Raw genomic sequence first — 143,010 nt, 5'->3', positions numbered from 1 at the left:
AGAACAGTGTGGGTGACAGCAGGCCCACCATCTCTCAGAGCTGATGGGGTGGGATGTGGGGATGTGCGCTGAGAAGTGAGATGCCTGTGATGTCCCCAGTCAGCCGTGGTTCTCCGCCATGGCAGGTGGCCAGGATCAATCCATCACTTTCCAATGAATAGTTAAGTGAATGTCCTCTGGCTGCCTGGCTCTCAGAGTCAGCCCAAGTGCTTAGATGAGTTGATAGGGATTGGCTTTCCTAATGAATGGGTCCCATGGGAAGACCCTGTCCTTCTCGAGGGGTCATTGACAAACTTCTTCAAGTCCCGAAACTTACAGGGTGACTGTTTCTTGAGGATAAAATTCACAGGCTCGCTCTTTTGTTGCAGTCATAGTTGTCTGATGGTCACCTCTGGACCACCCTCCAGAGCCTGCAATTCAGCCTGTGTAGCTCAGAGGAGATGTCTCTGGGATGTGCCTTGCCCATTTATTCATCAGTTCGTCCATTTATCCACCCGTCTGTCAGTTCACTCACAGCCCAGCCACCTATCCACCAGCTCACCCACCCATTTGCCCATCCATCCATCCATCCATCCATCCATCCATCCATCCATCCATCCATCCGCTGCCATTTACTCATCTACCCATCCATCATTCTAGCTCACTATACACTCAGCTACTCATCCGCCCGCACATCTGTCCACCCATCAGCCTCCCCACCTGCTCATCTGTCCATCTGCCCATGGGTATAGCCACCCACCCACACAGTCATCTCCTCACCTGCCCATGTACCTACCGACTCCCTCATCCGCCTACCCACCCATCAACCGCCTACTTAGACAGCCAACCTTCCTTTCGCTTTCTTCCTCCTTCCAGCAAGCCTTTCCCTCAGTCACCTATGTCAATGTCCTCCAACCATCTATACTTCTAGATGTCCCATGTCATCTGTCTTCACCCTATCTTGCCTTCAGTTTCCATGCAGCCACTACTGTTGTAACCCTGTGCCTTTCCTCAATCCACCTTCTGCCTCATCACTGAGACAGGAACTTGGTGCCTGTCCCCTCTGCTTCTCCATCCATTCTCCATTGCACCCCAATTCATGAGGGGTCCTTCCTTGGCTGCTCTTTTCAAGATGGGGACATGAGACCAGCAAGGCCTGTGCATTTAGGCCCAGACACATGGCTCATGATCCCAGCTCTAACCTCCAGGGAATCTGGGTGGCCGGAAGTCAGAAGCCAGCTGCTGGTGGCTTGGTGGTCAAGCCAAATCCCCCTGGTCAGTTCATAATAGCCCTTCTGGAACAGAGATAGAGGGAAATATATACTTCCCAGCATGGGCCTCTGCCAGGAAGAGAGGGCCTTGATGGTTTCACACATACATGCAGGCCTGCTGTTAGGCAGAACCTTCCAGCAGCCAGTTAATTTCCAGGGAGGAAATTAGATGAGAAGTGGCTTTGAAAATACAGAGAATCTTGTGTTTAAAAACTTGGTTGCCAGGGAAACTCATTCTCCAGCTCTTGCTTTGCCACCGAGCAATAAATTAAACCCTAACTGAAGGGTAATTAAGGAGATTGGTAGAGCTGTGGGAAGGTTGGGGCCAGGCAGCTGCAAGTGGGGACTGAGTCTTTAGGTGTCCTCTCATCCTGGAAACAAGGCTCCTTACTGCAGGGGCTCGAGGGTCCCTCCAAGGGGAGGCAAGCTAGCAAGCAGCTGGGCTGCATGTTTAGTGAAAGGCCAGGTACTGCTAGAGGGAATGTGAAATGTCACACTGTTACCCTGAGAGCTGGTGAGTTCCAGGAGGCTCAGCCAGAAAGCCTAGGAGTCAGTAATGATCAGATGGTGAGAGCTGTGGCTTGGACCCCTGAGGCCTGGCTAATGTTTGCAGCATCAGGCAGCAGCTAAAGCCTCTATGATCTACTACTCTTGGGAACAAGGCAATTTAGCATGGGAATAGTAGTCCCAGCCAGCTAGCGGTCTACCGGTCTCTTCATCCATCTTCCTGTTGATCTATCTAATTGACCACCAGGACATCCATCTACCCACAATCTATCTGCCCACTAAGCCAGCCATCTTCACACTTCCTCGTTCACTCACCCATCTGTCAGGCTGTCTGCATGGTCAGGCATCTGCCACCACCCTACCCACACATGCACAACTAGGACTGACACGAGAATGGATGAATGGGTAGGTGGATGGATGACTAGACAGTGGATAAATGTACAGAAGGGTGGATAGACGACTGGGTGGAGGAACAGATGGACAGATGGATGAACAGATGGATGGACAGACAGATGAATGGGTAGATTGATGAATGGGTGGATAGGTGGATGGGTAGATAGATGGACAGGTGGGTAGATATTTGGCTGTCTAGTGTGATAGATAGATGGGTGGATGGATGAATGGATGGATGGTAATGGATGGATGGACAAACAGACAGACAGATAGATAGATTGATGGATGGGTGGATGGGTGGATGGACATGTGGATAGATATTTGGCTGCCTTGTGTGATGGTTGGATGAATAGATGGATGGTAGATGGATAAATGGACAGACAGACGGATAGATGGATGGGTGGGTGGGTGGCTGGATGAATAGGTGGATGGTAGATGGATAAATGGACAGACAGACGGATAGATGGATGGGTGGGTGGGTGGCTGGATGAATAGGTGGATGGTAGATGGATATGTAGAGGGTGAGTGCACATCTCTACCTCTGTGTGACTATCTAGTGACACCCCTGAGCATCCATAAAGCTATTGACTTGCTTTGATTTTGTAGAGGTCCCTATTTGCTCTAGACTTTCCATTCACTTTCTCCCCTCAACAGTGTCACTTGGGGGTTATTTCTCTTTTTTCAAAAGATGAGGCTGCAAAGTAGTTCTCAGAGCTAGCCAGGAAGAGTTGGGCTATCTGTCACTCATCTTCAGTGAAGGAGTAACTGCCCAGGAAGGGAGGCAGTAGGTTCATGGCTCTCTACCTGTCTGTGCTCTGGCTTGTAAGAGGAACTCGAAGGTGATATGGAAAGTCATTATCCCAGACTTCCCTGGTGTTGACTTGCTGCCCCAGTGCCCAGCCCTGCCTGCACACGGTTGCCCCTCCTTTCCGTGGGATAAACACCACTAGTGCCAGCGTGGTCAGCAGTGGTGAAAGTCCAGGTCAGGAACCTCCTACTGCTTCCACAAGTTAGGACTTCGTCCCTTGTGACATTTGGCCTACTTCTCCTGCCCCTTTTCAGGAAATTCTCACTGGATTTCATCATCCTGAACCTCTCTATCCAAGGTCCTCTGCTCTCATGAGCAAGCTGTGGCTTGGAGACGACACTTGGATTTCTCTAGAATCACATAGACTGAGGAAGTGGCGAGTGGGGGGGGGGGCAAGAGCTGATGATCCAGTACCCTGGCCAACTCTGGGTTCTTCTTCAGAGCCAGTCTAAACCAGTGTCCCAGTGGGACAGGGCTTGGGGATTTTGTTTTGTACTGGAGGAAACTGAGGCACACGGTGGTGAGGTTGGGTCTTATGGCATGAGGGTTTGGAGGCTATTCTAATATGTCTTCTGACCCCTCCTCACATTGGGGACCAATGCTCTGGACCTTTTGTGGCCCCAAGGGACAAGTGGGTAATGCTAAGTGAAGCTAGGGGCTGTCTCCCTATTCCTCTCTCTGATTCCTAGCTCAGCACCCAGAACCCTGAAATGTGTGGTAGCTCAGCACTGAGCGTTCTTGAGACAGATTGCTCCCTGGAGGTCTCAGGATCCCGGTGTCCTGCTGACAGCTCTGGGACCTGTCACCTCCATCTAGCTGCAGCCCTCTCCCTTCCAGGCCTAGCCAGTGTTGGTAACTGGGCCCATCCTATTTCACCTCTATGTTAGGTGCAGGGGACTCTGGGTCCAGGTGACTGGTATTTGACTGAGAGGCTTCTTTTGGGGTTCCTGTCCAAGGGGTGGACCCCAAAAATGTTCTGGAGTGGGCTTCTCAAGCCTGGAACCAAAGCCCAGATTACCTGCCATGTCCTGGGCAAAACCAACAATACCTCCAGCCCATGGAGGGCTCCCCAGGGCCAGGCTCTCATGGAGCCCCTTCCCACAGACTCTGGGGCATTCGCTGTTTGCATTATGCTCTCCCTGCAGTCACTCCTTTCATGCTGATAGCAAGGAGAACTGCAGTAATTGTAGTCTGGCACACAGCCAGAATCTACCTTGATAAGCAGAGGAAACTGGGCTGTGCATGCCCCCCCTCCCCCCCCGCAGTCAGATGGGGAAACCGAGGCTCAGAGTTTGAGCAAGGTGGGCCTTGGGGCTCCTGACTTGCTTTCACTTTAAACAAACAGCCAGAAAGAGTCATCCAAGGTCTTCAGAGCCGCCGCTGCAGCAAGACAGCACAGTGTTTTGACTTCTGGTCAGGTCCTCCTCCGACACGACGCGCCACGGGGAGGGCTGAGGGCCGGAGGGGCCTCTTTAATTCATGAGCTGCTGGCAGAGGCCCCGTCTCGGGGAAGATTGATGGCCGGCTGGAGGGAGAGGTGGGTGGACTCATAAAACTGTCGGCTGAGACCATAAATCAGATGAATATTCAAGATGCGGCTTCGCCTCCAAGCAATTCCCCAGCTCCGCTGAGACAAGATGGATCGCTGCAGGAAGGTGGCGGCGGCGGTGGCCTCAGAAGCCCTTACTCCTCCCTCCCCAGAGCGAGGCATTCTGGACTCCAGAACTTCTGCTTCTGCCTAGAAACTTGAGTATCTGCAGGAGCCGGGTGGGAGTGGGGGCAACTGCAGACCCCAGACCAAGGGAGCCCCCCTTCCCCCCAAGATACCGGTGACCTCACAACACATGTCTGTGTAGACAACAAACCACAAACCACAAACCACAAAGGACTGGATAGGGCGAGTGGTGAGTGTGGATGACGGTGAGCAGCCCCCTACCAGATCCAGACTTAGAGCGTTCTATCATATACTCAGAAAATGTTCCTCACCTCCAAGCCAATAGTGCTGGGTTTTCTTTTTTGCACAGTGGGCTCTCATGGGGCTGGGACCTCAGGGCAAGCTGTAGCCCCCACCCTCCATGTCACTCAGCCCCCTCCATGTGGACACCCTGATGGCTCCTCTCCTCCTCATGGCTCCCTGGCCATGTCTCTTGTGTGGAGAAAGACTAAAAGGAGCTTGAGCTAGTCTTTCTAGAATGTTCTCTTGAGTGAGTGAGTCTAAACGAGAAGACAGGATGCAGGCTATGAGGAACTTCTAGACAGACGCCCTCCCAACTCCTACCTGCAGTCAGTGGGAGCCAAGAGGCCTCTGCTCATGTTTTTACCAACTGCACTTGCCGGTGTTGTAATGGCCTGTGACCAGGTGGTATCTAGAGAGAGAAGTTGTACTCTGCAGAACTCTCACGGGCTGCAGGTGGCCCTGGGGCTGTGGAGGTTGAGACTTAAACAGTCTAGAGAGTCTCCTGAGTCTGTCACTACATAGGTTGCAACCCCCTCTCCCACCTCTGCCAAAGGACTGTTCAGACAGCACTGGCTGACTCTCTGTTGTTATCGTTGGCCACCATGCCAACTGTGAGCCCTTTTCTGGTGATGTTCCAGAAGCCATGTTCCACCCCAGGGCCTTTGCACTGACTGTCCCCGTTTCTTGGACTCCATCTGAACATAGATGCATGTCCTCTGACTTGGGCAGCAGCCAGCCTATGTGATCAGGTGCTGGGAGCATTGTCATGGTGACCCCATTGACTCTCAACCAAGAAACAGACTCAACTAGAGTGTGCAACTTGCTCAAGGGCACAGCTGGGGACAGAGAAGAGGCCTGCCTCAGCTGGAGTCTGTGGACCAGGCCTCTGCCCAGTGAGGAAGCTTCTGGCCTCAGGGGAGGTTGTGAGAGGCAAGGCCTACATCTGGGGAGTCGCATTTTTCCAGTTGGGCAAAAGGAGAGTGCTGTCATCCCCTGAGGCACCTCTTTCCTAATGCTGGGTTCCTTTCTCCCATGGCACAAACCAGGAGAGCCCCCAGGACACACCAGCACAAGGTGAGCACAGCCCCAGTGAGGAAAGAACCAAGCCAGCATCCCCATGGCAACTGCACTGTCAACCAAGGGCAGAGCCCCCTCCCCAGGTGGCTGTCTTCTCACCCCCAAGCCAATATCCCCTTCGTTAAGGGCAGGGCTCTTTCCCGGGGTGTCTCTTGTGGGTCCTGCCTGCAGTTCTGATGTCTCTTAGCAAACCCTGAAGCCATAAGGACCCCAAATACCCCATCTAAAGCTGCTTTCCCTTGATTCCCCCCCCCCCCCACAGAGGCAAAAGTTTCTTGTTCTAAACTTCGGAAGAGCCTTAGCAACCCAGGCACGTCCTGGGCAGACAAGTGCGTCATGGAAAACTTGGAGCTTGCTGATTGGCTGGTCCCTGCTGCAGCGATGCGAGTCCCTGAACACTCAGGAAAACAACATAATGTATTCCTGTCTGCAGCTCGGAGCAGGAGCTCATTTCGTGTCTTGTGTTTCCATTTCCCGAGGATTAATAAGTGTGGAGGGGACGCGGGCTTCGTGCCGAATATTTATTTAGTCAATATACACATCAATTTAGCAAATTAGAGATTGCAAGCCATTTCTGAGCACTGCTGTAAAAATAATAGCTGTGCTTTAACTGGTAATGGGTTTGGGGGAGGATGGCCGCTACGTGCTTGGCACTGAAGAAGGACACACAAGTTTAGTTTGCCGAAGTTCACAAAAAGCCTGAGTCACTGTGGTTGTTTGTGAAGCAGGAGATAGCTAGATGCAGGAGCCATTGCCAATGAAGAAGCACAGGGTCTCTGAGGGGACCAGGAGGGTCCTGAGACACAGTGGGAGGGGACAAAGAGGGTCCCCAGCCACAGTGGGTGGGGAGAGGAGGGTCCCCGGTTACAGTGGGCGGGGAGAGGAGGGTCCCCAGCCACAGTGGGCGGGGAGAGGAGGGTCCCCAGCCACAGTGGGCGGGGAGAGGAGGGTCCCCAGCCACAGTGGGCGGGGAGAGGAGGGTCCCCAGTCACAGTGGGAGGGGAGAGGAGGGTCCCCGGTTACAGTGGGCAGGGAGAGGAGGGTCCCCGGTTACAGTGGGAGGGGAGAGGAGGGTCCCTGGTTACAGTGGGAGGGGAGAGGAGGGTCCCCAGTCACAGTGGGAGGTGAGAGGAGGGTCCCCGGTTACAGTGGGAGGGGAGAGGAGGGTCCCCGGTTACAGTGGGAGGGGAGAGGAGGGTCCCCGGTTACAGTGGGAGGGGAGAGGAGGGTCCCCGGCTACAGTGGGAGGGGAAAGGAGGGTCTTGAGATGCAGTGGGAGGGGAGAGGAGGGTCCCCAGGCACAGTGGGAGGGGACAAAGAGGAGTCAGACACAGTGGGAGGAATGAGGGAGACTCCATCCCCTCTTCCCCCAGCTGTGTGGGCAGGGTTTGGAGACTAGCACTATGGATAAACCAGATGGTTTGTTCTCCAAGAGAGGACAGTCCTAGCTGTGACAATCCCAAATGAACCCAGACATAGGCTTTTTCGGAGTCTCCTTCAATGGATGAAGGAGGGCAGGGTCTCCAGGCTGCATGTTTTCTGTCTTATGGAGACCCCACCTGTGAGCCAGATCTGTAGCCTGCAGGACACTAACATGCAGTCACCATAGGTGGGAAGACGGAGGCTCAGAGCACATGGCTAATCTGGGGACTGAGCTGGCCCCTGGTCCTTGGGAGGAGCTGCATAGACCCTGCCCCTCTATTCTCTCAAATGTCCCCTCTTCTGAACCCCCTCCCCATGGCCTGGGCTGGCTACCTTCCTGATCCATAATCCTCAGTTCCTGCTGAGTTCTCTATAGGCCTTGGCCTGTGTGGGGCAGAATGCCTGTACCCAAACTGGGCTCCTGTCTGTTGAAGAGTAAGGGCCCACCTAGGGTGCTTCTCCAAGTTTGGCCCTTGTGTTTCCCCAGCCCCTGGCTCTGCACTGATGAGCCAAAGACCTCCAAGCCAGCTCCTGTCCACTCACAAAGCAGAGCTGCCTGCTGCCCACACCACCCATCAGCCTCATATTTGGGGGAAGGCAAACAGTCCTTACATTTAGCTTCTAGGCACATGGACTCGTGCCCGAGTGCTGTCCAGCAAGATGTAAATGGAGGAGTCATGTGTGTGGTTTTCCAGAGAGTGCCTCCACATCCACGTCTTCCCTGGTGGCCAGGAAGGGGACCTGATGGCTGGAACACCAGCAGCCACGCTGGATTATGAAGCAGAAGTATTGTGCTAAGTATAGAGGGCCTCAAGGAAGAGGGGAGCTGGTTTTCAGTGATTTCTAGGTGTCGTCTCGATTCTCCTCTCCTTCCCTCTAGGATTTTATCACCCGGAGATGAAAAAACTCATTTGGTATAAGCTGTTTATGCTGGTTAGTTTTAAACATCAACTTGACACAACCTGGGAAGAGACTCTTCAAAATAAATCCATAACGAATTATCTACATCAGGTTGGGAATGTCTGGAGGGGACTGTCTTGATTGCTATCGAGGCAGGAAGACTCAGCCCACTGTGGGCGACACCAGTCCCTAGGCCAGTGTCCTGAACTGCACAATGATGGAGAAATCAGACTGTGAGCAAGCATACATTCATTTCTCTCTGCTTTTGACCACAGGTGTGATGTGACTAGCTGCTTGAAGTCCCTGCCTTGACTTCCCCACAATGATGAACTACAACCAAGATTTGTAAACTGAGGCAAACCTCTTGATCCTCTAAGTTGCTTTTTGATGGGGTGTTTTATCACAGCAAAAGAAATGAAACAGGACAGAAGTTGGTACGGAGGAAGTGGGGTTGTTGCTGTGATTAATCTGAAATTTTTTTAAAGCTTTACTTATTTGTGTGTGTGTATGGGGTTTTGCCTGCGTGTATGTCTATGCAAATCTCTCTCTCTCTCTCTCTCTCTCTCTCTCTCTCTCTCTCTCTCTCTCTCTCTGTGTGTGTGTGTGTGTGTGTGTGTGTGTAGTACCTGGAGAGGCCAGAAGAGGATGCCAGATACTCTACAACTGGACCTAGAGATGTTGGTAAATTTTATGTAGGTGCTGGGAACCGAATCCAGTTCTTCTGCAAGAACAAGTGCTCTTAACCATCTCTCCAGTCCCCCATATATTTTTTGAGGGGAGGAATGTGGAAGACTCTGGACTGAGAAAGCTGTTGGATTAGGTGGGCATGGTGCTGACCTGGACCTATGTCATGTGATGCTGGAATGGCACCGTGGGCAGAGGGGGCCCACTGGTACAGCCCTTTGCCTGTCCAGGTGTGTCAGGTGCCAGGTATGAGCACCGCCTTCACACCCATCTGTAAATGCTCTATTTGTCCCTATTGTTGCTGTCACCTCACTGGGTGGTGGCCATAGCATGCCCTGTCCCCTGGGCCTGGATCTCTGAGCCTGCTGTAGCTGCTCCACACTCATGGGTGGTTTCTCACAGTCCTCACATGGAAAGACTGCCAAGGACAGTGGCGAAGCCTCAGTTCCCCTGGAGCAGCCTTCAGCTCCAAATGCTCATGGACTGTTCCCAGTGCCCTGAGCATGAAGCCGCAGACCTACCATCTCCAAGCTCCTCCTGGATCCCCACTTGTGCCTAGCATTTTGGGGTCCTCTCTTGTGTTCACAACAAAGGCGTTGAATCTGCCCATTGAAGCCTCTCAAAGCCCCTGACATGGAAGAACTGTCTACCCCTAATTTGAAGACATGGAGGGAGTTAAGTCAGGGCTCAAGAACACACAAGAAGTAGTAGAATCAGGATTTGAACCCAAACAGCCTGGCTCTCTAACCTGTGCTGCAGTTGCAGGTCACTCTGGTTTCTGGCTGGAAGTCAGAGTGGGCCTCAGTGTGCACAGACCAGAGATGCAGTAGTAACTGGTGGAGACCCTAGATAGGGCGGCCTGGCTCCAGGGTCTCCCTCCAGGACAAGGCTGCCCCGCAGATGATGGGCTTGGAATTTTTAAGCTGTGGAGAGGAGGGATGACTGTCGCAGGAAGGGGTTTCAGGGAGACAGGGCCAACTCAGACCACCGATCTGGAGACAGGCAGGAAGCTGGGTAAGGAGGAGAGGCCAGCAGGAACACAGGTTCTTGGCCTTTGCCGCCACTGGGCCAGGGTTCCAGTGGGAGCTCTCTGAGGTGAATCTAGGGCCTTGGTTCTAGTGGCGCTGTCCCTCTGTGGGTGCTGTGACTCTTCCAAAACAAAAATCTCTCTGGAGGACCCATCTGCCCTGGAGGACAAAGCCTGCCCTGGAGAGCTCGGAGAGGCGGTGTCCATGCCAGAGTCCAGCATCTAGCTCCTGGCCCATGAAAGGATGGAATTCTGCACTCCCCAAGATCTCTGCCCCAGCAGGGGCAATCTGGTTGGAGCCGGCCCATTCCAACTGCTGTGTTGTCCTAACTGGACAACAAGTCTGTGCTCAGTGAATAACAAACTCCCCGAGAGGGCTGAAGACCTAGGGCTGAACTCGGCAGCCACATTGCAGCTTTGCACAAAGCTCCTGGGAGAGCCACCTGCTGGCTGTCCTGAGTACTACACTAGGGTGGAAACAGCTATGAGTGTCCATACTGGCGAGCGGACTTGTCCTCGTGTTTTGATGAAAATCCGGGGGTTGTTGCTGTTATTATTGTTGTTAACACGTTTTGCTATATAGTTCTGGAGCATCTGGTACTCACTCTGCAGCCCAAGCTGACTTTCAACTCACAGCAGTCCTTCTGTTTCAGTGCCCTGAGTGCCAGGATCAGAAGCATGCACCCCCACAGCTGGCTCCAAGCAATCTGATTATGTTTTTTCCGAACATGACAGCTGAGTGGTTAAGAACATCAGCTGTCCTTTTAGAGGACCTTGGTTTGATTCCCAGCATTGGCATGGTGGTTCACAAACCTCTGGAACTCCAGTTCCAGGAGGATCTGGCGCCCTCTTCTGGCGTCTGCCAACACCAGGCATGATGTGAGTGGCGCACACACATTCAGGCAAAGCCATACACATAAAATCATGGACTTTTTTAAAAAAAAGCATGCTGTAGTCATTTTATTGGTGGAGGGCAGTATTCATACACCCACACAAGCCACCTTCAGTCCTATATCCTGGTCAGTGTAGGCAGTGGGGAGAGAGGCAAAAGCAAGCAGCTGTAGTCTGGGCAATTCTGCTGGGGCTCCAGCTGGTTCAACAGGAGGGGACACACAACCCTGCCATCCATACTGAAGACGGTGGGAGAGGGAGTCACTGTCCACAAGCACAGCCACAGATGCACTTTCCAGAGAGAGGAGTGCCTTGGCTGGGGTTTTCCTATCACACTGAATGAGCTGCTGGGTTCTAGAAACATCCAGACTCCTTGGTCGCCCTCTGCTGGGAGCACAGAACCGCTAGTGCCCCTTGCTTCCTGTCCATTCTGAGTATGTACCCAAAGCCATAGAACATGGGAGCTGGAATAACTTTCAAACACCACAGTGCTGCTGTTCAGTGTCTAACTCCACAGTTGACTGCTGACATTGCCAGGGCATAAAGGAGAGAAAGGAAGGCCAGGGATGCCCACCTTGGTAGCTTGGACCTGCAGGCTGGCCCTGTAGACCCCAGGCCATGCTGGACATAGTCAACAAGGACAGTCTCCAATGCCCTGGGGGTGGAGTGGGGGTGGTAAAGCCATGTGTGCACAGTGTTCCCATGTGCTGAAATGCTCTCAGCCCCCAAGTTCCTGATACCCCTGCAGCTGGCTCAAAGGGTTGTGCCCATATTATCTCTTGATAATATGGGTGACCATCTCAGGAAAGGGTCTCATACCTGGTCAGCTGTGACAGATTCAACAGCTGGAGAAACGAAGGCCTGAGAGAATTAGGAGACAAAGCTTAGGTTTGTGATGGAGTTTTCTGAGCCTGGTCCAGGGCTCCTAGAGCTGAGACCCAAGTAGGGACCTGTATAGTTCCCCAGCTCCTTGTGCAAGCCAACAGAGGTGGTTGAAGGAGACACCACACTTGCAGAGGCTTTTGCCGACTGACCCCTTAGTGCCTCCTCCTAAGCATGAGGAAAAACTAGTATTGTTTTCTTTGAGTGGCTCGGGTTAGACCCAGGTGACGAGATCAGACAGAATAGGGGCAAATAAACTCAAGTTAATCGGTGCTGCTCTCAGGCAAGGTACACCCATCCCAGGGCTCAGGACCAGAGAAGTTGGACATGCGACCCAAGACAAATGTTTCTTGAAGTTCTGGGCAAGGGGAAGGGTCACTGCCAGGCAAGAGCTGGCTGTTTCCATATAAGGTCCTTGTTTGAGTGCCTGGTGGTTGTTTAGGGGGGAGATTAGCACCAACTGGAACGCGGTTTTGGCACCATTTGATAAGGAGGCTTTACAATGTGCGCCAGGGCTGTTTCGAGCAGGGGCATGGGTCTTTGTGGTCTGCTGCCATGCTGGTCTTGTCCAGGATCCATGCCAAGCTAGCATTCTTTCTGTTTGTTTTTTCAAGACAAGGTTTCTCTGTGTAACAGTCCTGGCTGTCCTGGAACTTGCTTTGTAGACCAGACTGGTCTCGAACTCACTGAGATCTGCCTGCCTCTGCCTACCTAACATTCTTGACATGCACAGGGACAGCTTGACTCCATAGACTGGACAGTGCCTGAGGCCCAGGAATGAGGAAGAAACTGAATCCAGTTCTCACACAGCAACACACCAGCACTCAACAACCACACAGCATAGCCCACACTGCTTCCTTTCCATGGCAGACATCACCACCCACATAGGCAGGCTTCCAGGGGTGCACTTTCTCTGCTGACACCCCTAAAGGTGGCCCCAAGTTAGGCCACATCACCAACGGTGGCTGCTTGGTGGCCGGGAAGTGTCAATAGGAAGTGTGAAGCCCGCAGCCACAGAGCATGGACGTCCTTTGAGCAGGACTGCTTTTGCTGTGTGACCCAGGCCGGTGGTCTGCTGTCTCTGGGTCCTGTGTCGGTTGGGGTGTGTGTGAAGTTGGAGAATGCTCCAAGGAGGATATTCAGAGAGGGGCGTGTGCCCTAAGGTCTCAGAGGCCTGCAGGCCCCGAGCAGGTGGAGAAACGGGAAGAGTGCTCCAGGAAGCAGAGGCATCACTAGAGGCTGAGAGGCAAGGGCAGGGCCAGGTGTGTCAGGGGGGCCAGCCCACCCTGGTGGGGAGGGAAGCAAGGGAAGGGTGACGGCCGAATCTGCACGGCTGAACCCCGGTTTAGGGGGGTGAGTCTTGATCCTAAGGGTAACAGGGAAGTCATGGCTGCTTAGAGAGTGAATAGATTTGTGTGCCTGGGGTCCCTGGTTGCTGGGTGGAGAATGAAAAGAGAGTCAAAGAAGGGTCATGATGGCAATGGAGGCTTCCTGAGGAGACGGAGGCGGCCTGGCCAGTGTCCTGCTGCAAGCGGGGCACTGTGAGTCTGAGGACTCCAAGAGAGAGGTGGCCAGGGACATCCAGACACTCTGATCAGAGGACAGACTGAGGCCCTTCCTGTCTCTCCAGGGGGGATTAGCACCCAGTTTTCCCAAGAGAGGAAGCTGGGGGCCAGGAAGGGCTCACAGGTTGGGCTGAGATAGAGGAATCAAAGGCGAGAGGTGGTTCGCTTGTACCTTGAACATCAGCAGGGAAGAAGGGAGTCAGGGGTGTCATCCCATCCCACCCTACCCCATAGTCTTTCATTTCAGGTTAAAAGCCTGGAGGTGGGGGGATTTTAGCCACCTGTGGCCTTTGGCTTTAGCTATCAGGGCTATCCTGAGCCAGAATAGGCCAGAAAAAAATCAATGCTTAACCCAGTGGTTCTGAGAGAGCCATTGGCTACTACGTCAGCATTCCAAGGGAACTCAGGTCATTGTAGACACCCAGCTTTGGCTCAAAGTCCAGAGTCCCCAATTGGGTGTACTTGGCTGTGAGAGAGTGAGTTTAGAGACTGTGGAGTTACAAGGTGCTGTACCCCAAACAGGCTCGGCAATGACCCAGGATTGTGGCTGAAATGCCCTCCCCAGGGACCACAGTGGGTGCTGGGACTCTCCACTCCCATCCCTGCTGGGGCAAGAGTGGGAAGAAGGAGAGAAGGGACTTGCTTCCCCAGGATGAAGACAGCTAAGGGAGTGTGCACTGCTCAGGAGACTCAGAGAGAGGAAGTCATTAGGAGAAAAGTGTCACTTGGTCCTTCCATTGAGGCCTGACACCATGTGGATGGGAACCCCCATAGTGACAACAGAACCAAAGCTGAGGCTCAAAGGGGCTCCTGGCAAGCATGTGGCAGAGCAGGGTGTGGCCAGGTAAGCCACGACTAAATACTTACCACCTTCATGGGTAGGGCAAACGAAGCTCAGCGTTCTGCACACTGACTTCCTGCCCAATAGATACTGTTTGTCAGGGTCAGGCCCCCTGGAGTCCCACACCTCCTTGCATACCAGCACCAATAGGAAGCCAGGCACACAGAGAGCAGGCACTAGCTTAGGCCCACACAGCCGAGGGGAGCGCTTGGGTCTCCAAGGCAGCTCTGGAGCATGGTGGACCAGGGGCCCTCACTTATTCTTGAGCATCTGGCTCCCGTCAAAGGTCAAAGTCAGAACTCTCCTTTCTCCCTCAGGTAGGTCAGGCAGCACCTGCATTAAAAATTGTTGCGGTGGTGAGAATTCCAGGACACGCTGCACTGGACAGCGTCATGGGGTGGAGTGAGGGGTAGCCTGTAATGTCCTCTGACAGATGCCAATGCCGATGCCCCAGAATCTGGAGACTGTGTTACCTTCCCACTCCAGTGGAACAGTAGAATGCTGACCCTCAGTGGATGGTTACAGCCTTGGGCTCAACATGGGGGTGACAGTGTGGCTGGTATCCATGGGACAGATTCATGAGACTCAGGCAGAAGCCAAGATGTCTTAATGAAGGAACGGTGGTGGAGATCCAGCCTCATGGTGGGAGGCTGGGGGCAGAAAAGGGAGGTTGCCCAGCAGGGAGGTTGCTGCCCCAGCATGGGCCAGTATGCCACCCGGAACTTTCTGGATGATGACCTTGGATTCTGAGAGAACACGAAGAACAGATGGAAGAGAGCAGAGGCCACGGGTGAAGTTGGCCAGGTTTCTGAATCCACTGGGCACCATGGTCACCTGTGAACTTTGTTCTTTCAGTAACTCCTGAGTGGCCACTGGTGGGGCACGTGTTCTTGGTACGGGGACATGCTCTGACAGACAGATGCCCCTGGGTAACTGATGACACAGGGGAAACAGTTGTTCAGAAGGACACACCAGCCAGCATAGCACACGGTGCCTGAGAGATGAGCCAGAAGAAATGGAGGAGGAAGGGCAGGTGATGTCCCTGCAGTGGTCCGTTGGCAAGAGGATTTGGGAAGGCTGAGGGACCTGGGTCTGGGGCTGGAGGCAGAAAGATGTCAGTGAGAAGCCACAGCCCAGAGGGGTCTGGTCAGCCAGAAGGAGAGAGGGCCGTGAAAGAGAGTGAGGTCTAAGGTTGGTGGGATGGCTTAGTGGGTAGAGACACCCCCTGATGAGACTGATAACCGAGTTCTGTCCTAGGGATCCACATGGTGAAAGGAGACAACAGACTCCTCCAAGCTGTCCTCTGATCTCCAGATACTTGCTGTGGCACGCGCACACACAGACACAGACACAGACACAGACACAGACACAGACACAGACACAGACACAGACACACACACACACACACACACACACACACACACACACACACACACATAGTGGGGTAGGTCTTGGGCTGTAGAGCTGACCTGGAGTCAGGGGAATAAAGTACAATAGGGAACTAGCCCCATGGGGAGCCTCGGTGGGAGTAGGGGCTATCTCATGGAACAGAAGGCCCCTCCTGGTAGCCCCTGCAGGAGCAGGGACATGAGGCAAGGGTGTCTCAAGGCCAAATATCAGAGGGAAATCACAGAGGAGTCTCAGAGGGGCCTTGGAGACCCTCCTGGCCTGGGCTCCTGGGGTAGTCCCCACCAGTTCACCAAGTCCTAATTTGAACTGTTTGCTTAAAAATAGATCAGGGGTGCCATCTGGTGGCCAGAATTTCAGCCATGGCCACCTCAGCCCAGACCTCTGTCCAGGTGTGTCAGTGTCCCAGCTGGGCTCAACAAGACAGTCATGCACGCTCCCCAGTTGGCACAGGTGCTCTGTAGGTGATGCAGAAAGCTGAGGGGCCCTAAAGAAATCCATGGTCTGGAGTTTCGCACTCGGGCCCAGCCCCTCTTCCCACACACTCTGATTTCCTTCCAGCCTTTTCTCCACACACCCAGGTACTTTCTAATGTAAAAAGTGATTCACAGCCCACAGAGTCAGGAAGATGCTGGCTCCCTGGCTCCCACGCACTGCTGAGATGGGGTTCTCCCTCTCTGTCAGCTGGGATTCCTCCTGGTGGGCAGAGTGGCTCTGTGATACCACTAGGCAGGTGGTGCTGTCAGCAGCCAGCTGAGCTTCCCAAGGTGTCCCCCTCTCTCTCTGCCTCCATTGAGGAAGACTAGATAGCCACAGACCTCAGCAAGAGTCCAAGAAATAGGACAGCGGACAGATGTCACAGCTCTGGGGAAGGAGCCCACCAGCTTCCTTCTGTCCACGAGGGTGGAATCTCAGGACATCCACAGGCCTTTGACTGTCCCAGGGCCTCCCTGACCTGTGGTCCTGCCTGCAAGAGGTGGGTGCATGGTAGCCAGGACAGAGCAGACCAGCCATGAGGCACCTCAGCCCCAGGAACTGCTATGGGGTATCTACAGTGCTTCTCGGGGACTGGTGTCGGGTCACCTTGGCCAGTCGTCCTGTTCTCACACTCAGAGGACTTCAGAGCCCAGACCACATCCATGTTGCTGACTGGGGGACTGGAGCAATCTCCAAAGTCACTGGTTAAAGAGACTCCATTACTTCTGTGAGACTAATTGGGAGGCAGCCGCTGACACCGGAGCCACGCCATCCTGGTCCCTACAGCCACTTTCAAGGACCCCTTGAGATTCATTTAACAGATTCATTTTACAGATGGGGAGACTGAGGCCTGGGGAGGTAAACAACAAACTGAGTCACCCATTTGTTGGGTGGCCAGGGACCATTTACTTCCCACTAGGAAAAGTTCTAGGGGGCTCTCCCTGGGTGTGTGACCCCATGACTCCTGGACTGGATGGGTCAGGTGACAATCACAGGTGGAGGCTGGGGTCTGGTGTGTAACATAGGTGATGCAGCCATGTATGTGGAGGCCTTCCCACCCCAGGTGCTGTTGAGCTGTGAGTTGGGGTAGAAAATGGGTCATTCAGTCCAGAGGACAGAGTGGTCAGAGGACAACCTGGCCCAGCATTAACCAGGGACTACTGAGGCTGGCTCATAAGCCCTGCTGGAGTGACTGTCATTCTCAAACCAAGTGTGGGCTGGGAAGGAGGGAGGGTAGAAGAGGAAGGAGGGACCTTGACAGCCCTAGGTAAGGTTTGGTGATGGTGGGTGGTGACAGGGGACAATTGAAGGACGAACATGGCCAGAGATTTTCTCACCTTGTCCTACAAACAACCCCAGAGGGAGGAAGGTGACGGTCCCATTTAACAGACATGGAGACTGAGTCATGGAGATTAGGAGCCTGCTCAAGGTCACATGGCTGGAAGATGTTGGGGCTAAACCCTGAAGCTGGGGTGACCCAATTCCTGACCTTGGTGGGCTTGGGGCATTACCCACTTGGGGATGGTTTGAGGGCTGGGTGTGTGCCCTGGGACCCCACGGGCAAATCACCACCCTCGGCTGAGACCCAACCACCTCATCTTTGTCCCAGCCAGCCTGGAGGTATTTACACAGCATGAGGGGCTTTTTCCTGCCCACAAGGGTTGTGAACCCTTGCTCCTGACTTAATCTTGGTGGGTTTTTTTTACACAGGCTCTGCTACCTCTGGCAAATAGTTTAACATCTCCGTGCTTCTTGAAACGGGCAGTTCTTCACATATAGGCGCAGTGGGTTAGAAAGCCGGTGTATGTAGGCGTCTGATGATGTCAGCGACTGCTGGATGAACTTCGGGCTACAGGAGCGAGCAAGCGAGTCTCGGGTGGGTGGGAGCTCTTCAGAAGCCGAGCATGGTACAGGGCTGTCCCCCTAAAAGTGCAGGGTGCTGGAGTTGGGTCCTTTCCTTCAACTTTGAGCTTTGGTGTCCCCTGGAGAGAACCGTGTGGAAGGGTAAACTTAACTGGGAGTCTGTTCACAGCTTTTGTGCTGGGACGCAGAACTCCAGGAACATATGGTATGTCTGGCCACGAGGGTGGAGGACCCTACAATCCTCCACCTGGCTCACCAGAGACCCTGAAGTTTACTGGCCAAGCTGAGTATATGGGGTGGTGGCCAGACAGTGCATGGCCAGCAGAGGGCGCTCGGACCAAAGCTGTGAATCTGAAGAGCCAGGACACCAGCAAGGTGGCCACTTCCCTATCCAGCACCTCTAGCCACCAAGAGCAGCCAGAAGGTGGTGCTGGAAATAGATTGTGTAGCCAGGAGGACTAGGTTCCTGGGTTCTCTTGGTATGTTCAGCTGGTGAGCAGCTGAGATGTCTCAATTCTGGGTCTGGGGGACACCAGGATGCTGTAGTGACCCTTCCCACACATACAGCTGAACCTGTGTTGTTTCCCCTACCTTGTCCCTGCACTGGTTTTGGAGTGACCAGGTAGTTGCTCTGGTGTCCACCCGCACATTGCCCTCACCTTTGTTCCATTTTACCAAAGAGGAGCCTGGGGGTCAGAGGAGATGGGCGGGGCAGAGTCCCTCTCAAGTCACATCTGGCTATATACACCTGGGATGTTGCATCAATCCTGATCCTTTCGTTCATTTTCATGGTATCAGCAAGGTAGACAGCCAGACAGCCAGACAGCAGACATGGCTTATTCCCCATCTGGCACTGCTGACATTCTGGGCTAGAGAGCTCTGTGTAGGGCCTGTCCTGTGGCTGAGGGACACTTTGCACCGAAGGTGGTGGATGCCCTCCTGAGATGCTGATATTCCCAGAGGCCACAGCTGTTAACTTAGCTGCAGATGCACATTTTTCAGGAGTGATAACAGTTAAGTGTCCTGAGACAGGGGATTGTCCTTTAGGTCATTTCAGAAGGTTCAGAGTCCTTAAGTGGGCTATCGAAGTGGCAGCTGTGTGAACCTCACAGCCTCTGTCCTGACTCCTAGGCAGGCCACGCCCTCAGGGCCACCTGTAGACATAGCCAGTGGCCTGGTGTCCCCATAGCACATTAAAGTGGGAGCCAGGAGCAGCCAGCTCTTCACCCAACCCTCTGATGCTCCAGACCCCAAGGCTCTCCTCCAGCAACAGTGGCCCAAGACAAAGGATTGGGGGGACAGCAAGTGAGCCATGACGACACTCTGGAGAGGAAGATGACCGCAGAAGTGGATTGGGGGTGACAATTAGGCCTACGGACCATGCAGTCTGGGGTTGTACCCTGTCTGTGTCCCTTGAGCAATGGCCTAGACTCTCTGTGCCTCACTTTACCTCCCTGGGCAGTGGTGGCTGCACTGGACTGTGGGCTACAAGAGGGTGAACAGGAAGCTCAGGCCACACAGGCTTCCCATGAGAGGAGGAGCTTCTCGGGGAGTGAAAGACACTGGTTCTGCTGGCCACTACTGGATACAGCCCGGGTGGCTCAGGGCTCAGGCGCAGGTGGCTGGGTGACTGGAAAACTTGACCTGACAGAAGTGTTGGGGTAGTCCCCGTATATTAGCACAGCGCCCTTTTTTTCCCCTTTTTATTTAATTTTTTACTTAAAATAGTTATTTTCATCCAGTGTATTCTGATCACAGCTTCCCCTCCCTCATCCCCCGTATTCCCCACGCCCTTCTAACTCAGGCCTTCCTTTTCTCTCCCTTAAGAAAATGGGCAAATGAAGAAGACAAACAAGGGTAAAACAAAATGAGCAAACTAACAAACAAAAAAGGGAAAAACAAAACAAAAGAGCATGACAAATGCACACACACACACACACACACACAGAGACACAAACACACACACAGACACACACACACACTCACACACCCACCACACACACACACACACACACCATACACACCCCCCACACTCACACACACACTTTCACCACACACACACATACACACACCACAAACACACACACACTCTCTCTCTCTCTCACACACACACACACCACACACACACACACTCACATACCACACACACACACACACACACACACACACACACCACACGCACACCACACGCACACACCACAAAAACCACACAAATGGAAACCATAATATACAAATAAAATACCAGTGAGGTTAAAAGGAAAAAAGTCCGAAGAAAGCAGCAAGAGATAAAATGTTCTCCAAAAATACCCTTGAATTAATTTTGTGTTGGCCACTTACCTCTGGGTACAGGGCCTCCCTTAAATGTGGTTTGTAGATCCAATGAGACTCCCTTGGAGAAACTACTTTTTCCTTTGTGGCAGATTGTCAACTGGAGATAGCTTCCTAGTTAGGGATGGGAGATCGTGTCCACAGCCCCATGTTAGCACTGGGCCCCGCATCTGGTCCCTGTGCAGACCCTGTGCATGCTGCCACAGTCTCTGTGAGTTCCCACGGGCATCAGTCCTGCTGTGTCTGGAAGACACCGCTTCCCTGGTGCCATCCATCCTCTCTGGCTCTTACAGTCTGTCTGCCTCCTCTTCCACAGAGCTCCCTGAACCCTGAGAGGCGGAATTGATAGAGACACTCCGTTTAGGTTAGGACTGAGTGCTTCAAGAACTCTCCCTCTCTGCACTTTGTCCACTTGTGGGTCTCTGTGTTTGCTTCCATCTACTTCAAGGAAAGGCTTTTCTGATGATGACTGAGACAGACACTGACCTATGAGTATAGCAGAATACTGTTAGGAGTCATTTTATTGCCATGTTCCTTTAGAAGAACGATTGTATTTCTTTTTCTCCTGGGCCCATGGAGTATCTTGTCCCAAATTCTTGGCTACTCAAGCAGTACCAGCCATGGGCTCCATCTCATGGAGCGGTCCTTAAATCCAATCAATAGTGGTTGGTTACTTCCACGGTATCTCTGCCACTGATACACCAGTGTGTCATGTACACAGGTCAGCTTGTAGTTCAAAGGGTTTGAACAGGGGCTAAGAGTTGTTTTATCCTCTGGTGGTGTTCAGGGTATGCACTAGAATGGAATAGCATGAGCAGTCAGTAGAGATAAAGGTTTTAGCTAGGCACTGTTGCTGGCGTTTTTCTCGTCCTGCCTGGCCCCACCTATCTTACTGCCTTTATCTTACTGGAGAAGGGTCCGGACCTGTAATTCCTTCCTCCACTGCAAGGTGTCTCCCTGCAGTCTCTCTCTGCTTACCCTTCCCAGAATTCTCCTCATCTCCTAGCCCCGCCTGTCTTCCTGTCTCTAGTGTTTTATTCATCAGCCAACAAGAGAAACATATACAGAAGGACATTCCCATCATCTCCTCTTTTCTGTCTAAATAAAAAGAAAGGTTTTAACTTTAACATAATAAAATTATAAATAACAAAACAGCTGTCAAGCAAGAACTATGGACCAACAATACTTAGTCCACTAACATTTGACAAAATTTATAGAAAATATACTATCATCTATCCTATCTTTGTGAGTCTAAAGTTTTATATATAACGTATCTTTTATTATAACTAAGGAAAACAGTAACCGTAACTATTTGTCTTCAACCCCATCAAAGACCTCAGAAGGATAATATATAACTCTAGAATTGACAGAGATATCTGGCTGCCTGGACAGTCACCCAAAGTTCCTCTGAAACATTGGAGCATCCATCTTTAGTCCATAAGGCCATAGTGTGTCTGGCAGACTTCTCAGTGAAGCAGGAAATTTTAAACTGTCCACATGTATTGGCAGTTTGTCAGTCATTTTTCTCTATGTCCTGCAGAATGTCTGCCAGACTCTTCCATGAAGCAGGAACCCTGCAGGACTGTCCCTTCTTGCTTTGTAAGTTCGGCAGTCACTTTCCTGTGGGTCCTGCATGTCCAGTTTATATAGCATATGGTTAACAGTCCAGTCAAGAGCAGTTTCTTGCCCAAATGGCTAATCTCACCATATTGAAAGCAAACTCCATATAGAGTTTCTTTGGTGCCCATCCTCCTTTCTGATGTAATTGGTGTTGCCAGGAGCAGTTGTGTCTCTTTGCCATGAAAAACCTTAAACCATTTTAAGTGACATATTCTGTAGGTCTTTGAAAGGTCTGAAGAATATCTATTCATTTGAAATGTATCTCTGTATATCTAGAAAACCTAACTAATATAAGTTTTGACTATTATAGATGACTATATATAATCCGTATTTAATTATACATTACATCGTTAAATGAGATTTATAAACACAATACCTAAACAAGAGAAGAAATATGAATATCACAAAATTAACCTTAAATTTGTGTCAATAAACCAACATTTATACCAATGCAAAGCATTCACTTCTATCTCATATTCCCCCTTTGTTCCTTTAGAAAGAGATTGGCTGTGATCATTAAGCATTTATAACTAACTCCATTTAAATGAAAACAAACATTTATAAATAACATTTGGGAATTTGGACATTGTTCTCTCCAAACTGCTTCCTGCTGTTTGAGGGTGCTGTCAGAACAATGGGGATCATGAGAAAACCCAGAAACCTGATCAAATCCTGGCTGGACTGTATCGTCCAGCTGTATCGTCCAGTCGACAAGGCTGTATCATCTCAGCTGTCTGGGATGTTGGATCACCTGGGCCACTGCTTCAGGGGGTCTTGCTTGATCAAACCATATTAGTCTGGAAGGAATCCACAGCTTCTCATCTTCTGTGGAAACAAAAACAGAACCTCACATGTCATTAGACTTAAATTTTGAAGTCAAAGCATTTTAAAATATATAAGTGGATTAATCCAGCAACATTTATAATCAAATGTCTTTTACCAGCTGTTACTCTTATCTCAGTAACCAAACACTTCAAAGGCAACACAATAGCATACGGTATCCAGACTCTGTACACTTTGCATCTTTACATGGCTTTTTTATTACTCTATTTCTTTTTTACTTTTATCTTTTTCTTTTTTGAGACAGGGTTTCTCTATGTACTTTTGCCTGTCCTGGAATTCACTCTGGAGACCAGGCTGGCTTTGAAATCACAGAGATCCACCTGCCTCTGCCCCCTGAGTGCTGGGATTAAAGGTGTGAGCCACCACTGACCAGCCACTCTATTTCCTTTTTAACCACTTTATCCTTTTTCTTTTCTCTCCCAAGCCTACGTATATTTTTAAACACACTGTAAACCCTTTAGAGGTTTCTCTTTTTCTAAATCTGTCTTTACTGTATATCTCTATCTTTTTCTGACCATGATTCTTTAATCTGCTAAACAGCACGGCTAAAATTAAAGCAGACGTTTTAGTTGCTGGCTTTTCGACATGGCGGGGTTTGTTTGCCGCCAGCACTGGGAGCTGTGCTCACCACCTTGACTCTTGTCTATGCTGCCATCAAGCAGCTTGCTGTGCGGCTTGGAGATGTGGTCACTGCTGTTGCCAGCTGCTCGTGCACACCATTTTCCTGTTTGGTATCAGGGCCTCTTAAAAGAGCCATGCAGTTTTGTTTGTTTGTTCGCCTCTAATGTTGAATCAGGAAGACTCTCTTAAAGGAGCAGCGAGCCTCTGCTCGTCTCTAGAAAACAGCCCACCAGAGAGAATGCTGCTACCAAGAAGCCATGCTTGACTTGTTCTTTTGCTTTTAGAAGATTTTTGTCAGATTTTATGTGGAAATTCTTGCAACACACATTGGTAGCGCCATTTTGTAGCTGGTGTTTTTCTTGTCCCATCTGGTCTCACCTCTCTTCCTGCCTCTATTGGCCAAACAGTGTTTTATTCAGCAACCAATAAGAGAAACATATATACAGAAGGACATCCCCCATCAAGGCACCAGCTTGACTCCTCTGTGTTCAGAGAATTATGTAGGTGTTGTCTTCAGCAATAGCCTTGGCAATAGCACCGGTTGTTTGGGGGTTCCCATGGGGCCCCTTTGGACAACCATCCAATTAGATTTAATCCATTCCTTGCTCTGGATTTCACTTGGTGACAAGAGACATTTAGCTGGGGTGTAGTCTTCCCTATTATATAGTGATCCCATTTATATTTCTTTCATGTATGTATATATTTTAAAAAGCATCTACTGCCAGGCAGTGGTGGTACACGCCTTTAATCCCAGCACCCAAGCGGCAAAGGCAGGTGGATCTCTGTGAGTTTGAGGCCTGGTCTAGAGAGAGAGGGAGAGAGAGAGAGAGGGAGAGAGAGAGAGAGAGAGAGAGAGAGAGAGAGAGAGAGAGAGAGAGAGAGAATTTCAGGACAGACTCCAAAGCTACACAAAGAAAACCTGTCTCTAAAAACAAAACCAAAAAACTAATAACAAAAACCACCTATAGTAGGTTTCCATAGGTCTTCAAATGGCCTTAGTGTTGGCTGCCCCTCCCCGTATCCCTCCCTTGCCCTGACCTTCCCCCCATTCCAGTGTCTCTCTAACTGTATATTCTACTCCTCCTTCCTTAGGGAAATAGAATCTCCCCTAATTTCTTACTCTATACCTTATCTCTCTGGTTATTTAGATGACTATCAAATGTTTAAAAGCTAACATCCATATAGGGGGGAATATGTATCATATTTGTCTTTTTGGGTCTGGGTTATTTCAACCAGGATCATTTTTTCTGGCTCCATCCATTTGCCTATAAATTTAATATTTTTTAACAGTTGAATAATATCCCATTGTGTAAATGTACCACATTTTCACGATCCACTCATCTTTGATGGGCATCTGGGCCTTTTCAGTTTCTGGCTACAGCAAACAGAAGAGTAATGAACATGGATGAGAAGGTGTTTCTGCAGTAGGAGGTTGAGCCCTTTGGATATATGCCTGTGGAAGTTTGAATAAAAATGACCCCCATAGGCGCATAGGGTGTGTCACTATGAGGAGGTGTGGCCTTGTTGGAGGAGTTGTGTTGGGGGCAGGCTTTGAGATCACAGATGCTCAAGCCACACCTAGTATGGATGTCTCTTCCTGTTGCCTTCGGAGCTCTCGGCTACTTTTCCAGCACCGTGTCTGCCTATAGACATCCGTGCTTCCCACCATAATGACAAAGGACTAAACCTCTGAACTGTAAGCCAGCCCCGGCTAAATGTTTTCCTTTATAAAAGTTGCTGTGGTCACGGTGTCTCTTCACAGCAATAGAAACCCTAACTAAGACTGAAGTTGGTACCAGGGACTGGGGTATTGTTGTGATAGGCCTGACCATGCTTTTGTTTGAAGGAATTTGGACTTTGGGACTGTGGATTAGAAAAGCAGTTGAATGATTTAAGCGCTGCTTAATGGGCCTTCCTAGCAGGAACATGGAAGACAGTGGTGATGGGATGATTTCAACTGTGGGGGATGACTCAAGAGGTTTCAGAGACGAATATTTGTTTGTATGTGGCCTAGAGATCGTTCTTGTGATATTTTGGTGAAGGATATGGCTGCATTTTGCCCTTGTCCAAAAAGTTGACCTGAGGCTAACATGAAGAGTTTTGGGTTAATTTTGTTGGCAGAGGAAATCTCAAAACAACCTAGTATTCACTTTGCCATGTGGTTATTAGTGTTCACTCTTATGAAGATCTATAATGAAAGGAGCAAGCTGAGCAAGGAAAAACACCAAACGTACAGTTCAAGGAGAAAAGGGGGCACCAGGAAGTAGAATAGAGCTAAATCCTGTGTTCAAGCAGATAAACAGATTAAAGAAAACCCTGATAGTAAATGGAATAAAGGAAGTGGAGACCTCAGGGCAAGATCCTGCCCAGCTAAGTTTCCAACTTGTGAAAACGAATTAAAGAAAGCTTAGAGCTGGGCATGGTGGCGCACGCCTTTAATCCCAGCACTCCTGAGGCAGAGGCAGGTGAATCTCTGAGTTTGAGGCCAGCCTGGTTTACACAGGGAGTTCCAGGGCAGCCAAGCTTAAGCAGTGAAGGGAGACATCAAAAACAGAAAGCTGGTGAAGATTTAATTGAATGAGGGGTCCATGTTCCAGCTCCAACAAGCAGTAGAACTCGGCAGTTTCAGCCATGTGGTTCTGGCTTTAGAGTCAAGGGGAGAGCCTCTGAGGCCAGGTGTGTGTCAGGCCTGACCCAGCATGGAAGCCCACAGAGGCCACTGTATGAAGCTATAAAGGTGAAGCCTGGATTGCCTTAGAGCCAGAGTTGTGGGACACCTGCTGAGGAGAGCTGCTAACAGGGAGTGGAACCAGCCCAAGAGAAAGAAGCGTGTCCCAGCCAGTGCTGAAAGGCATGGAGACCTGACGAGCATGCTGACACCAGACACGGAGATGCAGAGTCTGGAGTTTGCCCAGCTGGTTTTGGGTCTTGCTTTGGCCCAGTGTTTCCTCTCTATGCTCCTTTCCTCCCTTCATAATGTAGATGTGTGTCCTGTGCCATTGTATGTTGGAAGTATGTCATCTGCTTTCTATTTTGATTTTACAAGGGATTACATTTAGGAGATTGCATGAATCTCAGAAGAGACTTTGAACTTTGGGCTTTTAAACAAGCTTAGGACTGTTGTAGACTGTGGGGACTTTTGAAGTTAGACTAAATGTACTTTGTATTATGATACAATTATAAACTTATGGGGCCAGGGAGTGGAATGCGGTTTTTTGAACAAAAGAGTCCTCTATAGGTTCACAGAGAGTGGCATGATTAGCAGGTGCGTGCGGCCTTGTTGGAGGAGCTGTGTCACTGGGGGCAGGCTTTGAGGTCTCAGATGCTCAAGCCGCTCCCAGTATGGCTGTCTCTTCCTGCTGCTTTTGGGTCCGGACATAGAACTGTCAGCTACCTTTCCAGCACCATGCCTGCCTATGTACAGCCATGCTTCCCACCATGATGACAAAGCACTAAGCCTCTGAACTGTAAGTCAGCCCCAGTTAAATGTTTCCTTTATAAGAGTTGCCATGGTCATGGTGTCTCTTCACAGCGATAGAAACCCTAACTCAGACAATGCCCAAGACTACTATGGCTGGATCTTGAGCTAGATTTATTCCCAGCTTCCTGAAGAACTACCACACTGATTTCCACAGTGACTGTACAAGTTTGCACCCCAACTAGCAAAGGATGAGTGTTCCCCTTTCTCCACACACTCAGCATGAGATTTTATATGTTTTATTGATCTTGGTCATTCTGATAGGTTTAAGATTAAGTCTTGAGGTAGTTTTGATTTGTATTTCCGTGATGTAAGGTTGTTAACCATTTTTAAATTGTCAGCCACCTGTGTTTAATCTTTTGTGAATTTTCTGTTTAGATTTGTACCCTTTTTTAATTGGATTGTTTTGTTTTTTTCATGTCTACTTTCTTGAGTTCTTTGTATGTATTATTTCTCTTTGTGTATATTATTTCTTTGTAGATATTAGTTCTCTATCAGATGTGGAGTCGGTAAAAATCTTTTCCCACCCTGTAGGCTGCCGCTTTGTCTGAATGACAGTGTCCTTTGCTGTGCAGGGCCTCAGTCTCATTTATTAACCGTTGATTTTAGCACCTGTGTTAAGGTGTTCTGTTCAGAAAGTCTTCTCTTGCACCAATGAGTTTAGGGCTATTCCCCACTTTCTCTATCAGCTTTTGTGTTGAGGTGTTTGATCCACTTGGAATTGAGTTTTATGCAGGGCAAAAATATGGATCTGTTTGCCTTCTTCTACATGTTGCCATCCTGCCTGACCCCCACTATTTGTTGAAGATACATTCTTTTTTTTCAGTGTGTATTTTTTCTTCTGTGTCCAAAATCAGATGTTCACAGGTGTGCAGACTTATGTCTGGTTCTTCAATTTAATTCCATGGATCAGTGTGTCTGTTTTTATGCCAATACCATGTTGTTTTATTACCATACCTCAGTATAGTTTGAGGTCAGGATGGTGATAACCTTCATCAGTGCTTTTGTTATTTCTGTTTTTTAAATTCTATTTCCATAGGAAGCTAATAACTGTCCTCCCAAGTTCTGAGAAGAATTGTGTTGGAATGTTAATGGGGATTGCATTGAATCTGTAGATTGCTTTTCGTAGGATGACCATTTTTACTATGTTAATCTGACCAGTCCATGAGCATGGGAGACCTTTCCATCTTCTGATATCTTCTCCACTGTCATTTGCTTTGTTGGAGTTACACCAAGATACTTCATATTTATTTGAAGTCATTCTGAAAGGTGTTGTTTCTGTGATTTCTTTCTCAGTCTGTTTATCATTTGTATATAGGAAAGATGCTGATTTTTGTGTGGTAATTTTTGTATCCTGCTATTTTGCCGAGTATCAGCTGTACAACCTTCCTGATGGGTTTTTTTCTTTTTACAATCATTTACATTATTTATGACTTAATAAAGTTTACCTGAGGGTTCAAGATGCAAAGCCAGCCACAAGCTATAGAGGCCAGGCAGTGGTGGTACACACCTTTAATCCCAGCATTAGGGAGGTATATAAGACAGGAGCAGGGTCTCAGAGCTGGCATTCAGTCTGAGAATTAGTCTCTAGCCACACTGTGGAGAGCATAGCAGTCTGAGATTTGGTGAGGAGCAGTGCAGTTTGGAGATGCAATCTGGGGTTCAGTGAATCAGCCCTTTCAGTCTGAGGTAGAGGTGAGAGCTAGGTGAAAGCTGGCTGCTTTGCTCTTCTGATCTTCAGCTTGAACCCCAATATCTGTCTTTGGGTCATTTATTTGTTGTGTTACACAATTATGTATAAAATCGTATCATCTGGGCTGGAGAGATGGCTCAGAGGTTAAAAGCACCGACTGCTCTTCCAGAGGACCTGAGTTCAATTCCCAGCAACCACAGGGTGGCTCACAAATATCTGTTATGAGATCTGGTACCCTCTTCTGGTGTGCAGATATACATGGAAGCAGAATGTTGTATACATAATAAATAAATAAAATCTTAAAAAAACATATCATCTGCAAATAAAGAGACTTTGACTTCTTCCTTTTCTAATTGTGTCCCCTTGGTCTCCTTCAATTGTCTTATTTCTCACTCTGTAGACTAGGCTGGCTTTGAATTCACAGAGATCCACCTGCCTCTGCCTCCTGAGTGCTGGGATTAAAAAACGTATACAAGCACACCCCAAAAGTAGTCTAATTTCTCTAGCTAAGACTTAGTACTGTATTGACAAGGTATAGAAAGAGTGGACAGCCTTGTCTTGTTCCTGATTTTAGAGGAATTGCTATGAGTTTCTTTCTATTTAAGTTGATGTGGGCTGTGGCCTTGCTATAAATTGCCTTTATTATGTTGAGGTATGTCCCTTATATTCCTAGTCTCTCCAGGACTTTTATCATGAAAGGATGTTAGATTTTTGTCAAAGACTTTTTCTGCATCTAATGAGATGATCACATGGTTTTTGTCTTTCAGTTTATGTGGTGGATTATTTATCTGTTTATGTATATTGAACCATCATTTCATCTCTGGGATGAAGCCTACTTGATCATGGAAGATAATCTTTTTGATGTGTTCTTGGATTCTGTTTGAAAGTATTTTGTGAGTTTTTGCATCTATGTTGATAAGCAAAATTTGTCTGTAATTTTCTTTCTTGTTGGGTCTTTGTATGGTTTGGGTTTCAGGGTAATTATGGCCTCTTAAAACAAATAGGGCAATGTTCCTTCCATTTTATTATAATTTAGAGAATATGGGCATTCATTCTTCATTAAAGGTCTGATAAAATTCTGTGCTGAATCCACCTGGCCTTGGTTTTTTTTTTGGTTGTTGTTGGTTGGTTGATAATTTTTTTAAATTCTATTTCACTAGGGGCTTAGGGGCTATGTGTCTGTTTAAGTTGCTTATGGGTCATTTATATCAAGAAATTTATGCGTTTCCTTTAGGTTTTGTGGAGAACAGGTTTTTAAAGTGTATCCTATGATTCTCTGTATCTCCCCAGTGTCTGTTACCTTTTCATATCTAATTTTATTAATTTGGATTGTCTCTCTACCTATTAGTTAATTTGGCTAATCGTTCATCAGTTTTATTGATTTTCTCAAACAACCAACTCTGTTTCATTGATTCTTTGTATTTTTGTTGTTTCCATTTTACTGATTTCAAGCCTGCATTTCATTATTTATTGTCATCCACTCCTTTTGGGTGTGATTTCTTCTTTCTGTTCTAGATCTTTCAGGTGTGTTAGCAAGTTACTAGTATTCTCTCTGTGTCTCTCTCTGTGTCTCTATCTCTCTCTGTCTCTCTCTCTGTCTCTGTCTCTCTGTCTCTGTCTCTCTCTCTCTCCTTCCCTCCCTCCCTCTCCCTCTCTCTCCCTAAATGTAGGCACTTACTGCTATGAACTTGCCTCTTAGAACTGCTTTCATTGTGCCCCATATGTTTTGGTATGTTGTGTTTTCATTTTCATTCAACTCTAAAATGTCTTTATTTTCCTTTTTAATTTTTGTCTTGACTTGTTTTTCATTCGGTAGTGACTTTTTCAGTTTCTATGAATTTGTGTATTTCTGTTATTGTTGATCTGTGGAGTCAGATGGGATGCAGGGTGTTATTTCAACTTCCTTGTATCTCTTGGCACTTGCTTTGTGCCTAAGTATGTGGGTGATGAAGTGCAGAGAAGAAGGTTAGTTCTTTTGTGTTTGGGTGGAATGTTCTGTAAATATCTGCTAGGTCCATTTGGTTTATAACATCATTTAGCCCCAGAATTCTCTGTTTAGCTTTTGTCTGGATTACCTGTCCATTGGTGAGTCAGGTTTTGAAGTTACCCATTATCACTGTGTGATTTTAGCGGTAGTAGTGTTTCTTTTGCAAACTTTGGTGCCCTTGTTTTCATTGCATAAGTGTTAGAACTGTGAAATCATCTTTGTGGGTTTTCCCATAGCTGGTATGCAGTGTTCCTCCCCATCTTTTCTGACTAGCTCTGGCTTGTGGTCTCTTTTGTCAGATATTCAAATAGCTACACCAGCTTGCTTTTTGGCTCTTCTTGCTCAAAACATCTTCCATCCTTTTATCATGAGATGATGTCTGTCATCTCAGGTAAGTTGTGTTTCTTGGATGCAGAAGAAAGATGGATCCTGTTTTTGATCCAATATGTTGTCTTGTGTCTTTTCATTGGGGGAATTGAGCCATTAATATTGAAAGTTATCAATGTTAACGATTCTGAAAGACCCCAACTCACACCCAACCTGATACCCACCAGCATATATTTGAAAAATCACTCTGGCCACACACACAGCTCTGGGAAAAAGAACACATGAAATGGTTGGTCATGATGACCAGTCTCTAGAAATGGTTATTATTACTAGTTTCCAAGGAATGTTATTATCTTCAACAACTGTCTGGTTTCTAAAAATTGTTATGGGTTACCCTGCTCCAGAGCACCCAAGGTTGTTTTTGTTTTTTGTTTTTTGTTTTTTGTTTTTTGTTTTTTAACCCAAGAGATTATTTTTTTATTAGTTCAAATTAGAAAGAAGGCTGCTTCACATGTCAATCCCCTCTCCCTCACCCTGCCCTCCCCCCAGCGCCCCCAGGCCTCCACCTCATCCCCTTCTGCTCCCCAGGGAGGGTAAGGCTTTCCATAGAGGTTCCCCCGAGTCTGTCTTATCATCCTGGTCAGGGCCTAGGCCCTCCCCCATGTGTCCAGGCTGAGAGAGCATTCCTCCATGTGGGATGGGCTCCCAAATTCCCTTCTTTTTTTTTTTTTTCTTCAGTTTTTTTTATTTGAATTACAAACAAGATTGATTTACATGACAATCCCAGTTCCCGCTCCCTCCCGTCCTCCCCTACCACCCCCCCAACTAAAACCCTACTTATCACATATCTTTTCTTCTGTTCTTCCCCTGACTCAACCTTTCTGCTCCCTCTGCACCCTTCCTCTTCCTCCCTTCTCATTCTTGAAGCTCCCTCCCCCCTCTTCCCGTGCTCTCAATTTGCTCAGGGGATCTCGACTCTTTCTCCTTCTCCAGGGGGCCATGTATGTCTCTCTTAGGGTCCTCCTTGTTTCCTAGCTTCTCTGGCAGTGTGGATTGTAGGCTGGTAATCCTTTGCTCTATGTCTAAAATCCACATAAGAGTGAGTACATATCATGTTTGTCTTTTTGTGACTGGGTTACCTTGCTCAGAATGGTTTCTTCTAGTTCCATCCATTTTCCTGCAATTTCAAGATTCCATTGTTCCCCCCCCCCCCTGAGTAGTACTCCATTGTGTAAATGTACCACATTTTCTCTATCCATTCTTCGGTTGAGGGGCATCTAGGTTTCTTCCAGTTTCTGGCTATTACAAAATAGTGTTGCTATGAACATGGTTGAACAGATGTCCTTTGTTGTATGAATGTGCTTCTTTTGGGTATGTGCCTAGGAGTGGAATTGCTGGATCTTGTAGTAAACTCATTCCCATTTTCTTGAGGAGTTGCCATACAGATTTCCAAAGTGGCTATACAAGTTGGCACTCCCACCAGCAGTGGGGGAGTGTTCCCCTTTCTCCACATCCTCTTCAGCATAAATTACCATTGGTGTTTTTGATTTTGGTCATTCTGACAGGAGTAAGATGGTATCTCAGAGTTGTTTTGATTTGCATTTCCCTGATGGCTAAGGATGTTGAACACTTTCCTATGTGTCTTTTAGGCATTTTGGATTCCTCTATTGAAAATTGTCTATGTATTTCTGTACCCTACTTTTTAATTGGGTTGTTTGGTGTTTGGGAGACTAGCTTCTTGAGTTCTTTGTATATTTTGGAGATCAGCCCTCTGTCAGATGTGGGGTTGGTGAATATCTTTTCCCATTCTGTGGGCTGCCATTTTGTCTTGCTGACTATGTCCTTTGCCTTACAGAAGCTTCTCAGTTTCAGGAGGTCCCAGTTTCAATTGTTGATTTCAGTGTCTTGCTACTGGTGTAATGTTCAGGAAACAGTCTCCTGTACCAATTAATTCAAGGGTATTTCCCACTTTGTCTTCTAATGGGTTCAGTGTGGCTGGGTTTATGTTAAGGTCTTTGATTCATTTTGACTTAAGTTTTGTGCAGGGCGAAAGGCTTGGGTCTATCTGTAGTCTTCTACATGCCAGTTATGCCAGCACCATTTGTTGAAGATGTTCTCTTTGTTCCATCGTATAAATTTAGATTGTTTGTCAAAAATCAGGTGTTTGTAGGTGTGTGGGTTAATATCAGGGTTTTTAATTCTATTCCATTGGTCTACCTGTCTATTTTTGTGCCAATACCAAGCTGTTCTCAGTACTATAGCTCTGTAATAGAGCTTGAAGTCAGGGAAGGTGATGCCTCCAGAAGTTCCTTTATTGTACAGGGTTGTTTTGGCTATCCTGGGTCTTTTGTTTCTCCATATAAAGTTGAGAATTGTTCTTTCAAGGTCTGTGAAGAATTGTCTTGGGATTTTGATGGGGATTGCATTGAATCTGTAGATGGCTTTTGGCAAGATTGCCATTTTTACTATGCTGATCCTACCTATCCAAGGGCATGGGAGATCTTTCCATATTCTGGTATCTTCTTTAATTTCTTTTTTTAGAGACTCAAAATTCTTATGGTACAGGTCTTTCACTTTTTTCATTAGTGTTACTCCAAGGTATTTTATGCTGTTTGTCGAAATTGTAAAGGGTGATGCTTCTCTGATTTCTTTCTCCACCAACGTGTCATCTGTATATAGTAGGGCTACAGATTTTTTGAATTAATCTTGTATCTTGCCACTTTGCTGAAGGTGTTTATCAGCTGTAGGAGTTCCCTGGTTGAGTTTTTCGGGTCACTAATGTAGACTAACATATACCAGCAAATAGTGAGAGTTTGACTTCTTCCTTTCTGATTTGTATTCCCTTGATCTCCTTTTGTTGTCTTATTGCTATAGCTAGAACTTCAAGGACAATATTGAAGAGGTATGGAGAGAGTGGACAGCCTTGCTTGTTCCTGATTTTACAAGAATTGCATTGAGTTCCTCTCCATTTAATTTGATGTTGGCTGTCGGCTTGCTGTATACTGCTTTTATAATGTTGAGGAATGTTCCTGTTATCCCTGATTTCTCCAAGACCTTTATCATGAAGGGGTATTGTATTTTGTCAAAGGCTTTTTCAGCATCTAGTGAGATGATCATGTGGTTTTTTTGTCCCCCTCAGTCTGTTTATATGGTGGATTACATTGATGGATTTTAGTATGTTGAACCATCCTTGCATCCCTAGGATGAAGCCTACTTGATCAGGATGGATGATTTTTCTGATGTGTTCTTGGATTTGATTTGCCAGTATTTTATTGAGAAGTTTTTGCATCAATGTTCATGAGGGTATTTGTCAGTAGTTCTCTTTCTTAGTTGTGTCTTTGTGTGGCTTGGGTACCAAGGTTATTGAATCCTCATAAAAGGAGTTTGGTAATGACCCTTCTGCTTCTATTGTGTGGAATACTTTGAGGAGAATTGGTATTAGCTGTACCTTGAATTTCTGGTAGAATTCTGCACTGAAGCCATTTGGCCCTGGGCTTTTTTTGGTTGGGAGACTTCTGATGACTGCTTCAATTTTATTAGAGGTTATAGGTCTATTTAAGTTGTTTATCTGTTCTTGATTTAATTTTGGAAAGTGAAATCTGTCCAGAAAATTGTCCATTTCCTTTAGATTTTTAAATTTTGAGGAATATAGGTTTTTAAAGTGTTTTTTTTAAAAACACTTTTAAAAAGTTTTTTTTAAAAAAAAACTTTAAAAAAGTTTTTAAGTTTTTAAACTGATGATTCTCTGGATTTCCTCTGTGTCTGTTGTTATGACCCCCTTTAAGCTTTCAGTTGTGCTGTTAAATCTCTAGTGTGATTATTCTCCTGTTTCTTCATGTGGGCATTTAGTGCTATGAACTTTCCTCTTAGCACTGCTTTCAGAGTACCCCATAGGTTTGGATATGTTGTGTCCACATTCTCATTGAGTTCTAGGAAATCTTTAATTTCTTTTTTTATTTCTTCCTGGACCCATGAATTGTGCAATTCGGTGTTACTTAATTTCCATGAGTTTGTAGATTTTCTGTAGTTTTTGTTGTTGTTGAATTCTAATTTTAAAGCATGGTGGCCTGATAAGACATCGGTGGTTATTTCAATTTTTTTGTACTTGTTGAGGTTTGCTATACTGCCAAGTATGTGGTCAATTTTAGAGAAGGCTCCATGTGGCACTGAGAAGAAGGTGTTTGGGTGGAATGTTCTATAGATATCTGTTAAGTCCAATTACGCCATAACTTCCATTAGTTCTTTTGTTTCTTTGTTAAATTTCTGTCTCGTGTTCCTGTCCAGTGGTGAGAGTAGGGTGTTGAAATCTCCCACTATAAGTGTGTGCGGTTTTATGTGTGATTTGAGTTTTAGTAACGTTTCTTTTACAAACGTGGATGCCTTTGTATTTGGGGCATAAATGTTCAGAATTGAGACTTCATCCTGATGGATTTCTCCTGTGATGAGTAGGAAGTGACCTTCTTCATCTCTTTTGACTGATTTTAGTAAAGTCCAATTTGTTAGATATTGGGATTGCTACCCCCACTTGTTTCTTGGGTCCATTTGATTGGAAGATCTTTCCCCAATCTTTAATTCTTAGGTACTGTCTGTCTTTGAGGTTGAGGTGAGTTTCTTGAAAGCAGCAGAAGGAAGGATTCTGTCTTCTTACCCATTCTGTTAATCTGTGTATCTTTTTATAGGGGAGTTAAGACCATTAATGTTGATGGATATTAATGACCATTGATTATTGTTCATTCTTGTTTGTTTTTGATTTGGTGATGGTGGCAAGATTATATGTGGGATTCTATCCCTTTTTTCTTTGGACTGTTGGTAAATTGGGATTGTCTATTGCTTATGTTTTTCTGTTTGTAGTTAGCTTCCCTGGTTGCAGTTTACCTTCCAGTATTTTCTGTAGGGCTGGATTGGTGGATATTTATTGTTTGAATCTGGTTTTATCAGGGAATATCTTGTTTTCTCCATCTATATTGATTGAAAGCTTTGCTGGGTATAGTAGTCTGGGCTGTCATCCATGGTCTCTTAGTGTAGGTAGAATATTGATCCAGGACCTTCTGGCTTTCAGAATTTCCAAGGAAAAGTCAGGTGTGATTCTGATAGGTTTGCCTTTATAAGTTATTTGACCTTTTTCCTTTGCTGATCTTAACATTTTCTCTTTGTTGTGTATGCTTGGTGTTTTGATTATTATGTGGCGAGGTGACTTTTTTTTGTCCAGTCTATTTGGTGTTCTGTAGGCTTCTTGTATTTTCATTGGCAAATCTTTAGGTTGAGAAAATTTTCTTCTATGATTTTGTTGAATATGATCTGTGCCTTTGAGTTGGATTTCTTCACCTTCTTCTATACCTCTTATTCTTAGGTTTGGTCTTTTCACAGTATCCCATATTTCCTGGTATTTTGTGTTAGGGATTTGTTGGACTTAAGATTTTCTTTGGTTGATGATTCTATTTCCACTAGTGTGTCTTCAACTCCTGAGATTCTCTCTTCCACCTCTTGTATTCTGTTGGTTATGCTTATGTCTGTAGTTCCTGATTGTTTACCCAGTTTTTTCTATTTCCAGCATTGCTTTCTTTATTGTCTCTATTTCGGTTTTTAGGTCTTGAACTGTTTCTTGTATTTTTTGGTTTGTTTTTTCTTCAATTTCTTTAAGGGATTTTCTCATGTCCTCTTTGAGGTCCTCTATCATTTTCCTGAAGATGTTTTTAAGGTCATTCTCTTTTGGTTCATCTGCATTGTGATGTTCAGGTCTTGCTGGTGTATGGTTCCTAGTCTCCAGTGTGTCATATTGGGTTTTCTGTTGTTGGATGTGCTTTTACCTTGTCCTCTTCTCATCCTTTCTTCTGGTGGGTGTAGCAAGTGTTTCTTGTTCTCCTGGTGGGTGTGGGACCACGGTTCCCTTCTGGTAGATGCAAACAGATCCAATATTCTGATGTTGGTCCTCTTCTCATGGATGGGGGTGTCACTGTTACCCTAGTGTCAGCAATGTCCAGATGTGCTGTGTCCCACCGGGCAGTCAGTTGGAGGCAGAACTGTCACCAGGCCTCGGGGTGTCGGATCCCGCTGCCAAACTCCGTATGGTCACTTGTGTCAGATAACTCTGAACATCGACGAAGAGCAGGACCCGAAAACATCCCCTGGCCTACCTGGGCTGGTGGGTTGAGGTCGGGCTGCCTCTGGGTGTTCGGTGTACATAACCGGCCACCGCCGAACTGGGTCCGGCAGGCAGGTCGCTTGTGTCAGATGACTCTGAGCCATATTCAGTGTTTTATTATGTGGCATGGGGAATTTCTTTTCTGGTTCAGTCTATTTGGTATTCCATATGCTTCTTGTACCTTAATAGGTGCCCCCTTCTTTAGGATAGGAAAATTTTCTTCTATGGTTTTGTTGAAACTAATTTTAGTTTCAACCTGTCTTTAACCTGGATTTCTTCCATTTCTTCTGGCCCCTTTATTCATAGATTATTCTTTTCACAGTGTCCCAGATTTCATGGATGTTTTGTGCCTGTTTGTTTTTCTTTTTTGATTTAACATTTTCTTTGTCTGGGGTATCCATTTATTCTACCTTGTCTTCAACACCCAAGATCCTTTCTTCCATGTCTTGTACTCTATTGGTGAGGCTTACCTCTGAAGTTTTTGTTTGACTTCCTAAATTTTTTATTTCCAGTTTCACCTTGGTTTGAGTTTTCTTTAGGATTCCATGTCTATTTTCATGTGTTGGATTGTTGTCATAATTCCATTCCACTGCTTGTTTGTTTTTTTTTTTTTCAGACTTTTTTAAGGCACTCATTCAAGTCCTCTTTCAGGTCCTCGATCTTTTCATAGTAGCTATTTTGAAGATCTTGTATTTTGCTTCCGCTATACTGTATTTCTCAGGACCTACTGTAGTAGGGTTTCTGGGTTCTAATGGAGACATATTTTACTCCTGTTATTGATTGTGTTTTTATGCTAGTGTCTAGGCATCTGGGGTTGGGAAGACTGAGGTCATTTTAGGTGTTGATATCTGGTCATGTCTTTGTTAGGTGGGTTTTCCACTCCGTGGTTTCTGTTGTGTTCTCAGGATCTTAGGAAAGTGTGAAGGTAGTTGGTTGTCTGCTAGGGGGTTCTGCAGGCTGGTGGGTGACAGACAGGGTGGGTGACTGAGAGGGGCTCCAGGAAGAGCTAAGGGGATCCCTGCACACCTAGAGGCAGGGACCCCATGGAGGTGGGGGTGTGGTAGGAAGAGGGGATTCGGGTCAGTATGTTGCAGTAAGGCAATGAATTGTTTGGAGAGACAGGAATCAAAGGGTTAGGGGAGCCTGGGTCCAGAATGGGGTTGGGGCTCGTGTAAACAGGCTGGGAATGGAGAAATGTGATGGGGACTGGACGAAAGTGTGACTCAGCGACCTGAGTCCTGGAGAAATGTGATGGGGACTGGACGAAAGTGTGACTCAGCGACCTGAGTCCTGGAGAAATGTGATGGGGACTGGACGAAAGTGTGACTCAGCGACCTGAGTCCTGGAGAAATGTGATGGGGACTGGACGAAAGTGTGACTCAGCGACCTGAGTCCTGGAGAAATGTGATGGGGACTGGACGAAAGTGTGACTCAGCGACCTGAGTCCTGGAGAAATGTGATGGGGACTGGACGAAAGTGTGACTCAGCGACCTGAGTCCTGGAGAAATGTGATGGGGACTGGACGAAAGTGTGACTCAGCGACCTGAGTCCTGGAGAAATGTGATGGGGACTGGACGAAAGTGTGACTCAGCGACCTGAGTCCTGGAGAAATGTGATGGGGACTGGACGAAAGTGTGACTCAGCGACCTGAGTCCTGGAGAAATGTGATGGGGACTGGACGAAAGTGTGACTCAGCGACCTGAGTCCTGGAGAAATGTGATGGGGACTGGACGAAAGTGTGACTCACCGACCTGAGTCCCGGCTGGGTGTGGTCTCTGGGAATCCTGGGTGGAAAGTGTCTTTAGGTATTGGTGGCCAACACAAAGTACCAGGGGCCAGGAGCTTGGTCCTCCAAGCCAGGTTTGGAGGAGTCCCCCGGGAATGGCTAAGGAGGGAGGCGAGGTCCCTGCAGGCTACAGGGTGGGAGGGCACTGAGCAGAGTAAAGCGGTGGACAGGGAGGAGAGTGGATCACTTTGCTTCCTGCAGGGCAGAACTCTGTGGTTAGAGGGTCCTTGCAGCCCCTGAGAAGGCCATTGAGCTGCACTAAGAGAGCTCCCCAAACAAAAAACCAACAATCAAACAAAAACACTGGCAAAAAGTTCTTCTTTGTGTCTTAATTCCAAAGTTCCACACAGTGGGTAGCACTCTAACTTGCTTTTTTTTTTTTCAAATGCCTGGTTGCAGTTTTAAAATTCTTGATTGGGGTGGGCAAGATGACTTCACAAGTAAAGGAACTTGCCACCAAGCTCGTCAGCCTGAGTTTGATTCCCTGGGACCCATAAATTGTCCTCTGACCTGCACACATGTGCCCCCCGCCCCCCGCCCAGAACAAAATACCTAAAATGTGATTTAACCATTTTAAATTATACCACTCCTGCCAGGGAAGCAGGTGGGCTGACCACTCATTACAATGAAGAGAGAGGGTGACCTTGGCGGATTCCATGGCAGGCGAGGGTGACGGAGGCGGAGGGACAAACACGCCAGGCAGACAGAGCTTAGTGAGAAGTTTTATTAGTAAGGGGAGGGAGAGAAAAAAGAGGTAGAGACAAAGACAGAGAGAGGACAGAAGAGGGAGACAGGAAAAGTCCTGTCTGCCCAGGTGAACAGCAGGAAAGAGAGGTTAAGAGAGGAGCAAGAAAGACAAGAGAGCATAAATAGAGCGTAAGTGGGCAGGGGTCTGTCTTTTAAAGGGTCCTTTGCACCTTTGTTCAGACTAGTAGTCATGGAACCCTGGGCTGACCAGGGTACTGCCTGAGTGCATTCCGCCAGGTGCCAGGGGCGGGCCAGCATAATGCCTGAATCCTTACACTTCCTCCTTGTGCACCCCAGACATAATCTCCCAGTCTCATCCCCAGCTCGAGAAGCAGAACACCTGCTGTAGTCTCCCTTTCCTCTCTGACGCTATCCCCAATGGATCACAAAGATCCTCTCCTCCAACCTTCCTTCCCCGAGCTCATCCCACTACTCCGACCTCCAGCACCAGCAGGCATTCATTCCTGTGAGCAGGCCAGGGAAGCAAGTCCACAGAAAATGCCCTACCAGGAAATACACAAACATCACACCCTCCTAAAATCCAGACAGGGAACAGAAATCAAGGAACAAAATAACCACCCTACAAAGATAAAACCAGATATCAATACTATGGTAGTTTGAATGTAATTGGCCCCCATAAGCTATAGGGAGTGGCGCTATTGGGATGTGTGACCTTGTTGAAGGAAGTGAGTCACTTTGGGGGCAGGCTTTGAGGCCTCTTTTGCTTAAGCTTGGAGACATCGTCTGTTGCTTGCAAGATGTAGAATTCTCAGCTACTTCACGGCACTGAGTCTGCCTGCGTGTAAACACACTCCCCACCATAATGATAACGGACTAAACCTCTAAACAGTCTGGGAGCCACCCTGGTGAGATGTTTTCCTTTATAAGAGTTGCGGTGGTCAAGGTGTCTCTTCACAGTAACAGAAACCTTAACTAAGACAAGCACCTAGACCTGTAATCATCCCAATCGCAGATGCCTAGATACCAGTGTAAAAACACCATCAACAATAGGCTCCACTAGAGCCCAGCAACCCAGCAGGCTATAAATATTCCAACATAGTTGACACGGAAGAAAAAGATCTCAAAACAGTCCATATGAAGATGATAGCGGTCCTTAAAGAGGAAACAAATAAAACCCTTAAAGAAAGCCTGGAAAATACAAACACTGTAAGGAAATTAATGAAACTTTTGAAGTCCTGAAAATGGAAACAGAACCAATAAAGAAAACCCAAACTGAAAGAATTCTGGAAATGAAAAATGTAGGAATTTTAACAGGACCTACATAAGCAAACTTCACCAACAGAAGGGATAGAAGAAGAGAGAGTCGCAGATGTTGAAGATACAATAGAAGAAACGGACACATTGTTCAAAGAAAATGTTAAATCTAAAAATCTCCGGACACAAAACATCTAGGAGCCGGGTGTTGGTGGCGCACGCCTTTAATCCCAGCACTCGGGAGGCAGAGGCAGGCGGATTTCAAATTACCACAAAGAGAAAGTGGACAATAACCTTTAACTCATGGGCACAGGAAAGACTTTCTGTGCAGGACACCATTGTCACAGGTACTAAGATCAACAATTAGTAAATGGGACCTCATGAAACTGAAAAGCTTCTGTAGGGCAAAGGACACCACCATTTGGACAAAGCAGCAGCCCACAGAATGGGAAACAATTTTTGCCAAAACCACATCTAATATCTAAAATATATTAAACAACTCAAGAAATTAGATATCAGAAAAACCCCAAATAATATAATTAAAAACAGGGTACAGACCCAGAAAGAGAATCCTCAATAGAGGAAACTTAAATGACTGAGAAACACTTAAAGAAATGTTCAACATCCTGAGTCATCAGGGAAATGCAAATCAAAACTCCTTTGAGATTCCATCTTACACCTTTCAGAATGGTCTAAGATTAACAACACAAATAACAGCCCATGCTGCTGCTTATGTTGGTGTAAGAGAAAAACTCGTCCATTGCTGGTGCGAGTGTAAACTTGTAGAGCCACTATGGAAATCAGCAAGGCAGTCTCTCAGAAAGATGGGACTTGATCTATCTCAAGATCCAGTTATGGCACTCTTGGGCATATACCCAAAAGATGCTTCATTCTACCTCAAGCACACTTGTTCAACCATGGTCATTGCTGCTGTGTTCATAATAGCCAGAAATGGAAACAACCAAGATGTCCCTTAGTAGAAGAATGGATAAAGAAAATGTGGTATATTAACACAATGGGGTACTGTAGGGGACAGTAAGCCACTCCTGTTAGAGGCTGGCTACAGGAGTGCCTTTGACCACACCTGTCAAAGTGTGGTCAAGGTGAGGTCAGGATGACTCATGATGGGCTCTTAAGGGGCTGCAAGCACATGGGAGGCCCCCTTCTCTCTGGCCTCACTGCCTTGCTTCCCTGGGCACACTCTGGCTTGTGTTTGGCTGGTATTTATCTGAATAAAGATATCTTAAACCTACAGGCTCTCGAGATATCTGGTGTCCAACCTGAAATCCATGACCCACTCCAGGAGACCACAAAGACGTCAGGAACATAGATGTTTCAGCTGTGGTAGAAAGGGACATGTAAGGAGAAATTGTAGGCAATGAAATTCTAACGATCCCTCATGCGAAAGGCCACTGCCTTCTGGATTATGTAGGAGATGTGGTAAGGGCAGACACTGGACTAATGAGTGTAGATCAACCAGGGACATACAAGGGAGCCCGTTAAGGCCGGGAAACTCCAAAGGGGGCCTCAAGAAGGCCCTCGATGGATAGTAGAAAAGATTGGGTAAGACACTATAGAAAATGGTTACTAACCATCCAGGCTGTACAGAAACTAAATACAAATAATAGACCTTCAGAGGAACCAAAGGCCCATTAAAATGGCTTACAGATGAACCTATCTGGATAGGGCAATGGCCTTTGACCTCTGAGAAGCTAGAGTCTCTAGAAATTTAGTACAGGAACAGCTAGAGGCTGGACACATAGAGGAGTCTATCAGCCCTTGGAATTCTCCTGTATTTGTTATCAAAAAGAAGTCAAGTAACTGGAGAATGCTGACAGGCCTGAGAGCCATAAATAAGGTAATTCAACCTGGAATGCTGTTGCCTTCCTTAATCCTAAAGGATGGCCGATCATAGTAATTGACCTGAAAGACTTTTTTTTTTTCACTATACCATTATAAGAAAGTGATAGAGAGAAATCTGCATTTACAGTACCAACTGGCTGTAATAACTCACAGTCAGTTCGGAGACACCAGTGGAAAGTTTTACCACAGGGGATGCCAAATAGTCCTACTTTGTGTCAACACTTTGTACAACAACCTTTGAAAATAATTTGTAAAAAATTTCCACAATCCCTTGTTTATCATTATATGGATGACATTCTTTTATCAGATTCTAATAAGGAAACTTTGGAACATATGTTTGAAATGGTGAAGGAAGTTCTGCCTAGATGGAGGTTACAGATTGCCCCAGAAAAGATACAAAGAGGAGATTCTATTAACTATTTAGGTTGTAAGATAGACTTACAAAGAATCAGGACACAGAATGTGCAAATTAGAAGGGATCGTTATCAAGCCTTAATAGTCTTCAGAAGCTACTAGGAGAAATTTCTCAATTACAGACGATTATTGGGGTAGAAGGTCATGACTTAAAGCATTTAAAAATGGCTCTTAAAGATGACAAGGACCTAAACAGTCCACAAATATTATCCGCTGAGGGAGAAAAAGAACTACAATGGGTAGAAAACAGAATATTGGATGCGCATGTAGATTGGATAAACCTTAATTTATACTGTGTTCTGGTCATCTTGCCATCCAGAGAATACCCTTTTGGAATTCTGATGTAGAGGGAAGACACTATATTGGAGTGGATATTTCTGCCACATAAACAGAATAAAAAGTTAAAAACATATATAAAAAAAAGATTTCTGATTTGACTTTAAAAGGCAAATTAAGACTTCGTCAACTGACTGGAAAATATCCAGCAAAAATTATAGTACCTTTAACTAATGAAGAAGTTTCCTCCTTATGGAAGGATAATAAATATTGGTAAATAGCTCTTACTGACTTTTTGGGAACGATTAGCAACAACTATCCCAAAACTGACAGAATTAAATTCATAAAGGACAGTCTGGATTCTTCCAAGTTATTGTAAGACAAACTCCCATTTCTGGAGTTCTTACCTTCTACACTGATGCTAACAAATCAGGTAAGGCTGGTTATAAAGCAGGTGAGGTAAGTAAAGTAGTTCAAAGTCCATATACATCTGTACAGAAAGCAGAATTATATGCAATTCTCATGGTGCTTATGGATTTTACAGAACCTCTTAATATAGTTACTGATTCCCAATATGCAGAAAGAGTCGTCTTACGCATTGAGACTGCAGAATTTGTTCCTGATAATACGGAATTAACCTCGTTGTTTTTACAATTACAGGAAACAATCAGAAACAGAAGTAATCCTCTATACATTACACATATCAGATCCCATACGGGTCTGCCAGGCCCACTAGCACAAGGCAATGACGAGATTGATAGTTTATTAATTGGAAGTGTGCTAGAAGCCTCAGAATTTCATAAAAAACATCATGTAAATAGCAATAGTAAAGGACTTCTCCATCACTTGGCAACAAGCCAAGGAGATAGTGAGAAACTGTCCTGCTTGTTCCTTTTATAACCAAACTCCACTGCCAGCAGGCTGTAATCCTAAAGGCATTCAGATTAATGAGATCTGGCAAATGGATGTCTTTCACTTTACAGAACTTGGAAATTTGAAATATGTGCATCATACTATAGACACATTCTCAGGGTTCCAATGGGCTACTGCTCTCAACTCTGAAAAAGCTGATTCTGTTCTTACACACCTGCTAGAGGTGATGGCAGTTATGGGCATACCTGCACAAATAAAAACTGACAATGCTCCAGCATATGTCTCTACAAAGATGGAACAGTTTTTCAAATATTATAACATAAAGCATGTCACCGGCATACCACACAATCCTACAGGACAAGCAGCGGTTGAGAGATCTAATAGGATGCTTAAGGAGATGCTCTGTAGACAAGCTGGTAAGTCAAAACCCACCAAACATAGGTAACATAATGCTTTATTAATACTAAACTTTCTTAATGCAAATAATAAAGGACAAACAGCTACAGAAAGACATTGGACTATGAAAAAAGCTGCTGAACTGAATCAACCACTGTACTTCAAAGATGCACTAGCCTCGGTATGGAAGCCTAGACATGTGTTATGTTGGGGTAGGGGTTTTGCATTTGTTTCCACAGGAGAAGAAAAACTTTGGACACCATCAAAGTTGATCAAGATTCGACTTGAAAAAGACAAACCTCTCGACAAGGACTAGTGACAGGTATTTACTGAGGTATATCTTGTAAACTAAATAGAAACCTCCCAAAGGAAAGGGAAGTGTTTTGCTTCTATCTTCACAGGAAAACTCATTTCCAAAAATCCAAGAACACTACATGGGTAAATGCTTGAGAAGGTAGCTACAACCATCAAACAAAAGGAACGTGCCATACAGTAATCTTTACGGCTGTCTCTCAAATAACTCTATTTCTCCTTATTTCCTAGTCCCTATTCAAGTAAATCAGTGCTGGATTTAGAGTTGGTTTTGGCTTTCCTTCCCTAAAATCCAAGCACGTTGTTTAACTAAACTTTAGAGTTTCTGTGCTATATCAAGAAGCCAGTTGATGTAATACAGAACAAGAGAAGAATTTGGGGACTGTCTTTGTCTTTCTTGGCTCTTTCCTTCAAGGTGTACCCTTGTCTCATAATCATTATTTTTCCATGATTTCCTTTTCCAGCATACATATATATACTGAAAGACCCTCAGATCGAGGAGCCTCCACAAATCGAACAGTTTCCCCCCCAAAACGCAATGTCCAGTCCAGCTGTTGTAAAAACAAGAGGTAAGTTTATTGTGGGGCATTTGTGCAAACGGGCCTCCCAGTCTGGCAGACAAAGGAAGCCCCGTTCCTCAAATGCAGGCCTCTTTTTATAGGAAGAAACCACAAGATTTTAGGGAGGGGGAGTTTGGGTACATGACCAGAGTCACAGGTCCTTTGGAGGTCTCTTATCTTTGGGGCCAGATGGTCTCCTGACTCACCAGTTGGGTCAACAGCCCAAGGAATGTGCTGATCGCTCTTGCCTGAGCAACCGGTAATTGCAGCTATCTCTTTGGTTTCTCACAGGCTCTCTTTTGTCAATTGTTGTTACACTAACTGGTGGGACAGTCTGTTCTTTATCTTCATGACCCCAGGAGAGGGTGGCCCTTTGGAAATTCTTGGTATTTAGTTAGGCTATCTTTTCGGCCTTTGTAAGGGAGTTATTGTGGCCAGCTAGGAAATTCCAGGGACTCAAGTCATTGTGGCCTTGGTTAGATTTTTAAGTCAGGCCACCCTGCTTTTAGTATGGGAGGTTTTTCTAAGCCTCCTCATTTTGTTTCTTTGTTAATTTTTAAGTGCTTCAATACAACCAAACATTTCTCTGCTAACACTTATGTTTGAGTCCCACACAGCCAATAAAGACCTACCTGACAGCAATCCCTGGATCCCATTTCAGCAGGAAGTAACTTGGAGGATGCTACACTCCCGTCCCCCATTATTGTCTATTAGGGTAGTGTAAGCCTAGTTAGGAATAACTTTCCTATTGTTTAGGGTTGGGATTGGAGGAGGTGTTCAGGTTTGGACACCTCTTTCAGATGACTTTAGGGTTTAGACATGGTTAGAAATAGACATGGTTAGAATGTGCAATAGCACATTTCTTGTATTTCACCTTTATGATTGCTAATTTTGGATACTTTACACTGTTAAGTTTTAATCCTCTTTTAGACTAAAAGGGGAATTGTAGGGGACAGTAAGCCACGCCTGTTAGAGGCTGGTTACAGGTGTGCGTGGTCAAGGTGAGGTCAGGATGACTCATGATGGGCTCTTAAGGGGCTGTGAGCACATGGGAAGCCCCTTCTCTCTGGCCTCGCTGCCTTGCCTGCCTGGGCATGCTCTGGCTTGTGTTTGGCTGGTATTTATCTGAATAAATATATCTTAAACCTACAGGCTCTTGTGATACGGTACTACTCAGCTGCTAAAAAAAATGACCTCATGAAATTTGCAGCCAGATGAATGGATCTAAAACAAATCACCCTGAGGGCGGTATTTGCTTATATGTAGATATTAGTCATTAAATAAATGACCACCAAGCTACAATCCATAGACCCAGAGAGGTCAGTCACAGAGGACAGGACTATGGAGGACACATGGATTTCCCTGGGAGGAAGAAATAGAACAGTTTTATAGGTAGACTGGGGGTGGGGTAGGAAGGGGAGGATCAGGCAGGAAGGGCGAGGGGAAATGGGGTTCAGGTATGGAATGTGGGGACAGTCATCTAGAGTTGAGGGTCATTTGAGGAGTGGAATGGAAACCCAGTGCAGCGGAAACTTCCTAACGTATATGAAGGGATCCTCATGAAGTCTCCAAATAATGAGGAAGATGGAGTCCAAACTGTCCATCTCTTATCACCAAATGAAGCTTCTAGGACCATGACTGGGTAATATCCAATTGGGTTATTGGCCAAAGGACCCCCATGGAAATCTCAAACAACCCAGGCTCTTGACAAGATGATAGGTTGCTCTACACAACTGACAGCAAGGCCCCATTGTTGAAGACAACATTCATACAACTCATTGAACATGGAGAGGTCGAGCTAATGCCTACACAGAAACTTCACCCCATGTACTAGGGCCTTTGGTATGGGAAGGTACTCTGCAGGCCACCAAAAGAGAAGATGTAAATATTAACCTTGGCACAAAACCTTTGTTCTACAATCTGACCTGCCTGAAAATTGTGCTAGGGCAATGGAGGCACAAAGCTTGTGGGAATAACCAAACAATGTCTGATTTGACTTAAGGCCCATTTCCCGAGATGGAATCCATACCTGACACTCTTTGGATGACCAAGAATCAGAGGCTAGATATCCCAGAGATCTACAGTAAGACCAAATACCACTGTTTAAAAAACAAAAACAAAAACAATAAAATGGCTCTCAATGACACTCTACTATACTCACAGATCGGTGCCATCGTCAGAGAAGCTTCCTCCTGCAGCAGATGGGAATAAAAACAGAGACCCATAGCCAGACACTATGGAAAGAGAGAGACACCTTGGAACACAGAGCTCTAAATGGGGTGTCTCCATCAAATCCCTCCCCTCAGAGCTCAGGGGAGGAAAAGGAGGTAGAAAGAGTGTAGGAGTCAGAAGGGGTGGAGAACACCGGGAGAACAAGGCCCTCTGATCAACTGTGAAGAGCCCGTATGAGCTCTCAGAGACCGAAGCAGCAAGCTCAGGATGGCAGGGGCAGCACGGGTCCTCTGCACATGAATTATGGCTTACAGATTAGTGTTGTTATGGGCTCCTGAGTGTGTGAATGAGTGGATCTCTGATTTTTGTGCTTCTCCTGGGGCTCCTCTCTTTCTATTGGTTTGCCTTGAACCACTTCCATGTGACAGTTTTTGCTTTATCTTGTTATTTTATTGTGTTAAAGAAATAAACATACACAAAAACACAGAAATTTAATTCTTGGTTTCCCTTTTTCCTACTTTAAAAATGGAGAAAACTTCTGTCTTAGTTTGGTTTCTGTTGCTGTGATAAAGACCATGACATAAAACAATCTAAGGAGGAGAGGGTTATTTCAGTTCACAGGCAACAGTCCATCATCCAGGGACATTCAGGCAGGAACTTGGAGGCAGGAGCTGAAGCAGAGGCCATGGAGCAGTGCTGGCTTGTTCCCCATGGCTTGCTTGCTCAGTCTGCTTTCTTATACACCCCAGGCCCATCAACCATCAGAGAATGCCCCACAGGCTCTCTTACAGGCCAGTCCGATGGAGGTCATTCCCTAGTTGGGGGTCCCTCTCCCCAGGTGACTCTCATTTATGTCAAGTTGACAAAAATGACCACCACACCCTTCTATTACACATTCTCCAGTCACTACTCCAACTACCTTTCCATCTTCCCACGGGGCACCTTCCTTTTGTTCCGGGTTCTTCCTGGGACAGGAGCACAGAAGGACAGTCCCTAAGAAGCACCTGGACCCACTTCCATCACAGTCTCCAGGGCTCTGCAGGGAGACAGAGGGAAATGTGAGACACCACGTGTCTGTGGAGCCATCCTGTACCGTTTGAATTCAGAACTTTCCTATGCATGACCATTTTTGCTTGTCTAAAGTCTTTCTTTTTTTATTTTATTAGTTCAAATTAGGAGCAAGCTTGCTTCAGATGTCTATCCCTTCTCCCTCTCCCTCCCCTCCCCCCAACATCCCACCTGCCCCTAGCCATCCCCCCTCCACTCCCCAGGCAGGGTAAGGCCCTCAAAAGGGGCTCCCCAAAGTCTACCACATCATCCTGGGCCAGGCCTAGGCCCTTCCCCATGTGTCCAGGTCAAGAGAGCATTCTTCATATGGGATGGGCTCTCAAAAATCCCTTCTTTTTTTTCTTAAGACCTTACATATTTAATACAGTGCATTACCCTTGTACAAATGGAAAAAAATTAAGTTCAACATTTCTAGACCAATATGGCTGTTAATTTTTGTACAATGCCAACTCAACATGGTAAACTGGGATACTTTTTTCCAAAGTTGACAGCACAGCTAAAGTTTCCAAAACTACATATATATATGTAGACCAATAATGGCAGTATGTTATGCATCAATAGCAGCAACAGCTTTTCCAAGTTCTGCAGTCATTTGAACAAACTTTTAGAGACATCCAGCACTCTCCATTAAAAAAAAAAGTAAAAAACAAAATCCCAGAAAAACAGCACAGTTCTGTGACTCTTGTGGTACCTGGTACCATTTTTTTTTAAATTAGCTTCTGTCTAAAATCTTTCTTAATGATGATTTACTTTTGTATGTATATGTGTAGTGGAATCTTGCTTTGCCAGTGAACATGTGGCTGTTGAGAGCCGAATCTCAGGGCTTGGCATGAGATCCTAGGCCATGCTTGGCCAGCCACATAGTTAACCTTTACATAGCAGCTCTTAGAACCTCAGCTCAAGAAAAGAAACAACCTGACCCAGTCCTCCACTCACAGGCTCAGTCACCTAGGCAACCCCTTCCTGGACCTCTTAACCTTGCCAAACATCCCCTTTGTGGCTTCCTAATATCCTGCCTACACTAACACCTAGCTCACAAACAACCTACTCTACCCCTCCCCATATCCTGCTCTGTCAACTTTATAATCTAGCCTGAGAAAAAAGTAAAGTTTGCCACTTGATCAGAATCCTGTCTTGTTGTCATTCTTTCTGCATCTCTTGTCCCCATTCCCTATCCCTGACTCTCTTGCCCCAGGTTGATGTCCTGCAGGTCGGGACAGGTGGCCACATCCTATGGGTGTGGCTTCAGGTGTGCAGATGTGATCCCTTACAAGGTAGAGGGGGGCTGGCTCACTCTCTTGGGTTGGGGAGAACATCGGAAGGGCAGAGACTGCAGAGTCTCCTGGAGCAGGAAGACGGTGATGGTTGTTTACTCTGACCTGTGCAAGTGCTTCCCCAGTACATACCTCTTTATCATTTATCTTGGGTCTGCTGGACTCATTTAAACCCCATCTTCATATATGAGTGTTTTGCTGCATGTATGTCTGTGCATCATGTGTGTGCCTGGTGCCTGCAGAGACCAGAAGTCACAGGATCCCATGGAACTGGCATTATGGATGGTTGTTAGACACCATGGGGGGCTGGCCCCAGTGTGCTTAACCACCAGACCACCTCTCCGACGACTCTTCCTTATCTCTGGTTTTGGGGTTCCCCCAACGAGTGGCCACCAGCTCAAGAGCAGAGAGACTTCTCTAAGGGGACCACTGTTGGAAAATGTCCCACCGAGGGTTCTCGTTGGTCAAGTATGATGGGTCATATGCTGATCTTTGAACCAATCAGAGGGTAGAGTTTTTCCCCTCTAGAAATTCATAGTTTCCTATTGAGGAAAATAAAACTATAATTCACAGTTCCCACCTTTCCACACATTTGTGCTTGAGCCCCTAGAAACTTTTCATACACACGGGTTCCCCCAACCCCCATTGTTGGTCTCCTTATAAGTAAAGATTTATCAGCAGTTCCTAGTTTCATTTCTGTTCCCGTGACAAAATACCCTGAGAGCAATTTAGGAGGAAGGGGGATTTGTTCAGTTTACAGTTCCAGATTATAGTCCATCATTGTGGGGAAGTCAAGCAGGAACTGGAAGCAGTTTAGTGACACCATGTCCCACAGTCAAGAGCAGAGAGAAATGATTGCATGTCTGTTGACTTGGCTACGTGCGTGTGCTGTCAGATTTCCCCACTCTTACACAGTTCAATTTAGGGAATGTTGCTGCCCACAGAGGGCTGGGTTTTCATCTCGTCAACTAGCTTAATCAGACAATCCCCAACAGACATGCTCCCAAGCCAACATATGTAGATGATCTCTCACTGGGGCAAACCTTTGATAAACAGTCTCTTCCAGTCCTTTTGCCACACTGAAAATGTTTCCTCTTCTTCACTGTGACACACAGACTCCCGTCCTTGTCCCCTAGGCATCCTGTGCCAGGCTGCCCACCTGTTCCAAGGCCACACCCTCCCCAAAGAGCACTGGCACAGCGGGTCAGAAGTCCCTCTGTGGTCTGCTCTCCCCCTCTCTCACACCTCTTCCCAATATCTTGACTTTGCTTCTGACCTTCATCTTTCGAGTTTTTCTGAAAACACCCTTTTAAAGAAATACTCCAAGTACAATAGGGTTTTCTGCAATCTTCCAGGCACTTGCCCTGAGCTTCACTGTGCACATGGCCCAACCTAAAACTGCAGTTGAGCTCCAGAGTGCATAAGCGCACACACAAGCGCCATTGTGGAAAGTAAACCCTGCCCCAATGCCAGGTGGGTCATCACAAGCCCACGGTTCTGCAAAGGATACAGAGGAGGAAGTTCTGGTGTGGGACAAGAAGGGTCAGAGAGCAACGGACGGCCACAGCCACAGAAGCTGTTCTCTGAGCTACTCTGCCTCCTGTAGCTGATGTCTCTGTGTGAGGCTCCCTCCCTCTCCCTGCCTGCAGCCAGCCTGCAGCCCTGGAGCCCACCGGGAGGTCTCGGCCGAGCCTGAATTTTTGTCGTCCCTTAGTGTGCCTCCACTTCCCCACAGCTAGTTTCTAGTGAAGATGTTTTCCCTTCCTTTAAGAGAGTCTGGCTGTATTCTGAGGGTTTCTAGAAACACCTGTGGCTGGAGTAGGCCCTGGCTAAAATTGCTTCCCCCTTTCCTGGGACACGCTTCACGTGGAAACTGCACCTCATACACCACCAGGAAGTGAAATTTGGCTACACCATACCCTTTCATCATTCTGGACTCAAGGATAACCAGGTGTCCTGTTCCCAACCAAGCAGAATCCTTTGCGGGACTTTGGTATTTTTGTACTTGAAGTCTTGGGTCACTGGCGAGGGTCCTGGGTACAGCAATTCCTAAAGCCCACTCTCCCTGGATTTCTGGGGCGCTTGATTTTATTCATTCACCCACACCTGAGTGAATGACGCTTTTATCGCACAAAGCCAACATGACCCTGGTCCCCTTCCCCAGTCTCAGCTTCCAGAGTAGGCTGGGTGAAGGACTCCTTGAGCACTGAGAAGCCATTTCCGCCGCGTGAGTGACTCACACAAGCCCCCATCTTCCATCCCAAGGCCACGTTCACTCCTCACCCCTCGGCGGGAGGGGGTGGGCCGAGGACAGGCTGACTCAATCACTTCTTGCTTTTAATGGAGCCTCGTTAATTTCCTCCCCTGAGAGATGGCTCCAGCCTTCACCTCCAGCCTCCATTAGCCGCGCCGTGCTTTGTCAGCGCATCTATGACAAATTAATTGCAAAGGGAGAACCGCGCCGGACAGCAAGGACTCTGCTTGGACAGGCTCAGGAGCTGCAGTTTGTTCCCCACTGACACCCGGCCCGCTTGACTGTGGTCCTCAGGCCGGCTCTGAGATCCGCCCCTGGCTCTCAGCGGTGCAGAAGGAAGCCGCCTGCCTGGGAAAGCCAGCCACCCATGCTCTTAGCTCGCATTGACAATGGGATGTCCCAGGGCAACAAGCTCTGGAGGCTGCAGCACAGCACTGTGGCCAAGAAGACTGTGCATGTCACAAGACCCCAGTTGACATTGAGCTCCACTGCCCAGCTGCCAGGGAACACTTTTTCGGGTCAGCTAAGATTTGTGCAAAACTGGCCCTGACTCCTTCTCCCGCCAATTCCCCAACTCCATTTCCTTTGCTCTGGGCTTGGCTTTCATCCCAAAGGGCCCACCTCATCTCTGTTGCCTTACAATGAGCTCCATGCTCTGGTCAGGCTGTGTCCCCACAAAGTATGGTTCACATCCCAGACTTCCTCACCTACACGCAGAGACCAGAATCTATAGTCCTCAGCTGCCCATCACGGCTCTGGGGCTCAGGTGCTGCCAGCCTGGGTTCCACACTCCCATTATCCATTGCAACCATCCCTGCCCCCTGTACTCCCAGGGCCCAGTGCAGGCTTGAGACGGCACGCAAAGACCCCACAAGATTGAGTGTGAGGGAACCAGGCCATGAACCATGGAAGTCCCTGATTGGGATATATATATATATATATATATGTTTCTCTTATTGCTTGATGGATAAAACACTGTTGGCCTTGAGGCAGGAAGATTGGCAGGACTAGGAGACGAGGAGAATTCTGGGAAAAGTAGGCAGAGTAAGCCCACCAGAACAGACTCCATGCAGCCGCCAAAGGACTAACAGGTGCAGGCATTCTCCGGTAATTCAAGACCATGAGGGAATACATAAATTAATAGAAATGGGATAATAATTAAAACAGAGCTAGCCAATAAGAAGCCCTAGCCATCAGCCAACAGTTTTATAATTAATATAGCATCTTTGTGAGTTCATTTGGGGCTGAGAAGGGTGGTGGGACCTGGCAGGATGAAGAAAACACAACAAAACGACACCCAACATAGGACACGAACCCATGACCCTGAAATTAAGAGTCTTATGCTCTACTGACTGAGTTAGCCAGGCTCTCTCTGCCTACCTTTCCCAGAATTCTCCTCATCTCCTAGTCCCTCCTATCTTCCTGCCTCATTGGCCAAACAGGGTTTTATTCATCAACCAGTAAGAGAAACAGAAGGCCATCCCCCATAAAGTCCCCACTCAAGTGGCCGATGAGGTCAGGCAGAAGATGGCATTGGATTCCCTGGAACTGGAGTTATAAGCCATTGTGAGTCATCGGTTGTGTGTGCTAGGGACCAAACTCAGGCCCTCTACAAGACCAGTAAATGCTCTTAACCACTTAGCCATCTCTTCTAATTTAAAAAGTTTTAACATTTTTATTTTTTATTGGGGGTGTGTAGGCACTGTGCCCCAGGCACACCTCTGTAGGTCAGAGGACAGTTTTCCAAGCATGTTTTCTCCTTTCACCAAGTGGTTCTTGGAATTCCCAACTGGGTCATGAGGCTAGGCTGCAGGCCTCTCTTGGACTGAGCCATCTCACTTGCCCCTGGTTTAATTCTTTAACTCAGTTTTCTGAGTGACTTTGATGCCCTTTAATCAAATGAAACAGTAACTGTGGGGTTGGGGAGCTGATTTTATGTTTTCTTTTTAGCTGGGGTGTTCATGCACTGTGTGTGGGTTTCAGAGGTACACTTTTGTACAAACATAGATCATGCTCAACCAATGCTCCCCCCCGGCCCTTTTTTCCTCTGCCGTGCTGGTGGTCCCTTGACCTCTACTTTGATGTCATATCCATGTGTATGATTCTATGAATCTGTGGAAAATCTAGGAGCCACAGCCATGAAGTGGTGGCGCACACCTTTAATCCCAGCACTGGGGAGGCAGAGGCAGATGGATCTCTGTGAGTTCGAGGCCAACCTCATCTGCAGAGCTCCAGGATAGGCTCCAAAGTTAGAGAAACCCTATCTAGAAAAAGCAAAGACAAAACAAATAAACAAAAACCAAACCAAAACAAACAAACAAAAAAAAACCCAAAACAAAAATCTAGGAGCCACAAATGGGAGAAAACATGGTATTTTTTTGAGATGGTTTAATTCACTTAGCATGGTGGTCTCTGGTTGCATCCACTTCTCAGCATATGACAGAGCATCATTATTTTACGTGGCTGTGTGCACGCTCAGAATTTCCTTTACCCAGCCTCTGTTGACAGAAAGCAAGGTTGGTTCCATTTCTCAACAGGAATGTGCAGATGTCTGTATTCTGTGTTGACTTGTCCCTTCTGGTAAACACCTAGGAGTGATAGAGCTGGCTCCTATGGTTGATCGATTGATTGATTGCTCTTGAGGCAGGCAAGGTTGTTTTGGCTCATGGTGGCAGAGGTGTCAGCCCACAGTCTCATAGCTCCATTGCTTGCTGGCCTGTGGCAAGGCAGAGGAGGGTGCTCACCTCGGTAGGCAGGGAGGAAAGATGGGTAGACAGACTGGAAGGGGCATGGCCCAGGCTGGGGCTGCAGCTACACTGGTAGAAAACTTGTGTACTGTGCGTGAAATTCCATCCTTAGCACCTCATAAACTGGATGTGGTGATACGCACCCATTATGCCAGCACTCAGGAAGTAGAGGTCAGCAGATCACAAGTTTGAGGTCACCCTTGGCTACATAGTGACTCAAAGCCAGTCTGGACTACAAGAGTCCCTGATGTCTCCATTGACGCCTTTCCTTCGTCCTCCCAAAGTCTCTACTCCCTCCCAATAATGTCAGACAGTAAACCCTTCTAGAGACTGCGCTGTGGACAATCTCAGGGCCCTCAGAATCCTGTCACTTCATAATGATCAGTACCAGCCCGGGCTCAAGCTGTCAATAAATGCCTGGGCCTCTTCAGGAAGGGTATCACATCCAAATCACACACACACACACAAATCTAGTCTGAGCCCTGTGTGCAGCCACAAGAAACCCCACACAAAAGCCGCTTGCCTCTGCCCTCTCTCCCCTCTTGCCTCATTTCTGCATCCGACGGCTCCCTGTACCGCAGACGCCATCCTCCCTCAGCACAGGTTCTGTGGTCTGGGGGCCGCTATCTCCCAGAGTCATAGTTCCCAGCTCAGAAGTGAGCAGTATGGAGTTGCTGGGGGTGTTGGAGCAGCTTCTGCATGGTGTGGCTTTAGAACTTGTGTCTGGAGGGAGGAGAGAAGTGACAGTGAAGGAGTAGGTAAGGTCTCAGGTCACGGCGTCATTTAGCTCACCAGGAGCTGCAGGCATTCTGCAGGCTCCTCCAGAGCGTATGCTCCACAACCACTGTGGTGGGTTTCTGCTGCCAGTTCCCAAACTGTCCTTGGGGAGACTTAAGCCTCCCCTACCACATTTATTTATCATTTATTTTGTGCATACTTGTGTGGGGAGGGGTCAGGTGGCAATGGGTGGGAATTGTTTCTCTCCAATCACATGGGTCCTGGGTATCAACCTCAGGTCTTCAGACTTGGCAGCAAATGCCTTTGGCCACTGAGCCATCTCGATAGCCCAGGGAAACTTGGACGCTACCTCACTTGCCTCTGTTCACACTCTCCAGGTCTCCCCCGGTTCATTTCAAATGAGGTGGGGGACATTTTATGAACGCCTTCAGCCTCTGAAAGACCAGGAGGGCACCGCCAAGGCTCTGGGCTCCTGGGTGACGATCCCTCTTCTTGTGCTGCTCCCACTTACCACTCGGGGCCTTGGCACTGTCAGTGTCTGCGCTTGCAAATCCCTCCACAGGACTGTGTGTGTCAGCAGGTCCCTGTTGGTTCCCTGTTTCAGTTCTCTCTCAAAGCCTCCCTGACTGCACGGCTCACGCCTCTCCTTGTAGGGAGCATCCATGCCTCATCTATCCCAAAGGGCTCCTCACCTGGGCCTAGTGACTGTGACCCACAGTAATGGCCTGTTCTCACAGTGTGAGCCATATAGCACTCCACCACCGGGATTGGTGGGGTAGGAGTGGGGAGGGATCCACTTGACATTCAGACATCCTGGTCCCTTCATGCTGGTTCTAACTATTCACTCGAGGGACTGTTTATGTGTGATTCTCTTACTCTAAATCCCAGAAGTCTCTGCTTCTGTCCTGCCCAAAGCCTTTCTCTGGCTCCTTGTCACCTTGGTGTAAATACCTACCTACATCTTCCTTGCAGCCTGGAGTTGCCTGCTGCCTCTTGGTTTGCTCACTGAGTCCCAGACCAGTGTGTCCTTGCTCCAGGCCATTGCCTGGTGGTTGAACGCAGGACGACTGTATAAGGTGGGCACTCACACAGACACCTTCTGTGCCCAGGCTCACCTGTGTCTTCTTTCGGCTCTTTGCTGCCTTCAGACTCCACTCCTCCACCCTCTGAAGCATCGTGGATGGTCATCTTGTTGCTGTTGCCGATGGTGGCATCCACCAGCAAGCAGGATTTGATGTGGACTTTCTGGGCTGTGTTTGCATCAGGGTGAGCGCCTGGCTCAGGTGATTGCATGTTGAATGAAGTTCCCGGGTCAAAAGAGGTGGCTGAGACTGCAAGGTAAACCAAACAGAAGGTGGGAGAAGCGGGCAGTTGCACAAAGACCTGGCAGTCCCACCCTCAGGGCTGACTCTCATGGGTGACCGAGTAGGTCTGGTTCTTAGCCTTTGCCCAGCCACCTCACCTCCATGTCCTGGTACATGTCCTCACTGGTCAGCAACTGCCCCCCCCACCTCTGAGCTCAGCAAAACCACTGTGGTCTCCATATCCGGCTTCAGCACCTTCTTCTTGGCCTCCAGAGCCAACCTTCTTGTCTGTGGCCAGTTCTCAGGTGCCCTCCAGGACATGCCATCCTACTGTGCTTCATGTCTTTCCTCTCCCGGTCCCACCTCAGCATCCATGCCCTGTTGTCTCTTCGCGTTCACACTCACAAGTCCATGCTCGGCCTTCCCATCCCTCTTATAAGGCTCCCCTCCACTCGCAGAAACTGTCACGGTTTGCTGGTCCTGCTGCCGCACCCTTCCTCACTGACCAGTTCTCTATAGAGACATTCCTCTCTGTCTCTGTTGTTACCCCTGAAAACTCTGACTGTCTATGAATCTATAGTTCCTGGCAGGCCTCTGGCCAGGTCCTCGTGTCTCTGTGCCACTTGCTGAGGGCCTCCCTCGCCATTGCCTCAGGCCACCATCCGAGCTTCAGCCCGCCCCTGCGCCCCTGCGCCCCTGCGCCCCTGCGCCCCTGCGCCCCTGCGCCCCTGCGCCCCTGCGCCCGCGCCCTGCGCGCCCCTGCGCCCCTGCGCCCCTGCGCCCCTGCCGCCCCTGCGCCCCTGCGCCCCGCCCCTGCGCCCCTGCGCCCCTGCGCCCCTGCGCCCCTGCGCCCCTGCGCCCCTTGCTTCCTCCCTCTCAGCCTCCACTCTGCACGGTTTGCTGTGCATGGGTGCTGGGAGACTGGGGACCCCTAGTGCCAGATCTAAAAGTTCAACACCCTGTTCAGTGGTACCCCTCCCATGGGTCAGGGTGGAGTGAATTTCCCATCATGCTTCTCTTCTTACAAAGATGCTGGCTTCAGGTCCTTTCTGGATATGTGGGGTGGTGGAGGCCGTGATACCTGGAGGGCTGCCACTAAAGCTATAAGCACTGTGTTCCACCGCATCCTTCGGGAGGCTCATCTCATTGCCGTGGCCCAGCTGCACACGTCTAAGCAAGGATTTCTCCACATGGATGTGCTGAGCTCCCCAGGCGCCAGCTGGGGTGTCCTGAGAAGAGGGGCCCTCTGGCACAGGTAGCGAGAGAGGATGGTAGGGCCTGGGACCTGGGAAGGGCAGAGAGTTAAGGAATTGCTAGAGATGACTCCAGGTTGATCTAGCTGGAGCTGGGCAGCCTGCAGTATTCCCAGCTGGGCTCAGCATATTGTCGGGGTACCTGCAGATGGGGGGGGGGCGCCTGTCACCTGCCTCCTGGCTCTCCTCAACCTTTGACCCCCATCAAAGAAAGTCCACTGTGTGGGAATGAGTCCTCCATGCCTCTTGACAAGAGAGTTCGAGTCTTTAAGCACAGCCGAAATAGCTCAGTTGGGAGAGCGTTAGACTGAAGAGAGTTCCGGTCTTTGCCCTGGTGTTAGTTCCCTGGCGTTCGTTTTTAGCCTCACTTTTATGATTTTCAAATTAAAGGAACGCAAAAACTTTCAAACACATTTGAGTCCAAAAAAAAAAAAAAAAAAGGTAAGCACTTGACATCCATAAGTAAAATAGCCAGACAGGATGGCTGTCAGAGCCTGGGGAGTTATGGTTCTGAGGCCTGGGGCAGAGTAGATTCCTCCAAGGGCGGGGCAGGGACTTCTGGGCTTGGAGCTGATGCTGTTGTGCTAAGGCTAGGGTGTGAGGTGGCCCCACTCCCTCCAAGCCACATTGCCAGGTACAGAGGAAACACTCGCTGGGAAGCTCCAACCTCATCAAAACCAGGATGCTGAGGGATGGCTGGGGATGGCTAAGAGCAGGGCTGGGCAAGCGTGAGGACCTGAGTCTGTATCCAAGCAGCCACATAGAAAGCCAGGCATGGCCACATGGACCTGTACTTCTAGTGCTGGGTGACACTGAGACAGGGGGATTGCTGGGGCTTACTGGCTGCAAGGCTTACTCCAGGCTCAGTGTGACATCCTATCTGGGGGGAATAATGAGGGAATGACAGAACAGGACACCTGACATCCCCGTCTGGTTCTGAACGGACTTCACTAAACACACACAGGCACATACACATGACACTACACACACACACACACACACACACACACACACACACACACACACACCCCACAACACTCCACATACAGTCACACACAATCACACACACACACACACTGCACACACACATCACACACACACACCACATACAGTCACACATGCATATATCACATACACCACAACACACACATACCACATGCACACATATCACACATACACACATATCACACACACACACACAAACACACCACATTCACACATATCACACACATACCATATACACCGCACAAACATTACATGCAAGCACATCACAATACACCACACACACCACACACACAAACACGACATACACCACACACACACACACACACACACAAAAAAAAACACAAACACACACAAAGCCACTGAGTGCATGATGACCCCAAATTTTCATGGCAACAGTTTGAGAGAGAGAAATGTGTTCAGAGCAGAGCATGGCAGTTGCCCTCGCTCCATGTCCTGCTGAGAGAGGGAGCCGAGCTTTTCTCACACAGACAGATTGGATCTCACTGAGTGCAGGTGATGCATGATCCAGGCTTCTCATCCTGAAAAGCCATTCCGAAGGCCATGCACATGAGGAAGTCCTTTTCTCCTTGAAGGACCAAGTCCCCTCCTCACTTTCTCAGGCACAGCAGGTGTCCTGGCCAGGCCCCCCTCTTACCGCTTTGACCACAGGCTATCTGCCTTTGCATGGTATTCCCATGGCCGATCTGGATGGCTTCTGACTCAGAGATGGAGATGTGATTGTTGGCTCCTTGTTGGCAGATCACATTGATCGGATTCTGCTGGTAAATATTCACAGTGGACTCTTGTTTCACTCCAGGATGAGCTACAGAACAATATTCCACTGAGTTCCTTTGTTTCAAGGGCATAGGGGCGCTTGGATCAACAGCACTAAACTTCCCTGGGAACTTGCTGCAACATGAGACCAGACCCCATACTGGGGGCCCAAGAACGAGAGTGCATGCTGACAGACACCTGCATGCTGACAGAAAGACACCTGCATGCTGACAGACAGAAACCTGCATGCTGACAGACAGACACCTGTATGCTGACAGACAGAAACCTGCATGCTGACAGACAGACACCTGTATGCTGACAGACAGAAACCTGCATGCTGACAGATAGACACCTGCATGCTGACAGACACCTGCATGCTGACTGCTGACAGACACCTGCATGCTGACAGACACCTGCAACCCCAGCACTTGGAAGCAGGAATATTGGGAGTTCACGGTCATCTTAGCTACATGAAATTATCTCACGAAAGGAAAAAAATTAAACCATACTTTCTACCCTCGTTTGTGTAAAGACAAGCATACTTGAGCTAGGGCATTTTAGGTACGAATTCTTAAAAGGTACATTTCTTTATCTGGCTTTAAAAGACATTTTCCAGGTGTAGTGGCATATGCCTTTAACCCTAGAATTTGATAGGCATGTCTCTGTGGGTCTGAGGCCCCTTACTCTACATGGTGAGTTCCAGGACAGGCAGGGCTACACAGTGAGACTACCATGCAAGAAAAATGTCAGACATTTAAAAAGAACATGCTGGGGGGTCCCTGAGAGCACCAGGGCTCAGACTTATTACCACTGCACCTATGGAAGGGAAGCCTGGGGTCTCCAGGCTTCTACTTTGCAAGCCCAGCCCAGCACCCCCTTCAAACAACTTCATTTACTTATTTATCAATTTGGATTTTGTATGTTGTTTTTTTTTTTTTTAGTTCAGTCTAGCCTTGAACTTGTAACTCTCTTCCCTTTGTCTTCTGAGTGCTGAGCTAAGAGCTCTGCATCATCATAGCTGTACAAAATGCTCACAGGCTGCCCCCTGTGTCCAGGCTGAGCAATTCCAGTGTGCCACTTTCTCCAGACTTCCTGCATCTGCAGCTCTCTGATCCCTGCAGAGCTCCTGTCCCTCAGCAGTGACTAAAAGAAGTCTCATATATTTGTTGGGTCCCCCTGACTTTATTACCATTTGGATGTGACCCTGTGTTTGAAATCCAGCTGCTGTCCTCATCATCACTCTTCCTCCAATAGCCAGAAACCCTATGGGCATTGAGTGAGGCAGGCAGGCCTGTGCCAGCCAAGGCCAGCAAGCTGGGTGGCACTCCCTCTTTAAGCCTGCCAGCATCCCTCCCTCCTGGAACCCCTCCCAAAAGAGTATCGGTAAAATCTGACCCTAAGGCTGGAGAGGTGGCCAAGTGGTTAGAGCACTGGCTGCTCTTCCAGAGGTTCTAGCACTCCCACATGGGGGCTCGCAGCCACCTGTCACTCCAATTTCCCTCCTCTGGCCTCTGCTGCCACCGCATGTATGTGGTGTATACACACACTCACAGGCAAACACTTATAACACATAAAATACATAAATCTAAAAACAAAATAAAACAAAATCTGACCCTAGGCCATTCAATCTTTACCCTTAACTTTTTCAGCCTGACCCTAGATGGCCCGATCCTGATCTTTGACCTTCCTGACCTGAACTTTGAACTTCCCAACTTGACCCTAGGCCATCCGCCCTGACCCCTGACCTCCCCAAACTGACTTTGACCTCTCATACCTAGCTCTTGACCTCTCCGACTTGAGTCGTAGATCATCCATGTGTTCCCATCATAGCTCAGGAGGTGCCTGTTCCTCATGGCGTACAGGTGTGGGTTCACCTCTTTGGCTGTCTTCATCCCCAGAGCCTTGGCGATGTGCAGGGCCCTGTGAGGCCCGCTGGTCTCCAGGAATCTGATGATTCTTTCATCTGCAAGTGAGGGGCAGGCGTTCAGTAGGAAGAGGGCCCTGGGCTTGCGTCTGCCCAGCACCCACTGGCTGTAACCTGGGGCGCTTATGAAGCCCAGGGGCATGGTCTTGCTTTGTTTGAGGCCCATGCTCCTACTGGGTACAGTGTCACCTGGAGACCGGATATGTGCATGAAGCTGGCTCAGGCGTGTCAGCGCCTGGAAAATAAAGCACTTCTTATCCATTTGGAGCCTTTGGCTTCTGACACCGAGTCTGGCCTCTGAGATTCTTGCGAAGCCTCGGTGGTGGACATGATCCCAAACACCCTTTCCCCTTGTGCCCCTAAGAGTAGTTTGGGGAGGCCTTTGGTGTGCACTGAGCTGAAGGCCAGGACTCCCTGGAGTTGTGCCTACAACTTTAGGGTCTTGGGGCTGGAGGAAGAAAAATGTGTCCATTGGAGACAGGAGACGCTCTGATCCACTGAGCAACGGGAACACTTCCACAGGACAGCTAGGGGACAGGACATTAGGCTGGGGTCCCAGGGTTTCACATCTGCTTGGGTCACAGCTGCTGGCTGCAGAAGGGCAGGGTCTTGAGGCTGCCTCCTCTCCTGGCTCCAACTGCAGGAGTTGCTGAAGGCTAGGTGGCCTTGGGTACAGCATCAGCAATGGAGCTGTGAGCCCTCTCTGCTCAGTGGCTCCGAGTGAATCCCTACTGTCATTGTGACAATTGCCTGGATTGTGCCTTTACTATTGCTAGTGTCTACCTCACACCTACCACGTACAAGCCCTATTGGTGAAAAGAAATCAAAAGATAAAGAGAGGATGGCAGAGCTCAGATTTGAAAGCCAAGCCTGAACCTGGACTTGCCCATTGTCAAGATGGCCCTTGAGGGGAGTCTGCTGTGCCCCCAAATGACAGATTACCGAGGGTGGGCTGGGCAGTGGGGTCCTCAGGGATTGCAGGAGCCTCATCTCCAGGAGCATCCCTGCCTAAACACCATGTGGCAGGGGCTGGTGAGTGAACTTTTCCCTCCTTCTTTAGGCGGTAAAGGACTTGGTTGAGTGTTTTCTTGGGCACTTGGCACTCCTTTACCAGCTTGGGGAGCTTCACAGAGCCGCCGGCTCCACTCAGTATCTGTAGGATCGTTTGCTCCAGATTGTCTTGGGGGAGGAACAGAGAGAAGAGTCAAGCCCAGCCCCCATTGGAGGCTAGCACCCATCTCCAGAGGTAAGAAAGATACGAGAACCCAGAGCCGACAGCATCGAGGAATCACTGAGAGGCAAGAGTGTCAGACTGAGTGGACCCTGGCCCCATGGCTGAATGGTGGGATGCACTCATACGGCAGAGGAGTGTACATGCTGTCCTGTGTATTGGTGTGGAACCCCAGACAGGTAGGAGCCCTCAGCTCTCAGATGATGGAGCCAAGCCTGGCCCGGAAGCCCCTCCACGCTGCCTGGTGCCTCTTCCAGCCTGTATGGAGAGTCCCTTTCTCTCCATCTCCCATGGATGCCATGGGCATTCCTAGGTCTCCCTTCCCATTCCAGGTGGATCAGGAGCCCTGAAAACGCAGCTCAGATACCTCCCACTTACTTTTTTCTCCCTTACCCCAGCCTCAATGACATCTTCCTGGTAGCATTACTAGTCTCCCAGGTGACCACCAACTCCAGAATGGTTCCCTCCAGCACCCTCTACCTAGAGATCCGATGGACCTCTGCTCCCTGCCCAGCCTCCTCTGCGCCTGACCCCAAGAGCCACCCAAGTTCCACCTCGTGCTCCTTCTGGTTCCTTCCATCTGCCTGCTTCTACCTTCCTTTGTTTTTCCTCTTGAGACAAGGTCTCACCATATATCTCAGGCTGGCCTGGAACTCACAGCAATCCTCCTGCCTCAGCCACCCCCTCCCCTGCTGGGATTATAGGGCTGGGCTTCCACTCTGCTTGCTTTTTCTCTGCTGGGGCGTGTATGTCCTGCAGTGGGCTCTCCTGCCCTCCCTTCTCCCACTGACTCCTAAGGGCACACAGGCAGAGCTTTCTCCAAAGGGTGAGCATGAAGGAATGGATGGTGGTGACTGGCTGGCAAGGAGAGTATTAGGAAGCCACAGGGACCAGGTGAGGGTTAGTTTCTGGTCTTCTCCACCTGGCCCTGAACCTGCCACTGCCCTGGCTCCTCTGCCTTTGAGCAACATGCCCTAGCATGGTGCGAGAATGGAAAAGGGTGACTTTGGGGGCTGCAGAGATGGCTCAGGAGTTAAGAGCAGTGGCTGCCCTTCCAGAGGTGCTGAGTGTGGCTCCCGGGAACCACGGAGCGGCTCACAATCACCTAGAATGAGACCTGGTGCTTCTTTGACCAGAGCACAGCCGTGCATTCAGGCAAAACACTGTATACACAGTAAATAAGCATATCTTTAAAAAAAGTTTCGAAACAATGAAGAAAAGCAGTAAAGTAAATCCTGTCCACAGCTGCACGGCCCCGATAGCCTCGCCTCATACAGTCTTTCACCCACAGCCTCGCACTGCCCTGTAGCGGAGAGAAGAGCATGAACATAGAATCAGAGCCAAATCTTCTTATCAAAACAAAGTCCCCTCTCACAGTTCAGAGCCTGAAGCCCATCGAAGGCCTCAGTGACCTGTCTGTGAGGTGAGAGCTACCACTTGTGCCTGAGGGCTGTTAGGAACCAGCCTAAGCAAGGGTCAAAGTGTGACGCACAGGGTCCCCGAAGCAAGCTAGCTTCTTGTGGTGCCTGCTTCCTGAGCTCTGATGTCCTCAGAATATTGCTGCTGTCTGGGCCAAGCAAAGAATTAGAAGGAGCCTTAGAAACCAGCCCAGGGTCCACGCTGCGTGGGGGAAGGAAGAGGCTCGCCCGGCTTACCTCCTGTGCTCGGATCAACAGCAGCTTCTGCCATGCTCATGGCAACCTCAGGGCACCTTTGGGGCGGGGGGTGGCAGATTCCCGAACTGTGGCCAGGCCTGAGGCCGTGTCCACAGAAGAAGAGCGGCTTCTTGGAGCTGCAGACACCATATGTTTCCACCCCGGAAACGAGCACCCATCTGGCTCCATCCACCCAGCTTTCTGGAGAAAGAGAAAATGAAACTTGGTGGTTCTCGAAAGAAACGTTGAAATCAGGGTGGGGTGAGCAAGTTGGAGCTGAATAAATGACGGGGATGAGAGGAGTCTTGGCCTCTGGGGTGGGAACTGCCTATCTGGACTCCCACTAGGAAAAAGGTACCTACTGCGCATTCCCTACTTGCTGACAGGGCAGGACTAGTACTGTCATCCACATACCTTCTAGAAAAGGAGCCCCTCACTTTCATACATTCTCAAAGAGGTCAGTGGTCCTCGAACAGTTCGGACATCACTCTGTTCCAATTACAGACTAAGGGACTGAGCTCACAGAGATGGCCTCGTGCCCACAACTCAGCCTACAATAACCCTGAATCTGGGTCCCAGCTGCAGGAGGGAGGTCCTTGGCACCGGTTAGCATTAGTGCATAGGGCATGACAGGAGCAGGAAATGGAGACCAGAAGGAGGTATATATGTACCTGCAAAATGTCTGCAAAGCAAGCTGCAGGTCCCCAGTCAGCCTTGTCACTGGACAGGCCACGGCCAGGCCAGTTCCACACAGCCAGTTCCACCGGCCTGTGCATGGGGAAACTTTAAAATTTCCAAATGATTTTTATGACTTCCAGGGGGAAACCCAGAGCCTGCAGATGCAGCTAAGGGAAACAGAAAATTGTACAGCCCGTTGAGCCCCCCAAATAAATAAGGTCACCCTTTAAACACTCAGCTGAGCCAGTTGAGGGACATCAGGCTCCCTAGAGGGGCTATTTGGGGACCAACCACTAGGTGGTGCCCTCTCATCAACCGGCTCTTGCCTGGGGGTCTTGCTTGGTCCTTGGCCAAGGTGGCTCTGGCCCTAGAGGGCTGGGCTTCAGGACATGCCATGAGAACCTGACACTGGGGTTCTGCTGTGAACATCTCAGCATTCCCTATTCTTTATTGTTTTTAATTTTTGAGACAGGGTCCCACTCTGTAGCCAAGCCTGAATTCAGATTCTTGACCCCTCCATTATCATTTCTTGAGTGGCAGGACTGTATCACAATACCTCTTGGACAACCCCCCACCTCGTCCCCCCAGACAAGGTTTCACTGTGTAGCCCTGCCTATCCTGGAACTCGCTCTGTAGACCAGGTTGGCCTGGAACTCACCGAGATCCGCCTGCCTCTGCCTCCCGAGGGCTGGGATTAAAGGCGTGCTCCACCATTGCCTGGCCAAAATCCTTCTAAACTTTTGGATTATTTCTTATTCTTTGTCTTTGTTTAAGAAAAACCTCAAGCCAATTTTCAATGCTGGGATTATCCCAAGCCTCCACAGCTGTGGACTGGGCAGATGGACCTTTTCCCTCTTGTGCATGACACAAGACTCCAGGTACTCCAGATTTGGTGCAGCCACCCGGCTTCTTTTTAAACTGTTGCTCTGCCATTTGTAGCCTCTGTGCTTAAGTTTTTCAAGGGTTGCTGGAGTTCCACCTGTCACACATGCTCTCCTTCTGGCAGGAAGGAGCAAAGGACGGGTATCCTAGGCAGTTTCAGCAGGCAGCTGAGTACAGGGCCATCTGAGGGAGTCTCGGTTGCAGGGTTGCCCAGGTCTGATTGGCTGTGGATGTGTCTGTGAGAGAATTATCACGGTTGGTGTGAGAGGACCCAGAACACCGTGGGCAGCATCATTCCTAGGCTGTGAATAAAAAGCTGGTTGAGCATGAGCCAGGAAGCAACATCCTCAACGATCTTTGTTTCGGGTTCTCACAGCTCTTCTTTCTGAGATGGGCTGTGAACTGTACGCAGAAATAAACCCTTTCCTCTCCAGCTGGGTTTTGTTTGTTTCTGTCATAGTGTTTATCACAGCCGGAAAAACTCAACAAGCACCATGGACATCTCCCTTTAAAGATCACATCCTGCAGGCCCCAAACACTACTTCAGATCACAGCAATATCTATCGCAACAGATGTTGGCAGAGACCTAGGTGTCCTTGTCAACTCAAGGCTCTTCCTCTGCATGGAGGCCGTCTCCTGCCCCACCCAGCATTTCCCAGCTTCTTTCTCTAGCAGATGCTACTCTGAGTCTGATGGGGTTCAAGGCCAATGGGGAGGGAAGGAGGGAGGGAGGGAGGGAGGGAAGGAGGGAAGAAAGGAAAGAAAGCAGGTAGGTGCTTCCTCCTCCAGGCTAGGAAGGGCCCAGACATACAAATGGCATGCCAAGCTGCTCTCTTTATCCTGGAGAGCACGCTCCTTCCAAATGGCTCATGTTTTTCTAGAAACTATTAGAACTCTCCGCCCAAAGCAGGGGATAATTACATGTTACTGATCTCGAGTCTTCAGGTTTTGTGATCTCTCTTTTAAAAGAGAGATATTTTTACCACATATTGTGTTGGCAAAACCCACCTCCTTCCCTCCCCATAACCAGGCTCTGGAAGGAAGCAAGGAAGGAAGGAAGGAAGGAAGGAAGGAAGGAAGGAAGGAAGGAAGGAAGATAGGAAGAAAGGAAGGAAGGAAGAAAGGAAGAAAGGAAGGCAGGCTGCAAACTTTGTTTGGTCAGAGGTCAGACATAGCTGGTGACAGCAAGGGGATAGTTTATGGCAGGTGTGTTGGGGTGATGAGCCCCCTCTTCAAATCCCTGGGGGTGGGCGTCCTGCAAGACAGAGCAATCAGTGGGTCTCAGTGTTACTCTGTCCACTGGAGGCTAGCACGCTTGGGCATCTCTTCTCAGCCCGGGCCTTGAACACGGCCCTGATCTTTATGCGTGTTAGTTTCCCTTTGGCAGTGGGATACCACAGTTCTTAACCCAGTACTGGCTGCATCCGAGGTTCCTTCAGAGAGCTCAGGACATGGTACAGGCTGCTTGCTTTTTGTCACTGCCCCCAGCTGCCTCTCTGATTTGGCCAGACACTAGCCAGCAAGCCCCAAGATCTCCAGATTGTGCCAACCCTACCGCTGGAGTGCTGGAGCTGTAGACATTTGGCTTTTATGTGGGGATTGGGGACTTGAACTCAGGTCTTTATGCTTGTACAGTGGACACTTTACAACTGAGCCATCTCCACAGGCCCCAGAAAGACTGTTAAAGAAAAATTATTTTACAGATTATCTGCCCACAAGAGATTCACTTAGTCAAAGCTGGCCATGGTTTCCTCGCCAAGTATCACTCTTGGGAATGCTTACTGGGTGAGACTATTTCGCCATAAATTCTCTTCAACTATAGCGAAGTATCATGAAATTTTCATGACAACTAAATGGGACGATTAATGAATTTGACATGATGCTTTGGTTTCCAGATGGTTAATTAAACATTTACTATGGTGTTTTTTTCTTTGTCTCCATGGTTTGAGGCCCAAACTCTTCCCTCTCTTTTATACTCAGACTCTGACCTGCGGGTGCTGTGGGTGTTGCATTCTCAGTCACTAACTTGGGCACCTAGTAGGCACACAGCCAGCCAGCACGGCTGTCCTTGGCTGGGCTAGGCCTGCCTCTACCTTGGTGTTTGTGGCTCTCTGAATGATCCAGAGGCTCACGGGGCACCTGGTCACAAGGTGCTGATAAAGGTGGTTGATGTGTGGGGTGGAGGACGAGCTCTTTAGGCTCCTCCTAGATTCTCTCTGTAAGGAAACTTGAAGGTGGGCAGCCAAGTGCTCCTGGTCCAGCAGGAAGAAACCACAGCAGTTACCAAAGGACTGAGCTGTTCAGTAACCCTGAGCTGAGGCCCAATGGCAGCTGGGCCTTCTGCCTCTATACTGACTGGTGGTTTTAAACCCTGGGCCTTGGAGATGGTTCCATGTAAAAGTAAACTGTTTCTGTACTAGGTACTGTGTGTGCATGCGATAAAACCACCTTAGAGTTCTTTTAGGGGGGCTGTGTGCTCCAACCCCAGCGCCCAAGAGCCTTGTGTTAAGCCTAACACCCAAAATGGAACACCCATGTGCTGCTAGGATCCTTCTCTGCTCCACCTTTTGGGCCAGGAGGGCTTGGTGCCTAGCATTCTGGGGTATAGCTTACCCTACAGGATACTTTGGCATCAGCCTGAGGTTGGACTTTACTTGCAAACAGCTTACTATCCCCCTCCGCTGGGGTCAGGGACTACATTAGACCTCTTGCACACAGTCTGTGTCTCAGATTTTGCAGACCTTACCTGAGCTTTCCTTAGGTAATGAGTGATTATTTTCCAAGAGGGTAGAAACGTTGTTAATATTTGGGTAACTCCTTTAACCCCACCAGCCTCCCTCGCCCTTTATCGGAGCCACTTGTGGGAGCAAGGGTTTCACAGCCCAGTACCACCTGATCCAAAATAGACAAGTCGAACAAACTGTTTAAGCTCCCCCCACCCCCTGCAGCTACTGTGAAGACAGCTACTGTCTTCACCCCATGTGTCCTGGGTTTTGCAGAGGATGGGAGTGGGCAGGGAGAGCTACACAGCCAAAAAAAAAAAAAAAAAAAAAAAAAAAAAAAAAAAAAAAAAAAAAAGGGGGGGAAGAAAATTCTCTCCAAAGAACTGTAACATTTATTTTGTATTGCAGCTTTTCATAAAGCCATCATTGGCACCAGAGATTATAGATGCACAAAGAACAGCTTCTTCAGGCCTGGGTACAGTCTCCCGCAGTGGTGTGCTCAAGGCATGGAGGGAAAATCCCAGGTGTTGACCAGGAACAGAAGGAATGAGGACGGCTGCAAAGGAGGGCATCCCAAAGCCAAGCAACAGTGCAGCAGGACAATGTGCTGAGGGAGGGGTGTCAGGTGACCCAAGTGAAGTAGCCCACTAGACTCTGCCGGGCAGTGGCACTTCTGGCTCTGAAGTCCAAAGCACAGGCCATCATGACAATGTTCTATGGTTCTGGAAACTGAGGGGCACGTGGAAGTCTGTTACGTGGGTCACAGCAATGGCCAAGAACAGAGAGCGGGTCTGGTTTCTGTTACATGTAGGGTCTGTTACATGTAGGGTATGCGGTTGTGGTTTTAACTTTTTGCTAAAACAACAGACTTCTGAAAAATCTCCTTTTGCAGCAAGCCAAGTCATGCAGACCCAAGCTCTTCGAAGCTGCCCCACAGCCCTGGGATCTGCAGGGAAACAACCCTGCAGCAAGCACCGGAGACAGGAATTGGGACAGAGGGAGCTGTCACTGTCTTGGAGCCTCGTGGAGCAGCAGACCCCTTCTCCCAAGCCAACCAGGTCGGTCCCTCTCCGACCAGTCACTTCCCAGCACCTGCCTAAGTTCCCATGGGAAGACTAGCATCAGAGATGAGTGTCCAGAGCTCAGGGTCCCAAGGCCAGCAGCTTGAAGGAGTTGACAGCATCTAGTGAGAGTGCCTGGAGCTCAGGGTCCCACAGCCAACAGGCTGCATGTTTGCCAAGGACACAGAGTGTCCTGACTTTGACAAGCCCCTCCCCCTCAAGCTCCTCCAACCTGAATCCAAAGGGCCCCACTTTTCATTGTGGGGGGGTTGTTATTAGAGGGGGTGGGCCTGCCCCTAAGCCAGATGGGCTCAGCAAGCTCCCCGAAACAACCTACCCAAAGAAGTAAGGACAGCCAGTTTTGCTCCAGAGGGCAATGGGCACATTTCACCCTGGCTTTCAGTTGAAGCCACATACACAAACAAGGTTCACTGTCTAGATTTCCCACCAGGACAGAATCACACGCAGTATTCCACAAGAAGGCTACATACAGGGACAGCAGGAGGCCTCACCAAGCGGGGAATGACCAGGACAGTTAAGCTCCCGCAATTTCTGATATCTCTATGTGACATTTCAAAGAATTCTCTTTGAGAGAGGAGCCAATTTTAGGTCAACCCCTCCTGGAGAAGCTGGTCAGGACACTGACAGGTGTGGGGATTTTCTGCCAGGCAGGTCTGCAGAGTTCCAGGCTCAGTGGCAACATGGGGGTACCCATCCTTAAAAAACAGTATGTGTATAAACAGGCATGGTGACCTGAACCTAAAAGATTTCCAAGTAATAAAAAGTGCTGTATCTAAGTTATTGCCTCTTACCTTGTTTATACCTCTGTGGATGGGAAGAGGTGGCAGAGTCACCCCATGAAATCCTGTAGAGCCTCCAGAGGAGGAACACTTCTGCCCCTGCTGAACACTAGGGGACTTCAGTAACACCCCCTTTTCTCTTGTGTTCACACAGGGCAGAACAGCAATCCTTCTGGGAGCCCCATCACAACCCATGTATTAATTAAACTCTGGGAAATGAGACCCTGACCCTGCAAAGAAGTGACGAAAGCAGACAAAGGCTCACATCATTCTGGAAGAGAATGGTACTGGTGAGAGAAGGCAAATCGTTTTGGAGCCTGAGGTGTGGGCTGATGTTGGTAGCAGTCTTTTGTAACTTTTTGGGCTCCCTGGGGCAGGTGGGGGACACTGGGGTGACTGTCCCTTTTCATCTCAGGTTGACTATTAGTTGGCTTCTTGAAGTGAAAATCAATATAGAGAGGAAATAGATTGTCTGAGGTCAAGCAGCTTAACAACACCCTGGGCCTTTCCTGAATGCCAGCAAAGAACCGCATACACCCAGCCTTGGCATGTTGGTACCTAGGTCCCTTCTGCAGAAAGCTTGCTGCTGGATCCCCCTGGCACCAAATGCAGGGAGTAGCTTTGGTATTTGGGGCACACCTGGCCCCTTCCACTGAACCTTCATAGTTTTTGTGTTTTAAAGAGGAAGAAAAAAAAAAAACTAAGATTCCTTCAGTAACAGTTTATTTTCACATGGGGAAAGGCATCTGCAATCAGGTACCTTTGTGGGGCAGTCCTGACTCAGCTGTAACCCAGAGGGACTACGTGGGTCCCCGTCAGCAGGGAATGTGTAACTGCTTATAGCCTATTTGGGCAGAAGCAGCCATTGGCTTCGGGTGCACAGCCCTGGGGAGCCCGACTTTCTTGCGGGGGGTGGGGGTGGGGTGGTGGTGAGGGTGGGTGTCCTCTGAGACCCGGAGGGACACGCCCACTGCTCTGTTCAGACCAAACTCAACATTTCTCCTTCAAGTCTCAACACACTCTCTAGAAGTTTCCATCAAACAAGCACTGATATATTATATTAAAAAATAGTGCAAAATCTTAACATTTATATAAATAGCTCTAAACCCCTGCTTTGTAGGTTTTTTTTTCTTTACAAGGTAAATACACACTTTCGGAGTTGGCACTCAAAAAAATTGCCATTTTTTTCTCTTCTAGATCAGAAAACAACTTTTTTTTTATAGGCCTCTTCTAGTACAAAAATACTCCTGCTCTCCCACATACAGTGTCTCTTATTTTATATATATTTATATATATAATATTGCAGATCTTAAACAAAGGTTTTGTGCAAATATGTCTTTAAAGTTAAGTGAAACCATCATAAACAAAAGAAATTAAGCATTCACACATGGAGCTCAACTAAGAACAATGAAAAAAAAAAAGACTAGTGGAGGGTTTTCTCTTTTGCCTTCAAGACACAGCTCGACAAAGGAACGTGGTAATTTTTTTTTTTTTTGCAAGCTTTCTGAGCTTCTGCATTCAGACCACACAGAACATGTAAATATTTATACACAGAGAGGAGAGCTGGCACACGTCACACGGCCTGTGTGTCCTCTGCCTTCCTCTCTCTTCTCTCTTAAGTGCGGAGTGTTTCTGCCGTTTGCCTACAGGTGCCCCGGCCCCCACTCTTAGAGGGGGTGACCTTTCTGTTTCTCCTTCTCCTTGTTCTCCAGGGGGGCAAGGTGAGGGTGGTGGAGCCGGGTCCCCTCTAGCAGGGAGGGCGGCCCGTTACTCTGCTGGTGGTGGAAGGAGGACCCCGGGTAGTGACCGATGACCTCACTGTAGGTGGGGGGCGGCCCCTCCATGCGCCCACCGCTGCTGTAGCAGGTAGCGCTGATGCCCGAGTTACTGCTGGGGGGACAGGGGCCTCCCAGCATGGTGCTGTCCATGAGGTCGCTGTCGAAGATGGTCCGGTTGGGGGGCGCGCGCACAGACTCTCGGTTCAGCTCCAGCTGTTGCTCAGGGTCCCGCAGCTGGAGGGCGCAGGGACCCTGGTAGGGTGGGGGCTCCTCCCCATCGGACAGTGAGATGGTAGGCGGCAGGGCGATCTCCTGCTGCAGGTAGGGGTAGGTGGGCTGGAAACGGCTCCGCTGGACGAAGGGGGGCACAGCCAGGCGGGCACTGGGTCGAGGAGGGGCATAGACCTGTGGCTGGAAGGGGCAGAGTAGGAGTCAGGGAGGGAAGCAGACTCAGATCGGGTCCCCAGATTCAGAGACTGGGCTGTGGGTTCAGTAGGGGCTGCCCCAGGTGAACCTCTGGAAACAGGGCCAGCTGTAGATGCCACCATCCCGCCCTCCTCTCCCCCAATCAGGGAGTGTGTGTGATCCTGGACAAGGGCCCAGACTCTGAGAGCAAGGGGCACCACAGGACAGAAGGTGGGGCTTGGTCTTACCTCTGGCATTGCGGCTGACACCGTACTCTCTGAGGGCCAGAGGCATCCTTCCTGTAGGGTGGAAAGGAATACAAGGTCAAACAGGAGCAACAGTGGGCAGAGCTCTTGACACAAGGTTCCACGCATCCTAGAGGCAAACTTTTCACCCTCAAGTCCTGGGCCATCCACTTCTCTCCCTCCACCCTCCCCACATCTGTGTGGTCAAGGACAAGACCACATGGGCCTTCTTGGCTTCTCCCGAGCTCCCGCTGCTGTCCTGTCGGGCTTTCCGAAGCACACGTGGGATCTGTGAGGCGGCACCCTTTCTCAAAGCCTGCAGGCAGCTTCCCTGGGCAAGAGGACTGACCGTTAAGGAAGCCCAGCATGGCCCTCCCACCTGCCTTCTCTTCCAGAACTGCTTGCTCCCCCACGCCATCTCATCCAAACATTTAACTTTGTCCTGGTGGGTTCAGCACCTGAACATATGGACACATACACCTGCTGGAGATGCTAGTGAATTTAGCGTTGAACGTAACAATCACCTGACCCTCGGGGTACAACAGAAAATGACAGGTGCCACCACTACCACCCCCGACTCCCAGAAACCAGGTCTGACATATCTCAGCATGCTAAACACATGCCAGGGGGCTTTGGACTGGCCACCCCACTGCCACCACGGGGACAGTTTCCTGCTGATGTTCAGCGCCCAGGTCTCTATAGAGCAGTGGTTCTCAATCTGTGGGCTGCAGCCCTTTTGGGGGTTTCATATCAGATATCCTGCACATTAGATATTAACATTACGATTGATAACAGTATCAAAATTACAGTTATGAAGTAGCAATGAAAACAGTTTTAGGGCTGGGTTCACCACAACATGAGGAACCATATTAAAGGGTCACAGTCTTAGGAAGGTGGAGAGCCGCTGTCATAGAGTCTCAAACATTTTTTATCAACAAACAGACATGGAGTCGTTTGTGTGATGGCTGTCACTCCTGAAGCTCGTGTCCTCCGCTGTGAGGGACCTGAGCTGCCCTGAATGGCTCTAGGTGTAACTCCCAGCCTGGAGAAAGGATGCCTGAATTTCGGCTTCACTGAGATGTAGCTACAGAAGTAATGACCTTGAACGTTTCAAGCTTATGGTGTGGCCAAATGCTGACACCCCAACACCATAACCCATCTTTCTAAAACTGCCCTGTGCTACTATTTCACTGAGTTTGGGAAAGGGTGTCCCTCCCCAAGCTGCAGAGGCTCGCAGTTCACCCAGTGGCCACTTGGTGGTTCCGGGGGCTTGCACCTGCAGGTGGAGACTATGTCTCTCCTTATACAGTGAATGGCCCTGGCTGCTTTTAATTTGTACAAGCCAGACCCACAGGTGTTTCCTGCTGTCCTCACCCCACCCACTGGAGCCCCGCTCAGCTCCCCCTCCCATACACAGCCATCCAGTCCACTTGCTTGGGCACCTCTGCCTGCTGGATAGTAAGGCCTGAGCTGGGGCCCTGCCTTGCAGATTAAGTCAGGGAGATGGGAGCTCTTCCGCACCCACCGCACCGCAGCCAACAGGGCTTGCAAGGTTCCCACGGGCCCCCTATGCTGCACCCCCGCCCAGGGTCCTGCCTCTGCTCTGGCTCTGCCCCTCCCACAGGGCCCACTGCTTTCTACCCACACCCCCCCTCCCCCAAATCTGCTTAGATTCTTTTGCACTTCCTGCAGCCTTCAGGATGAGCAGCCAGCCCCACCCACCCGCTGCCACTCCAGCAAAACTCCCAGCCCTCACACGTGTTTCCTTGCCTGTAGCATGTACGATGCACACCTCCCCTACCTCCGAGCCCAGCTGTCCTGGTTAATTTTTATTGTCAGTTTGACATGACCTAGAAGGAATCTGAACTGAAAAACTGCCTCAATCAGGTTGGCCTATTGCCAGCTGGTGAGATACTGTCTTGATGGATGATTGAGGAGGAGGGCCCCGCCCACTGTGGGAGGCCCCGCCCACTGTGGGAGGCCCCGCCCACCGTGGGAGACACCGTCCTTGGGCAGGCTAGAGAGTTAGACGGAAAGCAATGCTCCTCCATGGTCTTTGCTTCAGGTTCCTGCCTTGAGTGTCTGTCCTGGCTTCCCTCGATGATGAACTGTGACCTAAAATGGTGAAGTAACCTGTCCTCATCTAAGATGCCTTTGGTCACAGCAACAGAAAAGAAACTCCCTACACACAACCTCATCTTCTCTGCCTACTCTCTCTGCTAGGCTGCAGCTGTGCCGGGAGGGGCTACCATATCCGCCATGCCTAGCATGTAGTGTGGTTCACAGTACATGCTCAAGTTACAAACACCGACCACCACTTAACCATCACTCAGTGTTCCCTAACCTTGGGGCTTCAGGAAGTCACTGCACGGAGGTGGAGGCCAGCCCCAGCCAGCAATGAGGACAGTCCCTTCCTCCCTTCTTCTACAACTGTGCTCCTTGGCCTATTATGGCTCTGGGGCTCCCTCTTGCTCCTGACACTGGCTGGGGTGTTGGCTCCTGTTTTTCGAACACTTCCCAGTTGGGCTGCCCCAAGTTCACCATGGCTTCTCCACAGGCTCCCTGGACCTCCCCAGAGCAGGCATCTGCCAGCCATTTCCACAAAGGTTCAGAATAACATTTCTGTATGCATGAACTCTCAAAGAATAACTAAAAACATTATACCAGGGGGAAAAAAAAAGCAAAAAACAAAAACTCCAAGCAGTTTCTGCTTTGTTAAACTCTAATAGCTCATAGACACTAACAGGCACGGTTGGGTGCCCATAAAACTTTATGCGCAAACCTAAGCACACAGCCTTTGGGTCAGGCCAGGCTGTTGAGGCCTAATGGTGCCCACCTGACTCAACTCCAGATCAAGTGCTACTACTACCTTCCCGGAAAATGCCTTCAGGCTGCTTCCAGGCAGGGATCTGATTGTCTCCTTGGCTCCATAAGTGACAATAGTTCCCTCCCTGTGGGCAAGGAGTCATAAAATTCTGTAAAGCAAACCTCTGGCAGGTGGAAAGTTGGGACCCACCCTGACACAGGCTGAGAAAGGCCTGGATGAATCTCTTTGAAGCTGGGTATGGATCTAGACATGACTCCCACTGACCCCTGTATCTGGTTTTACTATGGTCTTGCCTTTGGCTCCAGAACGTGAACTCTTGGCAGGCTAGGCTCCATGGGGAGCAGGAGACCTATGCCAAGGGTTGATGAGAAGATAAAGTGGCCCGAGCCGAGCTTCTGGTCTGATGTGACCTCGTTGACAAACCACACTCCCCAGGGGAGCCACTGATGAGGTGATGCTTACAGCCAAGTCCAGTGGAAACAGACACAGGCTGGGAGGGGTGGACAGGACAACAAGGCAGGGACCAACTGTCTCAGTGGACAGTGGAAGGCCAGCTGGGGGATGCTTAGAAGTGGACATTCGTGTCCCCCCTAAACCAGCCACCTCTTATGTTTATCTTATGAAAGAGGCACCTCAGAGAGTGGCTTGGTCACAAAAGTGACAGACGGACACTGAGGACTTTCCCCAGGCAGTTTCTCGCCTGCTGTTCTGGGTCTAGGGAGAGGTGACCTGCATATAAGGCAGGTGTAACGAGATGAAACTGTGGCTGACTCACACAGGTAGGAGGGCCCCCAACTCCAAGGTCACCTTGAAAAGAAGTCACTGCCAGAGACATTCAAGGGACAAGGCCTGGACGGGCAGGTGAGCCCATTGAGACACACTGAGCCCAGGCAGACAACTGTTATTTTGGTCTCTGTGGGAGGTCACAAGTTCTGGAGACATCTCAGACACACTATGTCAGAAAGAGAGGGGGTCCCAGGGGAACTGTCACCTTCTGCTCCAGGCCTCCCCTGGGTTCCCTGTTTATGCAGCCAGGTGGCACTGGGGAAAGAGTGAAGGAGACACTCTCTTTGAGGCCCAGTGTCTTGGGAGGAAGGTCAGAGTCTTGTCTGTGTCAGCAGCCGAGCTCAGGTGTCCATGCAAAACAAACTCCTGCCCCTCTGCCACCTGCACCCAGAGCCGGTTTCCTCATTCCACACTGTGGCTAACCGCACCTCACAATGGGTGGTGGGGTCTTCACAGGACACAACATGAAAGCTGTTTGGCCTTAGGCAAGTGTTCCACCTCTCTGAGCCCTAGTTTCTCCTCTGTGAGGGAGTGAGCCCTGGATGTCACTCCTGGCTGGCACTGTGTGAAGAACACTTGCCAGGCAGACGGCAGTGCCTGTTGCTAGGTAACAGATAACAAATGAGCCAGGTGAGCCAGGGCATGGCAGGCAGGGTTCCTATACAGCAGGTGCCAGCTTTGCCCTCAGGATGTGTCTTGGGCCTCAGTCAGGAGTGCCTGTGTCTCTGTCACAGTTCTTGCCCCGATGAACCAACTGGTGACGGCACTGAAACCAGGCCTGACGCAAACAGAGATGCCCAAACCTGCCAGGGACAACGCTGCTTACTAGGGTGACGGCCAGTTCTTTCTTGGCTTAGCCCTTAGACTCTACGTGCCTCTGCCAGCCTGGGACATCCCTCAAACTTGGGCACTCTGCCCAGCATGGCCCAACTCATCCCACCCTCCCAGCACCTGCTTGCTCAGCCATCCTGGAGATGGACTGCACCCTTGGATAACACACCTGCTAGCTGCCTCCTGCCACTGCTGGCCTGCCTAGAGTAGCTTCCTATCCTGCACTGCGAGCCACAAAGTGACTACACCTCCCTTTACCCCGCTGTTGCTGATGGTGAACACCTGAGAGCAGAGCAAAGGTCCCTAAAGGGTCAGATGTCACAGTCAAGCGGGCAAGTGTCACCCACAGATGACTACCCAGGCAGCAGTGACTCTGGAGTCCAGTGGGGATGCTGTTGGGTCCCAGGAAGTCCTTGATGCTCACAGTGCTCATGCATCAAAATACAATGTGTCAGGCAGGGTCCCCTCAGGCGTAGTATGGTTGTTCCTCAGTACTACAGAGGGTGGTTTTAGGTTCCCCAGAGGTACTAAGACCAGTTTTGTTTAAGCCCCGTGTGTGTGTGTGTGTGTGTGTGTGTGTGTGTGTATGCTTGCTTGCACAGAGACCAAGCAGCCCCTCTGGGTGCAATAAGTTACTCTAGGTGACTGCCCCTGATAGGACATAAATAAATGACCTGCAACTAGTTATATAGTGTCACTCAGGCTAACAAGGGGCCCAGCACACACAGGGATGCTTGCTTCTTGGGATCTGAGGATGGCTGAGCCCCAAGACTGGGACCTTTGATCCCCAGGCCAGCTGTAGTTGGCTCTCTCTCCCTCTGAGGAGTGCCACATCTCCACCTGTAAGGCTGGACCTCAGATCTGCTCACTCGCACCAGCCCTCAAAGCCGGAAGCCCCTTATATGGAGCCCCTGCCTGTGATTTTCTGACACACACAGCCCTGGGATGGTCCTGGCTGTCCCCTGTGCCAGGGAAGCCTGGGCATCCAGGGAGCCCTCAGCAGAGAGCTGGCAGGTGAGGCACCACGTGTGTGAGGGAGTCTTCCAGCCAGAGATGGCTAGCTTACTGGGTAAAGCCTGAATTACCCAGGATGTGCCTTTGCTGGCTCATCACACCTGAGGAGCCAGATGAGACTCAGGCCCAGGAAGAAGACTCTCGGGTGTCCGGTTGCTTCCATGGCCTCCTAAGGCACTTGAACTACATGGTCCAAGTGCTGGTGGCGTGTTGGCGAGAGGGTAGGACTGTAGCCTCCTTCTATCTAGGTCACAGCCACAAGATTGGGGCATCTTTCCCACACCTCTGTCCTGCTGGGCACCCAGTCAAGCACCAGCTGCTGGCAGTCTCTGCTCTGTCTCATCTAGCTTCACAGTAGCCTTAACTGGAGGCCTGACCTGCCACCACAGACCCCAACTGTCTCCCATCTCCGAGCGCCCCGCAACCCTTCGCCCATTCAGTCTTTAACAGTGGAGCTCCTCAGGGAGGCTCTCGGGCGTCCACAAAATCATAGCTGACCCCCTCCTGCTCCCTCTCTGCTGCTGCTGTCCCCAGGGTAGTGATGCACACGGGCTCAAGTACATCTTCACTTCTGCCCTAAAGGTGCAAATTTCTCCAGCTCAAACCTTCGCACACCACTGGGCCTCCCGCCCCGCCCCGCCCCGCCCCTCAGAGCGCACAGAGTTCCTGCTCTGCTGATTGCAGAAAGCCAGGGGTTGGTTCCTGGGGGCACCCACGCAGGATGATGTTCGGTCAGAGTGTTCCATGCAGCTGGAAACCCAGGCTGCAGCCCCAACAGTCACTTACTGAGGACAGTCCGTCGTCTCTCCTCCTGGCCTGGCTGTGCCGGCTGATGAAGGAGCGGGCTGACAGCTTGTAGTGGCTCAGCAGGCACGTGATCATCACCACCATTACCATCATCACTACCACGATGACCACTATCTGCACGAACTCCAGCTCCGCTGTGGGGCAGAGAGACACATGAGGTGTTAGTTAGGGCAAGTCTCCACAGGCTCCCAATCTCCATAAGGCCGAGGACTCAGACACAGGGAGACCCTCAGCTCAGAGACCCTGCCCAGAATTCGGCCTGGCCCCAACCATGGACAAGTGTGAAGACACAGTCTCGGTTCTCAGAGGTGCTAAGCATGGCCTGGCTCTCAGAAAGGAACCTGTGCTTTAGATCCCTTGTGGCTGGGGTCCTTTCACCTATGGGGCCTGGAGAATAATGCCAGGAAGAGGGAGCTCATGAAGGCTGAGGGAATGCTAGGTAGGATGTGAACAGAAGCAGAGACAATACGTGGGCATGCATGCACACAAGACTAGCCCAGTGCAGGGCTCCCCAATATACTACCACTCACACACCCCAGCAAGCAATGTTTCAGCCTTCCCACGCACAAAACAACAGCCCAGTGTGCTTATACACCCCAACCCTCCCCACCACCGACATTCCAAAACGCCCGTGTATCCCAAAATAACATCCCAACCCTCCTACACACCCCCAAACAGCCCAATATTCCAACACTCCAACACTGCTTCACTCCCCAAACAACAGCCCAGTGTTTCTATGTCAACACTCTCACTATAACACCTAAACCTCCTAAACACCCCAGAATAACAGCCCTGTGCCCCAATGTTCTTCTTCATCTCAATTTTCCAACCCTCCTATGCTCCCCAAACAACAGCCTAAAGTATGTACATCCTGTACACCCCCACAATGGGGTGACATCTTAAACACCCCAACCCTTCTACACCCCTCAAAGCAGCCTACGACTCCCACACACCTCAACACTCCCACTGCACCCCCAAAATCACACCTCAAGACATCCCAGGAAACATAAGACAACGCACACTCACACACACAACACACAGCCACACAGATAACCACACAATTATACAAACTTGCACCCGCTACACAGGGTCATGGTTAGAGGCTCCTCCCAGTGAAGGCCTCCCACAAATCCTAGGTACCGCACATACTGCTTTCCTCGTTTTTTTCTTCTTCCTGTTTTTAGCCTTGGTTTATTTCTCCCCTAGAAAGAGGAAAAGCCCTCTGGTGCTGGGAAGGGAAGAAGCTATTTTGATGGCATTTAAGCAGTTGGTTCTGCTGAGTCTGGCGGGCCGAGGCTCAGCAGCTGGCCGCAGCTGGTGCCAGCAGAGCCCCCCAGCAACAGGCAGGACGCCAGGAGCCTTGCAGGGCACTGAATTCGGCAGACCCCAAAGGCCCTGCTGGAGGTGGAGGCACAGTGATGAACCTCCCCTGTTTTGGAGGAAAGATGGGGGGTGGGGTGCACTCCCTGGTGCAAGAGAGGAAAGGGGCCCCAAGATAAGAAGCTCAGCTGCAAGGGTAGCTCAACTCTGTGCTAGCTAACCAGAGACAGGAACTGAGGGGGGGTGGGGGAGCTGAAAGTCTCCATGGGTTCAAACCTCAAGCCCCGGCAGGATTCACCCCTTCCATGGTTTCCCCATGCACTCATTGTGGGCACTTTCCTGTGAATGCGTAGAAGCTCACAGGGCCTCTCTCTCACTCTCCCACTGTCCCAGGCTATCCCTCAGCCCCAGCAAGGCTCCAGAATACTGTCTTCCCTTCCTGTTTCCGACACCCCAGCTACTCACCAGACCCACAGGCCTGACATAATCACTGTCACTGCGTGTGCAGTGACAATCATCTAGGCAGGACCCATTCTACTTCTGGAATCCGTGAAGCTGAGTCTGGCCTTCCCCTGATGGAAGGGCCTTCTCAGGCCCCATCCGAGGTCAGGACCTCAAGCTGAAACACACAACTGTGGAGGAGGTGATCACAAATTCCAAGTGCCCACAGCTGGGACTCCAACCCGAGTCCGGGCTGCAGCCGGAGCTCCTGAACTGTGTTCTGGTGGAAGCTTCACCTCAAACCCCCTCCCCCAGCTCCCTCCAGACCCTGCTGCATCTCAGAAAACCCGCTAAATGATGACCCCTCCCCCAGAGATGCTCAAGACCACTCCCACAGGGCATTTAAACTGCTCCCCCCCCCCGAAAACAGATGTGTGGTTTTCTGGTCTCTTTTCTCTCTCCTCTCTAGGGGGCTGGAAAATCATCCGGGAACACTGTATCCATTAAACGTGGGCTTTTTCTAATTTGGTTTGATTTGGTCTGAGTTGGATTGCTGTGTTGGCGGAGAGGCTTATCCGGGTACAGAAACTTTTCAAACTAGGCCCATTTTCACCTCATCCTGGAGGAGCCACGTACAGCGTATGGCAGAGAGTGTGAGCTACAAGGGTTCTGTTGGGATTCAACCATGCCTCCAATAGGGGCCCCCCTCTAGTGGGGTACAGAGTCTGAGAAGGGCCGTGGTGAGGGAGGCCAGGTCACTGCAGCCACGCTCCTGTCTCCCCAAGAGAGGCGGGGCCAGGGCTGGGTAGCTTGGCCTGAATGTGCTGGGCACTCAGGTCTGGCTGTCGGAACCCAGGATAAAGCCATATATTCAAGGGACACAGGGCCTGCTTTGTGCAACACCCACATTCCCTCAAAGGGCCCTCAACCCCTCCCCCTCAACTCTGTACTCCTCACCCTGGCCTGAGACACCCCCTCTGGCTGTCTCTGGGGCTTCTGCCCACATCAGGCCTAAAGGGAGCAGGGAGATGTAGACAGTCTTTGTTCCTGGCCTCTGGCAGCCTGGGGGACTGGATAGGCTGCTCCAATCCTCCTGGGGTGGTCTGGGGCCCCCGGGAAGACTGGTGAGGCAGAAGCTGAGGCAGCAGGGCTGGCGGAAGCTGACAGGATGTGGGGACAGTGAATAAAGCCTCCGCAGGGCCAGTTGGGGTTGACAAGTCTGGGTTCCTGTGTCCAGAAAGTGGGAGAATTGCTCCCCAAAGTGAGGGGAGGACTCTGTACCCACAAATGTGACCACCTGGTTCAATGACTACCAGCTTTAAGCAAAGACACAGACCCAGAAATTTCATATAAGCCAGGAGGAGAAAACATGGATCCAAAACAAAAAACCAAGTCCATGGAGATGTCTAGCAAAGGCTTGTGTTGAGTGTGGCTAGCCACTGAGCAGGACAGGAAACGACCACAGCATGGCCCTCACGGTGCCTGACACACACCGAAGCAAAACAGTATGTCGGGTTAGGAAGAGACTACAAAAGAGTCCTGGTACCTCCAAGGCAGGACACAAGTAGATACACGAGGCACGAGGACAGCTTCCTCAACAATTCCCAGAGGCCAGGTACAGCTGGACCCATCCCTGGCAAGGCTGGACAGACAAACAAAACCAGTACACAATGTCTAGACCACATTGCCCCCAGGGGATTAAGGCTTTAAATGCAAAGTAAAGCCAGGCATAGTAGCTCATGTCTGTCAGTACTTGGGAGGGTGAGGCAGGAGGATTGATACCAGGTCAAGAGCAGCCTGATCTATACAACAAGCTCCAGGCCAGCCTGGTTCACAGGGTGAGAACTTGTCAATAAATAAAAAAAGGGAACCAATAACATCCAGCACAGTTACCAAACTTTCAAGCAAGAGTGGGAAGGGAGCCATTCGTTATGGCAGGAAAGGAGACCTCCACAGCTGGTCCCTGGTGCTGACAAGGCTAGCCTTGGCTACATGAGAACGTGTCTCAGAACAAAACAAACTGGGTATAGTGACACACACCTTTAATCCCAGCACAGGCCTGAGCTTGCATTTGTGCCTAGGAAGCAGCTTGGCAGTCAGTTCTGGCTGGTTAGTGTAACGGTGGTACCCTTTCTGTCAACATCTTAGGTGCCTGCTCCAGATGCCAGAGGTACACTACAAGGAGAGGGAACAGCGTTTGACTCCCAGCCTACAGCTACACTCCAATGCAAACTGGGGGTGGGGAGCAAATGGGCCCAACCACCTGGTATCGGGGTAGATGTGCTCCCCAGCCCCCACCTTCTAGTTAAGAGTGGAGTGCAGTTGGGGCTGGAGAGCTAGGCAGATCCACCTGGCTCTCTCTAGTCTTAGGAGGTTTTCCTAGACCAGATGCTGTCTGCAAGCCTGCCCCTGGGTCTACCTCTGGGGAGGGTAGCAACCTCCTTCCTAGTTAACAAGCAGCCCGCACCCGACCCTGTCTGGCCTCCTGGCCGCACACGGAGGAATTAGGAATAGGCACCGTCTGAAATTTATGAAAATCTAATCTCGTTAGGCCCGCCTGGTGGAGACCCGGCGGGCGGCCTCATTGTCATTCCGAGGAGCCCCAGTCGCTGGGGTTCCGGCCACTCCATCACCTTCCCTCCCCCACTGCCTGTTGTATTTGAATATGAACTGGTTCCCCCATGCCCTTGAATTCAAGTAAAATTAGACCAGACGTCAAAGGAATAGTTTTGCCATCTCTCGGGTGTCATTTCAAACACCCCCGAAGGCGCATTTATTTCTTAGTGTAAGAACTTTCATGATTTTTTTTTTTAATTGCTTTTCCTCTTTAGGATTGGGGAGCAGGCAGCAGGTTGTATGGCATCTTCTGGTTTTCAAGCCAGGTTCTGATAGGTACCTAGCTCTGGCCAGGTGACCTTGGATGGTAGGTGACATCCCCTAACTCCCTGACACTTCAATGACTACTGCCTTGAGAGCAAGAAGAAAAGACACATCTCAAGGGTTAGGAAGGACCCAGCTCTTCTGTTCTTGGCAGTCTTTTTTTTTGGGGGGGGTGTCGTTTTGATTCAAATTTTCCCCCCTTCTGAGACAGGGTCTCACTATGTAGCTCAGGCTGTCCTGGAACTCACTATGGAAACCAGGCTGACCTCCAAACTCACAGAGATCCACCTGCCTCTGCTTCTCAAGTGCTGAGGTTAAGGGCCTGCACCATGACACCTGGCTTTTTTTATTTTGAGACAGGTTCTTATGTAGCCAAGGCTAGCCTCGAACTTGATATACAGCTAAGGATATTTTTGACCTTCTGATCCCTGCCTCTACCTCTCCCTGAGATTACAGACACAGGGAATGAAGTCCGCACTCCAAGACCCTGGCTTCCAATCCTAGCCCTGTCACTTACTATGCAACTGGGGTGGGGGGGGGGCAGCAAACCCTCGGGATGGTGTTCAAACTCATTCTCTGCTATTTACTTCTCACGTCCATTTCTCCTGATAACCCTGCTCTGGGACTCTCTCCTCTGACACCTATTTTCTGTTGCTAGGCAGCAGTCACCTTGTCCCCATCAGGACCTTTGCTGCTTCTAGGAAATGAGTTTTATTTTTTAACACTCACAAGCTTGACCTCATCAGCAGCACTTTCTGGTCTTTGCCCCAACACCAGCCCCTCAGGGAGGGTCCCCAGGGCACACTGTCTGCAACAGTCCTTTGCACCCAGACCCGAGGACACCATCCCTCTGGTTAGTTTTCCCTGTAGCATTCATCTAGAATTCTCAATCTGACCCAACAGTTTATGCCTTGCCCCATCTCTGGAACATGGATGTCAGCTTATTTACTCTGTGGTGTCCCCAGTATTCAGAAGACCGCATGTAATACATGTGTTCAATCGAGGCACACACTTTCTCTCTTGCGAAAGGGTCAGTGTGCCTCTTTGGGTTTGCAGAAGAGGCTAGAACCAACTGGGAATCAGATAACTGTCCTCAACAGCAGCCGAGGCAACATGAGAAATACGACCATGAGCCAGGGAACACTGACAAGAGGTCACCAAAGAGCATGAGCCCACTTTAGCTCTAAAAACCAAGGTTTGGGAAATGGCTCATTGGTCAAGTGCTGGACTTACAAAGCCCAGGACCAGAGTCCAACCTGTGAAAAGCCAGACACAACAGCACATACCTACAATCCCAGCACGGATCCCTAGGGCTCAGGGGCCAGCTAGCCTGGCCAAAGAGCCCAGGTCCCAGTGAGAGACCTTGACTCAAAAAACCCCTGCGAACAACACCAGAGGTTGACCTTTGACCTCTATTCCTGAGCTTGCACACCTGCACGCATACACAGATGAATTCTGTTAAAAAATGAAGGTAGAACTTTCCTACACAGATCCTACTTTGAGGGGGACACAGGTATCACTAGGTACACACAAAATGACCATGGTGGGGACCCAGAGCACACCCTGCCCACCTCCAGCAAAGGGGGTGTCCCCTCCATGGAAACTCTTCTGCACATGACAACCATGAACATGTATGGTTACATTTATAGTTAAAAGGCAGAGGGGAGAATTAAGAAGCATGCATATTTTCCAAAGTACCCTAACTTAGTCCCAGACTCCTCAAGGTGATGTCTGGGACTGAAGGTGTGGTTAGCCGTTGCACCACATATACTCTCGGGAAGGAGGAAGGGGCATGGGCCATCTGGTCTCCCCATATCTCAGTGTTCTCTCTCTCTCTCTCTCTCTCTCTCTCTCTCTCTCTCTCTCTCTCTCTCTCTCTCCTCTCCTGCTTGCTTACCTCTGTCCCTCCCTACCCCCCCTCTCTCTATCTATAGATATGTATATCTATAGATAGATCTTCCCATCTTCATCCACCTACTCAGCCATGCATCCATGTTTCCGCGTGTCTGTCCATCATCCAACCACCCGGCTATCCGGGCTGTCATCCGCTCTCCGTCCACCTTCTTTTTCTCGATAAAATCAAGACAGGCATTGGGCCCTAAGAAGCTCTACTTTCAGACCACGATACCCACACATCCCTGCACCTCCTTGCCAGGCTCAGCCCCTTCCTCATACTCCTGGAGTGAGTGGGGAGCCCTGGGCTACCCCTCCTCTGGGCAAGAATCTTAAGATGGTCAGGCACACCTCAACTCCATGATCCCTTCATCCAGAGCCTGGCAGGGAGCGGACAGCAAAGTCTCCACAGGGTCTGTAAACTGAAGGGGGCACACCACCAGGCACCCAGGAGGCACCCACAAGAGTGGAGGCAAGGTCAGCTCTACACTACCAGCCTGGTCGTGCTTGCTTCTCTCCTGGCTTGCAAAGGACTGTCAGGTGGAGGTGAGCTGCCTTCTCCCTCTGTGGCAGAGGGTGCAGCCCAGGTTCCCCTCTTACTGCAGAGAAACACAGACTCAAACACAGACCTCCGCCTCCATGCTAAGTTGCTGAGGCACGCAGGAGGCGGCCACGCGGGAGGCGGCCACGCGGGAGGCGGCCACGCGGGAGGCGGCCACGCGGGAGGCGGCCACGCGGGAGACCAGCATTGAGGCAGACCTTGTGTACATGCAGGAAAGGGGCCTGTGAAATAGAGTCCCAGGAAGGTGACAGGCCTGTCTAATCACTTGAGAGCCTTTAGATTAAATGCTGCTTCAATAAGGGAAGGCAAAGCCACACCTTTTATCTTTCTTGCTATTACCCAAATGGAAAGAACTAATGGGCTTTTTTTCCCTATTGTCACTGGCATTGAACATCTTTAAACACCCGCTGTCAGAACAGCCTCAATCCTGTTCCTGAGTTATTGGCAGGGCAGAAAGAATTCACAGCGAGCAAGTGCCTCCAGCCATGTGATTGGGGCCGTACCCAAAAGATATTTAAAATAAGTCAGATGGACCCAGCTCATCGAGCAAAGGTGGTGGGAGGGCCCAGGAACAGAGCCTGTCTGAGGGTGGCAGTGTGGATGGTCACAGCTTTGAAAGGACACTCTGGCACCGACTGTTAAAATCAAGCATGCTTGTAACCTTTCAACCCTGCAGTCTAACTTCCAAAGTGGCGTCGGCAGGATTCCACAGCACTTGTCAAAAGATGGTATCCACCTGTCTGAGGACTGACTACTCAGTGTCCATGTGAGATACGACTGGGGCTCGACAGTCCCCACCATGGGGGCTGCTCTGTATATTCAGGGGTGCTGAGCAGTGTCTCTGCACTTTGTCCACCCACTAAATGCTACAGGTCCCATTGCCTCCCTGGTGATGTCTACATGTGTTTCTAGATTTTTCCAGATGTGCCCAGGGCACAAATCACTGCAGCTGAGAGCTGCAGGCTCCCAAGACTGCCAAGGGAAGGAGGAAGTTAGGGTCAGACAGGAAGAAAGGGACACATGACAGAGACCCACTTTACAGGGAAAAAGGGGGGATCAAAAATTGAACTAAGAATGGTGGGTGGCTTCTGAAAGAGCCTGACTGCATTATTATATTTTGTACTTCTCTGGAGTGCACACGTGTGTGCTCATGGATGCAGGTAACCTTGGAATCTGGAGGTGTTGGGCCCCCCTGGGGCTCAAGTTACAGGCAGTTGTGAGCCACTTGGCATGGGTCCTGGGAATAGAACCTTGGCCCTTTGAACGACCAGAGCACACCTTTAACCACTAAGCCATCTTCAAGCTTTTTTTAATGTGGGCTTTGGGAGCTGAACTCAGGTTCTCAAACTTGCCTTCTGAGCCATCTCTTAAGGCCCACTGTCTGCCTTTTTAAGAGAAGCACTCATAATTTATTTTATCCCTTGAGATAGGTTCTCACCATACAGATAAGACTGGCCTCAAACTTACAGAGATCCACCTGCCTCCCACGTGCTGGAGATGAAGGCCCATGCACCACGCCCATCTACATTCACCATTTTAAGAAATCTCAATGACATACTCAAAAAATCCCCTGTGTGGAGAACATGCCTGTTTGTGGACGTAGTTTCTGAGTGTTGGCCAACAACGGGACGCACGATGCCCTCGCCCCGGGAGGCGCCTGCGTTCCCTAGAAACCAACATGTATTTTCCTCAATTACTGATCTTCAAGGGCCTGGTATTTCCCCGACATAAGTCGGGACTTCAGCACCCAGGAGAAGGGAAGTGAACCGGAGCTCTGTTTCCAAGGCTTTGGGACAAAAGGCTCAGCTCTGAAGCCCGGGCACAATGCGGTGTGTATTGAACCCATTCTCAATGGCTCCTCATTCAGTCCCAGGGGCCTCATTGAGGCCGCCGCGTGCAGAGGAGCCAAGGGTCAGCTGGGAGAAGTCTTAGTGCTCACCCGGGGGTGGCCCTGCCTTTCAGGACCAGAGAGGGGCGGCTATTCTTGGTCCTGCCTGGGACAGAGGTGGGGAGGTGAACTGAAGGGGTGGTGAGGGCCTGCCTCTGTCCCAACTCCAGATCTCTGCAGTTTACAGGCTCCTTCTCTGTAGCAAGACCTCCCAAGCATTTTCTCCATAAGGCTTCGGTGATCATAGAGTCAACAGCCGTATATAAAGTGCACCCACTGCCCGTGGGCCCAAGTTCAGTCCCCAGCACCTACTTGGGACAGCTCACAACTACCACTAACTCCAGCTCCAGGGAAGCAGGCACCCTCTTTTGACTTCCTATGTTACTCACACACATTTGCATGAACAGATACACACACACACACACACACACACACAGACAGACAGACACAGACACACACACACAGAGAGAGAGAGAGAGAGAGAGAGAGAGAGAGAGAGAGAGAGAGAGAGAACCTTTTTTAAGTTTAAGCAAGGAATGGAGCTCTGCAGGGCCACTAAAGGGGATAAGATGCTCAGTGAAAGCCACTGGGAGGGCAGGCCTACCATGCCTGTCCAATGAAAGCAAGCCCGTGAGGTCCGCCATTTATCACTTGTGGCTTTCTGATAGCTTCGCAACTCTCCCACAGCCTGGGACACCCTCTCCCTGCTGACTGGCTCATCCTGTACTGGCAGACACTTTTTTTTTTTTTTTTTTTTGTATTTTGTTTTTGTTTCCTCTGGCAACTTTAAACTTTTCCATGAGGGGCTTAATTTTGTGATCACCACCTTTACTATTTGCTTGAACTTCTAAGAAAATGGTTAAGCCAGGAGCGACTGCCTCTTGACCTGTCTGATGGCCTCTTGTTAGTGGTGCCACTCTGTATGCATGTAATCTGGTCCAACAGGCACCGACAACTGGCATGAGCCTGGCAAGCCTGAAACAAGGTAACAGAACTTCTCATCACCCCTCAAGGCCCAGCACTGGCTGCCCAAGAGCTACCTCCTATGACCACTATGGTGCAAAACCAGGCCACTGTAAAGAGACTCCCAGAGTGCCCTGTGCCTGTCTTCTCAGTGCTGGGGGCTACAGGGGTGCTCATATGGCAAGCAGAGCGGCCAGCTGCAGTCTATCCACACATGGTCAATCAAGTAGCAGGGACCGGCCACCTCTGAGCGCTGCAGGGACTCACAGGCTACCCCCATGTCCTGTCTTGATGCTGCTGTTCACTCTGTGTGACCCCAAGGACCTCACCTTCAAGGGCTTGTTTTCTCCAGTGTAAACACTTTCCACCCTTGACCCCTCTTTAAGAGAGAATTTTATTACATTTCATTTATTTAGTGGGGATGGCATGGTGCACATGGGCAGGACAGGGGACAACTTGTGCAAGAGTTGGGTCTCTTCTTCCACCTTGTGGGTCCCAGGGATGGGATTCAGTTTGCGCCAGGCTTGGTAGCAAGAGCCTTTACCTGCTGAGCCATCTCACCAAACTTGGAAACTTTACATAATACAGAATATTATGTACCTCTGGGCATATAGGTATATAAAACAAGTGTGCAAATCAAACATTTATTGATAATAAATCACAAAGAAATTTATTTGGAAATAATTCTTTGGCACATGTACAACCTTGCAATCTATCAAGTATGAAGGCCATTTGCATACTAATGCAATGGACATGCTTATTTATTTTACATAAAGAATTAAATCCCGGATGAGTATCTGTCCTGGAGATGGAGCATCTTAAATGCTCTTCTGCAGCTGGCTGATATTTTGACTTTGTAATAGTGAACACCAACAAGGCAGATTTGCATGAAAACAAACAAAGCGGTAGGCAGATATTTGGGACCATTTCTGAAATTATTGGAAATCCTGTCCTAATACCAAATCAGAATTCATTTAACTTTTTTTTTTCTTTTTAGAGAAACTTGGGGTCTGGAAAGTAGGCTCCATGGTTTAGAGCACTGTTGCTTTTCCAGAGGACTGGGGATTGGTCCCCAGCACTGGTAACAGGGGACCCGAAACTGTCTGTAACTCCAGTCCCGGAGGTTGTGACAGTCTCTTCTGGTCTCTATACACAAACAGAACACATGCACACACACAGACGAAACACTCATATGCACAAAGTAAAAACAAGAATCTTAAATCTTAATACAATCCAAAGATACGCTAACTTGATATATGCTGAGGAATGACGGTAAGGAAATACTGAAAGTCTTTTTTCCCACGGTTAAACCGTCACATCTCAATCAGAGCAGAAAGCAGGATAAAACACTGCTCATGTGATAGTCTTGGGTCTGAAGGGAGGAGATTTCAGGCAGTGTTCACTGGCGACACATGACACAAGGGTATACCCAGTGCAAACTGCGTCAGAGCCACAGAGACACTGAGTCCTCGAGACAACATGGGCAAACGCTGCGAGGGACACCTGAGATCCATCACACTGCGACTGAGTTCATTTTTGGTTTCTGTGCATTCAGGAACCCAATCCTGTTGCCAGATTTTTCACAACCCCCACACCCAGTTACGCAGCTCCAAATGGGGTGATGGCCCACAGTTTATGAAGCTGTGGCTTCCCCACCTCTAGACCCCATGACCAAATGGTGCTCCCCTCGTTCAGGAGGCATGAGGATCCCACAGGGAACCAGACTGCATGATGCCCAGTTCACAAGAAACCTACGAGACACAGCGTACTGTTGGAAAAGGACTGCGTGTCATCACACAACCCTCTGTCGCCCCAACATTTGTACATGGGGGTCTACCCCCCCAGGTGTACTTGGAGGTGTGCCTACAATGTTCCTAAGGGTGGGGCCCTGACCCAACAGGTTCAGTGGCTTCTTAGAGATCCCAGGAGCTCAGGTCTCCTCTCCCTGCCTCTCCTCACCGGTGTACACCACAGAAATGACAAGGCAGGAGTCAGTCCTTGTCGAGACCTGAATGTGCCAGTGCCCCAGTTCTGCCTCTGTTCTCAATACCTCAAGAAGACACTTGTCTGAGTCACACAGTCCCCAGTGTATTGGTCTGGTGGCCTGAGGTGACTGGGGCACTGTGTGCAGACAGAAAGATGGCCATCGGCTGGGCTGGGATGTAGGAGCCCCTGCACTGAAAGGTAAAGGGACACAAGCCAGGGACACCTTTCGGGGTCAGGGCATGTCAAAAACCCGTTTCAGTCTGCATGCATGGATTCTGAGAACGGTCTCACATGAAAGACTTTCTCCCGATGACAGGTCTGTCCTCAGGGCCCTGGCTGTGCCACCCACTCATCTGAGTAGCACTGACATGCTGCCAGGCCCAGGCTCCAGAACACAGTGATTCAAAGTGTCACTCCCCAGCATCCCAACTAGGCTCACTTCTGGTTGGACTCATATGGACACACGGTTAGTGATCTAGAATCTTCTATAGCTATTGACAACATCAAGAGTGTAACAGGCAGGTGGAGGGTCAATGTCATGTCACATGACTGTCCCTTCAGCTCTTCAGGACGGGCCTTTGTCCTCTTGTTACTCCTTTTTAGGGACAAAGAGTCCGAGACGTACACCTGTCCTGGGTCACATGGTTTAAAAGGGACACAGGGACCCACCTGGTGGTGCAGTCACACACGTGCTCTGTAAGTGAGCATGTGATGGGTGAGACAAGGCATACTGCTGACTGCCCCAAAGTAACCACTCCCAGGCCAGCCTCATCCCCTGCTCTCCCACCTTCAGACTCTAGAAGCAGCTGCAGGAGGGCGGTGGCCCCGTCTCTGGACGATTGCTGTACTGAAAGGCTAAGTCATGGCGACACAGGTCCTCAGGATAACCTGCTGACCCAGGCTGCACCTCGAGCACAGATTAGCCCTTTCTGGCTGACTGACAGTTTTGTTGGCAGGGCCCCCCTGAAAACAGTGTAGGCTATACTCTGGCTAGCCATCCAGGGGGACTGGTGCCTACAGGAAAAGGTGCGGCTAGGCTGATGGGCTCACCATCAAGAGATGAGGGTTTCCTGAGTCTGTGTGTCCCTCCCTCTCAGAGTTGCTCTGTCCTCTTAGGTCTGTCTGGGATATAAACCCGTGGAGCCCTCCTCCACACCTCCAACTGTCTGCATCTCTTCCTGTTCCCTTCCATGCAACTTGTAAAGCCAACCCCAAGAAAGAAGTGCAGTCTCCCAGCTGCCCGTAACTCGGGGCCTCTTACAGCCAACTCTTCGAGTCCCAGCTGTGCTTCCTTTCCACGGAACCCCAGAAGCAGGAAGTCCCCATCCTAGGAAGGACAAGACTCTGCTTAGCGCCTCCCAGGTTCACATAAGGCTACTGTGTCAACCTCATGAATGGTCTGTGGAGTAACCAAGCTAGGTCTCATGTCCCAGTCATCCCAACACCAGCATTAGGTCATAAAGTCAGCAGCCTGACTGACTGATGGGGAGGGGACATGAGTGACAAGGATGCCAGGTCCATGTTCATTAACCACCTGCGGTAGCTGGTACAGGACAGGCAGATTCCATCTACAGGATGACGGCTGGTATGAACAGCAAGTAAGAAACTGGACAGAAACCGAGAACTAAAACGTTCCATCTCAGGACAAACCCACTGCGGCCCAGCCACAGTGGAGGTGACCATTCCTGATCTCAGGACTCACAGCTGTGGGTCCAACCACAAGGAGATTCCACCTACACCCTATTATCCTTCTGTGGTCTTTGACAGAATTGAAGACAGTTATGTTATAGTTTTCTTCAGTTATTATAAAAGATAAGTTATCCTTCTTTTATTTAGACAGAAAAGAGGAGATGAGGGGGAATGTACTTCTGTGTATGTTCATCTTATTGATGTTGAATAAAGTACTGTTTGGCCAATGAGACAGCAAGTTAGACAGGACTAGGAGTCAAAGAGGATTCTGGAAATGTAGTAGAGAAGTTGTGATCCAGGTAGGAAGTGACATAGCAGGGAGACTCATATTTAAGGATGGATAAGCAGGAAGTGGCCCCCTTTTCCCCTCCACTCTTCCTCCAGCTGTGCGATGTGATCCACTGGCAAGGGAGGGCGCCAATGGAAGGCGTCCGATAAGTCTTATAAAATATATAGATTTATGATAATTAAGACTGAGCTAGCAGATGAGGAATCCTAGTCATTGGCCAAGCAGCATTTGTATCTAATATAAGTCTGTATTATTTTGTCCATCCACACGACGGGCAGAACTCTGGTGGCTGGCGGAGACGGCCCATGTGGCGGTAGGGCTCGGGCAGCTTTTGGCGGAAAGATTTATCGTAACAACACCCTGTCATGGCTTAAGGGACCGTGGGGGTCGGGGCTGTGAAGATCTTGAGGGTCATCCCTCAAGAGCAAAGGCTTTATCTGTATGTCTCTACTTTCTCTGCTGTGCCTCTCTCTTCCCCCCTGCTCCCTCTCCCCAGCAATGACAGGGTTGTTACTAACCATGTGTGGATTGTTGGTGGCCCCTCATTGCACATTAAAACCCTGGAAGACACCCTCTCCTGACCATCACTGCCTGTCTCACACCCTCCAGCCCTGCTGGCCTGGTTGCTGCCTCCACCTTAGGACCTTAGTTTGTGGTTTTGCCTGCTAAGAGTACCCTCACTGGGTCTCTCATCACAGCTATACTCTCATCCCTCACCCCGCCCACGCCCGAGTCAGCAGGAGGTCTGTTTTGGTTAGAAGGGTCTCCACAATGTCTGTTCTTGGGTTTCTCCTTATCTGACGGCCCTGCTTCCTGGTTAAAAGGGCAGCTGAACTTCTTGGCTTGCTGGAGGACTGTTAAATAGCCAGAGAGTAGCCATCACTGAGGGAGTTTCACAGGCAACACCACACCCGACAGCCAGAACTATCTTTATCCCTCTGCCTACCTGGTTACTGACTGGTGTTTGAATACTGCCTGCTGGGAAGCACTTTGAGAGGGACCAGGTCTGTCTGCATGAACTGTACCCTTGCAGCTTAGCACCAGAGGTTTCAAAGAGCGACTTTGACATTACGGGCTCCACCTCCAAAGTCCTGGCATCAGGAGCCCAGAAGGGTACAGTGGGGGTGGGGGTGGGGTTGCTAGTGAGAAGCTAAAGGTCTTTCAGAAGCAAAAACTGAAACTCACACTCTTGGGCACTGGTCCCCAAAACAGAGGCTTCCATTCACCCCAAACCCTGGGCCCAAGTATTCCCAGAAGCTTTATCCACAGCCAATAGCTGGACACAGGCTAGGAACCCTTCAACAGTGAAGGGTCCAATAAGCGCCCTACAGTCACACCCTGGAATACTACTCAGCAAATCAAAGGAACCAGCTGCAGCTTTGCCTGGCAACCTGGGCAAACCTTTAGGGAATTACGCGGAGTGAGAAAAGCAATCTCTGAGAGCTATACACCGTATGATCCCATTTATGTAACATCCTTGAAATGACAAAATTATAGAGATGGAGAGCGGATTAGACACTGTCAGGAGAGGAGGAGGCGTGTGTGGCTATAAAGGGAAGAACAGAGAGTCTCTGGGATGGGACTGTTGTGGGGCTCGACTGTTGTCGGTTACACAAATCTATACGAGATTAAAGGGCACACAACAAACACCCACACCTCAAAGGACAGTTGCTCAGTGGAGACCTGGAATGGTGGACCCCTGGCCTTGGTGTTGTAGCTTCAGAAGGTGCTAGAAGCTGGGTGATATGGCCACTGCCATGTCAAATGAAGATTTGGGTTTTTTCCCCTCTTAAGTGAATAGTCAGGGAAGGCACCATCCCTTCAGGTTACAGGACCACCCTGCAGAGGGTATCCCCAGCAACCATCCCTGGGGCACAACCCAGCCAACTCCAGGTGTGCTATACAAGAACAAATGCCAAATGGAAGTCCCTTCCCCTCAGTCCCATTCCTGCCAACTCCATGCCAGGCTTACCCTCTTCCCAGCTCAACCTCTCCTCCTCTCCTAACCTCTCCCTCTTTCCACTCCAGCCTTCCCCTTTCTTCTTCCCGGCCTCTCTCGCTCTCTCCATCCCAGTCTCCCCATCTCAGCCCCCCTTCCCACCCCAGCCTCCCCCTGCTCCCCTCCCAGCACCTGCCATCTGGCTACTGCAGGCAACCACATGGAACCAGCCCTTGGCTGTCATCCTTCAACTTGAAGTCTGGCTCCCAGTTTGAAGATTTAATTCTAAACACACCATTTAAAATTTAGAAACGAAGGGAGAAAATTCTAAGTCACCTGGAGGTGGTGGCTCCTGCTGTCTCTCCAATGAGAAAAGACCCTTCAACCTTATTCGTAAAGGTGAACAAGAGCCAGCAGGGAAGAAGACCGAAGGCTTCTCTCAGCCATTGCACCCTGGATGCCATCAAGTACTCAAGTGCCCAAGGAAAGAGTCAATGTATCAGCCATGAAACACACAGGTGTGTCCAGTGTTGGGCACTCTAAGTTGCAACAGTTACAGCACTGTGTAGCAAAATGTGCCAAGTGGCACTACAAACTGTCAGTGTAACCTCAGCACAAGCAAAGCTCCCTAAGTGACTCAAAGTGCCCTTGCAAACCTCCAGGGACATAGCTATTCCTCTAGCTTCCAAGTTCTCTTTCCCAGCAATAGCAGACTGTGAGCACTGGAGAGGAAGGCTGAGCCAGTGGTGGTGATCAGGGTGAATGGGGAAGAGAACAAACTCAACTGGAAGTGCAAACATCCTGAGGCAGGAACTCTGATCTTATTCAAAGGAAAGAAAGCCCTGGGGCATGGGACAAAAGACAGCTGCTTAAGGGCCAGGCAGGCAGCATCAGGGCTGGTGGGGGGTGAGTGGAGTGGTGGTCTTGTGCGTAGTCAACGCACAGGCAGCATGGACGGTTGAGCTGGATTCAGACTCTGCAATGTGAGCTTGCGTCTAGTTTACAGATCAGCGCAGCACTGGTCCAAAGCCAAACTTACCCCTCAAGTGTCCACTGCGGCCTGCCTGGACCCCACCAAGCTTCCCCTCCTCCAGCTCAAATGCTAAGAGGAGATGCTGTGGACAGCTGGCATCAGGCAGCGCTTAAGTCTTTTGGTGACCCTAAGAAAAGGCACACCTCCTCTATGCTGGGGATCTCTGGGGTTAGAGAAATCAGGAGAGGCCAGAGAAGGGGAAGGAGGTGCTCAGAGAAGCAAGATGAGCCAGTGCCTGGATATGGATGCCCGCACTGGCATTCACACTCGAGCCCAGCACAGAGCCCGGCTCACACCAGGGAGCCCTGTGCCTGGATATGGGATGCCCGCACTGGCATTCACACTCGAGCCCAGCACAGAGCCCAGCTCACACCAGGGAGCCCTGTGCCTGGGTATGGGATGCCCGCACTGGCATTCACACTCGAGCCCAGCACAGAGCCCAGCTCACACCAGGGAGCCCTGTGCCTGGGTATGGGATGCCCGCACTGGCATTCACACTCGAGCCCAGCACAGAGCCCGGCTCACACCAGGGAGCCCTGGTGGGGCTTCTGCTCAGACACCAGTGCAAGCCTCTGCATCCGGCAGGTTCTCTAGACAACGCTTCCTTCTGATCTGTGTTGGACAGACAGGGACCACGTGGGTAGGTGTGCTGAACACTCCACCTGCACCCAGGGAACACCTCAGAAAAATTCAAAATGTGTGTGCATGAAAAGACACTCTGTGCTTTATAAAGGAGGGTGCTGGAAGTTGGCAGGTCCCTCTCTAGGATGACATAGCCAGCTGAGTCTTGGATGCTGTCACCACAAGCATACCAAGAGACACCCGCCGGGCGGTAGTGGCCCATGCCTTCAGTCCCAGCACTCGGGAGGCAGAGGCAGGCAGATCTCTGTGAGTTCGAGACCAGCCTGGTCTATAAGAGCTAGTTCCAGGACAGCATCCAAAGCCACAGGGAAACTGTCTCAAAAAAAAAAAAAAAAAAGAGATACCATTCCTTCTGGCATCTCACTCGTAGGAGTCCATCTTTCCACCCCAGCTGCTACCCCAAAATGCCTTCTTACCCCCTACCTACAACTACCCCACATGATCATACGACCTACAACACAAGGCCACCTGAGGCTCCTCTGCTTTTCCTTTACCTCTAAGTCTTAGCTGATCAGGGACAAGGGACCCTTTACCACCAGCCCACATCCAGTCCCTTCAGCAGGGGCACACAGGGCTTTGTTTATATGACAAGGAAATGTGCAGTGGCCCAGTCTCCCAACGCCACCCCTCTTTCCTTTCCTTGGCACTCAAGACACACATGGCCGGGTATGACCAGGCTGAAGCAGGGTCCCCAGTGTTTAAAGGGTGATGCTTGGCATGGGACCTGAACAGTCAGGCAGAAGGCCAGTTCAGCCATCAGACCACTGTGGGACCTCCCGCAGGCCACCCTGGCTGTTCTCACATGAAGTGGGAAGTGCCAGGCAGTTCCCCTTCCAACCGCAGCACAGAATCTATGTGGACTAGGGGGTTCCGACCTAGATCCTTCCTGATGGCTGGGGCCTGATGCTTGCTAAGTTTCTCCCAAGTTCAGCATTCAGCCGACACCCCCTCAACCTAGAAGACAAAAGGATGGATAGATGTGTCCCCATGTTCTGATTTGAGAGCTGTCCCTGAAGCAGCCTTCACGCCCCTCCAGGAGGCCAACCCCCCTCCCCAGCAGAAAGCAGCCCATCCCACAGGAGGAAGAGAAGTTCAATGGAGCTATAAATACTTCTGCTAAAGGCTGCTGGGGAGCCGGGCTTTCTGCATGAACAGGCCCCGCTGAAAAGGAAGGCGGCTCGCCAGATTTGTTCCGAATTATGAAAATAGATGTTGTCTCCCAGCCACATCTGTTTTGCCTGACACATGAGCAGCGACTCCCCTCCTAAATACGGCTGTGCCCAGAGCCAGCTTCAAACCCGACTTCTCAACTAGGGGGAGAGAAGAAAGGAGGGAAGGGGGGAAGCCCAGCCATCCCAGACTTTGCCCAACTCCTCTCCTGGGGTGTCTTTGTGCAGCTGTGAGTGGCCTTCAGTTCTCCTTGAGCGGGAGGAAACAGCTCGTGATAGAGGGAGCCAGGGTCCCTTGCCACTGAGAAAGAGGTCACTAGACATGAGCATTATTAAAAAGCGGGGAAAAAAGAGTCCCTCTAACTGCCCGACTCACTTGAGAGCACATGATTCTTCATTGTTTATTTTTACATTTTATTTGCTTTATTTATTAGGGATGGGGGAGTTGCCATGGCTCACGAGTAAGCAGAGGTCAGAGAGCAACTCGCAGGAATCCGTTCTCCTCTTTCATGTGGTGTGTGTGTACCCTGAGAATCAAACTTGGGTGCATTTCTGATGTGGTGAACAAGGCCAACTTAGAGAGAGGAAGAGCCACACTATCCCACGATGGCTCAGTGACTGGTCGCCATCATCCTGCTCCACTCATCACTCCAGAACAGACCCAGTTACGGCACAACCATGGCTGTCAGTAGAGGACCCAGGACTCTGTAGGTGGCCCAGTCTCTTAAGGCCCTTGCCCAAGGGGTCCTGGGGATCAGGGACAGAAGTGTGGGCACACACATGCCTTACAGACTAGCAGGTGTTGTCTGTTCTGGCTTTGTTCCTTAAGTGTCTTCCCCTCAAAACACCTCCTTTTTGAGTTTTCACCTTAAAGATATAATTATCAGGAGAAAAATCTGCAACATCTCAGCTTAATTACAGCAAACTGGTCACCCATCCTTCATGCTGCCCAGGAATCTATTGGGCTCTGGGATGGGGGTGGGGAGGGGGAGAGGGGGAGTAAGGAAGAAGAGAAGAGAAGGAAGGAACTCAGCCTGGGAGCACACTGGTGTGACAAGCTGACTGGAGCTGCCCTCATTCCCCCAAGTCACACCCACTCCTGGACAATAAGTGGCCACCTCCTGTTTGGGTGTTGGGGTGCATATGTAGGGTTCAGGCCCAGAGGGGACCACCTCCTTCATGTGGCAGAAAGAACTTCAGGCCCAGGGGTCCCTGGAGACATCTGGTGGGCTGAAACCCCTTATTCCTTCCTATCTTTTGTGCCCCCAACTGTGTAAAAAACCATAGGGGAGATTCACGCTGCAGGAGGAGGGTGGGAATTTATGCTTCACTGTCCTGAGGACAGTTTGGGGAGGGGAGTGAGGGTCTGGTTAGAGATGGATAGGACAAGGCAGGCCTCTATCTGCAGCCTTCGCTCTAGAAGGGGCTTGCAGTGCCAGCCCTGGGCCTAGACAGACAGCCAGACCTCAGCTCTACTGGGCTCCCAAGTCCAACGGGCTGTGGCTGCCTCACAGGGTGGAGAGAGATTGGACGGCTCTCCTCTTCACAAAGAACTGGGGAGAAGGCTGTGGGGAAGGTGCAGCTCAGGTGGTTGTGGCACCAAGGGAGTTGACTGGTGGCTGAGTTCCTGTGGGAATGGGTGGCGGGGGGACCCGAGCCTCTCCACCAAATCACTCACCCCTCTTACCCCTGGCAATAATGAGCCAGTCACTATGGCAATGAGGCTAATTAAATGACTTTATTTGGCAGAACAAAGCCTCAGGCCCATTTAAGTAACCCCAATATTTGCTTCCTTAAGAAGCCACTTTCTGGTATCTGTGCAAGGACGGAGAGAAAAGCGAGAGAACAGGAGAAAGGCAAAAGGAACCGAGAGACAACTTGCAGAAGGGAATTGTGGGCCCTGCTCATCCTCAGAAAGGAGAACGCTTAGAAAGTCCTAGCATGCTCCCCCACCACCACTCCCACTCGCCCTGGTATAAAATTGGCATAGGTCAAGCAAATGTGTTATAAACACAAGGACCCTGCCGGGAGGCAAAGCACTTTAATTTAAGGGGCTAAGAAGAGGACATTCTGGGGAAGGGCAGGCAGTCCACAGGGAAGCGTGGCGTCTGCAACCTTCCACTTAGTGTGGGCAGAGGGAAAAGCCATTTCCCCCGAGAACACACATCTGCGGGACGTCTAGACAGTCATAAAGAGGACAATTACACAAGACGCTGTACAGCACGCTCCCTCCGCCCTCGCCAGGGCACCGCTGCACCAGTTGCTAACTGCCCAAGCAGACGGAAAAAAACAAAAAATAAAAACAAAACAAAACGGAAAAAACAAAACAACAACAACAAAAACTACAGAAACAAGAAAGGCTGGTGTGCGCTGGCAGAGGCTGGGCCCATGATGCTTGATAAGCCAGGGTTCTGAAATCCCGGTAAATGAACCCAACCAGGTCTCTTTCCCTCACACAGACCAAATATTCCGCCTGCGTGCAGTCTAGACACACAACAAAAGACTTTTTACAGCTCACAGAGACACGCTGACAAAGTAGCCATTTACAGACCCCGGTTGCTTTCTCTGGCTACAATTTGTCAGATGGACTTAAACGAGAAAGCTAAGTTATGGGTCTGGATTGGGTCTGCTGATGGGCAGGGAGGGGGAGTGGGCTGGAGAGAAATAGAGAAAAAAAAAAATCACCTGACTTCTGCTTTCAGGACTGTCGTCCTGGCAAGGCTCTGACTAACCCAGCTGTGCTGACAGGGCTCTCCCACCTAGAAGACATGATGTAGGAGGTGGTGGTGTTCACTCAGAAATGGGTATTGGGCAACGGTTCTGTTGGAATGCATAGGAGGGCGCTTATCTGACCCGGGTTGGAGTGAGGAGGGTAGGGATGAGCAGGAACTTTGGAATGCACCTTCCATCTTGCAGATGGGGTCCTTCCTTGTTCTACTGTCTACAGTCACTAGAAAGAACTGTCCTTTGTTCCCAGTAAGGGGACTGGCTCCAGTGTCCTTGGGGCAGACGGATGGTAACCCTGTGCCCCTCTAGTTGCTCATACTAGGTTCAAAGGGAGTTAGAACAACACCCTGGAGGAATCGGGCTCCCGCACAGGCCACATACCACCACCACACTTCCTAAGTAACAACCTGGCAACCACCAGGGACAGGGTCCCCAAAACAGGGCCTCTAATTTTTTCCCCTTGGGGTTGCTACCCTCTTGTGCCTGCCAGGTGCCCAGAGAGAGTCATTCCCTCCTGCAGCCTCTTCTGTCTTCTTTGTCATGTGACAGTCACACGGCAGTCTACAGGAAGTGGCCTCTGGGCCTTGTCTGTTTTCCTTCCTCTCCCCCTCACTCCCTGAATGTTGGCATGCAGACACGGGACAGATACACAGGTCAAAGTCCCACCCCACCACGCATAGGCTGTGGTCAACATCCAGTTACCTCTGCCTCAATTTCCCCAACTGTGAGGCTCAGTTCTAACCACCATACTGTTGTCACGACCACTGCCACAATATGTCCAGACCCATGCGAAACAACCTTCGTTTTAGAAGCTGACTTCCTTTTTAGAACCAGTCAAATAGTCCTCTGTACCTGGCTGGGGTCACAGGTAGGTAGGTGATGTGAGTACCTGCCTCAGACCCCTGAAGAGAAGGCAGGAACTCAGGAACCAGAAGCAATCCAGTGTGGCGAGTGTAGTGCTGGTCATGGTTTGTGAAGAGCTGGGCACAGGCTTCAAGAGACTCCCAGCTGGCCCTCGGGTACCTCATTTCTCTGTGTAGCAACCCTGGCTGTCTGGAATTCCATTTGTAAACCAAGCTGGCCTTGAACTCAGAGATCTGCCTTCCTCTGCCTCCAGAGTGCCCAGCAACCATGCTCTCATTTTTAATGGTTGTTCCTCATATGTTCCTCCTGCACCAACAACCATGGCTCTGCTGCCTGGGGAAGCCACCCAGACTTATCTAGAGAGATAGGCATCTACCAGGGAAGGGCACAGAAAACCCTGAACAGTGTGACAGGACTGAATTCCTTCCTTTACTGACTGGACTTGCCCCAGGCTCTCCAGTGACCGAGAACTCAGACACCACAGCCTACTACTTAGCAGTTGGACCCAAAGCCAGAGCAGGGGACTTGCCCAGGGTGCCCCAGGCATGACGATAAAGAACCTTTTGCATCTGTGAATCCCTGCTACACACACCCCTTGTCTCGTGGTCACCAGGGCAGACAAAACTAATCAATTACCACACCTTTCTCAAATAGCCCAGCCCTGGCTTCAGAAGCTTCCCCTTGCCAATGCCCTGGATTGGCCAATCAGGCAAATAAAACCTGTCTGGCAGGGTTTTACTCCAACACAGGGTCTCTGGCCTGAAGGTAAATGATGAATTATTCAGGGAACAGAGGGAAAACCCAGAGGGAGTTCAGAGTTCTCTTCAGGAGCAAACGAGGCAGTGGGTTCCAGGAGTCATCCACAAGCCCCACAGCCCCCTTGTCAAGCAGGACCTTGTTGGTCCACCATATCCCTATGCTTGGGGCTCTGTCCAGGGACCAGACTCTCACCTCATACCCACCCAGGCTCGGGGTCTCATCCACGAACATTAGAGGTGTTACCCTTGGTGGCCCAGGTCTGTCTCTATGGCTTCTGCCTTCACCATAATCTCTAACTTTCCCTTGAACCTGGCCCGGTGACCCATCACCAGTAACCTAGAGCTCGGCTGATGACCCTGTTTGCCCCTTGCTGTCCCCTCCTCTGCTCTGAACCCCATGGAAGTCTCCAATACACAAGGCACCCTGAGACCCACTGAGACACTGCAGGGTCAGTCCTGTCCTCCTCATATGTTCTGCTCTTCCTTGTCCCCCAGGAGCTCGGGGGCTCCGCCCCTACGTTGATGGCTCCTACAATACTGGCTTAGATGGTGACAAAAGCCCCTGTTACTCTCCAGCCACAGGGGCTTCTCCTGGGCACAGAAGAGCTTCAAAAGGACAGGTGTCTTAAGAAGACACGTGACTAAGGACCTCATGTAGCAGGTAGCCACAGCTCAGCTGAGCGCCACCCTCTGCCTCCAGGTGTCCCCTTCACCTTTGAGAGCTGCTCTTGGGGCAGCTGGCCATGGTGCTGTGGCCTCGGGACCTATCTGAAGGCTGCTTGTCTTCCTCACCTGGTAACTCCACCACTTTCCAGCCTGGATCGGACCAGTTTCACGTCTGCCCTCAATTAATCACAACGGCATCGAGCTGGGGACGAGTTCTCTGTGTCTGGACTGCACTAAGCCCCAATTCCTAGGATGACCATCCGTCCTCAGGAAGAGACCCTGTGTATGTGGCAGCAATGGCATGTGTGGGGGGTGGAGGGGGAGTTGTCCTGTGTACTGTGGGAAGTTCAGCTGAGCCCCAGGTCCTACCACTTAGTGCCAATAACACCCTCGGCACACTCCTACTTTTGAGAAGAAGTCCATGTATGTCTCCAGAGTGCCATGTTCCCAGGAAGGCAACGGAGGCTGAAAAGCAGTGAGGACCCTGCTGAAGAGGAACTGGAGCCTCTCCCTGGCTGGCTGTGGTCCATGCTCGACCTCCTTGTCCCCAATGGGCACGGTGACTGGGCAGAGCCACGGTTCCTGTGTCACTAGGGACTTTTTCCTCTCTCTAGCCAAGGCCTTAGACATCCTGGCCTCCCCTGACTGGGCAAAGGCAGGCACAGAGCGCCTGGAGTTCCTCTGTCACAGCCCTGGCCCGACACTGCCTTTGGGCCTTTGTCTCCACTGGCAGCCTGCCCCAGACTTATTGGCACAGGCCGTGGGGTTTTATTTAGCCAGTGTCAGCTAAGTAGTGCTGGGCACACAAACCCAGTGGGTGTCAGCTGGACTGGGCTGCAGGGGTGTCTTTGTGGGGAGTGGCCTGGGTTTCGGTGGTGGGCTGGTCACACACCAGGCTACCACCTCCACTGAAACCACCCATCCCTTTCTTGTCTCAGCCCATATCCCACTAGGGATCACCCCTAAACCTTGACCCTTCAGAACCAAAGGGAGCAAAGATGTCTAGACTGCCAGTCTCAATGTGAGACAAGGCTTTGTGTGGTGGGGAAAGGGCCTGATCTCTCCAGGGAGAAAAGTTGGTTGGGGAGCTTGGCATTGTGAGAGATGATTGGACCATTTATAGGATACTACACACAGCCTATCCCTTCCAGCACAGAGACACAGCCTTAACTCAGCATAAGGGCTCAGGTCTGGCTGAGTCTTTGTAAACTTGGGAGCCTGGGACCCTCTGCCTGTACCAATCAGTCCTCAGAACAGCACCTATGCTCTCTCAAATGGCCACACTAATCCTAGTCAGTTAAGTGCAGCCAGGCCTCTCTGATAGACCAGGCCAGGGGTCTTCTTCAGGGAGGGAGTCACATTCAGGCCCCTACTGACCCACTGTGGGCCTTGGGAATCCTGACCAGTAGAGTCAGGCTAAGGTGGTCTTACTTGCTCTACAAGAATTTCGTTTAGCTGGGCAGTGGTGGTGCACGCCTTTAATCCCAGCACTTGGGAGGCAGGCGGATCTCTGTGAGTTCGAGACCAACCTGGTCTACAACAGCTAGTTCCAGGACAGCCTCCAAAGCCACAGAGAAACCCTGTCTCGGGAAGAAAAAAGAAAAAAAAAAAATTTCATCTAGCATGAAGGCCTACCCAGACAGCCTTGCTCGGTTGCAGAAGGGGCTCCTGGAAATGAAGGCTACACTGACCAGCAACAGCTAAGGTCTCCCAGCTGCTCTAAACTCAAGACTCACTCCTTCCTCAGCAACCCAAGTCTGGACATTTCCATCACCTCATCTATGAGAGGAGGAGGCTGAGACCCAGGCCAGCCTCATTTCACCCTGCTTCCAAGTTAGGAGTCCCCACACCAGACTCTCAGGCCCAACCAACCCAGCAGACAGTGAGTGTATCCATGGAAGTCCCTGGAGAACCTCCAGCCACACACATACAAGTGGTATCTGGGACACTGACAGCTTGGTGGGGACATGTATTTACCCCATTAAGAAATGGCCACAGGGAGCTGGAGAGATGGCTCAGCAATTAAGGGAACTGGCTGCTCTTTCTGAAGTCCTGAGTTCAATTTCCAGCAACCACATGGTGACTCACAACCATCTGTAATGGATTCTGATGCCTTCTTCTGTCTGATGCGCTCCTCCATCATGGTGCATCCAGGCAAACAGAGCACTCACGTACATAAACACATAAACAAAAGAAATGGCCATGGGGAGAGGTAGGCCTGTGACCATTCCGTGTGACCGCCCACTTCCCATGGTCACGTAAACCCCATGGCAGCTCATTCATTCACTGTGGTGACTCAAGGGGCAGACAATTTCCCCACGGGCGCCCCTGTGACTGCCCACTTCCTAAGGCCACTCATTCCCTGGAGCAGCTCCCATGGAAGCCCTTTTCCCTGTGGCCAACCATTCTCCACGGTGGCTCATGTAGCCGTCTGTTTTCCCGTGGTCACCCACTCCCCACGGCTACTCACTCCCATGGTTATCCACTCAAGTATGGCGCACACCCTATGGTCCCTCATTCCCATGGCAACTCCCATGCTCTCCTATCCCCACGGTCTGTCCTCCCCCAGCCCTTGGGCAGCCACACCTGAGAAAGCAGAACAGCTCCAGCTCCACTAGACAATGATAGGAACACTTTGACTTTTGTCCTTATCGTTCATCGAATTCTTTGAATTTGGAGTCAAATAAGGCGCTCTCTATTGTCTTTACAGTCGTAAGAATCAGGCTATTGTCACTAGGGATTGAGAAACACTAGCTAGCCCTGTCTGGAGTGTGTCCTTCGAATGGTCACTTGGACACACTGTGCCCATGTTCACACCATAACGCTTTGGGTTCTTTCTTCCAATCCCTCTGGGTGACTTATAACACTTCAGTAGGGAGAGGGGTTTGAGCTGGTTGGGAGTAGAGCACCTGCTAAGATCCAGGGTACCCGAGCTCTAGGCCTAGCCCAGACCTATAACACGAGGCAGTGAGTGCTGTGTGTAATTCTTACTTACTGTTCAGGGGACAATGACAAAGAGGAGTCTCACACACACATTTCCAAGTATTTTCCACTTGTGTGGACACCAGGGCCCAACTGAGCATCAGGTATATGCACAGCTGGGGAGTTCACTGCTCTGTCCTGTTTGTCCTATCCTAGGACACACTCAGAGGTGGGCTGCACTCTGGCTTCAGCACTCCTGGCTGGAGAGCAGAAGGTGACTCTGTGTCATCTTCCCCAAGATGTCCTGAGCCACCACCATCTCTATTCCAGACCAACACTAACAGTTAAGGTCAATCAATTCAAGCTGGGACTGTCCACTGACCAAGCACATAGCCCACTCCTAAATATGAGGGGGCGCTGGGGCCGGGCTGTGGGGACCCTGCCACCTACCAGGCACAAGAACTAACAACACAAGCAACCTCGGAGTGTCTGGTAGGAGAGGACCCCTGACACGGAGTCCCATCAGAAAAAATGAGAATCAGGCACCCTGAATACACGATTCTCAGCTCAGTTGTGTCTTGGGAACCCAAGGGGCTGCCTAACCGCTGCTGTTGGACTTCAGAGTTTGTTGCGGCCAGCTATTCAGCACAGGCCTCCAAGATCCCATCTTCCTGTAAGTGGTTAAAGGGAACTGAATCAGAATTCACGAGACAGAAATCAAAGCAGAAAGCAGTGTCACAGTCCCCTAGACAAGCCCAGAGCAGCACACACAGGATGCCCCCACTGGGCCTGGGAGCAAGCCAGGGGCCCTTAGCCAACATCTGCCTATCCAAAGTAGTCCCTACACCTGCCAGATCCAGGCTGGCTAGCATTCCAGTCAGCCAGCCTCAGTGCCCCCGTGGGCTGCAATAAAAATTCCTAGACAGGTAGTCAGGTCGGAGGCCAGAGCAGGATGAACAGGGAGGTGGGAGGTGCGGGAACTCCCTCCTCGGCCCTGCAGGGCTAGGGTGCCTGTTGCCTGCCTGTCCGGGTGCTCTCCTGGGTCTGGACTGGAATGCAGGATCTAAGCCTGCCGTGCTGTCCCCACAGAAAGGAGATCAAGTTCAAAGTCACGGCTGAAAGCCCAGGGCCATTCGGGCCTCTGCTTCACTTCTTCCAATGGGCTTGCCTTGCTCAAGGAGGCTAGCCAGCAAGTCACACTTGCCAACTATGGCGCCACTCAGACCCCAGCACAATGGACAAAGGAGAGAGGAACTCTGGGAACTTACACAGCCCCATTCTGGGGGCTGTCATGGGGAAGCCACATGATAGGGTCCCTGGACCCTATAAGTGTGGTAAAAGCCTGCAGTGGAGGTGCCTGTGCTGTCCCTGTGCAGGTGAAGGAAGTCCCACACCGTCTGTCCACATCTGCATGGCTCTCCAGCCCCTTGCCCCATGTCAGGCCTTGGCCTGGGCCACTAAACTCCCTCCTTCATGGCACACAGACACAAACCACAACCGTTCCCCTGGGGATCTGACCTGGTAATCTTGACTTTCATGTGGCTGGGTGAGCTGGCTGTAGAAGGCCAAATAGCAGAGCTTCCTTTTAAAGGGGAACTCTGTTTCTGCAAGGGTTATGTTTTCAGACCAAGTCCACCTACCTACAGCCCCAACTGGCCTTGAAGCACAGAGATCTGCCTGCCTCTGCCCCCCACACCCTAGGCTTAAAGTAGCTGCTTCTTAAAGACCAGGAGGGGCTTAGCATCCTGGGCATGGCTCCCATATGTCACTCACAGCCTTGCCAATGTTTGCCAACTCCAAATACTCTATGAAAGGAATTAAAATTGCTTAATATTTCCCAACTGCAAAGAAATGAAACTTGGTTGTTTTGTTTTGCTTTGAGACAGGGTCTCATGTAGCCCGGGCTGGCCTCCAATGCCCCATGTAGTAGAGGATGCCTGTGAGCTCCTGATTCTCCTGCCCCTCGTGTGCTAGGGTAGGGGGGCACCACTACACCACGCCCAGTTTATCCAGGGCTTCCAGCATGCTAGGCAAGCACTCTTAACTGAACTACTGTCCCTGCCCATAGTTAGGTTCTTTTTCTCAGAGCTCCACTTACTGGAGCTCTCCAACTCCTTTCTCCCCTTTAGCCTTTCCTGAACACCGAGCCTCATGACATCAGCTCTGGGTGGGACATGTTTTCCTTGCCCACACTTAACAAGAACCGCCACCCCACCCCCAGCACAGGCCTGTTAAGCATAGACAGTATCGTCTCTATGGGACCAGGCTGTCACTGAAGGCCTCTGGGGACTTTCTTGGTAGGATGGATACCCTGAAAGCTCTGGTGCCAGCCCAGCCAATCAGTAGCCACCTGCCCTTCTCCCCTGAGCCTCAGTCTCCCTGTCTGTAAAATGGGCTTAGGGATTCTCAGGGGTAGCACGTGACACCGTGCCTCGCTTCCATCAGACACAAGCTGCATGCTGTCTACACAGCCCTGTAGACAGCAGGGCAAAGGACCAACATATCCATTTCACAGGTGATGAGTTGAGGTCTGAGAGCCATATCCTGACTTTGAGGCCACTGTCTTTTCCTGGAGTAGAACACTGAAAGGGAAATGTTAGTGTGTCACAACCACTCCTCCCGAGTTCCTTGGACTATCTGCTTGGACAGCCACGCCCCAGCCCAACCCCCACAGGATAGGCAGCTCCATCCTATGATCTGGGCTGTCTGGGAGCACTGCAGCTTCTGAGTTCACCACCTCTGAGTAACCGCTTCCTCAAGACATGACTCACACCTGTCTGGGGTCACCCACATCCCCATTCCCTGCAGAGGCATGCAGGCCAGGTGAGGCGGGCAAAGGTGCTCTGAGCTGCTGCTGCCGCCGCTGTGGCTGGCTTTTGAAGACACACAGTCCCAGAAGTGCCAAACCTACCCTGACTACAAGGCTCTACCCCGTAAGTCCCCTGGGGCTGAGCGGGAGATGGAGGCCTTGGCTGCAAACTGACTCTCATCTGGAATTCTACTGAACTCATTCCCTAGGGTCCAGCCTGGTCTATGCAGCCCTTCTGCCATGTCCAAAGTGGCCGCTCCCTGGGTCACCTACACTGCAACATCAGGGTCTCAAAGTCATGAGGCTGTGTGAAAGAGCTGACAAGGGTTGTGACTGTAGGGCCACGGGACCCACAGCCAGACAACCTCTGGGGACAGGGGCAGAGGGTAAGAGGAATAGGGACCTTGAGAGAGACAAAACCTGGCCAATTGAACATTCTGGGATCTGTACCTCCAGCCCTTAAGAGTATCACAGCAGGGGCTCGGGCTAGAGTCTGTCCTGCCCCCACCCCTACCCCAAGGGGTTTAGTCAGCAGAGGAGGCGAGAGCCTTCCCAGACTCTGACAGGAATGAAGCTAAGGAGGGGGTGAAGTGGAGGGAGGGAGAGAGGGAGGGAAAGAAAGCCAGACTCAGGTCTTGCTTCTGCCAGAGCTCCTGCTTTCAGGATGGGTTTGCCAGCACCTTGCCCGCTGCACCTTGGTGATTCCCTCTCAGCTCTGTCCCTAGCACCCTGTGGGTCACAGTGACCCCTTTTCCTCCAGTTGCAACCCAATACCAGACCGTTCCTGTTCTCTCCTGCTCCTAGCCACAGGGATCACTGCCCGCTGGCTCAGCGACCCTTCCAAGGGAAGTGTGTGACCGAGGTGGGGGTGGGGAGAGCTTTCCCAGCCAGCCAAAAGGGACACACACAGACCCAGCTGGAAAAGTCTGAGAGGACAAAGGGAGAGAGAAGCCTTAAATACACCACACCCCTGACACCACGACAGGTGGCTCTAAAGCTTGGCTCTGCCTGGGCAAGCCAAGCCCAGCTTCAGGAACCCTCAGCCCAGGTTCAAATCTGCCTTGCAAACTCTGTGTTGAGTGATCCTTGGCAAGTGACTTGGCTCCGCCTCCTCGTGTGCACTGAGGTTGCCATGAGGATTAATGAGGTGGGGCGTGCCAAGTGCTGTGAGCATCTGCCACCACTCGCTGTGGGGGGAGTGCCTGGAACAACCCCCAAGCAGACGGAGCCAGCCAGGAGATGTCAGGGTTGTTTCTCCCAGGGTCTCCCCTTTCTCAATCCTATTTCTGAAGCCCCCCACCCCACCCCCGAACATCTGAGTCTATTCCAGAGCCAAGCCCTCAAGCTTCTCTCTAGACAAGGGAAGAACTCACATCTGTGGGAGAAGCAGGCAAGATAAAACAGAACCCTCTATGCGGACTCTGGCGGGGGTGGGGTGGGGCTGCCCAGGGGACATGGCGCTGGTTTTAATGAAAGGTAAATGAAGTGTTATCAGGGAATTGTCTCACTTAGTGGTATCTTACTCCAGGTGTCTAAGACCTGTGAGTAGTGTGAGTAGGGCTGTCACGTCTGCAGGTAGGGACTCAGCAAAGGACAGCCTCGGGGTGTTAAGCAGCACAGGCTCTACATGGACAAGGAGAGGCCAATGGAAGGCTCCAGTGGCTTCTCGAGGGAGCAGTCCTTCACACTGCCAGGACTCTGCAGCCACCACTGCTCTATACCACCCAGGAGCGCCAGTGACATCACTGCTCAAACCCACTCAAGAGCACACCAGGACAACCACTTGGGTAAGGATCTCAGTCCAGCAAGAAGATGCTACAATTGATTAGCAATGTCTGCCAGGAGCAGTAAGGGGCGCACTAAACTAAATGGCAGGTACCAGACAGTCCCAATCTATACTTTGAAAGAGTCACAAAGAAGGCCAATAAAGTCACCAGCAAGTCTCCCGCTACCAGGCCAATAACTGGACAGATACTGCTGATGTGTGCCATGACTGGCCTGGCCTAGGAGCTGCAGACCGAGACTACCCCACCAGGAATAAACACTGCACAGAGCGGCCGTCCCATCGGCAAGCTGTGCTGTGCAGAGTTCATGAGACATCAGCCAGGAAAGACATCACATAGGCGGAGAAATACTCAGGTAATTATCAAGTCTTGGATCTGCGATTATACTTTGGAGCTTTGATTCAGGGCCACCGGAAGCTGGCTGCATAATTACACCTCTGGGCCACGTGGCAAGCAGCTCTAATTATCTCCTAGATGGGACCAAAGTGACCATTTTAATCTAGAGCCCAAAGCAACTAGTAAAATTAGACAGCAATAGCATCGCATCCAAGTTCATTTGCCTGACAGCTGTGCAATGACCCCACCACAGTGGACATCTAATAATTACCGTCAGAGAAATGGGGCAGGCAGGAGAGTGGCTTCCCTCAAGGGCCACACAGAGCGCCATACCCCCACTCAGAACATGTTCAGTGGGTCCCCACCATCCTTGCTAAGACAACAGCAATGGTCAAGGCCAGGCTCAGACACCCCTCATCTCCCACGCCCATCCCATAAGTACATTAGAGAAACAGCTCCCTCCTATGGCTGTGACCCCAGGGCCACCGAGCTCGGCCCTGCATGAATCACCGGCGGCTTACCATGACTGCATTCCCAAGTGACTGAACGATAAGGAGGAGGTGCAGACACCAATAAATGAATCACACCTTCCACAAGACCAAACCTTTGGCTTTTGCAGACACCAATTACAAAGTAGAAAGAAAAGAACAAAGAAATTACTCAGGGTGTTTGCGCAAAGTTGATTCATAGGTTCGCAGAATTATTACCGACTAAATTGTTTGTGGAAAGGCAATTAGAGCCATGACCAGATGAAGCTCACCAACCTGGGAGCAGGGGACTTGCAAAATGGGAGTGCGTGTGCACATTCCTGGGGGCTTCCGGGTTTGGGGAGCCCCCTCCCTTTTCACCATCTGACCCTGAGTTCTGTAGGTGAGCAGCCAGCTGCTTGGAGTGTGGAGGCACTAACTTTGATAGAGTCCAAGCAAGTCTAGACATACTGGCCAGACTCAGAGGCTGCCCTGCTTTGCTTGGAAGGCTAAACACCCAGCCACCAAATTCTAACGTGTCATCTCAGTCACCACCCACAGGAGGAAGCTTAGATCATTACCTGTTGTGGAGAGTCAGTCCAGGGGCTGGGGTTGGAATCACACACACACACACACACACACACACACACACACACACACACACACACACACACACACACACAGCTTTTGCAGACTGTGTATTTGCAGTCCCTGAGTCAGGGGCGGCCCACCCTGGTGAGGGGCCTGGTTAGGGAGAATTCATTGTATCTTCCACCTGTCTCCAGAGTGCCACCTGGCACTGTTGCTGTCACCCCCATGCAATTCACTGAGCACTTACTTCTTGATGAAGAGCTTAAGGGTGACTCCTCTAACCACCTCAGCACAGAAGCCAGGCGGTGGCTGGAGACTGCTGGAGAGCTATGTCCTGTGGGACACTGTGGCCTGGATGGTGCTTTGAAGGGATTGAGGCAAGAGGGTACAGGGTGCCTCTCTTGCAGTCTAGTCTCAGTGGGTAGGGGGGACAAGGTAGCCATGTCCACTGGGACTCCAAGACCTCAGGGGAAGGACAAATTGTTTTGCCCAAATTTGCTTAAAAAAAAAAAAACAAAAAGTTGATGTGGCTTTCCACTGCCCTTCTGCCTAGGACAGCCTGGAAGCTGACTTCTGCCTAAAGCTTAAGGAATTCGAGCCCAAGGAAGGCTCAGGCCCTGTAGGAACCAAGCAAGGGATTTCACAGAACCCACCTCCTGCCATGGGGGAAATGCATACACTTTTAAACAGACAATATATGCATATGTTTGTGTGTGTATGTTTTTAGGACTATTTTACAGTCAGAAAGACGTGTCACTGTGAGGGGCCAGTCAGGGGTCTCAGCCGGGTTAAAGGTGCTGCTTGCCACCAAGCCTTAATGGCCTGAGTTCAGTCCCAAGGGACCCCAGGGTATAAGGTGAGAACAGACTTCCCCAAATTTGCCCTTGGATTTCCACGCATGTGCACCTGCACGGTGTTGAACTTGGACACCCACACAAACTCATATCTGGATCCGTCACTTCTACCGTGCCCTCTCAAAGCCAAGGATGAACACCATCCCTCCCGGATCCTTCAGGGACCAGCAGAAGTCTGCAGCCCTGATAAATGAGACACTCTTGGTAGCAGGAGAGGTGACAGATGCTGCAGGCAGACCCTAGCATGTCCCTTTACAGAACACTGCCCCCATGCTCCTGGCAACCATGGGAAAACTAGTGCCGGGCACAAACTCATGCACTCTCCAGTTGGTTATCTTGTCTGTTGCCCAGCTCTGTACCAGGATCGATCCTGGGCCCTACCAGCTCAGCTACGGCTAAGCACAGCCCACTGCCACCACAAATATATGTATTCAGGACAGTCGAGATGTGGCTGGCAGTTTCTCAAAACCTGAGCCACATTACTCTCCAGATCTGAACTGTGTCTGCAAGGGGAGGCAGATGGTGACCAGTGACAGAGGAACTGGAAGATTCTTGCTCCTGCCTCTGTGAGAAACAAATACCTACGAGAAAGCTAAACCAGATGGCTTGGGAGTGTCATCCTAGTTACTCAGGAGGCTAAGGTACAACAATTACTAGTTCAAAGCAGGTCTAGGCTTCAGGGCCACCTTGGGCAACTCAGTGAGAGCCTGTCTCAAAACCAGAATTTTTTTTAATGGCTGGGTAATAATACAACTTAGTGGTGGTGTTTGGGATCACCACTTAACCCCATGGGTAAGTCCCAAGAGCCCGAAACTTCCCTCAAACTCTCAGGGATCTGAAACCCTCTGCCCCAAGGCCTGGCTCCAAGACTTCTGTCCAGTGACACAGTATAGGAACAACTCCATCCTCATTGCTCTAGGAGGCCAGCGGCTCTCCAAGTCCTCTCCCAGGGTCTTCATTCGGGAAACAGTATTGTATTTTTGTCATTCCAAAACCCTTGGTAGGACTGCAGCAATGGTGGCTGGTTAAGCGCAGTTCGGAAGACAACTGGGTTGTGGTGGGAAAGCACAGGTGCGCCGAGCTCAGCTCCTGCTCCTTGACTCTGCTTTGAAATCTCTGAGTCGGTGGGTAGGAAGCAAAGGCACAGATGCCTGCCCCAAAGACTAGGAACTTCTGAGCATTAGAAATAACTTGTACCGGGGGAGCTCGTGGCTCAGCAACTGTCTTGACAAACCCACAAAGTGGGTGGGAGTCATGCCTCCCTCCATCTTACAGAGGGGTAAGCGGAGACACAGGAGGGATCTCGAGCTTGAAGCCCTGTACCTTGACCACATCCTGATCTGCTTGGGGAATTCTAGAAGCCTGCTTATTCCAACAGGCAGGAATGAGCGCCTCAGTTCCCAGAGACTTCGGGGCCAACACAGACTCTCCTGACCCTGTTTAACAGGAACCGGTGACTATTTGGAGTGACGGGTGTCACTCTGCATGTCCTCCCCACTCTACCTAACCAATGCTCATGAGGTACTCACCAGTCTCAGGGAGCATCACAAGGAAGAGACAGACACAGGCTGCAGCCTCTCTGAGATTGGTGACTGGCAAAACAGACTCCAAATGACTACTGCACAAGCACCAAGTGACTACCAGGTCAGGTGTGACAGTTCAGAGAGAGGACCTGAAGCCCAGCCGGGGCTTTCCTCTGCCCCAGGGACTGGCTCATGCCTTCAAGCAGGGCTCTTCAATGGAACATTCGGCAGCTATTGTACAGGTCCCAACTGTCACCTGAATGACACAGGGCACAAGCTGGGACAAATGCTATTAAATGCCAGAAGCTTCTGTGTCCTGTGATGTCCCCAATAATGTTTGGATTTGGTCCCTCTGGGGGTATTTGTCAGTCCTGTGTCAAACTCAACAGTAACATGGTGGTGCTGGTATCCCAGCAGACACCCTGTCCCCCCACCTACCCCCCAGCCCAAGAGGCAAACACATTTCCAGGGATGTTGAGACCCCAGGCTGAGTGAAATGGCCCTAGTAGTTTACCGTGGCTGCTGATTGGCTAGAACTCTTGACCAACAAATGATACTACAGAGGCTTGCAATCTTAGGGCTAAGGAAACCTTGCAAAGAGCATCGGGGACTTGGGTTGGAGTCTCAGCTGAGCAACAGATCCCGGCTGTTGTGACCTGGGACAAATGGCTTCTCCTCTCAGATTCCATTTTTTCTATCTGTAGACTGGTAGTAACAATAGCTCTCTCATGGGGTTGTTTTTAAGGCTGAGGGGGGAAAATTCATCACTAGTACCTGGCACACAAAAATCTCTCCCAGATCCAACTAGCGAAAGGAAAGGAAATAAACACCTACCAGTCACCCTGGGAACAGAGGGAAACCATTCTGCAGCTCCCAGAAAGCTGGCACCCCAAACTTTTGCAGGTTCCACCCCCTTCCCTGCCTGTGGTGCGGAAGCCATGCTATGAGCAAGCAGCCCTGGGAATTTTCCTCAGCCTGGTGACAGACAGTGGCTTCTGCCAGTGACTGACAAGACCCTGGTGAGACCCCCCACCCCCCCACCCAAGGTGTCAGGGTTTGGCTTTGTAGTGTCACCGGATGGGAAAACGAGGCTGTCAGTGCTCAGGGTTGCCATGGCTTCCTGAAGGGGGGCAGCCCACTTTGGGAAGTAGGCAGGGAGAACTAGAACAGAGGCCCCATCTCGCCCACCGCACATCACCATCAGTGCACTGAAGACTGGGAGTTTGTACTGAAGGTAAGTGTGGACCCCAACTTCCCAGACTGTGGGCCCCTCATCTGCCCCCAGGCACCAGTCTCATGAGCTGGACCCAGTGAGTATCTGGATGTCACAAGGTAGTGATTTCACGGCTCAAGTTTGTGCCTCCCCACTGCCTCTGCCCCAGCATCTGGGCCCCAAAGCTGCCAGGATTAAGAGACCCCTGCTGGCAACACTGTCTGGGCCTCTCCTGCACCAGGGCAGGCACGCTGGGGTTTCTGCCAGCTCTGTCTGCGGTGGGCCTGGCAAAGACAGGATTATGACACCAATATTCAATTACCCACATTCAAGGTCAGCATCCCAGGTGGGCCTGTGGATTCCAACATTCCCAGCTGGCCTGGGGGACGGGCGGGAAACCTGCTCTCTGCAAAAGCTTTCTAATCAGGCAGAGTGCAAGGCTGTGACCAGCAGAAGACAGGGCCAAAGAGTCACGGCTAATCTGAGCCCACCCCCACGCCAGACAATGACCTCCAGATCCTTGCCTCATCCCAGTACAAAGGGGAGCTGTGGCCCTGCAGCCTGACCAGGCACACGACAGAACACGGCAGCAACAACTCTGAGCTTCTCTGTCTCCCTGATCTTGGGCCACTCTGCAAGTCACTCAATGGCACATTACATCTGTGGGTGAATTTTACAGGCTTTCTTGGTGAGAGAAGAAAAAATAAAATAAAAACTGCCAGCGTTTAGAGCCCAGGAGTGGCAGAGGCTGTGGTCTGGTAGTAGGCTCCTTGCCTGGCAAAGTCGTGGGTTCCACCCTCAACCCAGAAAGGAAATCAACCCGTCAATCAATCTAGGAGTTTGACACCTACATTTCACCAACCAGGCCCTCTGTAATTGAAAGGTCTGATCCGCGTGGACACGAACATGTGGTAATAGTGGGCTTAGAGGGAGCGGAAGCCTTCCTATTAATTCATTAGTATTTATTTTGTAGTGCTGGAGATGGAACCCACAGCCTCACACAGCAGGCCAGGGCTCTACCACTGAGCTACACTTCCAGCCCACGGTGGCCTGAGGGAGATACTTCCCAGCTCCCGGAGTATACCACAGAGTGACTGTGATTGCCTTCAACCCTATTACACCAGGCCTCTGACAGTGCCTCCCAGGGATGGGGGGCAGCATGGTACCTTCTTCAGGGTTCCCTGGGACACAGAAAGTAGGCACGCAGACATGCAGCTCCACGTATGTGTGCGCGTGTGGGCTGCACCCGTGTTATGCTATGACTTTTAAAGAGCAAACTGGAGGCTTTGACCTCCTGCCCTCATTTTCAGAATCGTCAAAGACACTGATGGAGGGTGGGGTTGGGGTGCTCAGCCTCCCAAGTTCCATTTTAAGAGTCCAGCCATGCCTGTGGATTTCTTTGCTTTTAAACAATCAGTTGCCTGGAACACCTAGCCAGGGCTCTGGGTTTGCCAGCCTTAGCCCCTCCCTCCCCCAAGCCCCTGGCTGCTGACAACCTCTCTTTCTGGGTTTACCCCTCCCCACACACATATACCACCTCGCTCTCCTCTTTACAAGGACAGCAAAAAAACAAAAACAAAAAACAAGCAAACAAACAAACAAAAAAACCCTGCAACTTATAGCACCAGGAGACTTCCCTGCTCTCCCCCTAACTCAGAGGGAAGGCAACAAGGGACAGTAGCTGTGTGTGCAAGCTCATGCCCACTGGTGTGAGATCATTCCCATGAGTGTATGAACAAACAGTTATTTTGCACCTTGACAGACTCCAAACTGGCCCGTCTGGTCCAAGACCACAGTCACAACACACAGCTCCCTTGCTGCCTAATGACCTAAAACCCAGACAGCAGGAAACCCTGTGGGTTAAAAGTCCCAGTGCAGAAGCCCACAAGGGAAGTAGTTGCAGTTCAACGTGCACTCACCCTGGACCCAGAAACACCCTCCTGCCCTGGAGCCAGAACCTGCACCCAAAACACTCAGGCTGGAAACCATCTCCAGATGAGACACTGGCGACACAGCCTTCCTCAATAAAAGCTGGCTGGATTAGTGGCAGGTGCCAATGTCAAGGACAAACGGCTGGTTTCCGAAAGGTTCCTCTCCAGCACCCAAGTGTCTCTGTGGAGGCCAAAAGTGGTTCCCAGCACCGCATATGCAGATGGCTGGAGACAGTCTGTGTGTCACAACTAGGAGAGAGAGAGGGACTGGCAACCGGTGGGTAGAGGCCACCTGCCTGCGCCAGTCTTCTCCCTCCCAACAGTTATCTGGCCCAGTCTGGAGGCTGAGTCACCCCAGATTCAAACACTGTTAAATACAAACAATGTGCACCGGACAAACCAACACAGGGAAAAATGGATGTCCTGTGAGCAGATAAGACTTCAGAATGGTGTGTGAGCAGGGGCTGGAGGTGGGCTCAGGCATGCAGGTACACAGGCCTACGCTTTTCACCTCAACTTAAAAATGTTTCTAAGCATATATTTATTTAGAATGTGAGTGTGCCTGTACCTGTGCACAGGTGTGTACAGGCGTGTGTGTATGTGTGTGTGTGTATGTGTGTGTGTGTGTGTGTGTGTGTGAGCGCGTGCGCTCACACACTTATGACTTTGGGGAGTTGGTTCTCTCCTTCCATCGTGTGGGACCTGAGGTTTCAACTCAGATCATCAGTCTTGGCAGCAATTGCCCTTAACTGCTGAGCCATCTTGCAGACCCCTACTTTATTTTTTGAGACAGGGTGACTCACTGGCCTGGACTATTGGGTTAGACTGACTGGCCAGCAAACCCTCAGACCTCTACCTCCCCAGCAACTGTGTGTCACCAACCTCAGGTGCGCGCTGGAACCACCTTAACCACTGAGCTATCTTTTCAGCCCTGGGATGGATTGAGTTAGGACTGGGGAAGGACTCAGTGGTTCGAGGACCCTGGCCAAACAGTGATATTAACAACTGAGCATACCCTGAATGTCCTACCACCAAGGTGGGCCCGGGGCCCTGGTAAAATGAAAGCCAGGACTGGGGGACCCCAGCACCCAGTCAGTCCAGAAAGTACTCTTGGTGTGCTTCGCTCTGCTCTGCAAGCCACAGGTAAAGCAGGAGCAGGAAGTCAGGGGTTCTACTCTGAGACAGAGCAGATATGGAAAGATGTGGAAAGTACCAAGAAAAGTGTGTATATGGGTCAAGGGGTAGGTGGGTCCCTCAAGGCTGTGGACTCAGGTTGGTTCCCAATAGCTCTTTCAAGCTCTAAGCCTAAGGTGGGCCGACTCTGTCACCCAAGTTCCAAATTCAAGGAACAGCACATGGGGTCCAAGAGAAACAACTCTGATCCAGGACTAGAATGGATTGGGGGCCTTAAGCCAAGTGTCCTCCTTTGGTTTCCCTCATCTCTACCTGAAGCACAAGAGCTCCAAGCTCACTCAGCCCATCCAGGTCTGAAACACAGGACATCTGAAGAGTGCACAGGGGAATGGCCCAGGGGGCTAGGGAGGAGCCACCAGCACTGTAGCCTCATGGAGTAAAGGGGTGGAACCAAAGATTTTTGCTTAGGTTTCAACGGTAGGGTGCACTGTTCCAGTGAGGAAACTGAGGCTCAGCAAGGCTTAAAAGTCCCTTTTAGACGAGTGTCCTTTTAGACAAGTGTCTGGGAGAGTGCCCTTGCAAGCAGGAACTTCCATCCTGTCAGGGAAAGCAGCCTTCAAATCCTCGCAGGAAACACCAGGCCTCCGGGCTTCCTCAAATCAGACATTTAGGGAACACTAGCAACAAACTGTTACATTATTAAAGCGAGCCTCTCCCTGTTTTACTCTTTCTTTTAGTAAGCAGACTGTGTAGACACAAAGTGGGGACAATCCTGAACTAACCCGGATGGGTGGTGGGGGATTTCCAGACACTAACCCTGTTGGTGGGGGAGAACACCGGTATATACCACCAAGAGTTTCAAGCCATATTGGTCTCAACCCAGCGATAATCAGGGCCAATTATAAGTTCTTTCTCTCCTTTCGGCACACGGGTTCTAAAGACTGAACACAGGTTGTCAGACTTGGAAGCTCCCTGCTGGCACTAGGGTTGCTCCAACGAAGGGACAAAATTAAGAATGATGCATTTTGTTGTTTTTCAAAGTCTAGAAAGCAGAGAAAAGACAAGACCACAATGCCCTACTGTGCCCAGACTTTGGAATGTGGTGTCATATGAAGTGGGACCCTCACTTCCGTGGGAGGTCCCCTGAGGCGATGTGAGGAGGGAAACAAGGCAAATCCACGGATCTGCGGTCAGCCTCTCCCCAGACATGTGTGGACTTATTTTAATAACATCCTGGTGAATTTCATGAACCTCCCTAGATCACACAGGGGCTCCTGGGAAGCAATAGGGTTTGGCGCCAAGGGAAGACCACAAACACTGGCTTTTGGCAGGCTCTCTTGACACCTCCCGGCTTGGGGTAGCACAAGGCAGCTGAGGAGAAGTGGGAATACGGGAGACCAGGGCTTTCAATTCCAGACTGGGAGTCCAAGTCTGAGGCATGAGGACCCACCACCCAAGCCTGCTTCCCCTGCCCAGGTGGCGCTGGGCTGGTTGTAGGTTATTTTTACCCCTTGTGCTTTACTGTCCATACTGGGGGTTGGGGATGGGGAGTGCAGAAACTGTAGCAGCTGCCTTCGAAACCAGCTTATGAGTCACCTAGCGACTGCCCTGTTCTGTGGCAGTAGCCCCTGGGCTCCGCTAGAGGAAGGATGTCTGGGTTAGGGAAAGGCTGGGTGCCCTTTTGCCTGGAATGTTTTGGGGTAAGACAGAGAAACTAAACAGGCAAAAGGTGGCCCAAAACAGCGAGTTAGGGGAAGAGTACAGATTAACAGGCAGATGGCAGGGGTGAGGCTTCAATTCTTCACACAACTCAACAGCCACCTGGGTGGGCCACACACAAGGAAGTAGATGCTGTCTGATACCAACTTCTGGTGGTTCAGGATGCTGACAACGGCCCGAGGTTCAAGCATGGCACCCACCACCCTGGGTCTACCACCTCCAAGGAGGTCCCAAGACAAACAGCCCCCAAACTTTGACTCATTTGTAACCACCATCCCAGGCAGAGTGAGCCAAGCAGTCCAGACAGAGGCTATTTATAGGAGTCCGGGACAGACATTCACAATGACACACACTGGGGATCCGCGGTGGGCTAGACGCACCAGCGCTGAGCATTGGATTCAGACACCTGGACATAAACGGTGCGCAGATCTGGCTGGATCCAGACCATATCGACCCCCGCCACATGCACACACCAAATCAGACACCCAGTGATGCAGGGGCACTCGGACACACAAACCACCACAGACATCAAATCCACAGACATCCAGAGACGCGCCGAGACTAAGACACACAGACCAGCGCACTCCACAGACACACGGAAACCCGGGACGCATCCCCATGGCCACCCCAGACACACGCCTGGAGCCCCAGACACCTCCCGGGCCAGACAGTGTCTCCCCCGCCCGCTCCCCCCGCCCAAAGTTGATAAAGAGCCTAATTGCTCCATCGCCTCGGCCCCTGGGGAAAACGGAATGGAAACTTCCCGGGCCCGGCCCGCCTGGCCCTCCCGCGCGGCGCGACGTCCCCGCTGAGCCCCGGGTCCGAGTCGGGCCAGGCGGGGCGCGTGCGGCGGGGACCGTGCCAGGCTCGCAGCGCCGCGGGACAAAGCCGGGCCGGCCGCCAGCTGCCGCGAGCCTCCGGGGGCGCGCCCCGGGCGCGGCGGGCGCAGCCGGGGAGCCTGGGCGAGGCAGGCGCGCGGCCCCCCGAGTCCCCACGCGATCGCGACGTCCCGGGTCGGGGATCCCACGGGGCTGTCCCGGGGGGGGAAAGGGCTCACTCACTGATCTCCATGCTGGGGAACAAAGAGCGCTGGCAGTTGCACGCGCAGGAGACATTGGGCTGCCCGGCGGCGGCGGCGGCGGCGGCGGTGCCGTTGACCCCCATCAAGCGGTCACGGGCGGCGCGGGGCGCGAGGCGCGGGGCGCGGGGGCGGCTCCGGCCGGCGCGCGGGGCTCGGGCCCCGCATACAGCGAGCGGCGGCGGCGCGGGCTCCGGGCGCGCCGAGGTCCCCGGGGCGAGCTGGGTCCCCGCCGCCGAGCAGGAGCCCCGGGGAGGCGGGCCGTGGCCGCGGGCGGCGTGCGGGGCACGGGCGGGCGGCCGGGGCGCGGGGCCGCCGGGCTCAGCCTGCGCGCCGGCCGATCCGCAGCCGAGCGCCGCCGCCCGCTCCTCATTCAAGTCCAAGGAGATCGGGTTGCGCCGCGCGCCCGCGGTCGGAGGCAGGCAGACGGTCTGACGTCAGCGCTAGACGGGGCTGCCGGTTCCCACCGCGCGGGGGCCGCGGAGGGGGCGCTCGCTGCGCCAATCCCCGCCGACGGCCCCCGCACCCTCCTCGGCCCGGGGGGCGGGCCCGCCGCGTACGGGGCGGGCTCTTAAAGGGCCCGAGCCCCGTGACCGCGTAGACCCGGCGCCCGCGCTGCATAGACCCGGCGCCCTCGGGAGTCCCCCCCCGGTCAGATCCCCGGGGGTTCCCACCGCAGCCCAGAACACTCAAGACAAGAAGTTAAGGTGTTCTCCCCCCAACTCCTGGCCCTGGCGTCCTCCACCTAGGCTTTTGGGGGGGCTTCCGAAGACTACTCGGTTTCTGGGACTCTTGGGGGGTTCAATGCATGGAAATCAGAGCATGGTGAGCCCCGGGGTAAAGACCCACCCATCGCCGGATTTCTCGGGAAACTCCATTTTTCCATTTTGTGGCCACAAGCGGCTCCAGCTCCCACCCCACCCCCCACCGCCCTCCACTTTAACTGGGTTTTAGATAGCCTGGGACTCCTGTAGACACGCCCTGGATTGCTCTGAGAGAAGCACCCTGGGGGCCTAGTCTTGTAAATTAGCACCCCAGGACTAAAAGGTGTGTGTGGGTCACTGTCATGGGGCACCCTAACAGTTACACACCCTCTATCTGCTGCCCCAAGGGCCACCTCACCGGCTGGGGTGTGTGGCTCAGAGTGAAAGGGGGTCATGGGACTGAGCTTTTGTTCATTAAGTTTTAATTAATTGCTCGAGAGCTACGGGAACCCATGCTCTGGCTACAAAGATATTAAACTGTTACGTAAGAGGCCTCCCATCCCCTGCACAACTCCAGCCTCAAATATAAAGTGTGCCTCTTTGACCCCTTCCTCAACTTCCACTAGCTCTAATGGTGTGCCTACTGTGAACCAGAAATGCGCGGACAGTAATGTCACCCCGCCTCTACTTGGGGAGGCAAAATACTGTTTGACTTGTCTGCATTTTACAGCCGGGACAAGTGGTGGGCAAAGCTCAAGCTGAGGGCGCCGGAAGTTGAAACGCGAGTTCTGTCTGCGAAGCCGGGGATGGGAGGGGGGTACCTGTCCCCATATATGACCCTACTTTAAATCTCACAGGTCGTACCCCCCTTGTCCCCTTGCGGGGGGGGGGTTACAAGTTATTGTTACCTTATTATTTAATAGACTGGATGGAAGAGGAGAAGGTGGGGCTGCGAGAATATTCTAGAGTTTGCAGAGCAGCCCTGGAAGTGAGTTCCGCTGCCCTAGCTTCGGGACTTTCCTGGACGATCCACCCTGGAGCCCAGTCCTGCCCGAGGGAGATTCCAAGATGCCCATTTGTTTGAAATAGCAGCTCAGTCTTAGTATTTATATGGGTATGAGTTTTTGCCTGTGTGTATGTCTGTGCGCCATGTGTATGCGTTTATACCCTAGGTGGAGGGATTGATCCCCTGGAACTGCAGTTAACAGACGCTTGTGAGTCACCCTGTGAGTGCTGGGAACCCAACCCACGTCCGCTGGAAGAACAGTAAAGAACCCTTAAGGGCTGAACCACTGCTCCAGCTACAGAAGGCAGTCTCAAAGCCACAACCAGTCCAGGCCATGGCCTTACCGTGAGGCTGCCCTGCCCCCAGCACCAGTCATTTCCCCAGCAGGGCTTTGGCATGGGAAGGTGAGATTTGACTCCTGTAAATCGAAGGGAAAGTTCTAACTAATCTTGTCTGGGAGGGTACTGGGCTGGGTGGTGAGGTCATCCTAGGCCTGCTCACCTCAGCTGTTGCACCAAGAAACAAATTGAAAGTAACTCCCAAGGCATTCCCCCTCCCACCCCCAAAAAACGTTGGGCCTTGACCCAGACTGGGGCAGGGTGCTCACTTGTTTCTCATTCTAACCCAGGCGGCAACTGTATCATTTCCCCATTTCCCCATGGGCGGGGGTCCAACCTCAGTCTTTCACCATTGGCTAGTTTTTAAACTGTCTTGGCAAAGGAAATCAAGGAAAGGAACAGGGTTCAGCTGCTCCAAGGCCTTAAAATGGGGGGCGGGTGCTTTGCAAAAACAAAAGGTGGGGGGACTTACGTAACATTTTTTGTAAATTGAAGGAATTTAAAGATTGGGATTCCTTTGCATAAAAGTTTCTGTAAGGTGTGTGTGGGGGGTGGGTTGTAGAATATTGGTCATTGGCAGGCTACCTTTTGTAGAAAAAAAAAAAAAAACATTCTTTACCAAGTTAGTGGAGACTGCTATACCCCCCCCTTCAGTAATTCATTCAATCAACAAACTCCCCTGGAGCTTGGGATCTTGGCAAAGGATCTCAGCAGTGTAGCTACTGTTTTGCAGACAGGGGAACCGGCTTGTCCATTCCTGGGAAATGTATTGGAAATACGGCTGTTTGTAATTTAATTTTTACGTGTGTGTGTGTGTGTGTGTGTGTGTGTGTGTGTGTGTGTGTGTGTGTATGCAGCACACATGTGGAAGTCAGAGAATGACTTGAAGGAGTTGATTATCCTTCCATGTGGGTCCCAGGAATTGAACCCAGGTCCTCAGGCTTGGCAGCCCGTTCATTTGCCCACTGAGTCACCTCACTGGTCTTTATGCCAAGTGTATGTGGGAACCTGGGGAGTCTGGAGTAGCTGGTAGTGGTGAGTTGTTTGACATGGGTCTGGAAGCCGGACTCAGGTCTTCTAGAAGACCGGTGTATGCTCTAAACCACTGAGACATCTCTCCAGTCCACAGGGTACCTTTTACACGTGGAGGCTGAATGGCAGCAGGTAAAAATACCAATTAATTCAGTAAATTGAAAAGCAGCCAAACTTCCCACTGTTCTCACCTCCCGTTGATCTGTCTGGAGTCACAGCTATGGCCACCATTTCCTGGGTGCTACAATATGACCCTTTATGTTGAACCGTCTCTTGAGACTGAACAGTTTGTGGTGTCTAGCCCTACCTGAAAGACTTAAAGCTGAATGAGTGTCCAGCATGACTGTCGGAGCAGATGCTTAAGACTGAGTGGGCATGGCCGTATGACCTCAGTTGAGTGTCTTCACCTCTCTGACTTTGGTTTCCTCTTCTACAAAATGGGGCCACTGATGGCATATCCCATATAGTATTTGGGACATACCAACACTAAAGTGTATGTTTCAGCAAAGTTCAAAGTTACCTGGATGGCTGTGGTTTTTCTTCTTTGCTGACCCCGCTGAAATTTGCCTGTGAGAAGCAGGGCCTATTGTCAAGATGGGCACATTCTGGCAGGAGTGGTGTGCTCTTCACTACCAAGCTGAGGGAGTCCTTCCTCCCACCCTTCCTCCGTCTCTCCCTTTGTCGGGTACCTGGGGTTGATTCTAGAGCCTTTCCATGCTAGGCAGGTGCGACACCTAAGCTACAGCCATACTCTTCCCGCTTACTTACTTATAGACATGGTCTAAGTTGTTCTGGCTGGCATGGAACTTGCAATCCTCCTGCCTCAGACTCGTGAGTAACTGTGCCCTCATGCCTGGCTTATTTGTTCATCAGACAAATAACTGCCCTTCTGCTCTCTGCTGGGCTCTGTGCAGACACTGGCACAGGGCTGGAAAGCTAAACAGAATGGGACCTCAGACACGGGAGCTAAGCTGGAGCCACAGCCCAGAAGAAGGGGTTCATATGTGGGGAGGCCCTCTCACTCTGAAGACCAGGCGGGAACCAGTCTATCCTGGGACATGGCCCTCCTGAGGGGAATATTCTTGGAGGTGACAGGCCCGACTGTACCTGTGTGAACACGAATCTGGTGATAACTCAGAAAGAAGCGCTGGCAGATCAGACAGCAGAAGCACTGTGGCCAGGAAGTTGGGGCAGCCTTTCTGGGAAAGTGGGACCTGGGTATGATTGGGGGCGGGGGGGGGGGGCAGCAAGTGCAGAGGCTGAAGCCGTGGGTGGTTTGGGAGCTGAGGGCCCTCTTAGTCTAAGAAAGTCTGGTGTTTGAGATCTATTTCCCAACCCAGCTTTGGTCACGGGATTGTGAAATGGGTCTGTGTCCCCAGGCAACTGCTGGGACAGGCCTTTCAGGGACTCCAGACAGCATGGCCCTGTGCCCTACCCCTGGGCTGGAGCTGCTCCAGAGGAACATTCAGAGAGAAAAGGGCTTGTCCTGGCTGTAGGGGGCTTGGCTTTGCTCTCAGCCACAGTGTGATACCGGCTGGGGGTCAGGCGCCTTCTCCAGCTCCACCCGAACCCTCCCTAGACCCCAGGCTCACCCCCAAAGGCCTCAGGCTCAGCCCCCCTGCTCTGTGTTCAGTGTTGTCTCGAACTGTATGGTCATTAATAATTTTTGAGCAACGGCCCTCAAAACTCCTGTGGCCAACCTTGTGCAGATGCCAGGTCCAAGCTGGCAGCCAGAGGAGGATGAGTAGCAGACAGCATGGGTTTTGGCTGGGGCTGGTGAAGGCTGGCAATGTCTTCATGGTGCCCCCTGGCTGCCTATGGTTGGACACTGTGGAAAGTCGTGGCTCAATCAACAAAGTTCCTCTCTGAGAAGGCTCCCTGGGGCTAGCCCTGCCCCCTCACCTCTGGCCACCTCACCCCTCCCTTCCTGGGGACCAGAGCTGCCTTCAGGAGAAGCAGTCCCAGGCAGCCCTAGGTGGTTGGTGACACACCTCTTCTCCCGGCTTATGACCTTTGAAAGTCCTTCTAGCAGAGGCTTTTCCCAGGTCATTCCCAGCATGCATCTAGCCCTGCTTAGCCTCTCTGGACTTTCTCCAGTCCTGTTTTACTTCGTGTTTACTGGGGCCTTGAGCAGGGCCCACCTGTCTCTTACTTCTTGTAATCCCATAAAAATATTCCTCAGGGTTCCACAGTGAGCTAGTTCTTAGGACACTGTGTCCCCAAAACCCTGAAGTCCAAACTATTTTTGTTCCCATTTGACAGGAGGGTTACGAACAGGTTTGAGGTATGAATGAGTTTGGGTTTGAGACCACGAGGGAGGGGTGCACCTGACCCAGCAGTGGTGGCTTCCTGCTTCCTTTCCCCTGACCTCAGAGGTGCTGGACATCTCAGGCCACCCCGGCATGCATGTTCATCTTTCTACATGGTTCCCCTTCATACAGGCTTAGCTAAGGGACAAAATGGCTTGGCCTACACAAGTGAAGTTTGCCAGAGCAGCTGGTGAAGTGAGAAACAGTCACTTCTGGATCCCCTGTGGGTGACCTCGCCCAGTGACCTCACCTAGCCTAACCTGGGCGGCGGCAGCACAAAGTTTCATAATGAGGGTGAAGAAAAGTAGCGATCAGTAGCAGCCTGGGCATGCTCGTGAGGTCATGATTGCTGTCACTTGCCTGGCCACTCCAGGAAGACGAGCCCAAGTGACTTGGTCCCCGCTAGTTCCCATGGCCATGACTGAGCTCTGTGGAGCAGTAGGGGCTCAGTAGTTCTCTGTGGAGTAGGAGCCCGAGGACCACATAAACATCCTCAGCACACTGCGGGCCCCTCCGTTCCTTGCTAGCAGTTTTCTTCCCTGCTCACTCACCTCCATTTCCACTTAACTCGTCACCAATTACCCTGAAGCCTGCTCTGCACTTACCAAGAACAAGTACTGGCTTGGAACTAAGTCCAGAGTTCTGATCCACAGAGTGGCATGGCGTGTCTGTGTGCATGTGTATACACGGGTGGTGAGCTTGTGAGTGCGTGTTGCTCTCAGGTTTTAGGTGTGTATCTGCAGAATCATGCCGTGTGTTTCCTGTGTGTCCAAGTGTAGCCAGTTTTCTTGGTTGTGTATTATGTGTTTGGTGCGAACACAAGTCTTCAGGGGTTGGGCACATGTCACTGTGGTTGATGGTCCCAGCAGTGAGCCAAACAGGCTTGGTTCAATAGCCATAACGTCCATGCCCAAGAGTGTCACCTGTCTGTCCCTGGCCTTCATGGTGCCCCCAATCCAGGGGAAAGCCAAGTCAATGAGAAGACAGGATTTGGAACCTCATTGGGAGGGTGGGAAGGTGGGAGGATGAGAAGGGAGCCTTCGAGCCAATCCTGTGTTCTGCTGGGAGGAAACTGAAGCCCAGCAGCCACACAGCACAGCTAAGGTCAAGGTGTTTCTGGAAAACCAGAGCGGAGCCCAGGCTCCCTCCTGGCTCTAGACTCAGACCCTCAGGTTCCTTGGTGGCCTTTAGTAGCCCATTGTCTATACCTTTATAGTGCAGGGTGAGCCTGAGACCAGCTGGAAGACTCCAGATATTCAACCTGCATCCAGATCACTCCCCAAAAGAATTGTTTGTCTTCAAGCTGATTTCATGGGTCAGAGATACCTGCGGAAACATCTGTGTCCGTTGTCAAGAAAAATACTGTAATACTGTTGTTTGTTACCTGTGTGAATGGCTTTGTCCGTCCCGCCCTCCCTCGCTCCCTCGTTTTGTTTGAGACAGTGTCTTCAGGCTGGTCTCAAAGTCTTGATCCTCCTGCCCCAGTCTCATGCATGCTAGGGTTACGGGCATGCAGGGTGCAAGGTCAAGGCTGGGGCTTTGCAGTCTGTGGGTGGGTGTTAAAGGAAGCTGGTGGGAAGGGCTTGTGTGTGCTAGAGGCCACCAGCCATAAAGCATGAGGTGAGGCTGTGCTGTATACCAGTCTCTGCACCAGGCTCAGGGAGCACAGGGCTTGTAGTGAGCCAGCCTCTGCCCTGGCAGAGCTCACCCTTTGAGGGGCTCACATGCTCGTGGGCTTGTTTCCCAGACTTTGATTCTCAGTTTCCGGAACTGCGAGGTTACATAAGTATCTGTTACTACTACCAACAGTGTGTCCTTATTTGGAGATGTCAGGCCTCAGTTTCCTCTCTCAAATGAGCTCTGAAATGTGACTACTTGGCAGGGCCACCATTAGGATCCAGTGGGGACCTGACACACAGGACATAGATTGGTCTGTCTGGGAGCAGCTCTGGAGAAAAATCTCTGAGACTCACACCCTCCACCCCCCACCCCCCACCCGGCCCTCCAGCCCCTTTGGAGACTCTTTCCTGCTTTTGCTGTGTGCTTTGTTCTGTCTTTAGTCCCAGCTGGCTGTCCCTGCCTGTCCTTGGTATCTGGTCCCAGGAATAGCTGCTTTAATGTTCCCAAGGCCCTCTGAATGCCAGAGGAATCTGGCACCACAGCACCCCACCAACCCCTTCCTCCCCAGTGTGTGGTGCCAGGTCGACATGCCAGGCACTGCAGCTGCAGCCCCGAGCTGGGCTGGAGGAACCTGTCAGTCCTAGAATCTGCATCAGGAGCCTCCTGCAAAGGGACCCTGCCCGCCCTCGGCCATTGCAGGGTTTGGGGAAAGAATGTCCAGACTCGAGTCTCACAAAGAACTCGGCGCTGCGTTATGAACTAGAGGCCGGCAGCTTTGGCTTTGTCCTCTGCTGCCCTCGAGTCTCCCCGAGGTGCTTCTAGCACAGGCACTCAGTAAATAGCAGGCCCAGTGGAGGAAGAGAAGGCAGCGCCCCGAGGCCAGGCCTGCCTGCACATGCCAGCAACCTGCATTTTCAAGAGGTGGAGGCAGGAGGATTTTAGCAGGTCAGAGGCAAGCCTGGGCTACGCAGAGTTCTAGGCCAACCTGGGCTACCATGGGAGTTTCGGTTTGAAACTACCTGCACCCCCCGCCCCCTCCAGAAACAGCAACTGACTCCAGATTCACCTCAAGCTCAAGAGACAGGAATGTTGGTTCTGTTCGTTTGTAAAAGAAAAAAAATTCAAAAAATGGGGTGGGGTAGGAAATAGTTGAATAAAGGAAGTCAAAGATAAAGCTGCAGCCTGGGTGTGGTGGCGCACACTTGTCCTCCAGCCACCACTATACAGCAAGCTCCACGCCAGCCGGGGTTGGTTACACAAGACCCAGTCACAAGCGAAATAAAATGAAATTTGAAAAAAAATAATGCGACTGATCAGAAAGAATTAAGTCTCTCAACTGTTGTTATGTTTGCTCTGTTTTCTACTACAAATAATTAAAAAGAGGCAGAGGAGCCAGGTGGTGGCGGCACACGCTTTTAATCCCAGTACTCGGGAGGCAGAGGCAGGCAGATCTCTGTGAGTTCGAGGCCAGCCTGGTGTACAGAGCTAGTTCCAGGGCTGCATAATAAGACACTGTCTTTATAAATATAAATTTAAAAAATGTGGTTGAGTGCTTCCACACACACAGCCCTACCTTCTGTCCCCAGTAATGCATACAAGTGGCATGGTGGTGCATGCCCGGAATTCTAACACGTGGAGGGTAAGGGGGGAGTGACCAGGAATCCCAGGACACGGCAAACAAAAATTTTAGCAGGAGTGAAGACACTAACAAGGTTGGGCGTGCCAGACACCAATGACATCACATGGGAAGGACCAACCCCAAGTTCCAATTCCAAGAGAAGCCATTTCAATTGCATATGACTGATGGTAGCCTGGACAAATGGAGGAAGAGACAAGCCGGCAGGGGTGAGTTCTAAATTCACCTGATGGTGGGGGTTGGGGGGGAGGGCAGCCCGAGGCAGTTATGGACTTTGTTCCTTTCCTGAGTGTGGGTGCCATCCCCCTGCATGGCTTAGGATCCCAGCCAGATGACTCGTCCTGGCTGAGCCTGTTTCTGTCATCGAGGTTTTCTGAGGACCAGGGAAGGGCTTTGGTCTTCACCAAGCACCTTCTTGTGTGTAGTTCTTTCTAGCCAGCCTTATAATTGTGATCCTCCTGCCTTGGCCTCCTGTCTCGGCCTCCTGTGTGCTAGGATGACAAGCTGGTACCCTTGGTCGTAACCATGGCATTGTTCTCCGTCTTTTAGGGCCCTAGGAAAAGTCCTAACAAACCGGCTTGAGCTGCTAAGACAGGAGAGCAGCTGTTTGGAACTGCCTGGTTCTGCTGGCTGATGATGCTCAGGGAGTGTGAACAGACTGCCTGTCCCCGGGCCACTCCTCCCACAATCGGACCTTCCACAGAGCCAGGCCTGTGCTGGGCTAGAGTGGACACAGAACTGGCACACAGCCTGTTCCTCCCCACCAGGGGACTGGCAGTGTCACTTGGCAGTCACCACTGGTGATGGAACAGGGACAGTATGCACAAGTGCTTTGCATATGGCCAGAAGGATTTTACAAAATCTTTTTCAGGCTGGGTGTGGTGGTGCAGGCCTTTGATCCCAGGATTTAGCAGGCAGAGGCAGATGAATCTCTGTGAGTTTGAGGCCAGCCTGGTCCAGGCTAACCAGGTCTACATAGTGAGATTGTTTTAAAAAAAAAATTTTTTTAACTTTCCCAACAAGCTGTCACTGCCCAGACCCTTCCTGTTAAACCTGTCTTGAGTGCCTCTTGATATGTCTGTCCCTTTGTGCACCTAGGAAAAAAGCCTGCACTGGGGTACAGGCACCTATGTCTAGACCTGGAATTCCAGAATGTCCATTGGGCTATGAAGTCCCAAGCCTCCACATAACTTTCCACTGGGCCCTGATGTCACATGGGCTCCTGCTTAAAAATGTAAGAACTGTAACTGGCAACAGAAACTCTGTCTGTCCGTCAGCTGGCTGAGGGATGCAGCTCAGAATAACAGGGCCTGCTGAGCCTCAGGTTTTCTTCTGTAAAATAAGGGTCTTGGTTTTGTCCTTGTGGGTTGATTGGGGGCAGAGAGGCGGTGTGGCCCTGTGTCAGCACACAGCAGGTATTTCCGTAATGGCTGCCTATCTTTCTTCTGGAGGCAGCAGGTTTTGAGCAGGGGATGGGGGCAGGAGCTTAAAACCAAGGTTTTCTGTAGGCCAAAGTTTCCTGTTCCAACTGTCTGGTCCCCCAAAACTGACCCAGAGGCTGAATATAAATTACAAGTGCTTGGCCAATAGCTCAGGCTTGTTACTAGCTAACTCTCACATTTAAATGAACCCCTTTCTATTACTGTATGTATTGTCATGTGACTTGTGGCTTTTTCAGTCCTCCAGCACATCTCCTCAGATTCTGCCCTTCTCCTTCCCATCATCCTTAGTTTGGTCATCCTCCATCTACTTCCTGTCTGGCTATTGACCAGTCAACATTTTATTATGTTAGACCCCCGGAAAACTCATATATCCGGGGTCCCAGGCCACGACCGCGGTCACCCCAATCACCAGGCAGATCGAGAGCTTGCTGCAAACTGCACGAGGCTTTATTGTAATTTAACGAGCTGACCCCATGTTAGCTCGGGTCTTTCACCCACCCGCCATGCCGGATGGCTAGCAAAGACAACTCCTAGGGCTTCCCAAGAGATCTTGTAGGGAAGCATAGGGGAGTGTCTAGGGGTACGCACAGGCTCAGGATTGGTGTGCCTCCAGGCTTGGAGGGCTTGCCCTGTGTTGATTGGTCAATTGGTTGTTATGGCCCGTAGGCCCTCCCAGGGTGGTTGCTATGCTCTTCGTCATTGCTGTGTGCTTGTCTGTAAAGTACACCTAGGGTCGTAAAGCATAGTGCCACCAGCTAGCTTCTGATTGGTTCCTTGTCACAAGGCAGGCACCTAACCTCTAGTGACTAAGACAAAGTCATAGAGCACGTGTTACTGTCATGGCTGCCCAAATGGGGAGCTGGTCCCTTCAATTAAACCAATTGGAGTGTCAAAGCTTCACAGTGTACAAGAGGGTTATTCCATAGCAGTTTTCCTTAGCTGGAGCAAGCTAGGCCTGCTTCGTAGCTTCTGTAACTTTCAACACCTAGAGGCACAAGTGTCTTATTCTTCCACAGAACAGTCTGGAAACTGAGGGCCTAGTTCAACATCGTATCTGTGGAGCTAAGTAAACTAAAAACCATGTGGGCTCTGTTCAGAAATCAAAGGGATGAGGCTAGGGTGTGGCTTTGTTGATAGAGTGTTCGCCTAACATGTACAAAGCCATAGGTTCTATTCCCAGCACTGCATAAAGGGCATGGTGGCTCACACCTGTAATCCCAGAGCTCAGGAGGCGGAGACAGGAGGATCAGGAGGTTCAGGTCTTTCTTGGATACATAGTGAGTTGGATGTCATCCTGGGTGACATGAGACCCTGTCTAGAAAGGAAGGAAGATGGTAATAGCCCTTGTGAGGGCCGTGCTATGCATGATGGCCGAGCCACACTGCTCCCACCCTTGGGCAACATCTTTCAGTGCAATAGTCTGAATGGGGCCAGCAGTATGACAGGGTGAAAGCTGTCTCCCACAGGCTCAGAGAGGCCACTAGAGCACAATGCCTTGGTTCCTGTGGCTATAGGTTAAGAGGGAACCCTGGTTCACAGGACCGTCCCCCAAATGCCATCTATGTCTGTGGCTGGTTCCCTCTCCACTTTAGCTTTTGTTGTGATGGGACAGAAATACAGTGGACGACTCTAGAGCCTGCAGTGCAATACCACCTGATGTCAGATCAAGGCATGAGACATGTCCGCTGTCCAGAAAGTTCCAGGGACTCCTACCCTGGTGCTGAGGCAGCAGTAACCAAGATTCTGAGTTCTTCCCCTGTGGAGATTTCTCCTGCCCATGAACTCCACAGGCAGGTCCCGTGTGCCCTCCCAGGTCCCCCCCGTAAGGCCCAAGGGAAGGCTGTGTGTCTGTACCAGGGTCTGCAGCCTCCTGAGTGCTCAGGAGTATTCCTTTGCCTGGCTGTCCTGCCACCACCCCCATCTCCCACTCACGCCCTGGGCTGGCTGTTTCCACTGAGCTTCTTTGAAATTTTTTTTGTTCTTCAGGGTCCAGGCCCCTGGGTCACCAGATTGTTAGAGGAACAGCCATAAACTAATTGTGAGGGTTTATGTCCCCAGATCAGAAGGGACTTCTGAGTGCATGCATATACACGAACACACACACACACACACACACACACACACACACACACACACACACACAACAAAGACACACACCAGAGAGACACGCATACACATACATACAAATGCACATTCATACACAAAAACACACACCAGAGAGACATATCTTCACACACACACACCACACATACATACACACACACATATCCACACACACACACCACACATACACATACATGCACACACCACACATACACACACACATGCACTCACACTCACACACACTACACACATACACACACACACCCACATACCCCACCCACATACACAGACACACATATACCCACACACACTTAACCTCTCCCCCACACAATACACTCACACACACACACACACACACACACACACACACACACACACACACACACTTTAACCTTCTGAGAGCAGAGAGCAGAAATAGTCAAGAACACAGACAAAAATTAAACCTCCTGCTCCAGACTCAACTGAAAACTCTGCCTTTCTTTTTCCTCACCCTAACCCTGACCAAGCAGCTAGCAACTCCATTACCTCTTGACCACAGACAAGAAGGTCACCTTTCCCTGCTGAGAAACAAATCAGGCTTGACTGACATTGTCTGGGTGGCACACAAGGTCCTTTTTCATTAAACACCTCCAGGTTACCCAAAGAGAGCGGTTTTGGCTGATGTGGCCCCTGCACTCTGCCTCTGAGGGTTTAAGTGACATTCCCTACTCCATGCCTGGGGCTCGGGGGCCAGGACCCGGACACCACCTAGACAACCTGATTTCCTCCCCTCTACCCTCTTTAGTAATGGGATTGCCGCATCTCCTTGAGTGTGGCCAGCTTCCTCCTACACCGAGGCCTTTGCTTCTGCTGGAGTGTGTGCCTGGAATGCTCTTCTCATTCAAGCAGCTGTTCCCATGTCACTAGCTTGGGGTCCCTTTGTCTTTCTTTCCCCTTAGGATACTAGAGGAACCTGTATTTGCTCACTTGTCTGCTGTGTTTCCTCACCCGACTTAGCCCTGGTGGATTAAAAAAACAAAAAACAAACAAACAAAAAACCTGTCTGGTTCACTTGTCCCCCCAACTTCTAACCCAGTGCAGTGAAGGCTCTGTGGGGGTGCTGTGGGTGTAGGGTGGGCAGAAGCCCATGACTCCAAAGAGGAGGCTGGCCCCTTAGGAGGCCACCTCCAAGTGGCCTTTCCCAGAGAGAAGACCATCACACCTCATATTTACAGCACCATTTGCTTCGGCCCCTTTTGGCGAGGTCCCAGGTTCAAAGTGACCAGGGCAGCCTGTGTGGGGAGGAGAGAGACAGCTGTCCAAGGTCAGCAGGACTGCAAGTGTGTCTTCCTTTAGAAGTGAGGTATCATGTCTGGGCTGGTGGCGTAGGCCTGTGATTGCTGCTGCAATGGAGCCAGGGTAGGAGGATCCAAAGTTCAAGGCCCGCCTGGATCATTTAGTGAGATCCTGTTTCAAATAAAATTTAAAGAAAAAAAATAAATAAAAGGAGGGCTGGGGATGGGGATGTGGCTCAGTGTCTAGGCACTTGCCTAGGGTGCTGGAGGTCCTGGTCCCACCCCCAGTATCATGAAAATTATAACAGGAAGGCACCAGCCTCTAATATCCAGACAATAGCAATGCTCTCTTGGTTCATTGCAGGGAGGAGTTCCCAACACTCCAGAGACAGGTCAGGTTGTCAGGGCTCCCTTTGTGGCATGAGGTCTGCTGGTTTTTTTCTAGTAACTTCTCTATCTATAGATGGAAGTTTCTGTCCTGCCTGGTCCTGTAGCTTTTTAGTCCCAGATAAACAGACAGAGGCTTATAGTAATTATAAACTGTTTAGCTGGTGGCTCAGGCTTCTTATTATCTAGTTCTCTCTTAATTATTAGCCAATTTCTATTCATCTATGTATCTCAACGTGCTCTTGGCTTACCAGAGAATGCCTGGTGTTCTACTTTCCTGGTAGCTACATGGTGTCTCCCTTACTCTACCTACTACCTTTCTCTATCCCTATTTGGATTTCCCACCTAACTAAATCCTCTCTGTTGGCTGAAACAGCTTTATTCATCAACTAATAAGAGAAACATATATTCACAGCATACAGAAGGACACGCCCCATCTGTAATGATGAATCTTTCTGCCTTGACTCCCAGTGCCCCCTAACTTGCTTCCCCATTGGCCAACAGTGCTGTATTTATTAACCAATCAGATAAACATACACAGAAGGACTTTCCCCATCATCCCCTCTTTTCTGCCTAAATAAAAAGAAGGGTTTTAACATCGACATAGTAAAATACATAACAAAAGAGTTATCAAGTAAGAACTATAGTTATGATATTTAATTCATTAACATGTAGTAAGATTTGAAGAAAACATTCTATCATTTACCCTATCTTTCTGAGTCTAAGGTCTTGTATGTAACTTATCTTTTTTTTAAAGATTTTATTTATTTATTATGCATACAACATTCTGCTTCCATGTATATCTGCACACCAGAAGAGGGCACCAGATCTTATAACAGATGGTTGTGAGCCACCATGTGGTTGCTGGGAATTGAACTCAGGACCTCTGGAAGAGCAGTTGGTGTTCTTAACCTCTGAGCCATCTCTCCAGCCCATAACTTATCTTTTATAATAACAAAATAAAACTATAACCATAACTATCTATCTTCAACTCCATCAACGACCACAGAAGGATAACATATAAACTCTAGATCTGACATCTCACTATCTGGACAGTCACCCGAAGCTCCTCTGTAACGTTGGGGCATCTATCTTCAGCCCATAGGCCACAGTGTGTCTGGCACACTTGTCAGTGAAGCAGGAGCCCTTCAGGACTGTTCATCTTGTTTTGTAAGTTCAGCAGTCACTTTCTTGTGGGTCCTGCATGTCCAATTTATCAGCAACAAACAGTCCAGGCAAGAGCAGTTTCTTGCCCAAATGGCTAATCTTGCTGTGTCAAAAACAAACTCCATAATGAGTTTCTTCGATGCCCATCCTCCTTTCTGATGTAATTGGTGTGCCAGGAGCAGTTGTGTCTCACTGCCAAGAAAAACCCTAAACCAATTAAATGCCATATTTCTGTAGGTCTTTGAAAGGTTTGAAGAATACCTATCCATCTAAAACACATCTCTATATCTAGAAAACCTAATTAACCTAATTATAAGTTCTGACTATTATAGGTGACTATATAATCTGTATTTAATTATGTATTACATTTTAAAATATCTGTATAAACACAATACCTAAACAAGAAGAAAGATATACATATAACAAAATTAACCTTAAATTTGTATCAGTAAATGAAAATCCACACCAATGTAAAGTATTCATTTCTATATCCTATTTCTTTATTTTCTTTTTTTCCTGAGACAGGGTTTCTCTGTGGATATCTGCTGCCTCTGCTTCTGGAGTGCTGGGATTAAAGGCGTGTGCCACCGTACCCAGCTACTCTATTTCTTCTTCTTTCACTTTTTTTAAAAACACTTTATCCTGACACCATTTTGTAACGATAAATCTTTCCACCAGCTGCCTGACTTCCGCCCACCTCATTAGGACCCTAAATAACACACAGAGAGTATTATTAGGTACAATGCTGCTGACCAATGACTAGGATTTCTTACTTGCTAGCTCAGTCTCAATTATCAACCATAACTACTAACTCTATCTATTTATAAGGACTTACCTTATCTAGGACACCGGCTGTATGCGTCTTCTTCCCAGGATCACATGGAGGCTCCACAGAGAAGAGAGGAGGAGGAAGAGAGCGATTTCCTGCTTGTCCCTGCTTATATTCTGAGTCTGCCTGCTATGTCACTTCCTGCCTGGATCACAAGACTTCTCTTTACTACATTTCCCAGAATCCTCCTCTAACTTGCTTCCCTATTGGCCAACAGTGCCTTATTTATCAACCAACAAGATAAACATACACAGAAGGACTTTCCCCGTCACCCATCATCATCTATCATCCATGTAGAAGCTGCATTGTGTCAGTCTACACAGCACAGCCAGACAAGCTATCCATGTTCATGGCCAAGAACAGCTGATGCTCCTAAAGTCAGTCAGTTCACAGACTTGGAAAGAGCAATGGCTTCCGCAGAGATTATGACACATAGTAGAGCCCAATTCTGTGTCAACAGCAACAGTGACGCAAAGGCAGTGGAGACTCAGCCTCTGTCCCTACTGTGTGCAGCAGGCACTGTCAGCCAGGGAGAGTAAGCAGCTGAATTAGAATATGGAGGGAGCTGGGGTAGGGCTTCAGCGGTGGAGTGCTTGGCTGACATGACCGAGTTATGGGCTGAGCACTGCAAAAATAATCAATGCAAGAATAAACACTTTTAGTAGATGTGGACGCCCTGTCTGCTAACGGAAGAATGCAGAGTTGGAAGAAGAGCCCGAGTTGGGGGTGGTGGTGGTGGTGGTGGTGGTGGTGGTGGTGGTGGTAATGATGATAACCATGGCTGTCATCGGTCAGGGCAACCCAGCCTGGGCACGACCAGACTCTAGGACTGAAATGCCGCTCTGTCAGCTCTGCTTTCTCTACCCTCCAGAGCATCTCGTGGCCAGTGAAGCTCTGGGAGGCGAGTCCACCACACCCAGCTGCCTGTGGTGCATGGAACCTGAGCCCACAGGCAGATGGCCACTCAGCAATGCCACTTATAAGCCTGAGAACTTTGAGTGAGTTGCCCAATCCTTCTGGTCTCAGCAGGACCCTGGCTACAGACAGACAGACGGACAATAAATAACCAACTCACTGCAGCATCACCTCATTTACAGAACAGATGCTGTGTCCCAGGAGGTTCTTCGTCAGACTCTTAGCTGAAACAGTGAGCCAGCCCCAGTTAAACGTTTTCCTTTGTAAGAGTTGCTGTGGTCATGGTGTCTCTTCACAGCAATAGAAACCCTAACTAAGACACTCTTTTATGGACATGTCCAGATTTTTGTTTCTATGGTGTGCTGGCTAGTTTTTGTGGGTCCAGGCGAGAAAGAAACTCCAGCTGTAAAATTGCACCACCAACTTGGCGCAAGATTTTCCACGTAAAACAGAACTGCAATGGGCTTCCTAGTCTTATGGTCTCATGCAGGCTATGGTGCAGAGACACTGTAGTAATCAGGGTTGAATACAGAATGGCAGATTCCTGCAGCAGTACACAGAAGCCGCATCTCCAAGCCCCAGAGCTTGCTGCATGGTAGACTTAGCTTTTACTCATATGAACAAAAAAGGTTTATGCGCAGTGTGCTTCAAGCTGCTTCTTGATGGCAGCATAGACAACAGGCAAGGCAGTGAGCACAGCTCCCAGAGCTGGCGGTAAACTCACCCCCACCCCAACACGTTGGAAAGGCCAGCAGCTAAAACGTCATCTTTAATCCTAGCAGTGCTGTTTAGCAGATTAAGACTCATGTGACCAGAAAAAGATAGAAATATACAGTAAAGACAGATTCAGAGGGAAAAAAAAATCTCTAAACGGGTTTACAGTGTGTTTAAAAATATCCGTAGGCTTGGGAGAGAAAAGAAAAAGGATAGAGAAAGTCATTTAAAAAAAAGAAAAAGAAATAGAGTAGCTGGGTGTGGTGGCTCACACCTTTAATCCCAGCACTAGGGAGGCAGAGGCAAGCAGATCTCTGTGGTTTCAAGGCCAGTCTCATGTACAGAGTGAGTTCAAGGGCAGCCAAAGTTACACAGAGAAACCCTGGCTCAAAAAACAAAAAATAAAAGTAAAAGAAATAGGGTAATAAAAAAATAGCCCTGTGAAGCTGGAAAATAGACAGTCTGGATACTGTGTGCTACTGTGTTGTCTTTGAATTGTTTGATTGCTGAGGAAAGAGCAACAGCTGCCAACAGACGTTTGATTATAAATGCTGCTGGATTAATCCAACCTATGTATTTTCAAAATGCCTTAAATTCTAAATTTAAGTCTAAGGACATGTTACTTTGGAAAAGAGATTTTGGTTTTGTTACAGCAGAAAATGAAAAGCTGTGGATTCCTTCCAGACTAATGTGGTTTGATCAAGCAAGACTCCCTGAAGCAGTGGCCCAGCTGATCCAACATCTGAAACAGCTGAGATGATGCAGTCTTGCAGACTACTACAGCCAAGATTAGACCAGGTTTCTGATTTTTCTAAGGATCCCCATGGTATTTCAGCACCCCCAGCCAGTAAGAAGCAGTTTGGAATGAATGACACCCAAATTCCCAAATATTGTTTTTTGTAAATGTCTGTTTTTATTTAAGTGGGTTGGTTAGAAATGGTTAATGATCACAGCCAGTCTCTTTTTAAAGGAAAAAAAGGGGAATATGAGATAGAAATGAATGCTTTGTATTGATATGGATTTTGATTTATTGATACAAATTTAAGGTCAATTTTGTTATATGCATAGTTCCCTTGTTTAGGTATTGTGTTTATACAGCTCTTTTAAAATGTAATGTATAATTAAATACAGACTGTAGTCACTTATGATAGTCAAAACTTATAGTTATGTTAGTTAAGATTTTTTAGATATATAGAGATATATTTCAAATGGATAGATATTCTTCAAAAATTTCAAAGACCTACAGAATATGGCATTTAAAATGGTTTATTAGGGTTTTTCATGACAGTGAGACACTGCTTCTCCTGGTCATACCAATTACTTCAGAAAGGAAGATGGGCATCGAAGAAACTCATTATGGAGTTTACCTTCAACATGGCAAGATTAGCCATTTGGGCAAGAAACTGCTCTTGCCTGGACTGTTTGACTATACGCTGTATAAATTGGACATGAAGGACCCACAGGAAAGTGACTGCTGAATTTGAAAAAACAAGATGGGACAGTCCTGCAGGGTTCCTGCTTCATGGAAGAGTCTGGCAGACATTCTGCAGGACGCAGAGATAAATGACTGACAAACTGCCATTACAAGTGGACAGTTTAAAATTTCCTGCTTCACTGAAAAGTCTGCCAGACACACTATGGCCTATGGGCTGAGGATGGATGCTCCAACGTTATAGAGGAACTTCGGGTGACTGTCCAGGCAGTGAAATGTCTTTTTTCAATTCTAGAGTTTATATATTATCTTTCTGTGGTCTTTGATGGAGTTGAAGACAGATAGCTATAGTTTCATAGTTATGACATATAAAAATGTATACTCACAATGATAGGATAGATGATGAAATATTTTCTTTAAATTTTGCCAAATGCTAATGGACTAAATATTGTTAACTATAGTTCTTACTTGATAAGTGTCTTATTATATATAATTTTGCTACATTAAAGTTAAAACCTTTCTTTTTATTTAGACAGAGAAGAGGAGATGACGGAAGCTGTCTTTGTGTATATGTGTTTCTCTTATTTGTTGATGAATAAAACACTGATTGGCTACTAGCCAAGCAGGAAGTATAGGCATGGCTGGGGGACGAGAAGAATTCTGGGGAGAGGGAGAGGCAGCCAGAGAGAGACGCCATGTAGAGACGGGGAAGACAGGATGTGCCAGGCATTAATATAAGGCCTTTGGTAAGATAAGGCCATGTAGAAACACGCAGGTTAGTAGTCACAGGTTAATAATTAAGAGAGAGCTAGCCAGTAAGAAGCCCCAGCCATCGGCCAACAGATTCATAATTAATATAGTGTCTGTGTGTTCATTTGGGATTGACGCAGCTGTGGGACCAGGTGGGAAAGAAACTCCAGCTACACGTTTTTATGTTACCTTGAGACAAGCTAGAGTCATTTGGGAAGGGGGGATCTCATTTGAAAAAATTTCCCCACGAGATTGGCCTGTGGGCAAGTCTGAGGGGCATTTTCATGATGGATGATGGATGTGGCAGGCCCCGTCTGCTGTGGGAATGCCCGCCATGCGTGGTCCTGGCTGCTATGAGAAAGCGGGCTGAAAGTGATGGGGGCAGATGCAGAGACCCTCAGCCACACTTGAGGCGGAGCCCAGTGAATCCTGCCAAAGATGGGGAGGAAGAGGGGTCAAAGAGCACAAGAAAACGGCCCCAGGGTCAGCTAACCAGGCTCGAAGCAGCTCACAGAGACTGAGCTGACAACCAGGGAGTAGCCCGTGTGGGTCTGACCTAGGTCCTTTGTGGATATGTTGTGTGTTTTTCAGCCTGGTGTTCTCGGGAAACACCTAACGGGAGCAGGAGCTGTCTGACTCTTTTGCCTGCCTTTGGGACCCCTTTTCTCCCAATGGGTTGCCTTGTCCAGCCTTAATATGAGTCTTATTGCAACATGATATGTGATGCCTGCCCTTTTCTGAAGCGAAATGGAGGATGAATGGATCTGAGGGAGTGGGGTGGTGGGGGAAGGGCTGGGAGGAGAGGAGGGAGGGGTTACAGTCAGGATAGACTATATGAGAGAATAAAGAAGGAAGGAAGGAAGGTAGGAAGGAAGGAAGGAAGGAAGGAAGGAAGGAAGGATGGATGGATGGAAGGAAGGAAAGAAGGAAGGGAGGAAGGTGGGCTGAGCAAGTCCCTATGCAGGGTTCCTCCAGGTTCCTGCTGCAAGTCCTGCAGTGATGGACTACATATTAAACCCTTTCCTCCCATGGAAAGCGTTTTCGTCATGGTGTTCACCACTAACTGAGGCATGGGGGGATTCTACATCTACCAAGTTGACAAGATTCACTAGAGCCCCATCTAACTCCAGGATCCCACAGGGACCGTGTGACTCCAGGGTCCCACAGGGGTGTGGCTAGGTCTTATAGTGTACTAGCTTCCTTCCTTCCTTCTTTCCTTCCTTCCTTCCTTCCTTGCTTCCTTCCTCCTTCCTTCCTTCCTTCCTTCCTTTCTTCTTTATTTCCCCCTTCATTCCTTTCTTTCCCTCTCTCAATGATTTATTTTTATTTCATGCGCATTGTTGCTTTGTCTGTATGTGTGTCTGCCAGGTCCCCAGGAACTGGAGTTACAGTTGTGAGCTGCCATGTGGTGGAAAGGGGCAGTGCAATAAAGACATCTCAGCCCATGGAAACCAAATCATCATTATTCCCTAGCCCTTTAAGGAAAGTTTGCACATTCTCTGGCTAGACCCATAGGGCCCACATGGCTACACACAGGAGTCACCATGCTTGGTGCTCAGCGTCCAGCAGCAGAGAGTCTTAGTTGATTGAGGGTAATGCCTGGACCTTGGATGT

At 50.0% G+C, this 143,010-nt stretch overlaps 2 protein-coding genes across 2 annotated transcripts; both read right to left on the bottom strand.

Moving 5' to 3' along the window:
* Positions 1 to 55,474: 55,474 nt before the first annotated feature.
* Positions 55,475 to 65,377, bottom strand: Zbp1 (Z-DNA binding protein 1). Its single transcript, XM_035446561.1, has 8 exons — positions 65,246 to 65,377; positions 64,832 to 65,032; positions 62,888 to 63,124; positions 61,796 to 61,984; positions 59,903 to 60,070; positions 58,071 to 58,274; positions 56,801 to 57,016; positions 55,475 to 55,670 (listed from the first exon to the last, which is right to left on the bottom strand). The coding sequence occupies exons 2-8, from the start codon at positions 64,869 to 64,871 to the stop codon at positions 55,495 to 55,497; spliced, it is 1,230 nt and encodes a 409-aa protein (XP_035302452.1). The 5' UTR covers positions 64,872 to 65,032; positions 65,246 to 65,377; the 3' UTR covers positions 55,475 to 55,494.
* Positions 65,378 to 72,258: 6,881 nt separating this feature from the next.
* Pmepa1 (prostate transmembrane protein, androgen induced 1) lies at positions 72,259 to 121,863 on the bottom strand. The gene is made up of 4 exons (XM_027423257.2): positions 121,722 to 121,863; positions 79,648 to 79,802; positions 73,407 to 73,457; positions 72,259 to 73,164 (listed from the first exon to the last, which is right to left on the bottom strand). Exons 1-4 carry the CDS (start codon positions 121,822 to 121,824, stop codon positions 72,643 to 72,645), a joined length of 831 nt encoding a protein of 276 aa, XP_027279058.1. The 5' UTR covers positions 121,825 to 121,863; the 3' UTR covers positions 72,259 to 72,642.
* Between the last annotated feature and the right edge of the window lie 21,147 nt (positions 121,864 to 143,010).

The sequence above is a fragment of the Cricetulus griseus genome, chromosome 6 (genome assembly GCF_003668045.3).
Source record: "Cricetulus griseus strain 17A/GY chromosome 6, alternate assembly CriGri-PICRH-1.0, whole genome shotgun sequence".
NCBI classification, from domain to species: domain Eukaryota; kingdom Metazoa; phylum Chordata; class Mammalia; order Rodentia; family Cricetidae; genus Cricetulus; species Cricetulus griseus.
Note: the sequence above shows the minus strand (reverse complement) of the source record. Positions and strands in the feature narration are given on the sequence as shown.

What these genes read in the sequence shown, in the direction of transcription:
- Zbp1 (XM_035446561.1), bottom strand. Translation starts at nt 64,871, where the DNA reads ATGAGCATGGCAGAAGCTGCTGTTGATCCGAGCACAGGAG. An exon ending in CTTTAGTGGCAGCCCTCCAG is followed by an intron (nt 57,017 to 58,070) that starts GTATCACGGCCT and finishes TTTACCTTGCAG; the next exon opens with TCTCAGCCACCTCTTTTGAC. An exon ending in AGAGCCGAAAGAAGACACAG is followed by an intron (nt 55,671 to 56,800) that starts GTGAGCCTGGGC and finishes TCCTCCCTCCAG; the next exon opens with ACACAAGTTCTAAAGCCACA.
- Pmepa1 (XM_027423257.2), bottom strand. Translation starts at nt 121,824, where the DNA reads ATGGGGGTCAACGGCACCGCCGCCGCCGCCGCCGCCGCCGGGCAGCCC. An exon ending in GTTCCCCAGCATGGAGATCA is followed by an intron (nt 79,803 to 121,721) that starts GTGAGTGAGCCC and finishes TCTGCCCCACAG; the next exon opens with CGGAGCTGGAGTTCGTGCAG. An exon ending in TGTCAGCCGCAATGCCAGAG is followed by an intron (nt 73,165 to 73,406) that starts GTAAGACCAAGC and finishes TGCCCCTTCCAG; the next exon opens with CCACAGGTCTATGCCCCTCC.